Genomic DNA, 121,896 nt, shown 5'->3' with positions numbered 1-121,896 from the left:
AAGGATGCATGCAAAGAACAGGTTAAATAAGACAGGAGTGAGAACACATCCTTGTTTCACGCCGTTGGTGATGTTGAAGGGGGCAGATGTGGCTCCATCAGACAATACTTCGCCTGTCATGCTGTCATGAAAAAGGCGTATAATCTGGACAAATTTTCTTGGGCAACCAAGTTGTGTTAGAATAATCCAAAGGGCTTCCCTGTTGACGGTATCAAACGCCTTTGTCAGATCTATGAAGACAGCATACAGGTGCATGTTCTGTTCAATGCACTCCTCTTGTATTTGTCTGACAGCAAACACCATGTCGACTGTGCTCCGGCCAAGTCGAAAACCACATTGACTTTCAGGTAGATTTGCCTCAGAAATACTGGCTATTAGGCGGTTCAAGATGATGCGGGCGATTTTCCCTCCAACAGAGAGGAGGGATATGCCTCTAATTTCCACATTCTGCTTTGCTGCTTTTTGTTCTTGAAAAGAGAGACAATAGTAGCGTCGCGGAGGTCCTGTGGTATGTTTTCATCCTCCCAGATGCTGATGATCACGCTGTGGAACACTGCTAGTGCTGCTGGAACTGCTGCTTTATATATCTCTGCTGGTATCCCATCTTTTCCAGGAGCTTTTCCTGAACTCATCTGGCTAACAGCTTTCTTAATCTCTTCTATAGTGGGCGGAGAGTCAAGATCTGTCAGAGCATGTTGTTGTGGAATTTCATTGAGGACGTTGTTATTCACAGTTGATGGTCTTTTGAGAAGGTTGCTAAAGTGTTCTTGCCATCTTTCGTTGATGCCTTCATCTTTAATTAGCGTTGTGTTGTCTGATGAGAGCAGTGGGGGGTGGTCCTTAGTTTAGAAGGTCCATAGACAGTCTTAATAGCACTGAAGAACATCTTTGAGTTGTGGGTCTCAGCATAGTGCTCAGTTTCTTTGGCTTTGCTCTCCCACCAGTTGTCTTGTATCTGACGGAGGTCTTTCTGTGTTTTTGCTCTGAAGGTACTTGAAATGGTCCCGTTTGGAGACTGAGGAGGGATCATTCTGCCATTCGATAAAGGCTTTTCTCTTTACTTCCAGAGCTGAGCATATTTCTTCTTGGTTCTCATCAAACCAATCCTGATGTGTTCTTTTCTTTGGTCCAAGAGATGTTATTGCTGTGTCAGTCACCATCTGCTTGAACTGGTCCCACTTTTCGGTTGCTGTACCGATCAGTTGTCCGTGGGATGTCAGTTTGTCATCAAGACTTTTCTGGAAGTTGTTGAAACATTGAGCATCCTTCAGTTTGGCTATGTTGAAAGCAGGTCGCACATGTTTAGGGCGTTTGTGCCAAGAGGGAGCGATGTAAAGTTGGAGAGATGTCCTGACTAATCTGTGGTCTGTCCAGCACTCTGCGCCTCGCATTACTGTGGTGATCAGTTGGAACCGGCACCGGCCCCGCAACCACAGTAGCGTGTGCCGCAGGCCCCTGAAGGTGTGGATGGGCCGGAGGAGGGTCCGCTGCAAGTGATCTCCTCCTCTTCCTCCTCCCCAGACGAGGCAGTCTCGGGCACGGCTACGGCACCGGCCCTGGAGGACAATCGGATGCTCCAGCAGCTGCTCTGGCGGGCAGCTCAGAGCTTAGCGATCCAGGTGGAGGAAGTTGAGGTGGACGTGGATCCGGTAGTGGATATTCTGGCCCCCTTGGGCCTATCCAGGGTAACCCTGCCATTGATCAAGACAATAGCGGACACGTCCCGCACTTTATGGCAGATGCCAGCTTCATTGGCCCCCACCGCCAAAAAGACGGAGAGGCATTACTTTGTACCCTCCAAGGGCCATGAACACCTGTATGCCCATCCTCCCCCGGACTCCCTGGTGGTGGATGCGGCTAACCAGAGGGAGCGTCAAAGGTTTCAAGAGTCAATGCCAAAGAACAGGGAGGCCAAAAAGTTGGACCTGTTTGGCAGAAAAGTGTATTCCACAGGGGGTTGTGACGTTATTGATATAAATTGGGACCATATAGAACATGTGTTGCAACCAAGGTCCTGTAGTGGCACCAAATCTTAAGTAAAGGGGGTCATATAAGGTGTCTAAGACCAGGTTCTGGGTTGCTGGTTATGATTATGCTGTCTGTATGTCTGTGTATCATTTTGTAGTTGAAGTTATAAGTATTGGCTCTGTACTGTCTGTATTTTGTATTATGCTCTGCTTCTGGGAAATATCCCAGACAAGCTGGTGTTAGCCCTGCCTAGCTGGCTTGATGGCCCATTAAGGACCATCAGCTACACAATTGACCCATGGAGAGAAGGCAGACACGCCTTGTGACTCAGCAAAGTATGCAGAGACTTGTCCATGTGACTGCAGACTCCATTTTGCTGTAATTTTCCACAGTGAGGACAAAGAGATTCTTACACCTGGAAAAGTCTATATAAGGCTAATGCATCATCTCCATCTTGTCTTCAATCCTGCTTCTGACCTCTGGAGGGACTTTGCTACAAACTGAAGCTCTACACAAGGGACTGAATGACCCATCCCAGCGGGAGATGTATTCCAGAGAATACATTAATTTGAACCTGCAGTTTACTCCATCACTGCTGCAAGCCTGAACGAAGAACTTTGCCATTACTGTATGTAATTGATTCCATTTAACCAATTCTACCTCTCATCTCTACCTTTTTCCCTTTGTAAATAAACCTTTAGATTTTAGATTCTAAAGGATTGGCAACAGCGTGATTTGTGGGTAAGATCTGATGTGTATATTGACCTGGGTCTGGGGCTTGGTCCTTTGGGATCGAGGGAACCTTTTTCTTTTATTGGGGTGTTGGTTTTCATAACCATTCATCCCCAGGACGAGTGCACTGGTGGTGATGCTGGGAGACTGGAGTGTCTAAGGAAATTGCTTGTGTGACTTGTGGTTAGCCAGTGGGGTGAGACCAAAGTCCTTTTTGTCTGGCTGGTTTGGTTTGCCTTAGAGGTGGAAAAACCCCAGCCTAGGGCTGTGACTGCCCAGTTTAAGCAATTGGTCCTGATTTGGCACTCTCAGTTGGGTCCCGCCAGAATCGCTCTGTCACAGGGGTCTACAATTACATATAGCCAATCAACAGGCTATTGTAAGCCAGTACGGACATAATACATGCTCGGCCCTGTCTAAGTTCGCCGAGCTCCTTCCCCAGGATTTGCGGATGGAATTTTCGGCCCTGGTGGAAGAGGGAAAATTTTATATCCTGAGCTTCCCTCCAGGCAGCCCTGGACGCGGCAGACTCAGCCTTGTGACGCTGGCAACAGGCCTGGTCATGAGAAGGGGAGCCTGGCTTCCCCATGAGGTCCCACAGACCATCCAGGACCTCCCCTTTGAGGGGCCGATGTTGTTTTCGGACAAAACTGACAAGCGTTTGCATAGCCTAAAAGACTCGAGGGCTACTCTTCGCTCGCTGGGCCTGCATACTCCAGTAACCCAGCGCAGGCAGTTTAGGCCGCAGACGGCCCTGCGCCCCTACCAGCCTCAGAACCTCCCGGATGTCAGGTGCAGGCGCGGCAGGAACAGCAGGACGCGGCACCAACGTCAGCTGTCTGGCCAGGCGAGACTGCCATCGGGGCCCAGGCCTCCTATTTGATGGTACGGTCGAGGACGACCTACCAATCAGGACTCTGGATCCTTCTATCCCTATCTTTGGGTCACGTCTGTCCCCCTCTATCATGCCTGGTCCCAAATCACGTCGGACAGTTGGGTGCTTCACACGGTAGAGAGGGGATATGCTATCCAGTTCTCCTCCCTCCCGCCCCACCAGCCCCCCTCCCCGTCCCTCTTCAGGGACCCCTCTCACGAGCAACTTCTAATTCAGGAAGTGCAGTCCCTCCTCGCAGCAGGGGCAGTGGAGGAAGTTCCTCAGGAGCTCAGGGGCAGGGGCTTCTACTCCCAGTATTTCCTAATACTGAAAGCAAAAGAGGGCCTCAGACCCATCCTGGACTTGCGGCGTCTGAACAAGTTTGTAAAGAAGCTCAAGTTCCGCATGGTCTCCCTGTCCTCGATCATTCCCTCCTTGGTCCAGGAGATTGGTATGCCGCCTTTGACTTAAAGGACGCATATTGCCATAATCCCCTGGCACCGGTGTTACCTCAGGTTCATCGTGGCCAACGCCCATTTGCAGTCCACAGTGCTGCCGTTCGGCCTGTCAGCAGCCCCAAGGGTTTTCACGAAGTGCATGGCAGTTGTGGCAGCCTTCCTGCGCAAGCAAGGCGTTCAGGTATTCCCCTACCTGGACGATTGGCTCATAAAGGGCCGTACCAGGGCGCAGGTGGAGGCTCAGGTGCTATTCATCAGGTGGACCTTCCTCGAGCTCGGCCTCCTCTTGAACGAGGCCAAGTCCGCCCTGTCTCCCACTCAGAGGATAGAATTTATCGGGGCGGTCCTGGACTCGACCCACGCCAGAGTGTACCTTCTGGAGTCCAGGTTCCGGTCCATGTCGGAAATCATTCTCGGTCTTCAACGCGCCCTAACCACCACAGCAAGAAACTGTCTCAAGCTGTTGGGCCACGTGGCGGCGTGTACCTATGTGGTAAGCCATGCCAGGCTCAGGCTGTGTCCCCTCCAGTCTTGGTTGGCGACCGTATACCGCCCGACCAGGGACGCCCTGGATTCGGTGGTGACACTTCCCTGCTTGGTGCTGAGCTCCCTTCGGTGGTGGCTCGACCTGCAAGAAGTGTGCGTAGGGGGTTTCCCTTCGCCAGCCCTCAGCCCTCCCTCTCCCTGGTAACGGACGCTTTGGATCGGAGGTCGGGGGCACGCACCTGGGGGACGTCAGGACCCAAGGCTTGTGGTTGCCAGAAGACCTCGCGTTGCACATCGTCAGGGAGCTGAGAGCGGTACGCCTGGTTTGCCTCACCTTCCAACCCCACCTGGCAGGCAGATGTGTCTCAGTCCTCACGGACAACACATCAGCGATGTTCTATATCAACAAACGGGGGTGCACGCTCCTCTCCTCTGTGCAGGGAAGCCCTCGCGTTGTGGGACTTTTGCGTGCAGAACGCTATTCACCTGACAGCATCCTACCTCCCGGGGGAGCAAAATGGCCTGGCAGATGCCCTCAAGCCACTCATTCCGGGATCATGAGTGGTCCCTTCGCCGGGATGTAGTGCGCTCAATTTTCCACCTCCTGGGGTTATCCCCAGATAGATCTGTTTGCTTCAAGGGAGAACAGGAAGTGTCAACGTTTCTGCTCTCTCCTGGGCCACAGTCCGGGGTCTCTGTCAGACGCTTTCCTCCTATCCTGGAGGGATGGCCTGCTGTACGCCGTTCCCCTGATCCCCATGGTTCACAGAGTGATTCTCAAAATCCGCAGAGACCGTGCCCGCGTAATCCTGATAGCGCCGGCGTGGCTGTGCCAACACTGGTACACATCGCTCCTGCACATGTCCACTCGAGCGCCCCTCACGCTGCCCCTGCTCCCGGACCTGATCACGCAGGACCGGGGCCGCCTCCGTCACCCGAACCTGGAATCGCTCCACCTCACAGCCTGGATGCTCCATGGCTGAACCCGGTGGAGATGCAATGCTCCCAACAAACCGTTTAGGAAATCTACCCAGCTCTTCATTGCTGTGGCGGATAGGATGAAAGGGCTCCTGGTTTCATCTCAGTGCATCTCTTTGTGGGTCGTGGCCTGCATCCGGGAATGTTATTGTCGAGCTAAGGTCCCTACTCCTCCGATCACTGCCCACTCCACAATGACACAGGCCTCTTCCGCGGCATTCCTGGCCCAAATCCCGACTCAGGAAATTTGTAGAACCACTACATGGTCCTCCATCCACACGTTTATGTCACACTATGCCATCACGTATCAGGCTAGAGATGACGCAGCCTTCGGCCGTGCAATGCTTCAGTCAGCAGTGAACTCCGACCCCACTGCCTAGGTTCAGGCTTGTGAGTCACCTGCTTGGAATGGACATGAACAACCACTCGAAGAAGAAAAAAATGTTACCCACCTTTTAGATATGGTATCCCAGAGAGGGGGAAGGGGTGCTGTGTGGTAGCATGGAGGGAAGATACTGGGAGTACTGTGTGGTAGAATGGAAGGGTATCGGGGGGGGGGGGTATCCTGAAGGAGTGCTGTGGGGTGGGGGAATACAAGAGAGCAGGCACTATGTGGTGGTACAGAGGAATATCTGGGGGGAAAGGGCTCTGCAGTGATGTGGACAATAGCCAAGGAGGAGGGGTGCTGTGTAGTAGCACGGGGTGAAATGGGGGGTGCTGTGTGGTGGCACAGGAAGTATCCTGGAGGAGGAATGGGGTGCTGTGTGGTAGAGTGGCATGGGGAAGGGGTGGTGTGGAGAGGGTTACAGTACCGAGGGGGGTACTGCATGGTGGTGCAGAGTGGGGTATGGTACTGGAGACTCTGTGTAGTGGCACAGATGGGAAAGAGGGGTGCTCTGTGGTAGCGCAGAGGGGTGTACCAGGGGTGTGCTGCCTTGCGGCACAGTAAGGGAGGGTACTAGGGGAGTGCTGTGTGATGGCATGGAGCGGTAGTGTGGGGCGCTGTATGGTCACGCGGAGGGGTAGTGTGGTAGCATGGGGAGGGGGAGTACAGGGGCTGCTCTGTGATGACACAGAGGTATGGTACTGGAAGTACTGGGGGTGCACTGTGTAACGGCACAGAGGGGGGAGTATGGGGGTGTGCTGTGTGGCAGCATGGGGAGGGGATATCGCTGTGTGGCGGTGCATAGTGGAGTACCAGGGGTGCTGTATGGCAGTGTGTGGTGGGTACGTGGTACAGAGGAGTACTGGAGAGGGTGCTGTGTGGCAGTATTGAGGAGGGGTACAGGGGCTGCTGTGTGGTGGGGTGGAGGGGGAGTATGTGGTGTGGAAGGGTAGTGGAGGGCGCTGTGTGGCGGTGCAGAGGGAGGATACGGGGGTGCTGTGTAGCAGCTCGGAGGGGTACTGGGGAGGGTCGCTGTGTGGTGGCATGGAGGAGTAAGTGGGGTGTGTAGGGGGAGGAATGGGAGGGTGCTGGGGGGGTGCGGAGGAGGTTACGGGGGGCACTGTGTGGCGGGATACCGGGGGGTGGTTGTGTGGTGCCACAGAGGGGTACTGGGGGAGCGTTCTGGCGGTGCGGAGGGGGGTTACAGGGAGTGCTGTGTGGCGGTGTGGAGGGGGGGAATGCGAGGCAGAGGGATACTGGGGGATGCTATATGGCAGTGCGGAGGGGTACGGGGGGTCGGTGTGTGGTGACACGGCTGGTGTGGGGTACTGTGTGGTAACATGGGGAGGGGAAGTATGGGGGGCGCTCTGACAGGAAGCGGTACGGTACTGGAAGTACTGGGGGTGCACTGTGTGGCGGCGCGGAGGGTACGGTGGGGTGCACTGTGCGGCGGCGTGGAAGAGGGGAATGGGGGTGCGGAGGGGTACTGGGAGGTGCTGTATGGAGGCGCAGGGGGATATGGTGAGTGCTGTTTGGCGGCTCGGGGGGGGGTACGCGGGGCAGAGGGATGCTGTGTGGCAGCATGGAGGGGTACCGGGGGGCAGTCGCTCTGTGGTGGCGCGGAGGGTACGGTGGGGGGGGTTGCTGTGTGGCGGTACGGGGGATGCTGCGTGGCGGAGCGGAGGGTACCGGGGAGTAATAAAGGTAATAATTGGAGATATACCAATCTCCTAGAACTGGCAGGGACCTTGAAAGGTCATTGAGTCCAGTTCCCTGCCTTCACTAGCAGGACCAATTTTTTTGCTCCAGATCCCTAAGTGGCCTCCTCAAGGATTGAACTCACAACCCTGGGTTTAGCAGGCCAATGCTCAAACCACTGAGCTATCCCTCCCCCAGGAGGGGGGGTCGCTGTGTGGTGGCACCGGAGGGGCAGGGGGGGTCGCTGTGCGGCCATACAAGGGGGTATCAGGGGGGGAGTCGCTGTGTGGCAGCGCGGGAAGGTACGGGGAGGGGTCGCTGTTTGGCGGTGTGGAGGGTACGGTGTGGGGGGGGTTGCTGTGTGGTGGTATGGGGGAGTACCGCGAGGAGAGATGCTGTGTGGCGGTGCAGAGGGTACGGGGGAGTACTGGGGAGGTCACTGTGTGGTGGCACGGAGGGTCCGGTGAAGGGGGTCGCCGTGTGGTGGTACGGGGGAGTACCGGGGAGGGGGGGGTCGCCGTGTGGCGGAACGGGTGGTACCGGGAAGGGGTTGCTGAGTGGCGGCGTGGGGGAGTACCGGGGAGGGTTTGCTGTGTGGCGGCGCGGGAGGGGGATACCGGGGTCGCTGTGTGGCGGTGCGGGGATACCGGGGTCGCTGTGTGGCGGCGCGGAGGGTATCGGGAGGTCGCTGTGTGGCGGCGCGGGGGTACCGGGAGGGTCGCTGTGTGGTGGTGCGGGGAGGGGTTCCGGAGGGGTCGCTATGTAGCGGCGCGGGAGGAGGATACTGGGGGTCGCTGTGTAGCGGCGCGGAGGGTACGGTGGGGGATATCGGGAGGTCGCTGTATGGTGGCGCGGGGGTGCCGGGGTCGCTGTGTGGCGGCGCGGGGGTACCGGGAGGGGTCGCTGTGTGGTGGTGCGGGGTTCCGGAGGGTCGCTGTGTAGCGGCGCGGGAGGAGGATACTGGGGTCGCTGTGTGGCGGCGCGGAGGGTATCGGGGGTCGCTGTGTGGCGGCGCGGGAGGGGGTACCGGGAGGGGTCGCTGTGTGGTGGTGCGGGGGGAGGGGTTCCGGAGGGGTCGCTGTGTAGCGGCGCGGGAGGAGGGGATACTGAGGGGGGTCGCTGTGTGGCGGCGCGGAGCGGTACGGGGGGGGATGACGCTGCGTGGTGGGCGGGTAGGTGGGACATACTGCGCCGCGCAGGATTCGCACTGAGGAGACGTTGCTCTTGGGATGCTCTGGACCCATTTTCCCTCCGACGCGGGTGGCCTACCCTTTAAGAGCCTGGGGTGGGGCCATACTTGCTGCAGGAACCTGCCCTTTAAGGATCGTCCGAGGCTGCCCGAGCCGGCTGCCGCGGACCCGCTGCTCTCGGACCTCGAGCCGGCCCGGCTCCGCCATGGTTTCGTGGATCATCTCCCGGCTCGTGGTGTGAGTGCGGGGGTGGCTGTGCAGCATCCCGGCCCCCGAGTCTGCGGAGCCGCGGGTCGCACGCGGGGGCCGAGAGACCCGCTCGCGCTGCGGAGAATTGCAGAGCGAGCCGCAGCCTCAGGCGGCGGGCGTGTCGGGGCGCTGCGAGGCCGGGGTCGGTGGGGAGGGGAGGCTCCGTAGGCTTAGGGCTAGCGCCTCTTCCTCGGGAGCTCCAAGCCCTCGCCACACGCGCAGCGACACCGCCCCCCAGCCGTCTGCAGCCCGGAGCCCACCCACCTCGCTGGGCATCCGCCGGCATTAGCTGCATCTGGCAGGGGGCACTGGAGGCTATTCGGGAACAGCGGGGGTGTGAATTTGAGACGGGGTCCCTGTCAGCACCTGCTTCGCCTCGTAGGAACGAGACGCATAACTCAGCCCACCCGCGAGAGTCATCCTGAAAATGGATGAGCGCTGTGAGCTTTGTAGGTCAAAGCTCTAACCCATTAAACCTGGCTTCTTGGTTGTCAGCAGTGCTAGCTGGAGCACTTGGGCACTGTGTCCATTGCATGAAATGCAGCAAAATCATTTACTAATGTACATTTCTGAATAGTCTTGAGGTGAATCACCTTGTAATGTGCATTTCATAGTGCTGTAATCCCCACCATCCCCAGCTGCGAAAGGCATGGAGAGAGAGAGACAGTGGTAGGAAATTCAGGAAGCTGGAGCTTTTAGATATTTATAAAAGGAGGGTTTGGTGCCAGTGGAACTGCCCTTGGTAAAAGCCTGCGGTGGCTTCAGGCAGGCTGTGAGCGCGCCAATAACTGAATCTTATTCCTGAGATCAAAGGATGGGGGGGGGGACGGAAAGCAAAATTAAGATGAGGTATTGAGATCCAGGAGGAGAGGAACATCAAGTGGCTAAGAATGCTGAACAGTTCTCATGGGCTGTGTTTTATTCCAGGCTACTATTCGGCACTTTATACCCTGCATATTCCTCTTACAAGGCCGTGAAGACGAAAAATGTAAAAGAATATGTAAGTGTGAGTCACCGTGTTGTGTTCCCACTGGCAAACCTGACTCTCATCCTGTTTTCAACAATACCATACCACCCAAGATCCTCCCCCTCCTGAGATCAGCTTTTTGTCCTTCTCTGTATGGGACAAAGCACATCTCCTATCATGTGGGTGGGTGTGGTGAGCTAGAGGCCAGTCCCACAAGGCTAGGTGCGGTGTGTTCAGACTCACCCATGCTAAGTTCAGACACTGACTTCTTTTGACTTTGCTGCTCTGCATCTCCGTTTGCCCGTCTGTAAAATGAGAATACTAGCCCCTCACGACTGAAGGCTAGCTGATGCTGACCATAACGCTTTACCAGATATTTCCAACAGAATTCTGCTCACACAATTGGGGCCAGATTTTCAAAGGAGCTCAGCTTCCATTTAAGCACCAGAATAAAGGGACAGGTTTTCAGAAGAGCTCAGCATATTGGGTGCTGGGGAGCAGCTGGCTACTGAGCAAGCTTGAAAATCTGGTCTATGTTTAGGTACCCATAAGGAAGCAGAGCTCTCCTGAAAATCAGGCTGAAGTCAGACATGATACTGGGCTAGATGGACCTTTGGTCTGACCCAGTATGGCCGTTCTTGTGTTCTTATGCTCTGCAGGTGCTCATTATTGATAATATTAATGGATCCTTTAAGAAGGTATGGTGTTTCAGATTTGCTTGTTGAGAGGAAGGGATGGAGGGTATTAATCTATTCTAATGAGGTCAGACAGCAAAACCCTGGCAGAAGGAACCAGACTGAGATGGCAAGCAGTGCTTTATCAAAACAGTATTTCTCTGGTGGCACCATTTAAGTTTAAATTTAAAACTCCTTAAGTTTCTGGTCCTGAAGGAAAAGTATGCCCCCATACATGGATGTCACACTGATTCTCTGCAGACACAGACTTGTTGGAACAGTATCTTTTTAAGAAGGGTGAGCATCTCCAGAGTTGATCATTTAGTTGTCCAGATAATTTTTGTTAAAAATATCCAGGTACTCAAATTACGAGGGGCCCTTTTGTCCAAGTTGTAGGCTAATATGTTACCCCTGCCTATTGACAGTTTTGGAACAAAAGGAGATGTCATGGAAAGAGGCTGATTTGGCTGGAGGTTTCAAATCCTAAATCTAGTTTAGCAGGAGAGACAGTGAAAGTGTGAAAATATGGTATAATCTGAAAGTATTTCAAAGTCCAAACAGATGAGATGCTTTTCCCTCCCCTCTTCATTGGAATATGGTTCTCTAGCCCTTTTCTTCTGCCTCCTTTTGTTACTCTTCAGTCTTCTCAGTCTTCTTTAGTTTTCCTTTTATAGGTTGGATGATTTATTCTGCCCCGTTTCTTTTCTTGAATGATAAGAGACTTCTGTCAGGCTGGATTTTCTCCAGCTTCCTTTTAGGGCAGGGGTAGGCAACGGGTGCTGAAGTCAGCATGCAAGCTGATTTTCAGTGGCACTCACACTGCCTGGGTCCTGGCCACCTGTCCGGGGGGCTCTGCATTTTAATTTAATTTTAAATGAAGCTTCTTAAACATTTTAAAAGCCTTATTTACTTTACATGCAACAATAGTTTAGTTGTATATTATAGACTTATAGAAAGAGACCTTCTAAAAATGTTAAAATGTATCACTGGCACACAAAACCTTAAATTAGAGTGAATAAATGAAGACTTGGCACACACTTCTGAAAGGTTGCCGATCCCTGTTTTAGGGCTTATTTCTCTTTAGTCTCCCCACCCTTGTGGCTTCTGCCCATGGTGTCGCAGTGGTTTGGGATGTGGACTTTCCAGCAGCAAGCAATGAATCTCCTGATTGGAGGCATGGTGCTCCTCTGAGCATTTCAGAACAGCACCTCAGTGTGAGAGGTGATATCTGGCTGGTATTTGGGTGGAGTCTAGTCCCTCTTTACTCTTCTTTGCCTGCTTCACTGCTGCCTCTAAGAGGAGCAGCAACACTGATTAGTAGGACACTGGTGTGGTGGAGTTGATGTCTGTGGTATGACTTGTGGTTCTCCTATTTGCAGAACTGCAGAGCCAGGAATGGTATCAACAGTAAGGGCTACAGGTCCTAGTTCTGCAATGTTTCTTCAGCCTTCTAAAGTTATATGGAGCTTTGTCTATTGAATCCAGACCACATCAGTAGTGACTCAGTAGTGGTGTCAGTTTGAGGGAGAAATGGGTTGTGGTGGAACAATGCAGAATTAAATGGCACACATTAAATGAATTAAAAAACATTTTACATTTGTGCATTTGATTTTTTTTTCCTTCCTAATTATAGTACTTTGTACTTATGGTTAGATGTTTGGCTGCATGTGTGTGGGTTTTTTTTTTCCCCCCTGTGTGCTGACCCAGCTTTGCGCAGACAAGTGGCACAACAGACCTTGAGTGAACCCCCCAATGACCACAAGATGCGTTAAGGTGCGAAGGCACCAGGTCAGGTTTATTGTCAACAAAGCATGGTAATAGCACCTGGCAGACTTTACGAGGATACTAAGACATGTATGCCCATGACAATGGATGCAGTTTAGTGAATGACGGGACTTTTCATTCTCCCCTTGGCTGAACAAAGATACTTCCTTTGAGAAACATTATTATACCTTGATACAAACAAGTTATTACTGCCTCTGACATAGTTAGTTTCCCCGAAGTGGCTAGTTATTACCCATTACCTTGTACATGTTTGTTTGATTAAAACATTTTTATTATGTACTGTTATCCTGATCTCATTTTTTAGGAGAGGTCAGTGTGTTCCTGTTACTCTTGGGGAATGTTTTTGTACCATCCATGATATTGGGATGTTCTGGTATTACTTGATATCGGGATGTGTCTGCGTGAGTACTCTGTGCTTAGCACTTTTTAGGAATGTATATTTCTGCAATATCAGTCCTGTTCTTGCCAGATTTTGTGAGCAAATCCTCCCTTATACCAGGCCTCTGATACAAGGGCTTCTGTTTCAGGTTCTCTTCCTACTACATTTCCCTGCTTTTTTGTCTTTTTATGGGGAGGATGTTTACCCATCATCCCAGAAAAGCATAATGCATGGACTGAAGATGAACCAGTGGGCTAAACACTGTTATGTGGCAACCAACTGATTTGGTTCATAACTGTGTTCAGCTTTGTGAAACTGAGCCTTTTTACAGCATCAGGTATTACTGCTTTGGACTTTAGTCTGTTGGCACCTAACAAATGTGGTCATGTCATGAGCACTTGTACCTAAACTACCACTAATTTTTTGTTCTGTTATCAGTTCTTCTGTATATATCAAGATGTCTTATATAGAATTCCCTCATGTTGGATTCAACACTTCGAGTTAAGAAATTGTCATTTCTAATTAGAAATTCCAAGGATAATACTGCCAGCATGAGACCTATTATTCTATAAAAGTATGTTAAAAGAACGTGTTGTTGGAAGGTCAAGCATTTGAAAGTTAGGAAATATTATTGTTGCCCTATCAATCTGAATAACTGGCATTGTCTAACTTTTCAGTGTTTGATTATGCAACATTAATGTTTATAGTATAGGGTTTTGGCTTATAATTTTTACAGTACCTGAAAGAGTGGTGCTCTAAGGAACACAATTATATTTATTCTTTTCAATTAGCAGTCTGCCAATTATTTAAAACTGCAAAAACAAAATGCAAAACTAGTAGTCCTTGCCTTGAAAAGCTCAGTCTAAAAAATAGACAACACTGGCAAAGAAAAGAGAAGAATTTTTATCTATGCTCATTTGCCTTTTTTTTTTTTAATTCCTGCCTTACATAGCCAATTTACCTTACTTGTCCCACTGTCACCCACTTTACCAATGCTTTTTATTCTAGTTTGTAGCAAACTCAGCTTGTCCTTTTCCCCCTGTTTTTGCAGACCACGATCCCTAGCTTCCTGCCTGGCTTTTTCTCCCACCAACCAATTGCCTTCGGCCTCTGCTGCACTGAACAGTCCAAGCAGTTAACAGATGGTTGACTCTGTTAACATCAGTGCAGCCTCTAGTTGTGTGAAGTCATCTATTCTGGTGCGGCCCAACAATTTCTGTCTTTGGGGGAGTTAATGATCGGGATGAAGCAGCCCAGTTTCTTTAACGGAAAACCGTGTGTCTTTGATGTAGAATTTTGAGTCAACAGAATAATGAGTAAAGGAGAATCAGTCACTATAACTTAATTTGAGCTTTCAGAATGGCTTTTATAAAGCCTCTTGCAAGGGGCTATCAGAAAATAAGAGTAGGAATACATAAGAATGGCCATAGTGGGTCAGACCAAAGGTCCATCTAGCCCAGTATCCTATCTTCTAATGGTGGCCAATGCCTAGGGTTGCTAGATTTCTAATTGCAGAAAACTGAACACCCCTTTTCCGAGGTGCTGCCCACTCCCTTCCCCCCTCCCTCCGTTGCTCACTCTCCTCTATCCTTACTGACTTGCTCATTTTCACCAAGCTGGGGCAGGGGGTTGGGGTGCGGGAGGGGGTGAAGACTCTGGCTGGGGGTGTGGGCTCTGGGGCGGGGCTATGGATGAAGGGTTTGGGGTGCAGGAGGGGGCTCTGGTCTGAGGCAGAGGGGTTTGGAGTGCGGGAGGGGGTTGGGGCCAGAGGATTGGGGTGTGGGAGGAGGTGTGGTCTCTAGGCGGCGCTGACCTCAGGCAGCTCCCGGGAATCGGCAACATGTCACTCCGACTCCTAGGTGGGGGCACAGCCAGGGGGCTCCACATGCTGCCTCTGCCTGCAGGCGCTGCCCTCACAGCTCCCATTGGCTGCGGTTTTGGCCAATGAGAGCTGCGGAGCTGGTGCTCGGGGTGGCACCTGTGGGTGAGGGCAGCGCATGGAGCCTCCTTGGCTACCCCTCTGCCTAGGAGCCAGACATGCCGGCTGCTTCTTGGGAGCCACGTAGAGCCTGTGTGCACCACCAACTGGAGTTTTAACGGCCTGGTCAGTGGTGCTTACCGGAGCCGCTAGAGTCCTTTTTTGATCGGGTGCTCTGGTTAAAAAAAAAACAAAAAAACAAAAAACTGGACATCTGGCAACGCTACCAATGCCAAGTGCTTCAGAGGGAATGAACAGAAGAGGTAATCATCAAGTGATCCGTCCCCTGTCACTCATTCCCAACTTCTGGCAAATAGAGACTAGGGGCATCAAATAAATGGCCAATTTGCAATATGACAAAAAGTGAAGTGGGACACAACACCATAAAGTTCTATATTGAGACCAATAGTATTCAGTATATTGTAGATGTGTCTCTCAGCTGTGGCTCCATAGTTAAGGCTGAGTTGAGGTTTGCAGGAATTCACTCTCTTGTGTATAAGGATATGCTGTATTTTTCTCCAAAATTACAGCACTTACTTGTTGAGCATAGAATGAATTTTCTAAGACTTTACAAGTAAATCCATTAATTAGTTTGAAATAAAATTTAAATTAAGGTGGTTCTTTAAGAAATTTAGCATCCTATATCAGATCTTATTTTTTTTCCTCCCAAATTATCTTAATGACACTCTTCAAACTTCTTCATCAGGCAGGAAAATGTAAACTTCAGCGCATAACCTTCTTCTAGATAATTCCACACACAATTCCCCTATTTCACAATGGCTAACATCTGCCATTATTCTCAGTGGCTTTGAGACTACCTTTAGCCTCAGCAAAGGTACCTTTTTGCCTTTAGCAAAGATAGCCACTGCCTCCATTTATGTGCTGCTTGCAGTGCTTCTCCCTACCTTCTAACAATACAGGAGGGCTACCATCTTCCCCGAGGGCATCTTGACTTTTCTCCTATTGAAAACAAAGGGAGTTGGTGATAATTTTGAAAAAGGGCAACACTTCGTGCATTTCTCTGAAGGAGAAAACTTTATTCTTCAGTCTCTAATAGATATTCTTTCCGTTATGAATAATAGCAAAAAGTGATCATTAATGTCTTTAAATATGTCTTTTCAAAAATTACCCAGTTCACCAATTCAACAGGGAGGGGAAAATTTGTTGGCTCCAGAGCATCAAACAATCAGGACCCACAGGGAAATATGTCCCTAAAAGTTTAATAATTAAATAAATAAACTTCCCCAGAAATATCACATGGTAACAGTTTCTATGGGTTTCTTGTTCACTTATAAAACTTTTAATTAAAATGAAAATTCCCAAACAAACTACATCAAAGATGGAATTAAGGTTTAGAGTACATATCAGTAATTTAGAGTAAAAGCAGTACTATAGGCATGTCACTATATATATCTCCAAGCATGACAAATCCAGGAAATTCAGGGTCAAAGTTAAAATTAGAAGGAAATCCAGACGTGTTGTGATTTATGGCAAAAAGAAAAATCTAATGTTCAGTCAAAAAGTCTTGATCTAGTTTGGGACTATAAACGTTAAAATGCTGTAATCATTTGGTATTTTATGGTGTCACTACATAAGAGTTAAGGTTGTTTGGGCGTTCCTAGCTATGTATTTGCATATCTTAATTTGTTTGGATTTTTTTAAAGGTTAACCTTAGCTGATATTTTCCTGTGTTCATAATTTCATGTTTTATGGATTAATTATGACATCCATTTAATGTGTTCTGTCCTAAATTACTGATACGTACCCTCATCCTTAGGATAAAATTAACATCTTCAGGTGACAAGTCATTTTACAAGGAAAAAAATCCCAGTTTTTGGATTGTAACCTAGTGTTTGTGTTTTTTGGTTTCTAATGGAATAGCTGTCCTTTTACAGGTGAAGTGGATGATGTATTGGATTGTGTTTGCCTTCTTCACCACAGCAGAAACACTCACAGATATTGTTCTTTCCTGGTGAGTATCCAGGCTGTTCATTCCATGTGGGGAAGGGAGGGAAAGCTCTGACACTCTTCTAGGATCAGCTGCTGTGGGATACAGGAGGAAGGGTCCTCTCCACTCAAGGACTTTTTTTGTAGCCATTGTGGCTGGAAGCTGTGACTTAGCCTCTTTGCCTTATGTAGCCATACATGCCTGGTGGGCTTCAGAGCCTGAGCTCCAGCCTGAGCTGCGACTACAAACGCTGTCTATACAGCTACAAACCCAAGTCTATGGAGACATACCCAGAGAGGCCTTAAGGAAGTGTGTCCCAGAGGTTCAGGAAGGACTCTGTTACATTGCTGGCCTTGTCATGATGATTCTGTTCCATTTCTGAATCTTCTCTTTACTAATCCGATCTGTGCTCCACTTTGGACTATCTGCCTATCTGTCTCTGACCTGCTCTTGATTCCAGCTTCTCCATCTTGCTCAGGTTTCCGTTTTATTTCGAGTTGAAAATCGCATTTGTGATTTGGCTACTCTCTCCTTACACCAAGGGCTCCAGCGTCCTCTACAGGAAGTTTGTGCACCCAACACTCTCCAGTAAAGAGAAGGTACTTTTCTATTGCCATGGCTATTGATCTGCCCTGGAAGTTGGGTGACTTTTGACCCATTTAGACCATAATAAAGATCCTGATGCATCAAGTCATATTTGTGCTGCATAGAGATGTAGGATGCGTTACTTCTCTAAAGCAAGGTGGCCAAAGTGCACCCTATGGAGTATTGCAATATGACCTGTAGTAGCTGTAATTTTTAGTGTAGATGTGTGGCTTGCAGATGTGATGGGTTCCCGCATGGACTGCTCCAGCAGTTAGACTGTTTGAATCAAGATGGAAGCCATGCATTCTAGAACCTGTAGCCTCTGCAGGCTGCAACTTCATATTATGGTAGGCGCAGCTATCCTCTGCTCCATCTTCTGTAAATTAGATACAGTTCACTGCTTTTTGACAAGTTGCAAATGCAGCCCTCTACTGGGTGCAAGCCTGCTGTAAATGGCAGAGGGATGGTGGTGACGGAAGTAATGCCTAGTAGCTGGTGCCATTAGTCTTGGAGAAAAGTGCCTGATGTGAGCTTTTGGATTTTAATGGGGAGGATCTCTGACCATGCTTGTAACCAGGAATCTAAATGTTGGGTTTCCCCACTTCTTTCCTAGGAGATTGATGAGTATATTACCCAGGCTCGTGACAAGAGCTATGAAACCATGATGCGAGTTGGCAAGAAAGGTTTAAACTTGGCTGCCAATGCAGCAGTCACTGCAGCTGCAAAGGTAACAGAACTGTGTGCTGCATCCACTTCTTTAGCCTCTGAGACACCAGTCTGCCCCCAGCAGGATAACTTCCATAGGATTGGAAGGGACCTCCTTGGTCATCAAGTGCATTGCCCAGCTATCATAGGCAACTGTGTCATATAATCCCATTCATACATTTATCAAATTCTGTTTTAAAACTATTTCAGTTCCTGTTGCTGTGTCCCTCCAGCTGATTCCCTGTTGGCTTGGAGGGAAGCTGGTGGGTGCTGCTGACCTCACTCTCCTCCTGCCTTCCTCCAGTTTGCATTATTCTTCACACAGCACTTCAGCTTGGGGCAGGGCTGAGTGGGAGATTTCCCTGGGTCAATCTTCTTTCCTGTTGGCTTCTGGAGCATGCATGTCTCTTCCTCTTGAGTCTCTTTGTGGGGAATGGGACATTTTCCCTCTCCTTCCAATTTGTCTCTGTGAAAAATCCCAGATGACAGAAACCATGTATGAGATATCCATGTCACTAACTGTTATGTCCTATTAGGGTCAGGGAGTTTTGTCTGAGAAGCTGAGGAGTTTCAGCATGCAGGACTTGACTCTGATCCGGGATGAAGATACTGTGCATCTACGGAGCCCCAAGCCACAGCTGCACACCTCCACTAGTGGCCTTGATACCATTGAGGATTCAGGTATATAATACTCCTGGTAGGCCATTCAAGAGACCCTGAACAACAGGGGTAAGGGGAGGGTATCAAGGCTTCAAGATAGTGGTAAGTGCTGCCAAAGCTTTGGATTTTATGTTTTGAATGCTGCATGTAATACAGGAGTATGAGTTGCCTGTTACTTGGGGGAAAGAGATTTTTGGAGTGAGTTCCCTTCCAGATGAATCTGCTGTCATCCCTGGATTTTTTTTATTTTTAAAATCTATTTAAAATTAAATTTGAAAATATGATAGCCTACATTAATATAGTAAGTTTAGACATTAGTCATTTAAATTCATGAAAAAATGTTCATACAATACACGTCCACTACCATAATTTTTAAAGAATACCACATCACTGAACTGGTGGCAGTTGCTGGCTATGCACCTGGAACCTGATTTATGTATGTATGTATTTATTTATTTTAAGTGCTAAACTAGCTTTTTCAGTAGTAGCTTCTTCTGGAGGTACGAAGAGAATTCTCTTCATTTCGGTTTATTCAATGAGTGCAGTTAAATATCTAGTTCCTTAAAGGTTAAAAAAAAGGGAAAGTACAAAAGCAGGAAAGCTTGTTTTCCTTTTCCAATCTAAGAGTAAAAACTGTGTATTAGAGTATGACCTCTACTAATTCTAAAATCTTGAAGGACATGGTGAACAGAAACAATATATCAATTCACAAATTACAGATAATACATTCCTTCTTTGCTTAATCAGTTTCAAAAGCAAAACATTTGATAAACTTTTTTCTTGTGTATCCAGCACATTTAAGGTAACTTTCTTAAATGTGATTTGTGTCAAGTGCTATTGAAAAAGCACAAAAACAGCAAGTAAAAATCAATCCTCTAGTAAATAAGAATTGCATCATTCACTATTTTTTAACATAGAAGAATGTAAAAATGAAGAGTCTGAAAAACGTTTTAAACTTTAGCAGCTTAAAGTAAATGTGTATAGTTATAGAATATTCTCCTGTTAGCACAAGTACCAATTTTAGTGTACCGTTGTGTTTTAATGGTTACCAGTCAATGAGAATCAACCTCTCTTTAGGAAAATAACTAAAAGGTAAAAATGCAAAAGGAGTAAAATTGATTATTTAAATCAAGATTTCCTGCTTGCTCATTTAAATCATGATGAAAACCAGTGATTTAAATTGTTTGATGCCAATCAATCTACCCTGATTAGGGGGCATAAGTCTTCTACATTTTCCCTGTCCTTCCCAGATTATGGGCATGTTTGCACGCTCTTAGGTGTATCCCCCAGGCCCTGAGTAAGAGCTGTTGATACCTCTCTCCCCTCCTGACAGCCCTGATTGGGAGCCCCTTTTGGATGGACTTTGGACTGAAAAGTACAAAAGGTGTTTTTGTTTTCTTCTTATCCTTAGCTGCTTCCTGTTACTCCTCAGGAGAAGAGGCCAGTGTGTCTCAAAGGTCAAATGGGGCCCAGTCTGATTCTAGAACAGAACCTTCAGATGAGGATGCAGGAGACAAAACACCGAAACGCACCCAGAGCCTCAAAGCTCCTAAGAAAGTGACAAAAGCTGAGGTGAGCTGGTGTATGAATGACTTCTTGGGCTGGAGCTGGTTTGTATAGTTTAAATTGTAGTAAAGAACAGAATTATCAGATGCATAGATCACGATATGTTGAGGAAGAGTCAACTTGTCTTTTGTGAAGGGAAATCATGCCTCACCAGTCTATTAGAATTCTTTGAGGGAGTCAACAAGCATGTGTACAAGAGTGATACAGTAGTGTACTTGGACTTTCAGGAAGCCTTTAACAAGGTCCCACGCCAAAGGCTTTGAAGCAAAGTAAGTGATCATGAGGTAAGAGGGAAGGTCCTCTCATGGATCAGTAACTGGTTAAAAGATAGGAAACAAAGGGTAGAAATAAAAGGTCAGTTTTCACAGTGAAGAGAGGTAGATAGCAGGGTCCCCTAGGGATCTGTACAACACATTAATAAATGAAGGGGTAAACAGAGTGAGGTGGCAAAGTTTGCAGATGATACAAAATTACTCAAGATAACTAAATCCAAAGCTGACTGTGAAGAGTTACAAAGGGACCTCGCTAAACTGAGTGACTGAATTTCACCTGCGATTTTTTTTGCCCAGTGTTGGTAAGTGAAAAGTAATGCCTATTGCAAAACATAATCCCAGCTATACATAAAAAACAATGGAGTCTAAATTAGCTGTTGCCACTCAAGAAAGAGATCTTGGAGTCATCATAGATAGTTCTCTGCAAACATCTGCTGGTGCAGTGTGTAGCAGCAGTCAAAAAAAGCCAACATAGGGGGACAGAGAATAAAACAGAAAATATCATAAAGCCACTATATAAATTCATGGTATGCCCACACCTTGAATGCTGCGTGCAGCTGTTGTTGCCCCATCTCAAAAAAGTTATAGTAGAATTGGAAAAAAGTACAGAAGAGAAACAAAAATAATTAGGAGTATTGAACAGCTTCCATATGAGGGAGAGATTAAGAAGAATGGAACTGGTCAGCTTAGAAAAGAGACGACTAAGGGGGGGGTATATGATAGAAGTCTATAAAATTATGAATGGTGTGGAGAAAGTGAATAGAGAAGTGTTATTTATTCCTTCACATAATACAAGAACCAAGAGTCACCCAATTAAATTAATAGGCAGCAGGTTTAAAACAAACATAAGTACTACTTCACACAATGCACAGTCAACCTGTGGAACTTATTGTCAGGGGATGTTGTAAAGGCCAAAACTATAAATGGGTTCAAAAAAGTAGTAGATACATTCATGGAGGATAAGTCCATTAGAGGCTCTTAGCCTAGATGATGTTGGATGTGAAACAATGAGACTCCCAATTCCCTGGGACAGTTCCTGTCAGGAAACTTTTACTGATAGATCCAGCCTGTGTTTTGAGTCTTAGAAATGCCTTAGATATATAACTTGATCCTGTTACTCCCCTTTTGGCCTTTTTTCACATAGGAGTGGATGGTTATTATGCCTTCCATCCTTCAATCACATCTCTAAGCCTAGCCACACACTAGAATGGGTGCATTTATGCCCAGTATAGTTTCCATTTGAATCCCCTCTTTTTTCAGATGCTCATAACTCTGAAACTTTTTGTTTTTTGAGCTGAAACTTTCCAGGCTTGGGCTCTTGCTGAAGGTTTCCCCACCATCATAATTTGGTTTACAAATGATAAATACATTGTTTCTTATTATTAAGGTGGGGGGCATTTTTTGCTCAGCCTAACTCAAGCTGCTAAACTTTGAAACATTTAGTGATGGATTGATAGTTTGAATTGCACCACCTGTAGTAACATGGCATTAACATTTAAACGTTTAGACTGGGTATGCTGCACACTTGGGTGTCTAGTTACCTGCTGGGCAAAATGCCTGGTCTGATGAGATGCTTGATCCTAGAAGCTCCTCTGGCTTGATCCTCCTGCTCTCTTTCCTAAAAGGCCCTGTGGCCTAGAACAGTGAGCATAAACTGCTGCGAAGCAGGAGGGCCAGATTCTATTGCAATTCTCCTATTAATGGGTGTTAAAGGTGATCTATAAAGTGCAGGTCAGGGGCAGGAAATAGGGACTGTGTCCTTTTCTGCTGCTTCATGACAGATACAGAAGGCAAGGTGCTTTTCAGGAAGACTTGTTTCTTCTGCTTGGTCTTCCTTCAGAACTTTCAAGTCCAATTTCTGTTCTTTTGTTGTGGGAATTCTTAGACACTTTTTCAGAAACCTGCTTTGGGCAACTTCTCAGCTCTGTCAATGGTGTCAAGTCTTCACAACTCACTGAATCCACTCCCCTCCCTAAGGATCTGGATTAAGATAAGCAATTGAAGCAGAGTGTACAAACTAGTCCAAGACATTAATGGCTCTCTTTCTGGAAGAGCAGGATTGTGGGTACTATTTAGAACCAGAAAAGTTGGAATAGAGACTAATGATTGATTTGAAACCTAGTCTCTTCTTCCCACCCCACCCCCAAGACACTTCTTCTCTCAAGGCCCCTTGCTGATACTTGGTTTTTTTCCTATTAAATTTTCCTATGGTTTAAAATGTTTTTCATTCCCTGTTGCTGTGTGAAAGACCCACTGAAACAAAAGAAAACAATGACTATACAGTGACACCGACAAAAAAAAGTTTAAAAATATCAAGGAGAAGTCCAGATTTTTGATCAGATTGTGTCCCTTCAGCCGTGTTTAAGAGGTCAGCATATTGGATTAAATAGACTCCTTGTGTTCTGCCAACCCTCCTTGCTGTGTTGTGTTGATTTATGCTACCCCTCCTTTCTGCTCTGTACTTGTGCCCTACATGAACTGATAGTTTCTCTGTTTTCTTTTGCAGCCTCCACTAAAGAGTGTGAAAGCTCGCCCCAAGAAGAAAGCTGCAGGCTCCATTGCTGCTGGGGAGTCAGCCTAAGGACACCCCCACCCATCTGTCCCAGGATTTGCCTGTCACTTTGAAGGGACACTTTCCAGAGGAAGGGAGCTGATATACATGTACATAACAGCTACTTCTTTGTAGAGCTTATTCCAAGGCGAGGGCGTGGTAGGGATTCAGCATGTGGAGTGGAGGATGCACATCCTCAGAAACTATTTAGTCTTCATCTCTCTGTTGGAGGGAATGCTGATCTATCTGTACATAGCCTGTTGCTTTGGGATCCCCTCTCTGCATAACCCTAATAGGGAAACTCTGCTGGAAGAACTGATTATTATTATTCTTAACATATGCACAATGTGCCTCAGGTGGCACATGACCAGGATTCATCATCAAATTTGGTCCGCTGGTTAATTAGGGTTAGAGCCATCCCTTGCGCAGAGGCTGAATAATTATTCAGGATGGGGCCACTAAAGTTCCATTTGGGGTGGACAGCTCCCGAAAATGTCTTACATCAGCCTGGGCATCCTCCTGAAGCCACTGAGGGGGAATTATTGGTAGTAAGTGCCTGTAGCAAAGTGGCTGGTACCAGTTCCTTTGTAATTCAAGCCCATTCTTTTAGGGAAGGGGACTGAAGCAATATGTGGCTGATGCTTTCCAGTTTCATTCATGATTGACTTGTAGGAGGAGTGGAATTGTCAGGGTTCCAGCATATGCTGCAGATGGACTCTCAGGAAGTGAGGATGAATGGCTTTCTTTGCTTTTCAGGGAGAAGGAAGAGCAGGGAGGGAGCTGAGACTCCACAGTGGCTAGGAGGACATGAGTGGGTGTGTGAGTGTGTGCACATGCTGGAGTATATACAAGTGTGTCTGCTGGAGAACTGACTACTTGGCACTCCTGGAGTTTGTGGTCCGTCTCCAGAATTGCTTGAATTTTATTTTGGATTCCATAGTCCAATCCAATTCCTGTATGGATGATGTCAAAAAGGGTGGGTGTGTGAGGCAATGCGGGGGCCAATGAGCCTCTCCTGGGTGGACTTTGAGGATGTTACATTCACACCCAATGGCTGAACTCCACAGCACCCCGATGCTAGTCACCCTAGAACTAATCTGATAAATTCTTTCATTCTAACAGATGACACTGGAAAACCTGGCTCAATGCAGTCTGCAGACTTACTTGAGTAAGTGTGAGGTGGAACAAATCTAGAGGCCCTTCTGTCCCAACTCAGAAGGCTCCAGGAGAGCCAATCCACAGGGCGAGAGAGTTTACAAATAACTAAAGTATGAAAACTTCATTATCCTGATACCAGGAGTCCATTCTTCAGTTGGGGGGAAAATACAATATTGGGATTGATCAATCCTTCTGCTGCATCTCACTCCAGCCCTTGAACAACTCTTCATGTATTTAACAATGTGCCAAATCCATCAGTCTCCTGGAACCTGAGCAACATGTAAGATTCAAGCCAGAAATACTTTTGGATATGGGGTATGTAATGAGGGGGTTGGATGTCAGTAGCACTCACATTTTAAAAAAAACAAAACAAAAAAACACCTTTGAGGTGTGTCAGTGCAAGCTATGCTGGACACCAATATGTTGAGAATAGCTGAAGGGATCCCCCCTCCTCTGGGTGAGAACACATCCTAACCTGTACCTGTCAGTAGATCTTTCCCAATGTCTCTTGGTGGGGGGGATCCAGAAGATGAGTAGGGACCCTCATATCACTGTTACCACTTGACTAATGTCGTGGAGATGAATATTTGGTGGCCTTGATTTTTCACTGAGATTAGCTGCCAAAGGAGCTTTCCTGCCTATTAAAGACCATTCTCTCTGTATTTTAGGAGTATGGATTTCCCCCCATTTCTGTAGCCTATTTTCTCGCTTCTAAAACTATGGCAGAGCTCTTAGCCTAAACGCCTAGTTATGTTGTTGGCAGTGTATAGGAACACCTCCTGTAGCTTTCTTCAATTTCTTATAACTTTGTCAAGACTGCCACCTTTTGGGCTGAAATTTTGCATGTTTGTTCTTGGCCTGGGCATAAATTTTATGAAAAGCTCACATCTTTCAAATACAAAGAGAGAAGGGATAAAATTTTTGCCATTTAAAAAAAAAAAAATCAAGCATACCGACCAGTTCTAGTGTCTTGGTAGGCTGTGGAAGAATCTTGTAATTTGTCAGGGATGCTAGCCCTAAGTAATAGATAAGGTGGTCCGGTGAAAGTCCTTTTTGATTTGGCTGAGGCATTAAGATTTACAAGCTTTCTGTATGTGCATTGTATTTTTTTTTCTTAATTACTAATGATCTGCCAATGTTCCAGTGCTACTGCACTTGCATGTGTATCTATCTAAGTGGAAATTCTCATTCAGGGTACAATCTCTTACCATTTTGTGATCTGGAACAGCATAAGAAAGTGAAGAGGAACTTTTTATTCTATAGAATGACATGTGAAGGTGCATTTGGAAAGAGACTTGACTGTGAAGGAACCATGTCCAAGACTGTCCTATATTGGACAGGATAGGGCAATTATGCTGTATAGTAAGTAACTTTGCATGATCAGATTTCATCAGGTTTTTTTTTTTTTAACATAAAAATTTCCATATCAAATGCTCTCTTAAACTGTGAAGGACTCAAGTCTGGGAATACCAAGGGTAAGGCAGCCCATATTCTACTTCCAACCCCCCATTGCCCTCTTTATGCATATTAATTTCCATACAATCTCTAATTATATTATCCTCATACTGTCACTTTCCACAAGACCTCTGCCTTGCTCACTCCAGAAGCTGGACAGTGTGAACTGAGGGAGGTAAGTTTATCCAGTGAATAAGGCAGAGGCTCCTTCTTTGTGGAGGAGTTGGCTGGTGTGCAGTGTATGGAGACAGGAACCACACACTGAACAATTATAATAAAAAATAAGCATGAAAGAGCTGCTTCATTCACTGTGCACGATCCGTTCTGTATGTTGAAAGGGGCAGTGGTTCTCTGGGAAAATTGGTATGTAATCATGCAGTTAAATACTGCATTGTAATCTGTGCACACCCACATTAGGGGCAGAGTTGAATGCATAGCCTTAACTGTCATTTCCTGACCCATGAGTGCTTCACTTTTTATCCTTAAAATTCCTTTGATAGCCTTTTGAATATCAGTTGCATTAGTCTGTTGTCTATCAAATACTATCACTGTTCTGCAGCTGTCTTTATTTTATCCTTGAATATAAATACATGGCACGCCCATACCTTGAAAACTGCATGCAGATGTGGTCGCCCCATCTCAAAAAAGATACATTGGAGTTGGAAAAGGTTCAGAAAAGGGTAACAAAAATGATTGGAGGTATAGAATTGCTTCTGTATGCGGAGAGATTAATAAGACTGGGACTTTTCAGCTTGGAAAAGATAGAGGTCTATAAAATCATGAGTGGTATAGAGAAAGTAAATAAGGAAGTGTTATTTACTCCTTCTTATAATACACGAACAAGGGGCCACCAAATGAAATGAATAGGTTGCAGGTTTAAAACAAACACAATAAAGTATTTTTTCATACAACACACTGTCAACCTCTGGAACTCCTTGCCAGAGAGTGTTATGAAGACCAATACTATAACAGGGTTCAAAAGGGAGCTAAATAGATTCATGGAAGGTAGGTCTATCAATGGCTATTAGCCAGGATGGGCAGGAATGGTGTCCCTAGCCTCTGTTTGCCAGAAGCTGGGATTGGATGACAGGGCATGGATCACTTGATGATAACCTGTTCTGTTCATTCCTCCTGGGGCACCTGCCATTGGCCACTGTCAGGGGACGGGATACTGGGCTTGATGGATCTTTTGGTCTGACCCAGTATGGCCGTTCTTATGTTCTAAGGTCAGGCTAGCATAATTGTAATTATGTATTATAGAAAGTACAGAGTGGGATACTGTCACTGAGAGTAAAATTCACCCTCTTTCTGCTCTTGATCCAGCTTGGGAAGCCCAAGCTGGGGGTATCTAAAAATTGGTGTCCTGGCTGGGTAGTTGCAAACATGAGTTTGTAGACACAAGTGGGGCATGGAGGGCAACTTTACTACCAGTGCAGAGAGCAGATGAGCAGGGAGCAGGGGTGGTGCCAGCTCCATTGCCTGGAATAGCAGTAACACACTGTAGTGCTCAACTCCTTCCACCAATTGCCTCATGCACTCTCTAGTCTCTGAATGTGTCTGTGAGAGGTGGAATTAGGAATATTGTGTCGGAGAGGTACATGCAACCCACTGGACAATGAAGTAGTGAGGCTACATTGCCGTATCCCTGCTAGGCAAAGGATTTGGGACCTTTTGAGGATCAAAAGTTACCTTCCCTTGCTCACTGCCCCTCTGGTGAATTGGTCAGCAACTCATCCTCTGCCTCTTTCTTTGTTGAGCTCTTAGCACTGCTCAGCAATTAGTGCTGCTCCTGTTGTCTCTCACTTGTTGCCGCCAACCTCTGCCCTTCCAAAGCAGGGCTTTTGGTTGCTTTTAAAGGCTCCAGTCTCAGGGGCCTGGGCTCCTTCTGCCTTCCTGTGCTAGGTTAATAGAAAGCAAAGTTGATATTTAGCACTACATAATCACTAATCTCCAAGCTGTCAGCAAAGGTGGGTCAGTATCCCTGTCCCCACTTTACCTTGAGGTTTAATAACTCAGCTGAGGTCACAGTAGAACCAGGTCTCTTGAACTCCACATCTTGTTCCCTATCTCCTGGGCCAGGAGGCAGCAGAAAGTGACTCTTATTCTTACCAAGAATAAAACCTCAGCATGGCCTGTGTGCCCTGCTGTCAGCTTCCAAAGTGAGCACCAGAGGGAGGCTAGGCCTGATCCTCATATGGGATGTAAAGGCTTTGACCAGGTAGATCAAAATCTAATTAAACATCCATGTGACAGTTTATAGTCAGTTCTCAGCCCTGGTTTTAAGTATGGATGGGTGGTAGCGTGTATAACCTCTTTCACTTAATGAAACCTTTCCACTTGCTATTTCAGTAACATACTAGCTGCTGTGCCTACAACACCATTATGTGGCAGAAAATGCTGACACTGCCCCACATTCAGTGGTTTCCTCAGGGCTCAGAATGATGCAGGTGAATTGTTATATGTTAAATCTTTACTTTGCAGCAGAACCTATTGCACCCAATAACACCCCCACACCCAGTTGCTTACATGTCTAGATGCAGAGATGTAAGTGGGAAGATAGGAGAAGAAATGACTCTCAGGTGTTCCTTACTCATAGGATGAGTAAACTATAGCACACTAAGTACATGAAATCTGCACTGGAGGCAGCTTCACTTGTAGTTCCTACTCACATCAGTGGCATAGCCAGGTGGAGGGAAGAGGGGGAGTGGAAAAAAAAAAGGCACCACCCGTTCTGCAGGTCTTCGGTGGCATTTCAGTGATGAAGCTTCAGTGCTGTTGAAGACACCCGGAGCGAGTGAAGGTCCTGCCACCGAAGACCCGGAACGCCACTCCGTCAGTAAAAGCGCCGCAGTGGGTGGTGCCTTTTTTTTTTTTTTTTTCCTCCTGGGTGAGTAAAATTAAAAAGGTGCCACTTGTGCTCGGTGGGAGAGCAGCCGCTGCCCCGCTCCCCGCCTAGCTATGCTACCGACTCGCATAAAGGGGAAATGCCATACTTCCACCGTAAGAGCCTATGTCATGCTGCTGGAGAAGGAAACTTTGTGCCATGTTTTCCTTTCCTTATGAAATATGGTGATCTTGCATCCTGCTGCATAAGAAGGGAAAGTTGTACCATTCCAACTACCACGCTTCCTCCTCACTCCCTTACCATGTTCTGCTGCAGCCTGAGGAGGAGGAAATGCTATATCTGTCTGTCTGTCTTAGGGTTTTATATAGCTGCCCATCACTGTTGTATCTGAGCACCTTCCACATTAAATCATTGTTGATAGCAAAGGTCCTAGTGCACGTTATGGAATCTCTGGCATCTCTCCCCCACCCCTTTTTTTAAATTAAAAACTCTGATTGGAGGGTGAAGGATTTTGGTTTGTGGATGGGTTTTTTTAGATTTTCACTCTTTTTGGTGATAATGGTATCAATATAGTCATTCTGATGGTGTAAAGGGTTTTTCAAAGAGTGCTCCTCTTCCCCATCCTGATGCAATAAGATCCACCCATCTATTTATATGGCCCTTATCACCATAGTATCTGAATGCTTCTCTCCTTCCATGTTCCTGTTGGGAGTGTACTTCCTCCTCAAGGCCCCAACCCATGTTACCTCAGCTCCTTGAAGGGCTACTGTTCCTGATAACATTGAGTTCCCACCACTTGTGCTTTTGAGCTTTAATTCTTGTCTAAGCTTGTCATCTTAGATTACGAGAGGTCCTTGGTGTGATGTTCTGTACAGTATGGAGCACAATGCTGGCCCACAAAACATCCCATGAGCCTAACTAGGAAATGCCATACCACATGCGTGTGAGACTCTGAGAACCAATGTTCCATTGCCTAATGGGGAAAATCCAAGCCCTCATGCAGTGTAGGAAACATGGTCTGCTGCCTATAAGAAGGAAACTCCCTACCTCACTTGCCAAGGATATTCACATCCTATTCCCTAATGGAAATACTATATCATCATCCATCTGAGAGAGGAAATCTGCTGCTGCCTAATGGAGAAATGCTGTATCACACCTCCTGAGAAACCATCAGTCTTCCTGGCATGCACCCTAGCTTTCCTCACCACATCACCAAGCCACTGGAATGCCATATACCATGCCACTTCTTGATTTTGTGTGTAAAACAGGCTCCTGGAAGCCCAACAGCTGCAGGTGTTCGCATTCTGAAACTACGTATGAGTGTTTCTGGTGTAAGTGCTTAGAGCTGGTGGGTGGTGTGTGTGTGTGTGTGTGTGTGTACGCACGCACACACGCACGTGCACTCATTCTTAGTGTTCCAGAATGTGTACATGTACACTCATCAGTGTTACTTCTTGAGCCTCTGGTACTATCTCACCTGAAATGGGTTTATGCAAAGATTCAGGAAAGCTTGTGTTACAGTTTCCTGTAAGATTTCTATATTTATAAAAGTTAGTAATCCTAGGAGTCCCTAGAGACTTCTAAATTCAAGGCCAAGGCCAGAGAGGTCTTAAGAGGTGTCCAGAGCAATATGTATTTGGGAACAATTGGCTTGTATGGTGACTGAGCGATCCTTCCACTTTCTGTAGCAGCTGAGACCTTTCCACGTAGGGTGGGGCGGGGGGGAAATATGGGTCACAAAAATTGTAAAGGTATGTCCAAAGAATGTATTTGAATCAGTTTGAGCCTTAAGCACAGCTTCCACGCTGCAGCCCACAGATTAGATCCTGACTACCCACAACACCTCTGAGAATTTCAAGGAGAGCAGGATGGTGTTAGTCTCTTCTGTCACTCTATGTAGTAAATACACCATATGGGGCAAATACTGAAAGGAGTGAACGCCCAGTGACGAGCTTAGGCTGAGAAATGGATTTTTTCCTGGGAAACCCTCAACTGTATTTGGGGCCAAAATGATTAATTGTAATGCTTGAGCTTTAGGTTTCTGAGGATGACTCATGTTTGAACAACTGTAGCAAAGTCAAATAGCAAAACTGCCACTGTTCTGTTTGCAATGAAGAGTTGAAATCAGAAATAATATGGAATGTAGACAAAAATCCACATCTGCCTCTGTTTCTTTTTAATGTTGCAGGTAAATGTGAATCTGTGCTGTTATCACCAAAACCTTTTCATAAGCTTCCTGTGCACAAATGCTCTTCCTTCCATGGAATTGCTGTGCTGCTCACTTTGGATCCTCTCATGTCCTAGGTCCATTTCTCACATCCTTCCTTATATTAAACAAGGAAGCACGTCCAGTCTGCTGGATACCAGGACAAAATTCTACTTTTAATACAGTTTGTTTGGTATTGAGACATAGAGGCTAGTGCAAATTCTGCACATAGGCTTATCCTATTCCTCCTTGATTCACTGCCACCCACTGTCAGGCTCCCACGGATTACCATTTCACTATGAGAATCCAAGTTCAGTCTGCCGGAGGCTAACCTCAAGTCCTGATGTTCTGTCGTAATTGGATTCTCCATCATTTATTCTGCAAGACATGGTTTCAGGCTGGGCCAAGAGCTGAATTTAAGCAACTCTTGCACCAGCATATGTCCATGGCATCTCCCATAGTGACTTTTGGTTCTGGGGGAAATTTACTTGTTGCACGTACTTCCTTTGGAAGAGAAGACAGTTTTTCTGTTTACTTCTGTCCTTGTGTGGTTAATGCCCTTGCAGGGCTACCAACCATCTGCAAGGATGCGGAGGTGGGAGTTAGGTTGGACTTTCCCAAGTCTACTGTATGTGACAGCCTGAGCCTCCTCTAATGCTAAACGCCCCAAGCAACTCTTCTCAGAAAGAATGTCCCTAATAGGATTAATAGGAGCATTAGAAATACCTTTAGTTTGAATTGAATCCCATCAAAGATGTACAGAGATAGGGAATTCTTTCTCTGCGGCAAGCTCAAGTAGCAGTAGAGTCAAGATAAATGAGCAACTGTCTGGCCATAAGCAATAGTGTCACAGTTCAATTACAATGAATGATAGAAATTAACCCTTAAGCATCTACACCTCTACCCCGATATAACGCGACCCGATATAACACAAATTCTGATATAACGTGGTAAAGCAGCACTCCGGGGGGTGGAGCTGCGCACTCTGGTGGCTCAAAGCAAGTTCTATATAATGCGGTTTCACCTATAATGCGGTACGATTTTTTTTGGCTCCCGAGGACAGCGTTGTATCGAGGTAGAGGCGTATATACAATTACCTTTGTAATTATTGATTTGGCTGGCAGGCTGGAAAATGCCAGTCTTCTAAAGTTTAATGGTGCTTTAGTAACATTAATTCAATCTAAAATATTGTCTTCTATTGTTCAGGGCCAGGTCTTGGGCTAGACTGCTCTGTACTGCCATGCAGGAGACCAGAATAGAATTATTGTTCCTGAGGATGGAAGAGCTTTGCAATGCCATACCATACAGGTGCTATGGGTTCGAGTTTGTCTATTTCCTGGGGCAGGGAGTACCTGTTTTGCTATACATCAGAGAAACATTGGATGTATGCTCTCCAAGGCCAATTCCTGAGACCAAAAGTGAAGAGAACTGCAGGCAGCATTGTTTGCTAGTGTGTTTAATCCATTATTTTGCTCAATAGTAACTCCTACTAGGTGAGTAGAATTTTAATTCCCCTTGTGGAAGAACTGATATTTCTTAACTTATGTGTGCTGTCTAGATACCATGGTAGTGGGTGCATTTGAATTGCATCTGTAGGCATTGTTAGGGTGCTGTCTGGCCGTCAGACACCTGGATGGTGAATGGCAGTAATTCAGAGGGGAGAGATTAAAATTAAGAAAGGATAGATAAAACTCCAGTGAAGAAACCACTATTAGAAGTTTATAAGAAAATGAAATGCTCAAAACACAAACCCATGGTGAAAGAGGAAACGTGGGGATGAATGAGAGCCCCTATAATATATGGCAATGCTGAAATCTAACAATTGAAGGAGTTGGTTATACTGCTCATGTCTCATCCATATCAGGTTAGTGCTTTTACCAAATTTCTCCCTGCATGTACAGAACATGTATCTGTGTAGATACTCACATGATTCCCATCATAATTATGCTGCTGCCTAACTTGACCCTTTCATACAAACTTCCCAGCTTCTATTATGGGGTGCATACTAATCACTGGCTGTAGGTTCCTGGGGTTTCCCAATGGGAGGAACAAAAATTGCCTCTGTTAGTCAAGACTGGAACTTCCGAGGGACCTAACCAAATGAGATAAATGACCAACACAAGGGCAGATGAATTTGTCAGTTTTGAATTTCAAGGTAATGCACATTGGATGGAATAATTTAAACTATGCATACACCTTACCAGGTTCTAATGTAACTGAAATAACCTAGGGGAAGCAACACTGTGGATAGACTCACTGAAGACCTTTACTCAACATGCAGATTAAAAAAACCCAAAACACCAGCCCAGACAATGTTAGGATGAATAAGGAATGGTATGGAGAATAATACTGAAAGTATAGAGTCATAAAGTGTAGGACTGGAAAGGACCCCCATAGGTCATCTAGGCCAGTCCTCTGCACTCAAGGCAGGACTAAGTAATAACTAGACTATTCTTGACAGATGATGTTTGTTTAACCTCCTCTTAAAAACCTCCAATAACAGGGATTCCTCAAGCTCCTTAGGCATTTTGTTCCAGTGCTTAATTACCCTGACAGGAAGTTTTTCCTAATGTACAACCAAAACCTCCATTGCTGCAAGTTAAACCCATTGCTTCTTGTCCTATCCTCAGAGATTAACAATTTTCCACCCTCCTTGTAACAACCTTTTATGTACTTGAAAATTGTTCTATCGTTCCTCAGTCTCGACCTTTATTCATTTTTGTTGCTCTCCTCTGGACTTTCTTTAATTTATCTACATCTTTCCTGAAATGTGGTGCCCAGAACTGGACACAGTACTCCAGTTGGAGCCTTATCAGCATGGAGTTCAGAAGAAGAATTACTTCTTGTGTCTTGCTTACAACACTCCTGCTGATACATCCCAGAACGCTGTTCACTTTTTTTGCAACGGTGTTTTTTGTTAACACCCATGAAGGATCTGCACAAACTGTCTCTTGTTTTAATACCTTTTCACTTAGTGAGTAGGAGATGTCTAAAACTTTAGTAGATCACAATTTGTATGTTCTTGCTGCTGTTTTTTGATGACTTTGTAAGCTGACATACTCCACTATTTTAATTTTGTGATTATTATTTCCCCTTTAATATTTTTTGCCAACATTTTAAGTGGAGATAAATTATAATTTTGGTTTTGTGGAATGATCAAGATCATGTCTAAACTCCAGAGTGTTATTCTCAAGGAGGGGATGCCTTGAGTTGCAAAACCCAAGGGGAAGCACATGAGAACTGGGGAAATATGGAGAAATACTGCTTCTGTGATGGCTTTGACAATATGAGAGGTAACAGAAAAGACTTAACTGAGTCCCTGAATGAGACACAGCATACCAGTAAATGATTTGAATTCACCCTTTTGGTGATGCTGTCTTCTCACTCTGGTATGGAAAAACGTAACAGAGCTCTTGTTAGCCCTCCTGAGGAGCAGGAGCCTTGGGTTTGAGAAGTTATTCCCTGACTTAATAACTCAAGGATCAGGTATAAAAAGTTGGTGGAAGTGAAGTGAGCATTGGTTTTTGTCCACCAGATGGTGCAAATACAGCAACTGAATCAGTGGAGATGGGAGATATGTTAAAGTGACTGGCAGGGACAGGTTTGGAATTATATATTCAACACTGGTTAAAAGTCAGTCTTTTCATGTAAAGTCTGGACCTTTGAGGGTGAAATTGTTTCCTGTCTAGAAGTTGTGAAAAGCTGGGACTTTAATGGAGAAACATCAAGTGCAATTGCCATTAATCTCTTGCTTGGAAAATTGGCTCTGCTCCTGGAATGTGGGGTTGGAAGAATATCCATTCTCAGGTCCCTACACTGCCCAGTCAGACTGTGGCAGTGTGGCTGTCTTTTCAAGGAGCAGCTTTGTACATGGCTTTGTTTCCTGTTATTATATGCATTGTGAAGTGCTTTTTGGTATTTCAGCATCACTGCTCTCATTTGCACAATGTGGCATACTAACAAATATAGTCTAAAAATATAGATGTATCTAATAGTTTCCATGGCAATTGGTGACCATGGCAACTGAGAACTAGCTTTGCAATGAATTTGAAGGACAGATTTTTTTTTTTAAAAAAAAATCAACCAACTAATTACCTCTTTTCAAATGTTTCAGGGAAAATGCTGAATTTAACTCTGCAGGGTCTATAGGTCCAATGGGAATTTGTCTATGAACATTGCTTGAGCGCTAAAAGGAAATATTGCGCTACTGCAGATTTAAAACTGTGTCCCATGTGAGCCATCAGGCTGCTTGATGTGAGGTATTTACTGAAGAGAGATTTCTTCTCTTGGAATTTATGCTTTCTCTTCCTTTTCAGACCTTTACTAATACAAAAATATTTCCAAACTAATTCCAGATACCTGACCTCTCATTATAAGAGTTTGGAGGAATAGAGAAGAGAGATTGAGGATCAGGCCCATTAAATGTTCCCATCATGGTAGATTATTGCTGCTTCTCTGTTTGACCTAGATACTACTTTAGAACAAAACAGAAGAATAATCCAAACCATTGCTTGGAGATGCAGCTAGAAAGTGTTTCTAGTACTTCCTGTACCATGAAGGATGCACATTCACATGGGCTAACTCTCTCCACCACCTCTGAGTGTTCTCATGTGAATAATAAACAGTGGATTTAAGTAGTGTGCCCTCAGAAAATTTAACCTTTCCCATTTTAAACCATATATGCAGTTTAAGATACAATATCAGCTTGAGATTTAGGGCTCAGCAAGAAATTAATGTGTCACCTAGGGCTTTACTGTGCTGTTAATTCTTAGTACAGTTGTTTGTCAGGACTCCTAATAGCTAAGTTTTATTTAAAAGACTTTCAGCACTGTGCTGATTATTCTAGTGTAGCATGCAAATGTGTCATGTTACAAAGACAAGAAAATAAACCCAACCCCATCTGTTTCTTTGCATTTTTAATTATATTAGCTCTCTTTGGACTGATCTGCAGTGCAGGACCCTTCCCCTTCTGATCCTTTCATTCCACCAGAGGAATGTGGAAATCTTTGACTGCACAGCCAGACCAGAATGACCATCCTCAAGATGAGGGATGAGACTGAATCCCCAACAATAAAATGTTATGCTGAGAGCTCTGTGCTCTCTGGGAGGAGAAGGAAAAAAAAAACTAGTACTGTATTGAAAGGAGAGTTTATTTGACTTATGAGTATTGAAAAGAACCTTAGTGTTCAGGCTCGCCTGCACTGAATTATCATAAACCTTTCATTCTCTTTGGCTGAGATAGTCTGTATAAACCCAGGACCAAGAGATGTGATGTCCTGGGCCACCTGCATGGGAGAGATGGGGATACTTTTGGGAATGAAGAAAGAATTCTGTGACTGAGTGGGGTCCTGTAGGAGAGGATCAGAAGAGTAGCTCAGGGGATTGGGCTCTCCTGAGAGACCATCAGGAAATGTGGTTGCTGCTTGGAATTTTTGTCCTATAGCAGACCAGTTATTGCCATGAATGGTGAAGTTTTTAGGGGAGAAGGAATAGGAAAGGATTCTTCTTTGAGTGCTTGTTCTTCTGTGTATTCCACTTCTGATTCTGTATACACCCAAGACTGGAAGGTTTTTGCTAGCAGTGTCTTTTGGCCGCAAATGTGCCCCACCTACCCTAGTGCTCCCTACAGAGGCTATAAAGGATGGCGCTGGCCCAACTGCCTTTTCAGTTTCTTGTCACTGACCTTGGCCTGAGATGATAAGCTCATATTCATATCTAGCTGAACACTTGGCTCTTCTTCAAGGAGTGTTCTTGTGGGTGCTCCACTTTAAGTGTCTTGGCACCCTGCACTTGTAATCAGAGATTTGTAGTAGCAGTGCCTGGTTGGCTGCACACATGCGGCAGCCATCTCGTGACACTCCAAGCAGCTACCCAGCGTACACAGCCAACTGTCCCCCTGTTCCTTCTCTACTGACTTCACCTTGAGTTGGAGCGACAGCAGCGCTTCTCTTACCTTAGATCAATAGTTTTGTTTTCCCGGCCTTGTTAGCCCTTCATTTAATTCTGTATATTCTCTATTTTATATTAACTTTTTTCTAAAAATAAAAAAATCTTATTTTTCCCCCCCTTTCCTTTCACCCCAGCTGGTCTGTGGTTTTGAAAGATGACAAAACCGGGTTTATTCCTCTTCTTTCTTCAAAACAAGTATCCCTTCAGGCATGCCCAACTCTCCTGGCTTTAAAAGCTCCTGACTTGCAGACTTTGGATACCGGTTTCGGATGGCCACACAGTGTGTCTGCTGCCTCGGTGAGATACACATCACTCAATAGTATCCCCATTGCAAAAAATTGACTGCTAGCAAGGAAGGCTATAGATCTCCAGTTGAAACTCCTGCTGATGGAGAAATCCCTCAGACCAGCCTCCGACCCCAAGTCCAGGACTTCTTCTGGCCAACAGTCTCCAGTGACAGCATCTGACAGGGGCTCTGCTTCAAAAATGGCTGCTAAGGAGCCTGCTCCCAAATAGGCTACTAAAAAGTGGCCTCACTCATCCCCACAGCAAGCTTTGCCTAAAAGAAAGCGATCTTTGAGTGAAAAATCTGCCCTGGAACTGACGGTACTGAGAGCACCAGACTGTGAGGCACCGGGAACGTCCGGCACCGAGACTTCCCAAAGAGCTAAAAACCCTATATGGGCTAGCTCTCATGGAGGCATGCGCATTAAAGACAAGCCTCCCAGCTCAGCATGGAGGGAACTGAAGAAAACCCCAGCACCAAGCCATGCAATGGCATCATCTGCTGTACCTACACAACACAGCAAGTCATCAGCACCAGCAGCTCTGACCCTGATTCTGAGCCAGTGCATGCTGCAGTCCCTGGCACCGAGCCTCCTGGTTCCACAGCATTTTATGAGACAGGTGGACTTCATAGTTGCTTCAATGCCTGGGACTCCCTTATTCAGTACCAATGGTAGCCCAGCGAGACCAGGTCCAAGCCTGATGACCACTCCTGATGGATCAGCCCCTTCTCTCTCCAGCGAGGAGGAAGAAGAGGACGAGGCAGGGATATACACCCCTGGCCACTCCTCCCTTAAACCAGGACCTTTTCAGCACAACACATCTGCTGACAGGATCAACCATGGGTACCGCCTACTATGATCTTTCCAACCAGTTGGGCATACTGGGACCCGTGGACCTTATATAGGGCTCAGAACCTCAGGCCAAGGTCCAGAACAACATGGTCCACGTCATCAACTGCCCCAGCTCCCTCAGAGATGCAGGATGATGAGGTAGAGGAGCCTGAGAGTGGTACCCTGCAACCCACCCACATTTCGTCTTCATTGCCGGACGAAACAATAATGCCACCATCCCCCACTTTGGCAGATGATTTCAAATATTTCCAGGACCTATTCAAAAGAGTAGCAGAATCCCTGGACACTTCCTTACAGAGCTACCAGAGACCCAACACAAGCTCAGACATACTTCAGGCATCCCCAATAGCAAAGATTGTACTGCTGATTAATGATGCCATAATGGACCCTGCAAAAATAATCTGTCACCCTCTTGTAAGAGATCTGACAAGAAGTATTATGTGCCAGCAAAGGAGGCTGAGTTTCTATTCACCCACCCTGCACCAAACTTGCTGGTGGTAGAGGTGGTTAATCAAAGGGGAAAACAACACTAGTCTAGAACCACCCTTTATGAAAAGGACTGGAAAAGGCTAGACCTTTTTGGGTGGAAAGCCTGTTCCTCAGCTACACTCCATTCCGCAAAGCTAATTCTTCAGTCCTACTAGCCAAATACATGCATAATCTGTTCTCCAAAATGTCAACTTTTATTGAAAATCGATCAGAAGACAAAAAAGAACTGTACAAAGCAAACATCTCTGAAGGGTCTGTCATCGCCAGAATGGCCCTACAGGTCTCTCTCGACTCTGCAGATATGACACGGTCCATCACTACATCTGTGGTCATGCGTCGAGCATCTTGACTTCACCTCTCCAGGTTCCCAAGGGAGGTCCAAGCCACCGTTGAGGGCTTACCCTTTTGAGGGTCAAAAGTTGTTTGAGAAAACACTGACATGTCCTTACACTCCTTAAAAGACTCACAGGTGACCTTAAAAACACTGCGTATCTATGTACCTGCAAACAAAAAGAAACAAGGCAGGTTTTACAGCCAGAGATTCCAGACTGCCCCATACGCCCAGCCCAAAGACAGTATGACCAATGACGTAAACAAAGACAGACGAGACGCCTGCAGAACCAAGATCAGCCTTCCACGTCTCAATCATCTACCTCCAGACAATCATTTTGAAGATGGGGTTGAGGGCATTAGACCTCCACATTCTTTGATCTCGGTCTCCAGTCCATTTGGAGACAGTCTGTCACCATATTACCCAGTGTGGAACACCATCACTACAGACAAATGGGTTTTGGAAATTATCCAGAAGGGTTACCCCATCCTCTTTATTTCTATTCCACCTACCCACCCCCTTCCTCGTCCCTCTTCAGGGACCCCTCTCATGAGCACCTGTTACAACAGGAAATAAACCACCCCATACAATTAGATGCCGTGGAACTTCTGCCAGCTCAACACAGGGGGAGAGGTTTTATTCCCATTACTTTCTTACTCAGAAAAAGCCCAGCGGATGGAGATCCATCCTGGATTTATGAAAACTCAACAAATATTTGAGAACACATTTCAAAATGGTGACTTTATCCACAATAATTCTGGCATTAGAGAAAGGAGATTGACTCTTGGTCCTCGATCTCCAAGATGCTTATTTTCATGTTAACATTCACCTGGTGCACAGACAATTCCTGAGATTCAACCTAGGGAACCAATATTTCCAATACAAAGTGCTACCGTTCGGCCTGTCAACCAACCCAAGGGTTTTTTCCAGGGTTCTTACTGTCATTGCAGCTCACCTTTGCAGGCAGGGGTGATGATTTTTTTCATACCTAGATGACTTCCTAAGGGCACCAATGCAGCAGGCAGCAGTAAATGCCATGCAGACCATGATAACCCTGTTCACACATCTTGGGTTACAGATAAATGCACAGAAGTCCACTGTGGTTCCTGTCCAACAGCTGGAATTTATAGGCTCCTACCTCGATAGCCTCACAGCAACAGTGAGGTTACCTCAAGAGCGCTTCCTCACCTTAGCCAATTTGATTACAGTGGTGACAGACAGCCCACAATCATCCACCAGAAAGTGCTTACAACTTTTGGGGCACATGGCTGCAACAACGTTTGTTGTAAAATATGCCAGGCTCCACATGAGATGCTTACAGGCCTGGCTTTGAATCGTCTATATACCACACAAACATTCTCTTAACAGACATCTCACAATGCCCTGCAGGGTAAAGGACTCGCTCACATGGTGGGCACAACCACAGAACGTCTGCTTAGGTGTCCCCTTTCAGCAGAAAGCTCCTACAATAACAATCACGATAGACACCTCCCTCATGGGATGAGGGAGCATGTTTACGTGACAACACGATCCAGGGTCGCTGGTCTCCAGCAGAATCCAACCTGCAGATAAACATACTGGAGCTAAGGGAAGTCCGAAACGCATGCGAGCACTTCCTCCCTTTAATCCAGAACAAGACCATCAAGATCCTTAAGGACAATATAGCATGCATGTTCTATGTAAATCACCAAGGGGGGGGGCGCAATAATACCCCTGTGCACAGAGGCAATATGCCGTTGGAATTGGTGGATTGCCAATATAGACATTTCAGCATCCTATCTGCCAGGATGTCAGAACACGACAGCAGACCAACTGAGCAGGGACTTCCCACAAACCCAGATGTCAGGGACCATGGGTCTTGAATCCCGGTCCACAGGGCTCTGTAGAGCAAGCAGATTCAATCTGCCACCCAGGGACCTGCTAACTATTGTCAGAATAGGAGCTGAACTCAGATAGAAGACACCAGTCCTGGGAGTTGATTTGCAGAACATGAGGGGCCCTGATTGGTCCACAGCCCTTATTTAAACTCAGCACAGGAACAGGAAGTTGTTCATGGAACTGGGATCCACCTTGCCCTGGACTGTGTGCCTTGTGCTTCCTGCTCCCCTGGCTTGACTTACTGGTATCCTGACCTGTCTCAACTCTAGTTATAGATCTATGGTTCTGCTCTCACATTTGTGTCCTGCTTCTGATCTCTTGGTAACCTGACCCTGCCTGCCTCCTGACACCTGACTCTCAGTTTTGCCTTCTGGCCTGTCTCAGACTCTGACCTCCTGGGATCTGACCCAGCCTGACTTCCGACTCCTGCTCTGCCCACTAGATCAGACCACTCACATCCTGGTCATGACCGCAGCCTTTAACTTTTTTCAGAGTAGCAGCCATGTTAGTCTGTATCCGCAAAAAGAACAGGAGTACTTGTGGCACCTTAGAGACTAACAAATTTATTTCAGCATAAGCTTTCATGGGCTACAGCTCACTTCTTCTGATGCTGTAGCCCACGAAAGCTTATGCTGAAATAAATTTGTTAGTCTCTAAGGTGCCACAAGTACTCCTGTTCTTTTAACTTTTTTGTGATGCTCGCAGACCACTCCTCTAGGTTTCTTGCTTCAGTTGGCTCTGTGATTGTCAGGGTTCCCTCCCCACTCTGGGGTACAGATGTAGGGACCCGCGTGGAAAAAAACCCCTAAGCTTATTTCTACCAGCTTAGGTTTAAAACTTCCCCAAGGCACAAATTCCTTTCTTGCCCTTGGTATCGCTGCCACCACCAAGTGATTTAAACAAACCTTCAGGGATGGCCACTTGGAGCCCTACCTCCTCCAAAATTTCCCTCCAAGCCCCTATACCCCCTTTCCTTGGGAGGCTTGAGAATAATATCCTAACCAATTGGTTACAAAGTGAGCACAGATCAACCCCTCGGGTCTTTAGGACACTGAAAAACAATCAGGTTCTTAAAAGAATCTTGTTTTTTAAAAAAAAAGATAAAAGAATCACCTCTGTAAAATCATGATGGAAGATAACTTTACAGGGTAACAAAAAGATTCAAAACACAGAGGATTTCCCCTCTAGGCAAAACTTTAAAGTTACAAAAACAGGGATAAACCTCCCTCTTAGCACAGGGAAAATTCACAAGCTACAACAAAAGATAATCTAACGCATTTCCTTGCCATTACTTACTATTTCTGTAATATTAGATGCTTAGTGCAGATATGGCTTGGGGAGATGTATTTACCCTGCCCTGGTTCCTCGCTGACCTGGAGAGAACAAAGGAACACAAAACAAAAACACCTTCCCCCACAGATTTGAAAGTATCTTCTCCCCTTATTGGTCCTTTTGGTCAGGTGCCAACCAGGTTGTCTGAGCTTCTTAACCCTTCACAGGGTAAGGAGGGATTTTATGCTACCCTTAGCTATATGTTTGATAGTGATCTCTACCTGAAGATCCAGAGGTAAACGAGGATCTCTGCCAAACATTAAGTAAAAGGGTGAGAGTACCCTATGGAACTGTGTATATGCCCATTGTAGGCTGTTGCCAACTCACAAATATTGATTCCAATTTATCTTCCTCTCTGCTACTAGTGTCCTCAACATTTCATGCATAGTTCGGTTAAATCATTCACATTGTCCATTTCCCTGAGGATGATATGATGTTGTGACTTTTAGATATACCATATAGGTGACACAGTTGCTGGAGCTCTCCAGCTTCAAAGTTTCTCCCCTGATCTGAGTGTAGCCTGGTGGGACACCCATAATGATATCCAATTTTTGATGATTGCTTTAGCAGCTGTGTAGACAGTCTGACTTCTGGTAGGTGCTGCCACTGTATTGGGTTCCAACAGTGTATAGTCCATTGCTAACACTTCTAAAGGTGCTGATATGGTCACACAAATTATGGCCACACTCTCTTGAGGAAATGCATCCCTAGCAAGAGCATATCTCTTGCACTGTTGTATCCAGTTCTGTACATCTTGAGTCACACCAATCCTATAGTAACTCCTCCTCGTGATCTCTAAAGCACCCTATTCTCCAAAGTGTCCTCCATGATCGTGTTTAGCTTCATTTATCTCCCTTCACAGCTGTCAGTTGTAGCAAATTCTTGCCATCCCAAGGGCATGTAAGGTGGTGATATAGCAGACCTTGATGTAAAACCAATCTATTCTGCTGCCACCTCCATTTCTTTCTCTCAAGAGTGAGAGCATCACATTTATCTTGGTCTTTCTCTCTTCACCCTCAGTAAGAGTAACAGGACCAACATCCAGATCCTTCATCTACATTCTTTTCAATGCCTCAGGGGAATAATTGACATCCTGTAATAAACTCACTGGACAGGACAATCCCACCATTCTTGTTTCCTGAGAGTTCTCTTCACCCTTTTCCATCCATAAGCTAGGCCACACCTCTTCTGATTTAATGAGGATAAAATCATTCTGCTGATCTTTTCCTTCGGGTTCATTCCATACAGGCAAAGTGGATAGTTCATACACGTGTCCATTCACTTTTTCTGGTTTGTAACAGATTTCAAAATCTAATTTAGTGAGTTGTGCCAGCTATGGGTGTTCCATAACATGCAAATCTGCCGAGTCTAACTACTTGAGGGGATTGTGAGCTGTCTTCATATTAAACTTTGTATACATCAGATACTCTTTTTGAATTGCTCCATAGCAGCCCACTTTAAAGCCAGCAATTCCAACTTGAATGTGCTGTAATTATGGAGTCACCTACTAGTGTATGCTATCACTCGTTCCACTCCCTCCTGTACCTGCTCAGTATAGCTCCTAAGCCACAGAAACTAGCATCAGAAGTCAGTATAAATGGCAGCTTGAAATCTGGATATGCTAGAATTGGAGTAGTCATCAGTCTCCTTTTCAACTCTTCAAAAGCTCATTGGCATTCTGGTGTCCCCTCAAAAGGTACTACCCTAGCCCCTCATTTGAGCTTCCCCACTAGCTAATTCAAAGGACGGAGATCTTCACAAACCCAGGAACAAATCTTCGGTAATAGTTTATAAAACCAAGCATTCTCTTGACTTCAGTTGGACTTTTTGATCTGGGCCAGTTTTCCAGTGCCCTGGTCTTCTCTGGATTAACATGTGAGAACATGAGTATGTCATCTAAATGATTTAGGAGACTCTCAAATACCTAATCTCCTAATACTGTCTCCATCAATCTTGGGAAGGTGGCTGGAGCATTGCATAACCCATAGGGCATGCAAATACACTCAAACAGTTCAAATGGGGTAGTCATGGCTGTTTTCCCAATATCTTCAGGCCCCATTGCTACCTGGAAATATCCAGCCATTAGATCAAGAGAGGAGAACAGTGTCTCAACCCAGTGCATCTAGTGATTAGTCCATCCTTGTCAATGGATAGGCATCATTCTTTGTCCCCATGTTCAGTTTCCTGTAATCAGAGCAGAACCATATGGACTCATCCTGTTTTCTGATGGTCACCAGAGGAAAAGCCCAAGGACTGCTGTTTTCTCTGAGAATTCCTTGAGACACCAAATTTTGTATGTGGTTCTTGAATTCCTTGTACACATGGGGAGAAACTCTTCTATGTCTCAGCTTTATGGGTCCTTTATTTCCAGTGGGTATACAAAGCACCACTACTTCAGTATACCCCAGGTCACTATCGGATTTAGAAAACACATCTTTGTTTCTGTAGCTCTCTCAACTGCTGTTTCTGAACAGGACGCAACATTTCCCAGTCTACTTTCAGAGAAACAGTTTCTGGCTTCTGCTCTTGTGGTAGTGAGTCTTTCCCTCTTTCTTTTCCTGAGCCTCCTGAACCCTCACTACAGTGCCTTGGTCAATCTCCAAGATTTCTGGAGGCGCGATCCTGACTGGTCATACTATCCCAGCCACTCAGGTCCAGGGTGATAACTAGGCCACCTGGACACTGATATTCAACATTTGGACTGGCAACACTCCTTCCTAAGATTTGGCCATACATGAGCTATGACAACCGCTGCTGGTAAGCTTGTCATCATAGGTAGAGTGACTAAAACTTGGCATGAGGATATCCACTGTAGACAACAAAGACCTTGCACCTGACACTCATTCGTTGGTGGAATTGTGACACTTTTATTCCCAGCTACTTGTACATATCCAATCCTGCCTGGCTGTTGAATCTTCTGACACTGAGCATTTACTTTCGCCCAGATGCATGACACTCTCCTCATAGTACAGTCCTCCTGAAAGCTGCACTAGGGTCCAAAGAGTCTATATAAATCCTTAATGATGTTCATGTCCAGGATCATGGGAACTCCAGTCCTGCCATCTCAGGCTCAAATAAGCATCCCAGACAATAAAAATGCCCTTCTAAGGCAATATGTGTACTAAGCAGTGACTATCTGCCTCCAAATCTCCAATCACCAGAATATCTAATCCATTAGCTGTTGTCAACGTTACCCAGCTGGTATCTCCCATGGCATGAGGTCTTGCAAGGTTCTTATAAAAGTAACTTGCCATCACGGTGGTGACCTCAGACTCCATGTCAAGTAAACACCATGTCTTCAGCCTTCCAAACTCAACTTATACAGTGAGGTTGGCTCCAAAAGCTCTGATGCCTTCTTTTCCTCTGCGGACTGGCCATTGTTCTAACCATCTGTAAACCCACTCTAGGTGAGGTAGTGGGGGTCTTGTCCCCTTTTTGAGAGTCTCTTCTGCCCTCACTTGAGTTTTGACCTTCATCTCTCTCTCTCCCTCTCTCCTAAGAGAATAAATTCTTCCTTGATCCTTTCAGTTACATGGACATTCTCTCCAGATGTAATGAGACTCATGGCATCCATAGCAAACCAGTTTGCCCTGACTATCTCTTAATGGCGATCTCCTGCAGTTTTCTGCCTCTCAGAATGCATTGTTGTCTCAGTGAAAGATTTGATTGATACACTACTCTAAACAGTTCTTGTTGATCGCCAACTCTTTGTACTGCTTTGTTCAAACTCGCCAAGACAGTGGTGGTATTCTCCAGATCAGCCACGATGGTTCGGCTATCTCCTTCATTTTGTTTCCCTACAATTACCTTTATTTCAAACTCCTTCAAATAAAAAGTTCATCCTGTGACACTCTGTACCTCGAGGGAACACCCAGCATCCCCATGTTCATCCTTATAATTGATTGTGTGGTATCCAATGCGAAGTTTGTCATGTCGGATGTCTTCGGAAGGCTCATGATGCATTGAGCATTGTTATAGTAATGTTATAGGTTATAATTTCATGTATAAAGTTATGAGACTGAAAATGTGTCCTTGTGGCTTAAAACAAGCCCGGGGAAAACTCTCCAGGAGTAGAGGGGCAGTTCACCCCTCATCAGGGCATGGAATTTTTCCATAGCAGCCCACTTTAAAGCCAGCAATTCCAAACCCACCCCAGCCTCACAGGAACAAAGGACACTGGCCTAGGCAGCAACAAAGGATCTATTGGACAGTCGACTGAGTCACCCTCCCCCTGGTCAGTTTGGGACTACAATCAGGTAATGCTCACCTGACTCTGAAGTGGGGGGTGGGCAAAGCCAAGAGGGAAGAAAGAACATGATAAAAGGGACAGATGTTTGCTATGCTCTCTCTCTCCCACCTCCATCTACAGACACTACCACCAAGCAACTGAAGCACTGATCAAAGGGGAGAGCCTGGCTGAAGGGCAATCAGCCAGCCTATGGTGAGAAGCATCTAAGTTTGTAAGGGCATTGAAAGTGTTAAGATCAGCTTAGCATGCGTTTTTGCTTTTATTTCATTTGACCAAATCTGACTTGTTGTGCTTTGACTTATAATCACTTAAAATCTATCTTTTGTAGTTAATAAATTTGTTTGCATATTCTACCTAAAGCAGTGCATTTGATTTGAAGCATGTAAGAGACTCCCCTTGGAATAACAAGCCTGGTACATACCAATTTCTTTGTTAAATTGACAAACTCTCATAAGTTTGCAGTGTCCTGCGGGCAAAACTTGGCACTGCAAGATGGAGGTTCCTAGGGTTGTGTCTGGGACCAGAAATATTGGCTAGTGTCTTTTGGTTGCTCAGTTGAAGCAGTGTCTGGCCAAAAGTGCTCACTCGCATAACTGGGAGCAGCTTACATGCTAGAGGCTGTGCATGAACAGTCCAGGAGTGGGGGGTTCTCACAGCAGAGCAGGATAAGGCTGGTTCTCAGAGTTGAGGATTGGAGTGATCTAGTAGGTCACTGGTCCAGATAACACTAGGGAAACGTCACACATCTTCCTCAGACCACTCAGTGCCTGCCCTCAGGTCAGAAAAAGACAATGTAGGCTGCTCCTTGAATTTCTGCTTCATTTCATGTCTTAACCCATCATCCCTCATCCTATCACTAGCTGCTCCTTCAGGATGGAAACTGTCACTTGGCTCTCCTCTTGATTTTGCACTTTGGAGTGTCTCTCCTGTAGATAGGAATTTTGCTTACAAACTATTTCATCCTCTTCTTGCTTCTCTTATAAAATTCTCGCAAGCAAGTTTCAGAAGGGCCTTGTTGCCTTACACATTAATCAGCAACTTGAATGTTCTCTGCACTGCTAACCAGCTAGACCTGTTTGTCAGGAATCTTATTTGTCACCATGTCTACAATTCCATATTGCAAGTTATCAATCACTCATGGTAAAATATGGTTTTATTAATTATAACTGTTTATCCGAGTTCACAAACTGCCCCAGGACTGCAGATAGCAGTTTCAATCCATCATTGATGAAAGTCAGCTGCTGGCCAGAAAGTCCTTTTAAGCATCAGTGAATGCAGCACTGTATCTTGCGCCCTGGCAATAGCTATGCTCATGTGATGGGCAGCCTGGTTCCTTTTGTCCTGCATCCCAAGGGAAGTGCAGATAGCAATGGAAGATCCTCCCTTTAGAGGGTAATAATCTGTTCAGTGAGAGAACTGATGAGTTACTGTACACCCTCAAGGATTCTAGAGCCATGTTTAGATCCTTGAGGATTTACACTCCAGCACACACATGAAAGTACACTAGGTGACCAACATATCATAGAAAAGGGCCTACTACTCCACCCTCCTACCACCAGCAGCAATACAAACCATGCTGCAAGTGACAGAAGGTGCAAAGAAGGAGATCTAATGCACCATCTTCATTCTCCTCTAACATGGCTCCTCAGTCAAAACAGCCATTTTGATGGGACTCTCCGGAGCTGCAGACCAACTAACCTGACAGGGTAGGATCTGGTTCTCCTGCCTTCCCCACACACTCTCTTTGGAGGTGGACTAGCCCAATTTTCAACAAACTGGCAGTCAATTACATCAGACAGGTGCTGGTGAGTCTTAACAGGATATACTATCCAATTTTACTTCACTACTCCCTCCAAATCTACCCATCCCATCCCGCTTCAGGGACCCCATGCACAAGAGGATTTTCATTCAAGAGGTGTAATAGCTTCTACAGCTGGGATTCATAGAACCAGTATATCCTTGGCACATAGGGTGAGGCTTCTACTCAGGGTACTTCCTCCTCTCCAGGAAAAGAGGAGGATGAAGACCTATTATAGACTTCAGGCTACTGAGCGCCTACATTTGATGTCTGAGGTTCAGAATGGTCACCTGATCTACCATAATCCCATCACTGGATCAAGGTGGATCACTGTTAAGAGTTCTCATAAGGCCTTTGGGTTTTTGCATGCCTTTTCCCCTGCACAACCAAAGGCATGCCAGCAGGGAGGTTCCTTGTTTGCACCAGTCGAGTTTTTGCCTGCTGTCCCACTCTTGATCTTAAAAATTATTTTCATGTAGGCATTCACCCAGCATACAGGAGATCTGCCTCCTAAAGAATCTTCATTATGCCTGGATCAGACAGTGGCTTCAGCCCTGGTACCCCAGCACCAAATGACCTGGAGGCACTCCAGGAGCTACTGCCTAGATTCAGACCCTGGATATTGAGACTTCTGTAATATACAAAGTATCTCAAATTTTTTGACATTAAGTTCCTCAGCTCCCTATTAATGAGGGAATATTTAACCCTGCAAAGATGCCATCGCAAACACCTGACACCCTTTCTCCTACAGCCAGAAGAGTCAAGAGGAGGTATCAAGTGCCACACAGGACTTAAGCAATTCTTTGTTCACCCCAATCCACTGTACTGTTTGCAGTGCAAGAGAAGTTAAAATCTGCAAAGAGTATCCCCAAAAATTCAACCTCTTGATAGAAAAGGAATACTCTTCTTCCTCAATGCAGCTTCACATTGCAAGCTTCCAAGCCCTCTTTGTGAAGTATAATTTCCTTATGTGGGACAAGGTAACGGCAGGACTCTAGGCAGAAGCTCAAGCCCATAGTAAAAGAAGGCTAGTTCATGTCAAAAATATCCTTGCAGGCCGCTGTGAATGCCTCTGACATAGCTGCTAGGTCATGGACACAGCTGTTACAATGCAGAGATCCTTGTGGCTGCAAGATCTGCCATTTCAGGGAATGGGGCAGTTCAATAAGTAGATAGATGAGACTTTATTCCCTCGAGGATCCTAGGGCCACCTTGTGTGTACTTCAGCACCCTATCACAAGCCCTAGAGATATCAACCACAGCAGAGACAGAGGATGCCCACCTACTCTCAAGCAACCTGACTAACCTCTTAGGGAAAAGCATAGGTATGCCAAGAGGCACCTGCCATTCTCCTCATCTGCTTCAAGGTAGCAGGTCTGATGGGAGTGTGAAGAGCCACAGGAGCCTTTCCAGAGCTAAATGTCTTCTTCAGATGCCACCTTGTCCTTTTCCATCAGGCTTGTTCTGCCATTACATCTGACAAATGTGTGTGTTACATATAATCATCCATGACTACCCTATCCAGTTCTCTAATCTTTATTCCCCCTACACCCGCCCCTTTCTCCAGGCTTCAGGAGCCCTTCTCACAAGAGCCAATTGAAGTAAGTGGTCACTTTGCTTAGTCTAGGAGCCACAAAGGAGCACAAGGGAAGAGGCTCTATTCCTGGTATTTCCTTATCCTGAAGAAGAGAAGAAAGGTGGTCTCCATCCTATCCTAGACCCTAGAAGACTGAAGAAATACATACTCTGTCTCACATTCAGAATCATATTGCTTGCCTCCATCATTCAGTCCCTTCAGGTTCAAGATTGGTTCATGACTGTCAACTTACGAGACTTATACTTCCATATAGCCATCCTCCCTCACCTCCATACACAGGAACAGTGATCGTGATAAACATGCCCACTGTTTACCCCCTAGGATCATTACTTCATAGAAGGGATAGGTACATGGGAATTGCCAGCCCAACTCAGACATCAGATCAGCAAGCCACCTAGTCCAGTCTCCTCTCTCTGACACTGGCCAGTATGAAATGTTGAAATCCTCTACTGGATGATTATGAAATAACCTGCCTATAGGAGAAGCTTCTTTCATCAGTTAGTGGTTGGTTTGTGCACTGAAGAATGAGGGTTTGTATCCTTCTTTATCTAATCTCTTGTAACTCTGGATGTTCACATTAACCATATAAAATCTAATTTTTGTTTTAACCCTATAGATTTCTTGGCCCTTGATATCTGGTGGCAGTGAGATCCATAGATTGATTACGCATTGAGAATTTGGGAAAAAAACCCAAAAGCCTCAATTTAAAACTTGTTGCCTTTCAACTTAATTGAGTGTCCTCTTGTTCTTGTATTTTATGAGCAAGCAGCTAGGGGCACCTGATTTACCTTTTATCATTCCTTTTTATGTATACTACTATTATGTCCCTTGCTAGTCTATTTTCTAAACAGTCTTGATCTTTTCAGTCCCATTCATTATGCATCCTAACATTTTATACGTTCCCACCTGGAATACTGTGCTCAGTTCTGGTCACGCTGTCTTCAAAAAGATGTAATAGAAATAGAGCAGCTCAAAGATGGGTGATGAGGCCTGGAAAAACACATTATTCCAGGTGAGGCTATAATAGATAATGACACTGTAACGTTAAAAATATTACGCTTTGCCACATTCCTTATGCTTCCTAAAGCTGTGTTTGCTTTTCCGACCTGCACATTGATTAGAGGTTGTCATTGAGGCTCTCCAGTGTGGTCCATGTCTTCTGCCTTATTACAGTTACTTCAAAACGCCAAAAGGTGTATGAGCTGTTCAAATTATTCCTTCCAATATAATGATGCATTTGTCAGCTTTGAATTTCAGCTGCCCATCATATTGCTCATTCACTTAGTTTTGTTAGGCCCCTTTGAAGTGCCTCAGGTTTTCTGTTCTTTACTAACCTGAGTAATTTTTGTGTCAGATGCAAATACTTTCATTTCACTACTCACTCCATCTTCTAGATGAATTAATACATCACGTAACACCAGATCTAGCTGCACCCAAGCAGAATACTGTTCCTGCAATAGAGATTCCTTTTTTGAAGATCCAGTTGCAGGATAGGGGCCCAAGTATGGAACCTTGTAGCACACCATTGTGAATCTTCAGCGATCGTCAAAACTGACCATTTAGCCCAGAGGTCAGCAACCTTTCAGAAGTGGTGGGCCGAGTCTTCATTTATTCACTCTAATTTAAGGTTTTGCATGCCAGTAATACATTTTAAAGTTTTTAGAAGGTCTCTTTCTATAAGTCTATAATATATAACTAAACTATTGTTGTATATAAAGTAAATAAGGTTTTTAAAATGTTTAAGAAGCTTAATTTAAAATTAAATTAAAATGCAGAGCCCCCCAGACCTGTGGCCAGGACCTGGGCAGTGTGAGTGCCACTGAAAATCAGCTCACGTGCCGCCTTCGGCACCCGTGCCATAGGTTGCCTTGCCTACCCCTGATTTAGCCCTACAGGTTTTGTTTCTTTCCCAGTTCCCAGTCCCAAAACTTAGTTTTCTTTGACAAAGTACCTCTTAAAAGGATAAAGAGTTTTTCAAAGTCCAAATCAATTACACCAACCAGTTTTCTTGTGTCCACTATCTTGCTGACACAAACACAAAATTCTAATACTTTAGTGAGTCATGATTTTTCTTTTCAGAAGGCATTCTGGTTTGTCTCTATCATATCATATGTTCATATAGGTATTTTGTAATTCTGCTTTTAGTTGTTTGTTTAATCCAATTGGCTAGTGCTGAGGCGTAAGATTTATTTGGCTATAATGCTCAGGATTACTCCAACTGCCTTTTTTAAAAAATAGGCACAACACTTGGCTATCATGCAGTTCTGCATATTTTTGGTAACAACAGCAGCACTCAATTATTATGTTCCTTCATTACTTTTGGGTGTAAAAGTGCAAGAAAACCAAGAAAGAAGAAGTGGGACCGCTTAAAACTTTAAACGGAGTGGATATTAGGGATAATCTTGGAATGGCACAATATCTGAACGAATATTTTGCCTCGGTCTTTAATGAGGCTAATGAAGGGCTAAGGAATAGTGGTAGAGGGACTGATGGGAATGAAGATATGGAGGTAGACATTACGGTATCTGAGGTAGAAGCCAAACTTGAACAGCTAAACGGAAGTAAATCGGGGGGCCCGGATAATCTTCATCCTAGAATATTAAGGGAATTAGCGAGTGAAATTGCAAGCCCGTTAGCGATGATTTTTAATAAATCTCTAAACTCGGGGATTGTACCGTTTGACTGGAGATTAGCTAATGTAGTTCCTATATTCAAGAAGGGGAAAAAAAGTGACCCGGGTAACTACAGGCCTGTTAGTTTAACATCTGTAGTATGCAAAATCATGGAAAAAATTTCAAAGGAGAGAGTGGTTACGGAGCATGAGGCCGATGGCAACTGGGACAAATTACAGCATGGATTTACAAAAGGTAGATCGTGCCAAACCAACCTGATCTCCTTCTTTGAGAAAGTAACAGATTTTTTAGACAAGGGTTGGAGGGAGGTTACCAGTGGAGTTCCTCAAGGTTCGGTTTTGGGTCCGATTTTATTCAATCTATTTATCGCTGACCTGGGAACCAAGAGTAGGAGTGGACTGATAAAGTTTGCGGATGACACCAAGTTGGGAAGTATTGCAAATTCGGAAAAGGATAGGGATATCCTCCAGGGAGATTTGGATGACCTTGTAAACTGGAGTATTAGTAACAGGATGAAATTCAATAGTGAGAAGTGTAAGGTTATGCATTTAGGGATGATTAACAAGAACTTTAGTTATAAGCTGGGGACGCACCAGTTGGAAGTAACGGAGGAGGAGAAGGACCTAGGAGTCCTGGTTGATCATAGGATGACTGAGTAGGCAATGTGATGTGGCCGTTAAAAAAGCTAATGCGGTCTTGGGATGCATTAGGCGAGGTATTTCTAGTAGGGATAAGGAGGTGCTAGTCCCGTTATATAAGGCGTTGGTGAGACCTCATTTGGAGTATTGTGTGCAGTTTTGGTCTCCCATGTTTAAGAAGGATGAATTCAAACTGGAACGGGTACAAAGAAGGGCTACTAGAATGATCCGAGGAATGGAAAGCCTGTCGTATGAAAGGAGACTTGAGGAGCTCGGTTTGTTTTCCTTAACCAAAAGAAGGATAAGAGGAGATATGATTGCACTCTTTAAATATATCAGAGGGATAAACACCAGGGAAGGAGAGGAATTATTTCAGCTCAGTGCTAATGTGGACACGAGGACAAACGGATATAAATTGTCAGTCAGGAAATTTAGGCTTGAAATTAGACGAAGGTTTCTAACCATCAGAGGAGTGCAATTCTGGAACAGCCTACCGAAGGAAACAGTGGGGGCAAAGGACCTCCATGACTTTAAGATTAAGCTAGATAAGTTTATGGAGGAGATGGTATGATAGGATAATGGGCTTAGTCAATAGGTCAATTAAGTGCCACACTGGTAATTAGTACAATGGGTCAATGATAGGATATTGTTAGCCTTTTTCCAGAGGGTATGGCTGGAGAGTCTTGCCCGCATGCTCGGGGTTCAGCTGACCGCCATATTTGGGGTCAGGAAGGAATTTTCCTCCAGGGTAGATTGGCAGTGGCCCTGGAGGTTTTTCGCCTTCCTCCGAAGCATGGGGCAGGGGTCGCTTGCTTAAGGAGTGGGTGGATCGGCTTATGTGGCCTGCATCTTGCAGGAGGTCAAACTAGATGATCATAATGGTCCCTTCTGATCTCGAATTCTATGATTCTATATGGGCCTGGTGACTTGTTACTATTTAATTTGTCATTATAGTCCAGGACTACTTCTTTTGACACCTCAGTCTTGTACTGCACTCACTCTATTACCTGGAAATAGTTGGTTTCTCTCCCAACATCCTCTGTGGTGCAGAGTCATTAAAATAAAATGTTTACTATCTCTGCAATGTCCTGCTCCTCAGCTTTTCGCTTTAGCCCTGATATTCCAAAGGACCCATTGATTTTCTGGCGGCTGATGCTTTAAGAGAAAACAGGAAAGTGCTGCTGTGCTACACAGACTCCTCTATTCCACTGGGTGGCAGCAGAGCCTCTATTGTTAATTCTCAGTTATTGTGACTTTGTTTCTGCAAGAAGCAGCAGTCCCAGAGTCATACCCCTGCATGAGGAGTATGAATCTGAATCTGTAAATGCAATTTGTAATGTATTGAGAATTGTGTTGGAATTGCAAGCTATAACTTTAAAAAAAAATGTTTTTGGTGGTTCTGTTTTGGTGGGGGAAAGGGTGTTCCTGGTCATGTTTGCAAGCCAAGGGAGCTCTGAAGCAAAAAGTGCAACCAGAGTCAGTCTGAAAAGAGCCATCTTAAAGCAAAGTTGGATGAGTTGTGCCTTACTGCATTAGAGAGCTCCCAATTTTCTCTGTCTGTGGGTTCTTGTGTGGTGGTCGTGGTCTGAATTCTAAGAAATAGAAGTGTTACATCGCAACCTTCCAGCAAGAGTATTTGGGGTTTTTTAAATCTAATTTCTCTGTGTGTACTCTGGGAACATAACACAATCCATACAATGGGGGTTACAGACTATCTAAGATTGCGTCTTTGGTTATATTACATTTACTTAGGCTTTATCAACTTGCTGAACGGTATGTCTGTCCCTATAGGACAAGGAGATGAAACCCAAGGATTGTTTTAGTTGAAGCTTGTATTACTCCTGTGTTTGCAAATCAGTCCCTCCTGGATGTAGATTGTTCCAGCACATGACAGAGCAACTAGACATAGTGGGGCACCACTACACACACAATGTTGTCGTCATCATAACGGAGGTGTGCCTGCTGATGCCATTTTTGTAATATGCTGTTAAAAGCTATTACCTCTGTTTTCTGTTTCCTCTTCCCATTCACCTATCAAACAAATGTTTGCACTTAAATCTACATGTGGCATTAGAACTGGGTTATGGTTTGCAGGCAGAGCTATTCTTCACTGCTGAGTCTTGTATCAGAATATCTTGCTGATTTGTTCTCTCTGTTTTCTCTTGACAGTGCTTGCCTCTCATTTGCTGGCTAGGGTGCTAACTGTTCTTGCCTTCTTCTCAATCTGAGTCTACTCTAATTGGTGGTTTTCATGGGCAGCGGGTGGAGCTCCCCTTCGGGAAGGCTAGCCCCTTCCTCCCTCCCCCTCCTCCCCTGCGGCCAGAGCCCTGAGACCCCCTGCCCCCTCCGTGGCTGAAGACACGAGACACCCCCCCCCTTGGACAGAGGAGCCCTGGGCCAGGCAAAGCCCTGAGCCCCCCAACCCCCACCTGCCCGGAGGAACCCCAGTTCAGCGCGCCTCCCCTTCCCTCCCCAGACCCAAGCCGCCCCGGGGAAAAGCGTCTCTTCACAACGCTTTTGATATGTGTCATGCAGGTTTTGGGGTGGCTAAGGGGACAGTATTTGCTAATCAGCTTCCTGGGTTGATCATTAATCTCTCTGGAGTTGAGGGAGATTACTGATGAACCTGGGAAGGTGAATAGCACATACTACCTTCTCAGCTGCCCCAGAACCTGCATGGGCATAATAAATCAAAAACTCCCCCCCCAGCCAGGGGTCTGTTGGTCACAGCAGTGCTATTATACTCGCCACCCATATAAAGTACGTGTCTAGGCTGAATAGCTCCATATATAGATTTCCTTTGTTACTTTCCTTCTGTTCATATTCTTCTACCGTCCTTCATTTTCCTCCATTACAAAGATCTGGCAGCTTCAGATAAAAATCTGAAATATAAAAAGGAGCTACTTCCTGTAGTTTGAAAACTGAGGATTAGAGTTAAAAAAAAATCCCTAAAGTCTGCTCACTGGCATAGGCCTTGTTTCCTTAATAGATAGTTGTCTGTTTTCAGGCTGTTATTCAAGGGTTTAGATTCACAACACATGTCCAAACCATTGTAGAAGTTCTTCTTATAGGGTGGAATGGGCAGCGCTACCAATGAGACATGTAAACAAAAAAAAAACTTGGAGTGAGATTTTTAGCCTAGCCTTCCTTAAGTGGACCTCTGCTTGTAGGGCCAAGCAACATCACTTTTATACACGTAAGTGATCTAAATTGCACCTGCAAATAACTGAGTGTAAATTAAGTTTGTATTTATTTGTATGTGCAAATCATGGGTTTAAAACCAGAGATCAGTCTGAATACCTGGGTCTTTGTGAGTGCAAAAGCACTAGCTGATTAGCACACCTAACTATGAAATATTAAACTGGTCAGAAACTAACTGCAGTCCTGCAGAAAGGACTCCAATACCCAGCCAAATTGCTAAAATATCTGCTGTGTAGGGATGGCAGGGAGAAAGAGAGGATAGGGTGACTGGAGGGAACAGGGGCAGAAGGGAGAACTCTCCAACCGTTTCCCTCCATCACAGTGTGACTGGCCCCATTAAGATGGAGCAAGGTCCAGTGCACCTGCTGCCCCTGGGGAGTTTCTTGTGTAGGTGGAAACACATTCTCTTCTTCCCCCTTGCTGTCAGTGCTTTGTGCCAATGTTGTTATCAGATTTCCAGCCCTCTGCCTCCACAGGTATCCTCACTAAGGGGGCAGGTTTGCCACTGCAGTAACAGCCACCTCAAAGATGAGAAGTGAGAGGCTGAGGGGAAATGTCTGTGTGTTTTGAGTCTATGCGTCTGTGGGTGCATGGTATGGCACACAAACGTATGCCCAAATGCACATGGAAACAAGTATTTTTGTGTGTGTTTACGTGCCTCTGTAGATGTCTTTGGTGTTTCACTTTTTTCTATGTATATTAGGGGTGTCGATTAATTGCAGTTAACTCATGCGATTAACTAAAAAAAATTAATCATGATTACAAAATTTAATTGCAGTTTTAATTGCACTGTTAAACCATAGAATACCAATTGATATTTATTAAATATTTTGGATGTTTTTCTATATTTTCATATATGTTGTATTCTGTGTTGTAATTGAAATGAAAGTGTATTTTTTTGTTACAAATATTTGCAGTGTAAAAATGATAAACAAAAGAAATAGTATTTTTCAATTCACCTCATACAAGTATTGTAGTGCAATCTTTGTCCTGAAAGTGCAGTTTACAAATGTAGATTTTTCTTTTGTTACATAACTGCACTCAAAAACAAAACAATGTAAAACTTCAAAGCCTACAAGTCCACTCAGTTCTACTTCTTGTTCAGCCAGTCGCTAAGACAAAAAAGTTTGTTTACATTTACAGGAGATAATGCCGCCTTCTTATTGTTTACAATGTCACCAAAAACTGAGAACAGGCATTTGCATGGCACTTTTGTAGCCGGCATTGCAAGGTATTTACGTGCCAGATATGCTAAACATTCTTATGCCCCTTCATGCTTCAGCCACCATTCCAGAGAGCATGCTTCCATGCTGATGATGCTCATTTAAAAAAAAATGCATTAATTGCATTTGTGATTGAATTCCTTGGGGGAGAATTGTATGTTCCCTGCTCTGTTTTACCCACATTCTGCCATATATTTCATGTTATAGCAGTCTCGAATGATGACCCAGCACATGTTGTTCATTTTAAGAACAATTTCACAGCAGATTTGACAAAACGCAAAGAAGGTACCAATGTGTGATTTCTAAAGTCCTCAACCCAAGGTTTAAGAATCTGAAGTGCCTTCCAAAATCTGAGAGGGACGAGGTGTGGAGCATGCTTCCAGAAGTCTTAAAACAGCAACATTCCAATGCAGAGACTACAGAACCCAAGCCACCAAAAAAGAAAATCAACCTTCTGCTGGTGGCATCTGACTCAAATAATGAAAATTAACATGCATCGGTCCTCACTGCTTTGCATTGTTATTGAGCAGAACCTGTCATCAGCATGGATGCATATTTTCTGGAATGATGGTTGAAGTATGAAGGGACATATGAATCTTTAGCACACCTCACATAAATATCTTGCAATGCCATCTACAACAGTGTCATGAGCATGCCTGTTCTCACTTTCAGGTGACATTGTAAACAAGAAGCGGGCAGTATTATCTCCTGCAAACGTAAATAAACTTGCATCCAAAGAAGTGGGTATTCACCCACGAAAGCTCATGCTGCAAAACGTCTGTTAGTCTATAAGGTGCTACAGGATTTTACAGATCCAGACTAACACGGCTACCCCTCTGATAGTAAACAAACTTGTTCGTCTGAGCGATTGGCTGAACAAGAAATAGGACTGAGTGGACTTGCAGGCTCTAAAATTTTACATTGTTTTATTTTGAATGCAGGTTTTTTTGTACATAATTCTACATTTGTAAGTTCAACTTTCATGTTAAAGAGATTGCACTGCAGTACTTGTATTAGATTAACTGAAAAATATTACTTTTTTTACAGTGCAAATACTTGTAATCAAAAATAAATTTAAAGTGAGCACTGTACACTTTGTATTCTGTGTTGTAACTAAAATCAATATATTTTTGAAAATGTAGAAAACAATCCAAAATATTTAAATTTAAATAAATGGTATTCTATTGTTGTTTAACGATGTGATTAACAGCCCTAATGTGTATATCTCTCTGTGTGTGACTGATTTGTGTCACAGAACTGTGAGCATACAAGGTAAGATTAAATTAGCAAAAACGTATGAAAATTAAATAGATTGCTATCGAAATTGAACTCAAACCTACAGAATTTAAACAGCCCTGTAGAATTTAAGAAAGTTCTATATTCCTGCTATAGAATTCCATAGATTGGTTGAAAAATCTTATAGAAATTATATCCTTTGCTATTAATTTTTATAGAACTTTTCCATAAAGAGTGTGTCTGTGTAGCATATTGTAACATGGAGGTTGAGTTTGTGTGTAGGACATGCGCCATACTGTATGTCTGTGTTGCTTGTGTTCCTAGCATGCCTCTGTGTGTGCAGAGCAGATATGTTTGCCTGCGTCTGTTCTTCTGTGCACAGAGGGCAAGTTCATATGTCAGTGTGAGCATGTGGGTGGGAGAACACGTGTGTTAACTATGAGCCAAATCCTGAAGTCCTTACTTTTTCTCAGACTGTGCCCACCCTTATACAGGTTTGGGGACACAAGGAACCCTTCTTCTATTGTATGCCAGTGCCTCCTGTCACACACATGCAAGCATGCAACTTTGTCTTCATTTCAACTGCTAGCTCAAGTTACTAGCTAACTTAGCATGAGTGGGAGCAGCTGCAATGCGAAACTACACTCAAGGTTTGTCTACACTGCAATGTAAGTCCAGGGTTAGAGGGAGTCAAGTCTGTGGCCCTCAAGCCAAGGCTTGAGTGTCCACACTGCACAGTGACCCTAGGTTTAGAACTTCTGGACAGGGGCTTCAAACCTGGGGCCCCAGCATCCACATTGCATTACACAGACCTGAGCCAAACCGCCATATCCCAGGCTTCCTAGTGACCTCCCGAGCTCTGGCTGCTCTAGTCCCTGGTTCCTGGTACAGTGTGGGAAAACTTTGCTGTCCACATTGCGTGTTACAGGAAATTGTTGCAGCCCACCAAGTTCCTAACAGATCCAGCTGAGCTGTCTTTTGGGACTGCATGCTCCTGGCACCTGGAGCCAGCAACATGGAGGAGTCACCATTTGAAGAGCTTCTCTTGCTTGCACCTTCTCTCCTGTTTCAGCAAACAGGCAGAGTCTTCATGAGATGCTGGTGGAGATTCTGGTGACAGTTTCTGACCTACCATAGATACCTGATGAAGGAGGATGAGGATGATAGAGACATGGAAGAAACAAATTGGCTGATACTGTTCGTGACTCCGCATAGCTGCTGATGGCCCCTATGTAGACCAGCGCTTTTGGAACAGGGCCACAAGCACAGACTGGTGGGATTACATTATCATGCAGACCTGGTATGATCAGCAGTGAGTCCAGAACTTTTGCATGAAGAAAGCTACTTGTCTTGAGCTTTGTGAGCAGCTTGATCTGACCCTCTAGTGTCCTGACACACACATGAGGGTAGCCATACTGTTCCAGAAATGGGTTGCTATTACAGCCAGGAAACTGGTTACCACAGATTGTTAAATGTCCATTACTAACCAGGTAGGCAATGGAAAGTCAACCATGGGTAAAGTGATTGCAGAGGTTTTGGAATAACTTCTTGGTTTTGAAAGAATGGGGTTTCCAAATTGGGCTGGGGCCATTGGTGGGACTAATGTGCCCATAGTGTGCTCTCCTCAAGCAGCACATGAGTACATAAAACTCAGAGGGTACAACTCTATCATTGTGCAGGCCCTTGAGGCTGATGTATGTATGTCAAAGTGAGGTACACTAGAAAAGTTTATGATGCAAGGGTGTTCTATCAGGAGTCAACATTCATCAACAGTCTGGAACACTATTCCCACCAAATGATATTGTCATAAATGGAGTTAATGTGCTGCTATCCCTGCTGTTTTCCTGGAGGACCCCAGATGCCCCCTTTTGCCTTGGCTTATGAAACCATATCTTAATCTCAGAGGGCCTGGCAAAAGAAGGTTCAATTATACTCTCAGGAGGTGTAGAATGTGGTTGGATATGTATTTGGCAGCCTGAAATCCTACTAGCGCTGTTTGCAGACACGTTTGGATGCCTGTGTCATCAATGGTATCTGTATTATTGTGGCTTGCTGTCCTCTTCATAGTCTGTGAAGCTAAAGGTGAGCCATTTGCCCCTGAATGGACCTATGGCAGTAACAGATTCATGAACTGGTACACTTAACCGGAAAGTATTCTATGATTCTATGAAGTGCCCCCATCACAGCCAGGGAAGGATGGACCCAGGTATGATAAATCAGGGATGCTTCATGTTCCTACATTATGGTCTTGCATGAAACAATGAAAGATTGAGAATAGTAGGTTTATGAATGTGCTTGTACAAACTTTACAGTAAGAGGTACTGTCTGACATTCCAGGGTGCAACACAGGCCAGCGAGGAGCTGTCAGTCCTGCTCTGCAACCCGGGGTGCCTCACAATGCTTTGCTGCTGTAATTTCCAATCTGGGCTCCTCACAAACAGCAGGCAGGTCACCCCCTGAGTGCCTGTGTATGGTCACAGCCCTGGTTCAGCAGCTTTCACCCTAGCAACCTGTTAGCAAACACCAACCACACCGGCTTCCAGTTGCCTTTGTTACTACGTGCAGTGTGACCTCAACACACTCCCAATCCCAGATTTTCTTCCAAAAACCTGTGGTGTGCAATTCCTGGCCCTCTCCTGGACAGTCCAGATATATTAGGTCTATTGCCCCTCAAGTGGCTAACCCTACAACAGTCTGCTACCTTAAATGAAGTTATTCAAACAATTCACTACACTGGATTAGTTTTAATTAAATAATACAAATTTATATAATTAGAGATTTTAAGTGCCTGAGAGTATAAGGCATTTACATCAGAAATGGTTACAAGACAAATAGAGAGAAAATACTTTCTAAACTTAAACTAGACATGGTTCAAGGTGAAATTCTTATCACAGGTTTCCAGTAATATTGCTGACCAAATTCTCAGGCCAGAGTCTGCTCCCAAAGTCCAAATGTTGTTTCTTTTGTTGTCTTAGGTGACGGAGAGAGATGATAAGGAGAGAGAACTTGAGGTGTTTTTGCCCCTCACTTTTATAGTTCAGTTACCCTTGGAAATGCATTTTCCTGAGAGTTACTGTCTAGTTAAAGTTAATCCAAACAGTAAAGAAGCCAACAAGGTGTCTGGTGGTGGAAGGGGATGCACGCTTTTTTTTCTCACCTCTGTTTGCTGAAATGCAGATTTTTCCTTGTCTCCTGTCTTCCCTCTCTCGCTGTCTGAGGACCTTGTTTACAATGTATATGTAAATTGAGATAAACACTTATTCCTTTGTTTAGGACCTGCTTCAGCAGTCTTGCTTGAGTCTAATCGGGGCTCGGTGAGTTGGAACATGTGCCACCAAGCTCAGTCAGGGGGAATTTGTATATTTACATATAATGTTGCTATACAGATTTTGTCATGATATAATTGACCAGCAAGTTATTAATTTTCAAATGATACCTCACAAGGCATATTTTATACAGAGATTATTACAGTGGTGTATAGAGCCTGAATACAGGGATGCATCTGGTCACACTGTCACATCACGCAATGAAATGTGCAGGGGGGAGGGGTTGCTAAGCATTGTAGTTTTTAATGCCATGACTGCCATGAAATGGGGGGTGTCAGGAGTGGCAAGAGCTGTGGATTTGCAGTGGGGCTTGATGTAGATAAATGTATTGAGAAAATGTCTGCATGCCACTTCCTAGGTGTCCCTTATCATGCATTTACCTTTATTATTTGACATACACATTCTATGATATGATGCAGGGATAGCAATGAAATTTCTTAATAAAATAAAAACCTTTATTTTTGAATATTATATTGTAAAAGCACAATAATAAACCATTGACAGGCAGCCATCAGCACACCAAAACACTAGTAATAAACCAACACCAAAACCTTTTACTAAAAGTGCAAACAGTTAAACCAGTTCAAAACAATAAACCCCCTTCTGCTGCATGTCTCTTGCCCCCCTCCCTGTTTTCCTTTTCTCTTCCCTCCATGTTTAGCATGGATTTTGTGCTGCTGCAGAAGAGTAGAGCTCTTCATGGGGGCAGGAGTCTGCATGGGAGTGGAAGTATGCTGGTGCGGGGAGGGTGCCTGCAGGCAGGTGGAAGACTGCACTGGGTAGATTTGCTCTGTCCACCTGCTGTTAATTCGTGATTGCATTGGCCACCCAACTATGGAATTATCTAGTGTTCCTGGTCTGCAGAAGGTGGAATTGTGGAGGGGACTTAGGCCACTGTGTGGGTGCATCAGGAGTCTGTATGCTGGTGGCCATAAGTGTAAATAGAGCCCAGGAGAAAGACCTGTTTGAGAGGCTATCTTCTTCCCTCAGCTGATATTCTTACTCCAGAAATTGCGATGCAAGCCTCTCCTCAGGCACTGAAATGTCCTCTCACACTCCAACCTGTCTGCCTTTCCACTTGCCGTGATGCCTTCTCTCTCTGGTACTGTATCTGCTTGTTTGCCCTCTCCAGAGTGTCCATCATAAGTTCATTACAGAAATGCTTGCACTATCACAGTTCTGAATCCCAGGGACCTGCTGAAATATGCCCACGTTGCTGAGGTGGAAGGACCAGCAGAGCTTGAAGGGTCTAAAAGCAGACACCAAACAATGCATTATTGCTTTGGTTCTTTCACAAAAGGCTCAGTGCATCCCCAGGCAACTCTTGTGGGATTGCAATGCCAAAAAATTATACTTTGTAAAAGTGGGCTTCAGTGTATTCTGAGAGCAATGCCTCATCACCCAGAAACTCTATGGACAAAACCCAGTTAATCACAGTAAAAGGGTTGCACGAACAATGGTAAGTTAAAAATTTTTAAAACGAATTGCAGAGCTCCTTGGCCTTTTTGGGGGACTGTGGGGGAAAGGGGGTACAATGGTTTACTACATAAGCCTTCTCTATACCTTCAGGTTTTCCACATTTTTTTTTAGGACATTAAAATCTTAGAGGTTCCAGAATGGCAACGGGAGATTTTGTTCCAAACCCTGGGTGCCAAGCCAACTGTGTATGCCTCAGAGGTTTTCAAATATCTAATGAAAAAGCAGCACATCTACAAGTGGAGCAGGTTGGTGACCTACAGATAAGGGCCTGGGAAATATGCTGTTCCTCAAAATGTTACTATCTATCTGAAGTTCTAACTACCAACAGGTTTGCAGCTATCTGCACCTGGGATTGGGTCAGAATGGATCTTGATGAGTTATGGTAACTTGAGTTGTAGCTGCATCCTTAGTACATTACTAACTCAACCTTCATACCATACACCCTGATGTGCCAACTAGCTGAAGTTTTAAAGCACTGCTTGAGCTTGAGATTTTTGTATGTGGACAGGAAATAGGTTGGTGCAACACTCAAGTTATACCTTGTACTAATACTGCAATGAAGGGAAGCCCTGAAGATCAATAAAATGACTATTTTAGCTTGTGATGTAGCCTTAACAGAGTCTTCTGTTTGAATCACATGTCTAGTCATGTGGCTGTATAATCCTTTTGAGCAGTAGTTGGCAGTGGTGGGGAGGCATGTGTAATTCACTTGAGCCCAACTTTCCATTGACTGAGGGTATAAATACCTGCTTTCTCTAAGAGTCACTTGGTTCTTCTCTACTAGCTGGAGTGGGTGCAGAACCCAGTGCCAGTGCTAGGCATAAACACACTAAGTAATTGCTTAGGGCCCATAGCAGCTCAAGGGGGGGGGAGGGGGCTTGGTTTATTAGTATGTGTCGTGTGTGTGTTGGGGGAGGCCAAAAATATTCCTGCTTATGGTCACCAATGGGCTAACACTGCCTCTGGCAGAACCTGTCCATTCTCTTTCTAGCATCAAGAAGACCTTTAAAATAGCTTTTATGTAGCTAGGTAAAGTTGAAAGAGTTTACAAACTAAATAGACAAGACAAAATTTAGAGGGGAAAACAGACACAGGTAAAGTGACATGACTTGTCCAAAGTCACAAAGCAGATCAGTGGCAGACCTGGGAATAGAACTCAGGCTACTTAGGGCACTGGTCTGGGCCTTCTCTATAGGAGCATGCTGCTTCTCTGCAGCAGAGCTTTAATTAATCTCAAAGACCGCCTGTGTGGCTATAGATTAGAACTAATGAGCTAGGTGGCACTAATGTACCTGTCACAACAGGAGCCGGGGGCCAATTGCACACCAATGTCTAGTTAATAGTTCTAAAACTTCCATGAATCATGCCATTGCACATACCAGCCTCTGGCTGTAGGACCTGTATTATCCAGTCACTGCTGATTTGCTTGTGTTTACTCTTTTATATATACAGTGCAGCCTACTGCAAACTAATTTTGAAAAAAGCACTGTAGATGGTATGATGTAAGGAAGAACTGCTTGGAATGAGGGACTGGTCACTTTGGCAACACAGCTCTGTTTGCTGGATACCTAGGCAGAGTGGGTGTGTTTATGTAAATACTGTCTGGTGCTGAAACCTTTCCTCCTCCCCAACTCATCACTAGCTGGTAGGGGAGAGCACATTCAGTCCCTGGTTACATAATAATGAACGTGGATTCAGCAGAGGAAATGGAGTAACAGTTCAAGGAATGTCTGCTTACAATGTCCAATCAGCTCTTGTAGATGTTCACATATTGGACTGTAAATGAATGAGAGCAGCATCCCTATCTGCTTAAAACCAAAGAAATGCTGTCTCCACATCTCTTAACTGATAGCTGAGATATTAAAGCAGCAATGGTTATAGATAAACATGCAGCATTCTTTTTAATTAAAACTCCAGACAGTTAACTGAAGCAAGCTCTTTACAAAGCAAACTAAATACCTGTGATATTTATAGGTTCAATTTTGAATCCCTTTTCCTGATAGGCAGTGCAGAAGCAACGTAGTCCTTGAGGGAATGCAAGCAGCAAACCTGCTGTTGCTATGGAGCTTCTGTCATCACAGTGAAGAGACCCTGTGAGCTCTGCTCATACTCAGAGTTTTCAGGGAAGGCAGTTACAACCTTAATTCAGACAGAAAATATTTACCATAAAGTTGAGCAATGATGTAAGGAAAACAAATCTACCAACTCTATTCAGATTATTTTCAGAGGGTGAACTAGCTCCAGAGCCAGAACTTGTAGAGAATTTCTGGCTCTCAGCACAATAATGGGACAAGCTGAGAGTGGGTAGAAAATGTTATTCATAGATTCCAAGACCAGAAGGGACCATTGTGATCATCGAGTCTGACCTCCTGTATAGCACAGGCCAGAGAACTTTCCCAAATTTAATTCCTAGAGCAGATCTTTTAGCAAAATATCCAATCTTGATTTAAAAATGGTCAGTGATGGAGAATCCACCTCCACCACAACTCTTGGTAGATAGTTCCAGTGGTTAATTACTCTCACTATTAAAAAAGGTATCTCTTATTTCCAGTCTAATTCAAATTATAGCAGAGGTGAGAATATTAGGGTTGGAATAGACCTCCCAAGGTCATCTAGTCCAATCCCCTGCTCAAAGAAGGACCACCACCAACTAAATCATTCCATCAGGGCTTTGTCAAGGCAGGCCTTAAAAATCTCTAAGGATGGAGATTCCACCACCTCCCTAGGTAACACATTCCAGTGCGTCATCTAGTGAAATAGTGTTTCCTAATATCCAACCTAGACCTCCCCCACTACAACTTGAGACCATTGCTGCTTGTTCTGTCATCTGCCACCACTGAGAAAAAGTGCACACTCCTGTCTCATATCCAACTTCTCGTCTATGTTAATCCCTAGATCCTTTTCTGCAGAACTGCTGCTCAGCCAGTCAGTCCCTAGCCTGTAGCGGTGCATGGGATTCTTCCTTCCTAAGTGTAGGACTCTGCACTTGTCCTTGTTGAACCTCATCCGATTTCTTTTGGCCCAATCCCAGTCTAGGTCACACTGGACCCCATCTCTACCCTCCAGTGTATCTACCTCTCCCCCCAGTTTAGTGTCATCTGCAAACTTGCTGAGGGTGCAATTCATCCCATCATCCAGATCATTAATAAAGATGTTGAAAAAAACTGGCCCCAGGACCAATCCCTGGGGCACTCCGCTTGATACCGGGTGCCAACTAGACACCGAGCCGTTGATCACTACCCATAGAGCCCGACAATCTAGCCAGCTTTCTATCCACCTTATAGTCCATTCATCCAATCCATACTTTAAGTTGCTGGCAAGAATACTGTGGGAGACCGTATCAAAAGCTTTGCTAAAGTCAAGATGTATCACATCCACTGGTTTCCCCATATCGACAGAGCCAGTTATCTCATCATAGAAGGCAATCAGGTTGATCAGGCATGACTTGCCCTTGGTGAATCTATGTTGACTGTTCCTGATCACCTTCCTCTCCTCCAAGTGCTTCAACATGGATTCCTTGAGGACCTGCTCCATGATTTTGCTGGGGACTGAAGTGAGGCTGACTGGTCTGTAGGTCTCCTGGTTCTCTTTCTTCCCTTTTTAAAATAGGGGCATTATATTTACCTTTTTTCAATCATCTGGGACCTCCCCCGATCGCCACGAATTTTCAAAGATAATGGCCAGTGGCTCTGCAATCAAATCAGCCAACTCCCTCAGCAGCCTTGGATGCATTAGATCTGGACCCTTGGACTTGTGCATGTCCAGCTTTTCTAAATAGTCTTTAACCTGTTCTTTCACCACTGAGGCTACTCATCTCCTCCCCATACTGTGTTGCCCAGTGCAGCAGTCTGGGAGCTGACCTTGTCTGTGAAGACCAAGACGAAAAAAGCATCGAGTACTTCAGCTTTTTCCACATCATCTGTCACTAGGTTGCCTGCCCCTTTCAGTAAGGGTGCCACGCTTTCCCTGACCTTCTTGTTGTTAACATACCTGTTCTATTGAAGGGTTGTAAAATTTAGCAGGTGGAGTAGGCTACATGTGTGAGTGTAGGGGAGGTGTAGATCATGTGCTCTGTTCCCTGAGGGTTCTGCACTAACTGCAAAGGCAGAGTTTAAGTATGTTATGAGCATAGTGTGCATTGTTCAAGGAGGACTGAGTTAAGGTTGCATTGATGTGCACCTTAAACTTCTAAAGACCAGGAAATACAGAGTTAAATTTGAAATACCAAAACACGTGTGTCCTGGTTTTCAGAAGCTTGGGGTTTGCGCAACTCAACATTCTGGAAGGGCACAAGATACCACCAGTCAGCCTTAATTATGTGTTAAAGCTTTTTTGTCAGTGAATAATGAGTAAAGTCCTGATCTGTGCTGAGCAATTATGAACAGACATGGAGGCAAAAGTTGACTAAATTATTCAATATGAGCTATTCACTCAACTCCAATTTCAGACCCATCATTCGTTATTCCATCTAAACGAGTCTTCCTCCTTTGCGGTTCACATCCTTCAGATACTTGTAGACTGATAGGATGGTGCTTAGCTAAACTGTACATACTTAGCTCTCATCATCTCGCCTCATAAATCATTCTTTGTTCTTTGCAGTCTTTCTTCTACAGAGGCATCCACCAATGAATGCAGCATTGTAGGTGTGGTCTCACCTGAGATTTTTAAAGAGAGGGACTGTCCACTCACTGTTGCATGATGTGAAGGTCTGCATATGCAGCTCAGCTTTTTTCTGCCATATCACATTGTAAACTCAGATCTAATGGTTCTAATTGTTCACTGTTCCTAGCTGTGTTGCCATCACTGTCTTCTAGCATTGAATATCATGGTTAGATAATTTTGCCAAGAACTATTAATGTAAACTTTTCAAATTGTATCTTACTTTTCTATTACTTCCCCGTATCCCCCTAAGTTCCCTACTGCCCTGATTCTGTGTCCCTGAAGCCAACGGGAGTTTAGTCATTGAGTTCAATGGGAGTAGGATCTGTACCTAGATCCTTTTTGGTTTGTGCTTGCATGCAACAGCATATGCAACTCATCCCGTTTTAGTATCAGCTGTGAATTTAAATCACAGCTCACTAATGAATATATAAAGAAAATCTGGACCTATCTTTGATCCCAGTTGTGTCTCACTATATGAGTCCCTCCTTACAACACTTTACTGTGTTTAATCATCTGTCGTTTATGGGCCTTTTTCCACATGACAGTATCATATCCAAGCCATTTAATTAAAATCTTGCAAAATTAAAACACTGTATGAAAGGTTTTTCTAAAATGAAATAGTAAGTTACTGCATTCCCTTCATCCACAATTTTTAAATCTTTTAAATGGAGGGATCTTAAAATACATAGCTACATGTAACAAGAAGGAAACAGTAGAATGATTTTAGAGTTATAACATACAGTCAGCAAAATCCCATGGGGCATTTCTCATATCATCCAGTTTTTAGTTTTAGCTCTTCCAGGAATCATTCCATCTCATGCTGCAAGTTCAGCCTACATTGTGATTAAAATAAAATTAAAACACTAATTATAGCCAATGCCGTCTTTTATGAGACAGTATTGCTGGCCCTCTCTTCATGTTCTGATGTTTAACTTGTACTTCAGGGCAGCACCTCACTTCAAATGAAGGAGCCCCAGTGCTCTTTGAATTCCAGTTACCTTAATTCACACACCTTTTTTTGTTTTTGTTTGATATTTTTTTACAGAAATTTTAAAATTGTAGGACTTGTTTGGGAAAATGTATTCTAACGTCCTAGGACTGCTGCTGGAACATAAGAACTGCCATACAGGGTCAGACCAACGAACCATCTAGCCCAGTATCCTGTCTCTGACAGTGGCCCATACCAGAGCTTCAGAGGATGTGTACAGAACAAGCCAGCTAGAGTGATCCACCCTGTCTTCCTCTCCCAGTTGTTGGCATCAGAGGTTTAGGGTGACCGCAAGCATGAGATTGCATCCCTCACCATCTTGGCTAATAGTGATTGATGGACCTATCCTTCATGAACTTATCTAGTCCTTTTTTGAGCCCAGCTGTACTTTAGGCCATCACAACATCCCATAGCAATGAGTTCCACAGGTTAATTGTGCATTTTGTATAGAAAAGGTTCTTTATCTTGTTTGTATTAAACCAGCTACCTATTAAGTTCATTGGATGGCCCATGCTTTTTTTGCACTGCTGGAAAGGGTAAATAACACTTCTCCATTCACTTTTACCACAACATTCATGATTTTATAGACCTCTATCATATCCCACCATAGCTGTCTGTTTTCTCAGCTGAACAGCTCTAACCTGTTGTCTCTCTACTTGTATGGAAGCTGTTCCATACCTTTGATCATCTTTGTCGCCCTTCTCTGAACCTTTTCTGGTTCCATGAAATCATTTTTGAGAAGGGATGGCTAGAACTGGACAGAGTATTTAAGCTGGAGGCATATCATGGCTTTATATGGTGGCATTATCTTGTTTTCAGTCTGCTTTTCTATCCCTTTCCTAACATTGTTAGCGTTTTTTTGACTGCTGCTGCACATTAGCTTTGCTGGGGCATCCTGTAGTCTCGAGGCGCTTGATTTTTTGCTTCCTTATTACTATTTATTCCATTATTTTTGCTAGGGACTCTCAGATGGTGAGCACCAGGGTGACTTTATTTCAGTCCCACGGCACTGATGGGTCAGCACCTGTTTTCCTTTGGTATATGGAATTGAGGGGGCAGCATCCATTTCCCAGCAGATTTGAGGGGAAGATATTCAAGGAAATCTAGTATGTCCTAATGTTTAAATAGTACTGATTTTGTCTGTTGTGCTGATTGGCTGACTCTGGTTCTCTAGACCCTGCCATGAGGTGGACTATTCTATGTGTTATTACTATTGTAATGTAACTTCCAATCCTCTCAGCTCTCTGTGTTGCCAATTACACAGCTCCTGCAACCAGTTCCAAGTACAGCATTTTCATATTGGGCTTTACTGGTTCATGGCCCTTTAGCAATCTAGCAGCAAGGTTGAAATAACCAGGCTAATAAAAGCTCACTCTTTGCACTTGGTAATTACTCTCTCTAACAAATAGAGCATACAGCCTAAAATAAGTCTATAGATTAATTTTTCAGATCACAGAAAAGGAAATAATGAAATTTGGGTGTTATAGTTAACACCAGTTTTAAAATGCAGTATTTCCTCTTTCTAGGGAGCTGCTTTACATGTTGAGCTGTGAAAGTTCCATTCTTTCCCTTGTTATTGTACTCAAAGTAATTATTTTTAGTTTAGTTTGAGAGGTTGGTTAAAGGAAGCTATTTGAGACAGGGAGGAGGACTGAGGTTCTATAGAAATTTCAAGCAGCTCTGCACTGAATCATCAAATCCCAAGAGCACAGAGGCATTCCATAAAAATGTCACACAGACCTTCTGGCATATTAATCAGGAAGCAGCAGCAAGCTCTCACTTTCAGTTAGGTTTCTTTAAAGTTTCTACCCTGCTGAGTAAGTAAAATCCTATACAGTGTTGTTGTAGCACTGTCTGTCCCAGCATATTAGAGAGACAAGGTGAGTGAGGTAATCTCTGTTATTGGACCAACTTCTGTTGGTGAGAGAAAGACAGGCTTTTGAACCATACAGAGCTTTTCTTCAGGTCTGGGAAATGAACACAGAGCTGTGTGTAAGCTCTAAAGCCTGCCTGCCTGTCTGTCTGTCTCTTTTTCTCTCTTCCACCAACAGAAGTTGGTCCAATAAAAAAGAAATTACCTCACCCACCTTATCTGAGTAAAGTCTTATCATTCAGTAGTGGAAGAGGGTTTTTGTTTTTTTGTTTTTAATCAGATTAAAATGAGAATCTAATCAAGATTTGGTCTGTTTCAACCCTGGACACACTTGTACTAATTAGATGAAGTGTGTGGACTAGGGTTGCCAGGCATCTGTTTTTTGACTAGAATGCCTAGTTAGAAAGAGACCCTGGTGGCTCTGGTCAGCACCACCGCTGCTAAAAGTCCGGTTGGCCACAGAGGCCGGCATGTCCCTCTGGCTCCTAGGCGCAGGGGCGGCTAGGGTGGGCTCTGAGCATTGCTCCCATCACGAGCATTGGTTCTGCAGCTCCCATTGGCTGCTCCTGTGCCTAGGAGCCAGAGGGACATGCCGCCCACTTCTGGGAGCTGCCTGAGTTAAGTGCTGCTTGGACCCTGCACCCCCTCCCGCACCCCAATCTCCTGCTCCAGCCTTGAGCCCCCTCCCGCACTCTGAACTCCTCGTCCACAGCCTAGAGCCCCCTCCTGCACTCCAAACCTCTCATCCCCGGTCCCACCACAGAGGTCACACCCCCAGCCAGGGCCCTAATCCCCCTCCTACACCCCAATCCCCTGCCTCAGCCTGGACCCTCCTCCCGAAACCTGAACCCCTAATTTCTGGCCCCACCCTAGAGCCTGCACCCCAACCCCCTTCCCCAGCCCAGTGAAAATTAGTGAGTGAGGGTGCAGGAGAGGGGGGGGATAGAGTGATCAGGGGGCGGGGCCTCGGGGAAGGGGTGGGGCAAGTGTATTGGTTTTCTGCAGTCAGAAAGTTGGCAGTCCTATGTGGATCCAAAGCACTAATAGTGTTAACCCAGTCACTGTTAAACAAGGTTTGGGGTTGGTATATGGAGACCGTACCTTGCTTTGTACTATGGTAAACACACCATTTAAAATTAATTTTAACTTTTTATTAAAGAAACAGAAAAAGAAGAAAATATAATTAAAGCATTTAAGATGTGAAGTATTAATTAAGGTTTTCATTTTAACAACATCTCTTGTTTCCTTTCCCTTTAGTTGGTGAGAATTTTTAGAAGGAGAAAAAAAATCCTTGCTTGACAGTCTGGTAATAACTGTCCTTTTTGGGGGAAAGAGTAGTTAGTTGGGATGGGCTGCAGCTGTTGTTGTTAAAGTCTGATTCCATTTCCTAAGAAGACAAAACAAGACAAACATATATAAAAGGGGAGAGAAAAGAATAGCAAAGAGAGAAGATGCAGCTTCTATCTCTGGTGTTGATTTTTCACTTGCAGCCTCACTGCTAGAAAAACACAATCACAACACATGGTCTTATTATCCACTCTGAGACCTGGCAAACTTGTACTGGCCTTGGGCTGTTTAGGCCCTTACTTTTAGTTGCCTTTTTCTAGTCACAGGCTTACAGCAGTGTGGCAATATATACAGTGTTGGCTGGCTAAGTCTTGCATCCTAACTGGTATTCAGGATTGTGGAAGTAGAGAAATAACTGACAGGGATTTGTAGGGGATCTTAATGCATGACAGTCTCTGTTAGCCAGAGTTAGGCTAGCTGTAACCCTAATAACGCGAGATTTGTAGAAGCAAGGATTGTGTGAGGCGAGTGGAAAAGAACTGTGTGAGAAGTTGTTTTTCGACCTTGTGTAGATAATACAATATGTAGACTGGTGTCTCTTAAGTGAGAAAAACAAGATATCAGGATGACCTATGTATAAACAAAATGCAGCTGTTGCTTATTATTGTCTGTAACAAAAGTATAAATGCTGGCTGTAATTGTTTACCTATTGAGAGATCTGTCTAGGAAGGGGAGACCCTATGTCCTAGTGCACTCTCTCCCTGTTGTAGCTGCTAAACAGAATAAAGTATCTGACTCTGCTGCACCCAAACAAAAAGCGAGAACTGAGTTTTTCTCCAACAGGATTTAGCTGGAGTTGATGGAGGTGGCAGTGTCATCTGGGTCCCTCTCTCTGGCCTGGTCTGGTCAGGACATCTCTCAAGTTTAGGATGAAGGAGGTCTGGGGTTCCAGAATATAGTGGGGGTAGCAGTCATGATGGTGATGCAGTTTTTTCCCCCAAGTAGTCCTAGTAGTCATCTTTTTCCCCAAATCTCATTCTTTAAGGACCCTAAAAGGGAGTAATGGGTGTGTAGACACTAGGGTGACCAGATTTCCCGATTTTATAGGGACAGTCCCGATTTTTCGGTCTTTTTCTTATATAGGCTCCTATTACCCCCCACCCCCATCCTGATTTTTCACACTTGCCGTCTGGTCACCCTACTAGGCACCCTTTACTAGAGGGGCCTCTGAACTTTTCTCTGAGTGTTCCAGGGAAAAGCCTGTGTGCAGCAATCTAGCCTTAGTGACTACAACTCCCATGATGCCTTGGGGAAAGGGGGAGAGACTTCCTCGTGCAAGGAAAGAAGGCAGTGTATGCCATTTTGGAGAAAGGAGTGAGATTGCTGCTGTGGAGCTCTGTCCATACCAGGATCTGCTGCTAGGAAGCCAGAAGCTGTTGCTGGGAGCCTGCCGGGGCTTTGATCAAGCAGGGAGCTGCAGAGGCTGTTGGTGGCTTCACTGGAGTCAGAGCAGAGACTGTTGCTGTGCCTAGAGCTGACTGAGGTTGGCCTGCAGTGAAGGACTGTGAATAACCCCTGCTCTGGTTTGGGAAAGTACTTGCAAGGGGGCACAGCAGAGAGACTGAGTCTGAGGAGAGGCAGAGTGATCTTCCCATTGAACCAGGACCCTGAGCTGGTGACATTTGGTGGATCCAGCTCCAGTTTCAGAGGGGGTGTGCAGCTTTGTGGCTTGGCTGGACTGATACACAGAGCCTGTAACAGAGTGCTGTCTCCAACTGCAGATCTTCCAGCGCACCCACGCATGCAATAGTCTAGGACTCTGAAATCCAGAGGAGTGTATGCTGCGGGGTGGGGTGAATGGTGCCAGTGTAAATGCCAGTTACATACGTTTAATTTATTACTGTATATTATATTTGTTAATTGATTTTATTAAACTACCCCTGTGGATTTAAATTAGTAGTGACATTTAATCTTCGTCTGTTATACCTTGTTTCTTAAGTTGTTAAGTAAAGGAGTGTTAGCTCTAATTTAAGTATATTAGATGTATATTATTTATAATTGGTATTTGAGTTAGACCCATGCCACAGGTGGTGGTGGTTAATATTGTTGTTATTTATTATTATTACTATCTGAAGGGGTTTATTCCTGGAGGTTCCCAGGACACACCATTGAGTGTTTACAGGGGCCAGCCAGGTGGAGGCACCACCAATTTTAACTTCCTTTAGGAGTAAAGGGACTGCAGCAGTGGGGTGGATAGAGGATTCCCACTTATCCAATATCACCACTGGGATACTCAGGATCTCCTTTAATGTCAACACATCAGGCGCCTAGGTGAGTGTTGCCTGTTCCTGAGTAACCCAGGGAAGAAAGGGGTGTTACATGTGGAATAGCCTGTCCTCTCATTATTTTGTCCACTGGTTAGGCCTAGTTTCTGACACACCAATTTTGGTGAGAGTGGTTTCCCTAGATGCCAACTTCTGGAGGTGCCAGTCAGCCTTCTGGGGGCACTACATCTCTCAGCTGCTTGGCCAGTTTTGCTTGGCTTGGAGGGCAGAGCGCCAAAGAACATTTTCTCCCTGGAGCAGCAAAACACCTCAGGTTATCCTGGCGTCTGTGCCTGTGGAGAAGTGGGTGAAATTTGCCCCACATTATCATATTAATGTTACTGTAAGATATGTAACTTTTGGCTTTCCTGCTTTGTTTTTAATTTGAACTGTGCACAAATTGTGCTCACAAAAAGAAGGGGCAGGTCTCAACTGATGAGGCTAGAGTACAGTTTTTTAAAACAGTAGCAGGGAGCCGGGCAGGAGAAGGCCAGGGAAAGGTTTCAGGCAGAAGCTCTACAGTGAAGCAGGGAAACAGCTGAAGCAGGTTTAAGGGATAACATTGTTTCCTCATTCTTATGAATCCCTTGTTCAGTGTTGAAGTAAAGCATCTGATCCTTCATCATCGTCTAATGATATAGCCCTTTTAAGTCTTATAAGGAAAGGGAAAAAATTGCTGAGTTCCTTGGATTTACTCATGGAATTTAGCTCCTCTTATTTAGCCTAATAAAATTCAGAGAGTCTCAGAAATGAATATAAAACCCCAAAGATGCAGTCATAGGGACTGTATGATAGAGCACAAATGTCTGTGGAAACAAAACTTAGGAGCCACTCACTAACTGGTAGAGGTGAGGAGGAAACCTTTGCTATTTATTATTTTTTATTTATTTTGATTATATTATTTGTATTACCATCGCACTTAGGAGCCCTCTAAGGTGCCTGGTTTAAACATATTAGTCATAATTACAGCACATTTGCATAATCCTTTTTTAGTTGACCATACATACATTATGCAAGAATATTAATGATCAGTGAGGTATTAGTTTTCTTTTAACATGACTAGGGTTGTCAACTTTCTAATCGCACAAAACCGAACATCCTTGCCCTGCTCCCTGCCCCCCCCTTTCCCCGAGGCCCCCCCCTCACTCCATCCCCCCTCCCTCTGTCACACAGTTTCCCTCACCCTCATTCACTTGCTCATTTTCAGGGGTGTGGGAGGAGATATCAGCTCTGGGCTAGGGGTGCAGGCTCTGGGATGGGGTCAGAAATGAGGGGTTCAGGGTGCAGAAGGGGGCTCTGGGCTGGGGCAGAGGGTTGGTGTATGGGGGGGTGAAGGCTCTGGCTGGGGTTGCGGGCTTGGGGGAGGCCAGAAATGAGGGGTTTGGGGTGCAGGAAGGGGCTCCGGGCTGGGGCCGAGGGGTTTGCAGTGCGGGAAGGGGCTCTGAGCTGGAGCAGGGGCTGGGGCATGAGGTGTGGGCTCGGGGAGGGAGTTTGGGTGCAAGAAGGGGCTCAGGGCAGGGGCAAGGTGTTAGGGCACGGGAGATGAGGGGGGTGGGTTCTGGGCGGCGCTTACCTCGGGCAGCTCCCCGGAAGTGGCGACATGTCCCCTTGCTCCTAGGTACATGAGTGTCCAGGTGGCTCTGCACACTGCCCCCGTCCACAGGCACTGCCCCCAGAGCTCCCATTGGCCATGGATTATGGCCAATGGAAGCTGCAGAGCCAATACTCAGGGCGGGGGCAGCGTGTGGAGCCTCCCTAGCCGCTCCTCCACCTAGAAGCTGAGGGACATGATGCTGCTTCTGGGGAGCCATGCAGAGCCAGGTAGGGAGCCTGCCTTAGCCCCACTGTGCCGCCAACCAGACTTTTAACGTCCTGGTCAGCAGTGCTAACCGGAGCTGCCAGAGTCCCTTTTGGGGTATTCTGGTCAAAAACCGGATGCCTGGCAACCCTATATATGACACCTTTTGGGTATATATCATGACAACAATCATAGAATCATAGAATATCAGTGTTGGAAGGGATCTCAGGAGGTCATCTAGTCCAACCCCCTGCTCAAAGCAGGACCAATCCCCAACTAAATCATCCCAGCCAGGGCTTTGTCAAGCCTGACCTTAAAAACCAATAAGAAAGGAGATTCCACCACTTCCCTAGGTAACCCATTCCAGTGCTTCATCGCCCTCCTAGTGAAATAGTGTCTCCTAATATCCAATCTAAACCTCCCCCACTGCAACTTGAGACCATTACTCCTTGTTCTGTCATCTGCTACTACTGAGAACAGTCTAGATCCATCCTCTTTGGAGCCCCCTTTCAGGTAGTTGAAAGCAGCTATCAAATCCCCCCTCATTCTTCTCTTCTGCAGACTAAACAATCCCAGTTCCCTCAGCCTCTCCTCATAAGTCATGTGCTTCAGCCCCCTAATCATTTTGACAACAATGGGTTAGTTGTAGTGAGTATGTCAGGTCTGACAAGAGTTGCTGACACAGAGTAGTGAACTATGTCTGTGTACAGGGCCGGCTCTGGCTTTTTTGCCGCCCCAAGCAAAAAAAAAAAGGGCGGGGGGGGGGCAGCGGCGCGGCAAAGCAGGAGGGGAACAAAACAAAACAAAAAAAACCTGTGGCACGGCCGGAGCAGCAAAGTCGGGGGGGACACCTGCAGCGCGGCCGGAGCGGCAAAGAAAACAAAACTTGTGGTGCGGCCGGAGCGGCAAAGCAGGGAAAGAAAACAAAACAAAAAAAACCTGGGGCATGGCCGGAACGGCAAAGCAGGAGTGGGGAAAAAACAAAACAAAAGAAAAACCTGTGGCGCGGCCGGAGCAGCAAAGCGGGGGTAGGGGGGAACCTGCAGCACAGCTGGAATGGCAAAGCAGGGAAAGAAAACAAAACAAAACAAAAAACCTGGGGCATGCCCGGAGTGGCAAATCAGGGGAAAATAAAACAAAACGGCGTGGCCAGAGCGGCAAAGCAGGGGAAAAACCCCCCTGCTGGGCAGCCGGAGCCAGGGTGCAGGGGGACTCCCTGTGCTGCAGACATGCAGCGGAGTGCGCACCCAGTCTAGCGGGGAGGGAGCGGGGGAGAGAGAGAGCAGGGGGTGGCCAGGGCTTCAGTGGGGCGCTTGTCCTGCGGTCCCGACCACTGTGCCGCCTGCCGGGCGGGCTCCGCACCGCTCCAGTCGGCGGAGAGGGAAGAACAGGGGTTGCCCTGCCCAGTTTGCTGCAGGGCACGCCCCTCCTCTGCACTGCCATCCCCTATAGGGCGGCTGGAGAGGCAAACCAAAAAAAACCCAAAAACTGGCCGTGCTGCCCTGGGTTTGGGCAGAATGCCGCCCCATAGAATATGCCGCCCCAAGCACCAGCTTGCTCAGCTGGTGCCCTGTCTGTGTATCACAGTGGCTTTCAGTAGAACTTATGGTAGAGACACCAAGAGGATGAAGGGTTAGGAGAAGGAGGAACAGATTTGAAATAGGAAAAAAGAAAGAAAAAACTCCAAGCATCCATCACCCCCCTCAATCTTTGTCTGCCTTGCATCCAGGGAGAGGAGCTGGTTACTTATTGCGTTCCTTAATACTGATGCATTTAAACAATTGTAAATGTAAATTCTCTTTTCTTGGCATCTCCAGTCCAATATTTCAGACAACTGATGAATGGAAGCTCCTTCAAGGGCTTCCTCCTGCCTTGTGGACTGAATTACCAATAATGGGACTGTGGTATGCAAGACTTGCCCTTACTCACATGTTAAAGGGACTTGGAGTCATACTGCTATGGTGAGCATGGTATAAAACCATGAATGTATTAGGTCAGATAGAATCACTGCAGGAGGGGCTGGCCCATGATGCACAGGTGTCCCTAGCTCAGAAGTCTGTAAATGAGGGATTTAATCAATTCTTTGAGATTCTCAGGTCTGGAACTTTTAGTTCTAGGGCCAAAATCAGATATTGTTTAAGTAGGTGCCACTTTATTGGCTTCAGGTGAATAAAGTAGCACCCATTTACACCAGTTCTGAATATTACACATCATGAATGATGAAGAGCTTCCTAATATTCAGGAAGATGTGGCTGTGACTCAGCAGAAATTATTTAGCATTTAGTGATGTTGGAAAGGGACCTTTGAATATTCTAATTGTTGAATAACAATGTACCGGTAGTAGTTATTCACTTTCCCTTTTAACTGAGGGTAAAAATTATTTCCCATTCATCCAGCGTACTGCCTAAATGCACAATAAGCCATTAATGATTGCTGTAAGTCAACCTTTTACTTGTGCTTGCAAAATGAAGCTACTAGCCCAAAGCAATTAAACAAAGCTGTGTCTCTCTCTTTCACTCTTCTGAAGCAACACAAAAATCAACAACCCTGATTACAATGGGATTTCCAGTCTTTGACGTCAGAGGGAATCTGACAACATCCATCATTTCAGAGACCCTGCTGCTCTGTCTGCTTTTAATGTCATCTGCATTTTTTCTTGAACCTGGGAGTAGGTATGTTTGGAGGAATAAATTGCCTCTGTGTTTGCATTTGAGCCTGCATAGGATATATGTGGGGTTGTGTGTGCTGAAGCTGTGCCTGGGTGTGTCTGCAGCTGCAAGAGATGCATGTATATTTTTAGGTGGAAGCTGCAAGTGTGAGCATCATACCAGGCAAATCAGAGAAGTACTGTAGCAGCAAAAGAGGCCCTACAAGGGGAAGAGGGAGATGGTTCCAGAGCCCCCAAGGAACCACAGTAGTAATAGCAGCTGCAACCGATTCTCACAGGGGAACAGGGGTGAAAATAATATTAAACACTTACCCATATATATTAAACATATATTAAACTTACCCATACCAGCTGCTGCTACCTGGATCATAAATCATATGGAGCCCTTTTAAATTTATGATCCAGGTGTGCCAATAAAAAATATTGTATCCAATCTAAGGACACTGAATTTTTATTTTCCCAGCCTGCACCTGTCTCCTTGGTTGTGGAAGCAGTGAATAAACATGGTAGACAGCACCTTACAAAATCCACATCTTATGATAAAGACCAAAAATATCTTCCTGTTTGTCCATAAGACCTATTCATCTCCAACACTTCAGTTTCGAATCACAAATTACTAGGCTCTTATGGCAGAATATAACCACACTAATTGTTCTAAGTTTACCATCTTTATTGAGCACCTTCCTGAAGAACAACGCAAGCAATTCCGGTCCGTTATTAATAAGGGTCAGCTACCAGGTAGGTCCTTGTTGGAGGCCTCTTTGGACACAACTGACACTGCAGCTTGTTCTATTGCCACAGCACTGGTGTTGTGTCAGGCATGCTGGCTCTAGCTTTCTGGGAGCCCAAGAGAGATCCAAAATGCAGTCAAGGACCTCCCCTTTGATAGATTAAAACTTTTTGCTGAATCCACTGGTGAATCCTTGCACACCCTGAAAGATTCAAGGGACACCTTGAGATCCCTTGGGATTTATACACTTGCAAGCCTGTGAATGTTTAGCAGATCTCAAATGGTACAGCGAGCCCATCCTTTTCAATTTTCAGGACTGCAAAGACCGACTGAGCTGCCTGGAAAATAGCCAGGATTTCAGCAAAAGAGACAACCTATTTCATCTACCTCCACTCAGCCATCTTTATCATCAAAACAACAATTTTGACAGATTGATTGAGGATCTGGAACAAGTCACATCACCAAGCTGAAACTACACCATTCTACTCTCCTACCCCTTTGGAGACCGTCTCTTCCATTTTCAATCTGCGTGGGAGCAGATTAATTCCAAAAAATGGGTGTTGGAGGCTATAAAATCAGGTTACTCCATCCGTTTCACCTCCCTCCCACAACCCACCCCTCTCCCCTGTCCCTTTGCAGGGACCCCTCTCACGAGCACTTGCTGAGACAGGCAATTAACTCCCTTTGAAGAAGCATAGGAGCTATAAAACCAGTTCCAGCTTAGCACAGGGGGGAGGGATTTTGCTCTTTGTGAAAACACAAATTCAGTCTTGTGAGTCCTGCAGCTATAATTTCATTGTTGGAATTGGGGGATTGGTTTTGGTCCTTGACCTTCAGGAGATTTTTTTCACATTGTGATTCATCCTTCTCACAAGAGAGTCCTTCAGTTTCTGGTTGGTCAAGATCATTTCCAGTATCAAATGCTTCCTTTTGGCCTTTCATTTTCCCTGAGGGTATTCTCAAAAGTTGTGGCAATGTTCCCGCCTATCATCAACAACTAGAAATCATCATTTTTCCATACATAGATAATTGGCCTCTCAAGGGCCATACTTATGAGCTTCTCTCCCACCATAAAGTCAACAATGTCCCTGTTCTGCATGCTAAGTCTTCAGCTCAACATCAAAAAGTCCATTTTGACTCCAGCGCAAAGGGTAGAATTTTTAGGGGCTTCCTTAGATGCACTAACAGCCAGAGCTTACCATCCCACAGATAGTTCACAACACCAACAAACTTCATTGGAACAATTAAAGTCAGCCCACAGACAGCAACAAGAAATTGTCTTCAACTACTGGGGCCCATAGCAGCTTGTACCTTTTGTGACACAACGTGCCTTGTTACCCCTTTGCTGTTTCCATGGGTAGCTCAGAACAGTTTAGACATGAACAAACACAGCCTGAACAGGCTTGTGTCAGTCTCTCATCAAATATAAAACTCACACAGTTGATGGAAGGACCCTCACAATGTCTGTGCAGATGGTCTATTCATCCAATTTTCCGCACCTAGCATCAGAATGATGGATGCCTCTCCGGTGGGTTGGGGAGCACATTTAGTGCAAATCCAAGTCCAAGAAGCATCTTCACATCACCCTCCTGGAGCTGAGGGCAGTCAGAAATGCCGGTGGTCACGTTTTTCCATTAATCAGGCACAACTCCATCCACATTCTGACCGATAGCCTATGTGTTCTACATCAGCCAACTTTTGGGGGCAAGATCGCCTTCTCTTTGTGCCAAAGCAATAAAGCTGTGGAAGTGGTGTATAGCCAATCGCATCCTCAATGTAGCCGCTTGCTTTCCAGGCCTACAAAACGCCATGACCGACAATCTCAGCAGGCATTTCTCCTAGGATTACAAATGAGAGTTGGACTCAGACTCTCAATCTCATTTTTCTGACCTGGGGATTTCCAGCAGTGGATCTCTTTGCCACTATCCCCATCAGGAAGTGCAAACAGTTTTGCTCATGACAGGAGTTAGGTCCTCACTCTCTGGCGATGCTCTCCTCGTTCTGTGGACGAGGGCCCTTCTTTATGCATTTCCTCCAATGCCTTTGATATTGAAAGTGATAAACAAGATCAAGCAAGGCAAAGCCAAGATCATATTGCTCCAGCATGGCCCAGACAAGCTGCTTATGTGATTCGCCTTCCCCTTATATCTGGTGACGAGTCTTCTGTCCATTCCCCATTTTCTATCTCCAGATGCAGGTCAGACTCTCCATCCCAACGTGAGAATTCTTTGTCTCAAGGCTTGGTTATTCAAAGATTCGCGGAGCTAGACTTCCTTCTGCAGATGTACAACAGGCATAGAAATGTAAGGCTGGAAGAAACCTTGGGAAATCATCAAGTCCAGCCCTGTAGTTTGAGGTAGGACCAAGTAAACCTAGACCATCCCTGACAGGTGTATGTCTTACCTGTTCTTAAAAAACCTCTAATGATGATAGGGACCCACAACCTCCATTGGATGTCTATTCCAGAGTTAGAATTTCTTGGCTAATATCTAGCCTAAATTTCCCTTGCTGCAGATTAAACCTGTTACTTCTTGTTCTACCTTCAGTGAACGTGGAGAATAATTGATCATCCTGTTTATAACAGCCCTTAAAATATTAGATGAATGTTATCAGGTTCCCTCTCAGTCTTCTTTTTTTCAAGACTAAAGATGCCCAGTTTTTTTAACCTTTCCTCATAGGTCAGGTTTTCTAAACCTTTTATCATTTTTGTTGCTCTCTTTTGGCCTCTTCACAGTTTTTCCACATCTTTATCTCCAGAAATGGAAGCGATTCTATCATTAGTGTGACCAATGGCATCTTTTGTCCATTTATTCGTTCCTGTCTCCTGTTCTGGCCTGTTAGAATTTAAAAACATCACAATTATCTATAAATTCTATCATAGTTCATTTAGTAGCTGTAATGGCCTTTCATTCCTTAGTTGTGGATTTTCAGTGTTTTCTTATCCCCTGACAGTGAAATATCTTAAGGGTTTGGGAAATCTTTTTCCTCGGATTTGACAACCCATCCCAGTATGTCATTTACACTTAGAGCTTACGCAAAGCCCCCATTCAAACCAATGACTACCAGTTCCCTTCTTAACCTACCTATAGAAACAGCTTTTCTGGTGGTTATAACCTCTGCCTGAAGATTCAGGGAAGCGGGGCTTTAATGGCAGATCCTCCTTTCATAGTGTTCTTCAAGGACAACATTTTGTTACACCCACTTCGTAAGTTTCTGCCTAAGGTGTTGTCTGAATTACATCTCAACTGGGTCATCCATCTTCCATTTTTTTCCACAAAATGACATAAGATCAGTGATTCTTCTGTTTTCTATAGCTTAGATGTCAGGAGCATGTTAGCCTTCTATCTAGACAGACCAAGTCATTCTGAAGGTCTGCCAGACTGTCTCAGTTGCTGACAGGTCCAAGGGATCTGAAGTCTTCACCCAGAGATTTCCAGATGGATTTCTGGCTATATTATTTCTTTTTAGGAATCTGACGATTATATAACCTCTTCTTCTAGAGTTAGCCCACTCCACAAGCTCTGCCTCTATCTCTGTAGCATTACTTAAACATGTTCCCTTTGCTAAAACCTACAAGGCTGCTACTTGTACCTTAATACATACCATTTTCAAACATGCTTATGGTCCATTCTTCTAGAACAATTTCACCCAGAATAATCTGGACACTTAATTTTCTCCATGTTTCACTTGGTCCAGAAATAACAAGAGTGGCTAAATTTTTCAAGGAGCCAGTGATCAATGTCAGCTGATTGAACCACTAGCACTGCTGTGAAAAAGCATAGTACCAAAAATCTGTAAATTTCCAGGCCCCTCACTCACTCCTGTCCATTCCTCCATATGTACTGCTTCCCCTTATAATCAATTCACCTGTAATCCTCACGCCTCTAAACATGCATGTAGATTCTTCCATATACTTACACAGCTGCAACATTCCCCCACACTTGCATCCCCACAGCACACACACACCTGTAGCTTTCTATCCATGCACGTACCTTCAGGTTCTCCCTATGCTGCACACCTTTAGCATCTCTCACTTTCATGCACATGTGTATGTATGCACCTGTAGCTTCTCCCTTTAGACGTACTGATTGCCCTGTACACACTCATACACACCTGCAGTTTCATCCCTCACCTTCCCCACCCTGATGAATCTGTAGCTATCTGTTTCTGATTTGGTCTTACCAGTTGTGAATATATGTGTGTATGTGTGTGTGTATTTTATATATAAATAGATATAGACAGTTGGTTAGGTGCTGGTCTAGCATTATAAGCACTCTTGAGTTCTGGGCAGGGTTGTTTGATCTCCTGGTTGTTAGGTTAGTATTTTTGAACCTGGGAAGTGAAGATTGTGACATTACGCCCCATATTCTTCATAGAGATATGCTTATGATATGATCATGGCAAACTAAGATGTATTTTATGCAAGATGGGTCTTGTGAGATATCATTGGAAAGGTGATGATTTGCTGAATATGATTATCCTATCTGTATGCGTGTATCATTTCTGTATCTGAAGTTAGGAATATTAACTATGTGTCAATTACAGAAGTGTTTGCACCTGGGGAATGCCCACTAGATAGAATGCAATCAGTCTGGCTGGGCCATTAGGGAGAACAATAGGACTTTGAAGATGCTAATATCCCACCTTCCTGAGAAGTTTCCTGGGATGCTACAAACAACCTTTGACTCATGGATGCTTTGTCATTGCTGGATCATGTGATTATATCACCTGGTACTGGATTCCATGATAGAATACCAGTACTTTTCCACTGGGAGAACCACACTAGCAAACAAAGAGTTCCAGCCATATGTAAAACCTATTTAAGGCAGGAGAGTGACTTAATCTGGGTTAATTCTTCACTGAATCCCTGCCCAGGATGACTGCTGGAAACATCTAAGAAACAAAGACAAAGGGGATGGGGGAAGAGCTGAGCCCAGGCTGGAAAAGATGTCTGGCCTGTGAAAGAAATGCCTAAAACAACATTTAGGGTGAGAAATTACTACTTGTAACCAGTTTCTTTAGTGTATTGAGCTTAGTTTGCATGTTTGTTTTATTTATTTAGTAATCTGCTTTGATCTGTTGCTATCCCTTAAAATCTATCTTGTGTAGTTAATAAACTTGTTTTTGTTTTCTCTAAAACCAGTTTGTAGAATTCAGAGCTGGGGGGCAAAAAGCTGTGCATATCTTCCGCCACATTGAGGGAGGGGGCAAATTTCATGAGCTTGCACTATACAGTTCTCTGTGCAGCACAAGACAATACAGTTTTGGGTTTGCATCCCAGAGGGGGTGTGTGCTTGAGTGCTGGGCAATTTCCTAGCTGAGTCTTCCCACGCAGAGCTGATTTCAGTGTCTGTGTCTTTCTGCAGCTGGGCATGTCACTGCCTGTGTGTGTGCTGGAGGAGGCTTGAGTGCCTGGCTCAGCAGGACAGGGTGAGGGCGCCCAGGCTAGTGGAACAGGTAGGTTCAGTGGTACCCCAGTACATCAGGTGGCACCCTGGAAGGGGGGGACGGGACCCATCACAATGATACATTGGAATGGATTGTGCCATCATTTGGATGTAGTTTTTGAACATTTAGCACTCTGTAGTACTGAGTAGTGTTTGCTGCTGTGGTTGAGGTGGCACAAGAAACTGAGTGCTCTCTTCTGTTTATTGATTAGCTGGGGTAATTGCCCCAATTCTTCTCAGCTGCTGCTATTATTGGGCTCTTGGGCATATCAAGCATTTGTCCACAGTATTGCAGACACAGGGTTTTCAGTGGGTTTCTTTTCTCCTTCTGGGCAAGACAGAAGGGACCTGATCCCCACCATGCTTTCACCTCAAGCAATCCAGTCCCCCTCTCAGCTGTGTAATGGTTCATCTGGTTGGTTGCAATGTTGTCCTTTTACCATTCACTTCAGGACTCCAAGAATCTTGTCATCATAGGGTGACAAAATTTAGCAAGAGTCACTCTCATCTTTCCTCTGAGCTGGGAGCTACCCCTGTTCTGGATTTAAATATGGTGTTCATCAAACTAAAGGAACACTATTTGAGTCATTCTCTGTTTGTTCTCTGCACAGTAACAACTGTGTTCTTTATGGTTATCTCATCAGTTATCTATGAGATACAGAGACTTACAGTGAACCTACCCTGTATAGTTTTCCATTGGGACTAAGGTGAACCTTCATCTTCAGCTGAAGTATTTTGCTAATAGGGTTTCTGACTTTCAAAATTAAACTTTTAACTTATCTGTATTTTCCCTAAACCTCATTTGCTGCCTGAGAAGATTGCATTGCTTAGCTCTCAAGAGTTATTATCAGAACAGGACAAAGCTATTCTTCTTTGAGTGATTGCTCATGTGTATTCCACAATAAGTGTGCGTGCTTGCCATGTACACCGGTGCTGGAAGTTTTTCCCCTAGCAGTACCCATGGGGGGAGAGCAGCCCCTGCCGACTCCTGGAGTGACGCCTGCCTGGCGCGGTATAAGGGGAGCTGCGCGCTTCCCCCACCCCTCAGTTCCTTTTTGCCGCCAGTGAAGGTGCGTCGGAACTGCTCAGCTCCAGCTTTGCTGCAGCTTGTCCCCAGAACTGTTTGTTTGTTCATTAGTACCTGTAGTCAGTTAGCAATTTCAATTAGTTTAGTTAGTCAGTGAGCCTGGGCTGGGGCATGCCCCGTGCCCCGGGATTAAGGCGTGCGGCTCTTGTAGGCATTCTGTGCCAAGGAGTGACTTGCATGCGGACTGTCTGCGCTGCTTGGGAGAAACCCATAGCAGTGAAAGGTTCAAGATCTGCAAGTCGTTCAAGCCACGGACCAAAAAAGAAAAGGACATTTAGGCTCCAGGCCATCCTGATGGAGTCAGCACTGGCCCCGACCCCAGCATGCCGCTCCAAACTGGTACCCGGCACCGCAGCGTCGGTACGCGGAGACCCTCTGGTATCATTGACCAGTCGGCACTGCTCCCCTTCCGCGGGGCACGCCAAGAGGACCGGAAAGACTCCCTCTTCGCAATGGCACCGAAGGAAGTCTGGGACAGAGGCTAGGCCCATGTTGGGTAGCCCTTGATCCCCACTGGGCCCTAGGCCTCCGACTCATGTTGAGCGGAGTAGCCCGGCCCCTTTGGAGCAGGCCTCTCCAGATGTCCGGATGCCATCTATGCCTGAAGCCCTCCAGGCGGCCAGGAACATCATGTCCATGCTGGTGCCCGGAGCTCTGCCAATGTCAGCCCCACGCTCCAGGGGCAAGCCGCCGCTGGGATCGCTGCAGTCGCTGCCGGCCTGGTACCGGTCTCAGTCGAGGGAACGTTCCCAACACCTCTCACCACCCAGCGACTGTTCAGGGCTCAGTCCATGTGGATTGCCCTCGATGCCGGCCAGCATCTGGATGGGTGCCGTCCGACCGGGACTCCTGGCTCCGCTCGTCTTCGCAGAGCGAATATTGACGGGACCGTGGCAGACGTCGCCAATAGTCCTTGTCTCGAAGGAGGTACCGCAGTCACTCGTGGCACGGCTGTCAACGCCGTTCCCGCTCAGACACCCACTCCAAGTCTCTGCCAAGGCACCATTGCTCCGGGCGTTGATCGCTGGCATCTCGCCATCGCAGGTCCGCCCGTCTAGGCTGTTCGCGGAGCAGCTACTGCTGTCAGTGCCGTTCCTCCACCTCGAGATCATGGTCCCGTGGCCGACATAGATCCCAGCACTGCTGCTACTCCCGGTCCAGAGGCAGCAGCGGGTCGTATGCCAGCCCGGCCTCCACTCACAGCCGCCCATCTATAGGCCAGGCTAGCCAGCCCGAACAGCTGGCTACACCGGTGCCTCAGCCAGTGCAGTGGCACTGAGCGTCGTGGCTGGCCCAGTGGTACCAGTAGGCACTGTGGCCTCCAGCACAGCCCCCAGGGGGACCCGCTCGGTGGCCGGGGCATTGGAAACACCATTGGCCTCCATCCCTAGACTGCCAAGAAAGGAGTTGGTGGGACCCATGTCCTCAGCATCATGCTTGGAGTCCAACCAGGTGGTGGATTCTCTGGTGCCGGCTGACATCCAAAGGAGCACCGCACTGGCCTCCTCGCCCCGTCCAGAGGACCTGATTGTGACCCGTCCCCCCTCCATCCCACAGGAGGACTACTGGGCCCACCAATACCTCTTTAAAAGAGTGGCAGCGAGCCTCCACCTCCAGGCTGAGGAGATAGAGGAGCCCTCAGACACCCTGTTCAATGTGCTGTCCCCCTCGACACCGGGCAGGGTGGCCTTGCCGCTCCATGAAGGGGTGGCAAGAATTTCAAATGCCCTGTGGCAAACACCAGCCTCGTTGGCTCCCATGTCTAAGAAGGCGGAACGCAAGTACTTTGTACCCACTAAGGGGCACAAGTATCTGTATACCCACCCGGCACCCAACTCCTTGGTGGTTGAGTCGGTCAACCACAGGGAACGGCAGGGGCAGCCAGCCCCGACCCCTAAGAACAAAGACTCTCGGAGGCTGGACACTTTCAGGAGAAAAATTTATTCGTAGTCAAGCTTCCAGCTAAGAGTAGCAAACCATCAGGCTCTCTTGGGTCGCTACGAGTTTAATCTCTGGGAATCCCTCCTCAAGTTCGAGGATTCCCTCCGGGAGCATGATAAAAAGGAGTTTAAGGTGCTCGTGGAGGAAGGGGCAGCAGCCGCAAGGGTATCTCTACAGGACGCTTCAGATGCAGCGGACTCGGCCGCATGGTCCATGGCCTCGGCAGTGTCCATGAGATGGGCATCATGGCTCCTGCTCTCTGGGCTATCCAGCAAAGTCCAGTCATCAATGCAGGATCTCCCTTTCAATAGGAAGGCTCTGTTTGCTGATGAAACAGACACAAGGCTGCACAGCATGAAAGACTCCCACATGACCCTCCAGACCTCGGGCCTCTATGTCCCTGCTCCGGCAAAACCCAAGTTCAAGCCGCAGCAGGCTCCTGCCCAGGCCGCCCTCCTGAAGCATGAGGCCACCATAAGAAGCAGTGGGACTATAGAAAACACCCACAAAGGCAGTCTCGGCCTGCCCCACAGCCTGGGTCCTCTAAGGGCAAGCAGGCGGGTAAAAGGTGGTTTTGACGGGACGCTCGGTGGTATCTCGCTAGGTCTCAGCAGGGATCCACCCCCAATAAAGCTCCCTTTTTTCAATCAGTTGTGTGCTTTCGTCCCAGAATGGTCGTGGCTCACCTTGGACTGATGAGTCCTCAACACCATCTCCTGAGGTTACACCCTTCAGTTTACCTCCTCCCCACCCAACCACCTCCCGTCCCCGTCCCTCTTGGGGGACCCATCGCATGAGGCTCTTCTTAAGCACGAGGTCGGGTGGCTTCTGGAACTAGGAGCAATAGAGGCGGTGCCAAAGGAGTTCCTGGGTAAGGGGTATTACTCCTGGTATTTCCTTATCCCGAAGGCCAAAGTAGGGCTCAGGATCATCATGGACCTGCGAGGCCTGAACCAGTACATGGTGAAACTCAGGTTCTGAATGGTTTCCCTGGCTTCCATCATCCCCTCCCTGGATCCCTGGGAATGGTACGCTGCCTTCGAGCTACAGGACATGTACTTCCACATCCACATATTCGAAGGGCACAGGCGCTTCTTCCGTTTTGTGGTGGGACAGAATCACTACCAATTCATGGTCCTCCCGTTTGGTCTGTCCACTGCCCCCAGGGTCTTTACAAAGTGCATGTTGGTAGTAGCGGCCTACCTCAGGCACTGGTGGGGGGGTCCAGATATTCCTCTATCCTCTGCCCTCTGCCATGAAGCCCTCAGTCTGTGGGACTTCTGTATATCCCACGACATCCACCTAAAAGCCTTTCACCTGCCGAGTGCCCAGAACTTGAGGGCGGATTGCTTGAGCAGAGACTTTTCCTCTCAGCACAAGTGGTCTCTACACCCGGAAGTGGCCAACTAGCTCTTCCAAAGGTGGGGAACTCCCCAGGTGGACCTGTTTGCAACCCGGAAGAACCAATGATGCCCCTGGTTCTGCTCCGGGGGCCTAAGGAAGGGCGCTATCTCGGATGCCTTTATGCTATCCAGGTCAGGCCAGCTTCTCTACGCTTTTCCCCTGTTCCCTTTAATCAGCAGGGTCCTGGAGAAAATAAAGATGGACGAAGCCAGGGTCCTCCTTATTGCCCCGGCTTGGCCCAGGCAGCACTGGTACGGGACCCTCTCGGGCCTGGTGATGGCTCCGCTGTGGCCATTGCCACTCCGCCCGGACCTGCTGTCTCAGGACCAGGGCCGCCACCTCCATCCCAATCTGACAGCTCTTCACCTCACGGCGTGGCTGCTCAGTGGCTAGGTGGCAAGGAAAGGACATGCTCAGAACAGGTTCAGTGAGTCGTCCTCGAAAGTAGTCAGCTCTCCACTCGCTGTTCCTACATGGCAAAGTGGTCTCGGTTTTCTAGGTGGGTGGCAGACCAAGGTGTGTCCCCAACAGCTGCCCCAATCTAGCTTACCCTTGATTACCTCCTCCACCTGATGGCCCAGGGCCTGGCGCCCTCATCAGTCAGGGTGCACCTGGCGGCCATATCGGCCTTCCATCCCCCGGTGCAAGGATACACTGTTTTCTCCCATGCTATGACCGGCCAGCTCCTTAAGGGTTTGGACTGTCTTTACCCATATTCTAAGCCCCTGGTCCCACAATGGGACCTGAATCTGGTGCTGGCTTGTCCTACAGGGCCCCTGTTTGAACTGTTAGCCACGTGTTCCTGGTCTCACCTCTCGTGGAAGGTGGCCTTCCTGGTTGCTATCACGTCAGCCAGGTGGGTCTCGGAGCTCAGGGCCCTGACCTCCGAGCCACCATATATGGTCTTTCATAAGGACAAGGTCCAGCTCCGTCCACACCCCATGTTCCTCCCGAAGGTGGTCTCCACCTACTACATGGGTCAGGACATTTTTCTATCAGTCCTCTGCCCCAAGCCTCACATGACTAGTGAAGAGCGCCGTCTCCACACGCTCAATGTGAGGCGGGCTTTGGCTTTCTAACTCAAGCAGACCAAGCCATTCAGAAAGTCCTCGCAACTGTTCATCACCTTGGCTGAGCGCGCGAGACGCCAGCCAAGTTCCACTCATCAGCTTTCCAACTGGATCACTTTGTGCATCCGCTCCTGTTATGAGCTGGCGGGTGTCCCCCTGTTGCCCATTCTGAGGACGCACTCGACTTAGGCATAGGCCTCATTGGCTGCCTTCATGGCCCACATCCCTATACAGGACATTTGTAGGACCGCCATGTGGTCTTCGGTTCACACGTTCACCTCACACTATGCGATAGTCTCCCAAACCAGGAATAATGCCAGGTTCGGCAGGGTGATACTTTATCCCGAGAACTTGTGAACTCCTACCCACCTCCAGAAGGTATAGCTTGGAATCACCTATTGTGGAATATACATGAGCAACACATCTCGAAGAACACCAGTTACGAAAAGGTAACTGTCTTTTCTGAAAATTGCCTGCACTATCTGTAATATTACTGGTCAGTCAGTCTCCTCTCATAGACGGTCCAAGAAGGTCACATGCTGCATGCATGCGTGCTATGAGTTAGCAGGGATCCCAGAACCATGTGGTATAAGGCATTGTTCCACCAGAGGTAAGGTTACCTCTGTTGCATCTCTCAGAATTGTTCCCATCATAGTGATATGCAAGCCTGCTACCTGAATTTCTGTCTAGACCTTCACACAGCATCATGACCTGGGTTTAATCTCTGGATTTTGTGATTAGTTTGTGACAGCACTCCTGCCATCTTTGTTGAAGTAAGACTCCTTCAACCCTTCTCCTCTGAGTGTGGGTACCGCCTGTCAATCATATGCAGTAAGGATGAACACAGGCAATTGCCTAAAAGAACCCAGTACTGTGAAAAGTAACTTTCTTTCACAAACCCCAGTTATTCTGCCCATATGTACAGACCACCAATGTGAACTGTTGACACTACCTGAGCCAAGGGAAGTCACACATTCAAGAGAAAACCCCACTCTTGGTTTTATATAGGAAACATTAAATTTCACTTCAAAAGCTTCATTGGCATTTCATGAAATCTAGTTCCTCATGGTAATGGTGAGATCTTTTGAAGATGTCATCATGGTGTTGTCATGGTTACAAAAGAACCAGTTGCTCAGTATGAAGTATCAGATGGTGAGGAAAATAAAGACAGAGAAATTGGTAGCCAAGCAAAGGGGAGAGAGAGAGAGAGAGAGAGTGGAAAAGGGGTAAATTGGAGGATAAGAAGGAAATAAAGAGATGGAGAAATTTAAAAAGAAGGGAGCAGTGAGATGGAGGTGAAAGGAGGAATGAGGAGACAGAAAGAAGTGGAAAGGTGACTGAAGTCATTGTAGAGAGGAGGGAAGGGCCCCCAGCAGCAGAGCCAGTGAGAATACATAGTGTTTTTTAATTAGTGACAATCCTTCCAAAGAAAAGTCTGGAAACAAGCTAGGGAATGAATTGTCCTTTCTGCCTCCCCTCTCTCTGAAGATTTGAAGATCGTTTCCTGGGGTAGGAATTGATTGCATGGAAGGAATTAGGCCTCCATATCATTTGTTTGCTTTTTAATATGTATAGAACTCTTCCCTCTCTTCCAATGCAATAGTTTCAGTTCCTGATGTGGGTAGTTGCATTAATAGCAGAGCTCTATGTGAAAAAAGAGGGAGAGAGAAAAAGAGATGCACAACGCACAGCTATATGTGGGCCAACTCCTGCCGGCCAAACTCAGGCAAAATTCCTGTTGAAGTCAGTGGGTCTCGTGCCAAGATTGGGCCTCTGTTGTTTTTTTTTGGAGGGAATGAGCTAGATTTCCATTTTCTTCTGTTTAACTCTGTGAAAATAAATTAAACCTTTAGTTCTGTAGCAATTGTTCTTAAATTGCTATATAAAAGAGAGTGAAGTTGAGATCACATCAGGCTGACTTTATTATATCATAGTGATTCTCTGATCAAGGATGGGGTGGGTGGGAGGACTCCAATTAATTCCTGCATTGGGATAGGAGAATGGGTTTCCATGGATACCAAGCCAGAAGCAGCATTGACCTCTGAAATCTAAGCTTAGGCTGCTATAGCTATGTTTCCTAAGATCTTTTTGAATACATAAGGCTCTCCCTTTTCTATATCTTCAAAAAGGATGGTATAGGAGGACATTTGAGAAACTAGGAAGGGAATAGGGAAACTTTGGACCCTTTTCCTGGAAAGTATTGCACGGGAACTGTGAGAGACAGAAGCAATTGACACAGTCAGGGACAGAACTATATTAAAGTTACTCAGAAGTTACTGAGAAGAGATTTAAAGGTGATTCTTCCCCTTCACTTCTTTTCCATATTTCCCATTGCCTTTTGAATGAGAAGAGAGACACCATGAAAAATGAAGAGGCGAGAAATAGAAGGAGATGATCCATCTTGTCATAACTTGTGCCTCCTTCTAGTCACTGGCAGGAGAGAGATGATGCTGCCAGAACGGCAGATCCATGCATTGGACATTGACAAGAGAAGTAGCATAGGCTGAGTCACCTAAACTATGTTAAGTCAGTGGGTGGTATGCCATTCATCAGCTGAGTTGTTATCAACCCAGATGTAGACAGAGATGTATATATTAGCAGCAAATCAGCAAAGTCACTGAAAAGATAATATACCTGCCTGTTAACAACATAGTACAGAAAAATCAAATTAGATTCCTCCCTGAGAAATGAATCACCAACCACATATACAGCTCTCAGACTTTCATTAAAAACATGTAAGATAACTAAAAAATGGAAGGTATTTGGCTGCTTAATAGATTTTAAAAAGCTTTTGACTCAGACTGGCACCCAGAACTGAATCTTAAATTGCTACAGACTGGAAATATGGAAAACCCCATGCCATCATTAAATCCATGCACCAGTCTATTAAAGAGAAAACATTCCAGAAAGAAAGGGAATAGAACAGAGATGTAATATCAACCTGACCCTCTTCAACATTTACATAATAGACCTGTTTGCTGTAACAATCTCCAAACTCTGGGCTCTCACTAAATAATTCAGCAATAATGTCTTGCTGTAGGCTAATGCCTTAATCATGTTATATAATCTATGCAATAAGACCCATATACCTGCTAGGAATCTTCTGCAACACATGAGCCCTACAGATCAACCTAGAGAGAAATGAAAATCATTATATTTTTAGAAAAAAATTCAGCACAGAGTAAAATGGTATAGACACACAGAAACTGAGCATTTGGTAAATTATAAAGACTTCAGACCCCTAGGAAATGCATCAAGGAGCTTCAGAATGGCTGAAAAAGCTCTGTGCTCCTTTTATGCCAGAAAGAAATAATTAAATAGAAATAACTGTTTAATAAAATTACTACTTAAAAGTATTTGCAAGCATAACCCAAGCCATTCTGCTATATGGAAATGAAGTCTGGGGCTTAACTTTAATAGCTGATTACAGCCTGGACTGAAAACCCAGTAGAATCCCAACATCTGGAGTTTCACAAACATATCCTCCAGGCACAGAACTTTAGCACCAACAGAAATAGGCCAGTTCCCATGCTAATCAGCAGCCAGAAAACAGCATTCAATTTCTTGTGCCTCCTCAACCAAAACAGGAGATGTCCCCATTCCCCATATCTACACACTCACCCAAAAAGAAAGCAAAGAAGCACTAGGTATCAAAAGCTAAATCCAGAGTAAAGCATTATCCATTATCATATATCATCACTTCCTGGACTTAAAAACTGTAGTCTTCCTCACCAGTGATGCAAATAACCCCACTCAGAACCAAAAGGTGCCCCAGATGACATTAGGCCAGCACCTAAAACCTAAAAAGTCAATGAAAAGAACAAATCAAAATCAGCAACAACTACTACAAGTTCGCTTCCCAGAACAATCATACTAGCTGATATCTTACCACAGTAAAATGCTCAAAACTTAGGCAGATGCTTTTCAAATGCAGAATCAGTGCTACAAACTGGAGGTGGAAATGGATAGTTACAGAACCGTCTATACCTAGGGAGGAGCAACTGTGCTGCCATGGGGTAGACTGGGCTGGGGGCGGGGCACTCAGGCAGCATTGGCACCTGTGTTTCTCTTACTCTTTTTGGCAATATTTGTATAGCTTGTCATGGCAACAACATCTTATTGAATGGAACCATATTCACTTATGTGTGGACATGCATATGTATACATTAGGGCCAAGGTGTATGTGTGTATGTGTATGTGTGGGGAGAGTGGGTGTACATAAAAGTGGGGGGTAGGAGGGTGAGAGGGAGAGTGGGGTGGGCCTGAGGGTATATTGTCTTCAAACATGAAGGTGATGGGCATGTGTATAGAGGTGGATGTAAGTGGTTGTATCTGCATGAAGGTGGGGGTGAGTTTACACAAGAGGGCAGTGTGCATATGCATTTGGATGGGAGTGTGCACAAGAGATGAGCACGTTTCTAGGGTTGAGCAATAGGATCATCCTTTTTATACAAGGAGTATTCAAAGACCAAGACCCATAAGTTAAAGGGACTCTATAAAGTCATAATGATGCAATAAAGGCAGCGCTCTGACTATTAGCCAATTAGTGTCCAAAGGCTACTGTGTATAGACTGAATCTGTGAGCACCGGGCAACACCAATTAAATTCCTCTGTAGAAGGGGAGAGAATTTTTCTTTAGTACTGTGAGTTGATTAGCAGCCAATACCCTGGGCCGAAACCGGACCTCCTGAATTTCTATTAGAGTTTGGAGAATGTTTGAGACTGATTACTATAATGGTGCCATTTTCTGGAGGGAGAACATGATACTTAAACCCTTTAGTATGAGATGGATAAGATCCGGGTTCAAACTTTGAGACAAAGCATTGGAAAAATTATAGCTCTCATCCATGTTGTAAACATCCTGGGCAGATACCAGTGGTTTGGGTTTATTCTGCTGGTGAACCATCTTGACAGAAAGAAGGTTAGCCTGAATAACATCCCATAGATTAATGGAAGAAGCATTATAGTTTCCATGATTAACTTCCTGTTTTAGTTGCCTATAACTTTCTGAAACCTTCCTTTATCAGGCTGGTTTGCCTCAATGAGTGCACATCCTATGTATGAGAGAGCATTCTAGTGTTCCCTAGTAAACAGAACCACAATTATGGAATTTCTTTATCTATTGTTCTTTAAAGTAAAATAGGAAATGTAATTTAAAATACTGCTTTGTGAGAACATTGTTTGCAAAGTGAAGTACTCAAAACTCACAAAATGACAAAATTAAGTCTGCCCAATGTGGCCTCAGTTCTGTCCCTTGAGCATTAAGATCCAACTTTTGATTGATCATGTCCTATTATTTCCAGAAGGCACCTGACTTACTTAATGTACAGATGAAAAGGTGCACAGTGAAAGAGGAAAGGTCCCCTCATGGCAGTAAGGGTAAAATAATTTAATAAAAACTAATATTGTAAAAATAAGTATTTAGTTTCATAAAAATAAATCACATTTTATTTTTGGGTAACAGGTAGCAATTCTTGTCACTGGAGCTTCCATCTTTTTGATCTAATCCACTACTTAAAGATAAATGTTGCATGCATGCCTCATGCAGGCTGTGATTCAGCAAAGCATTTAAGTATGTATTTAACTTTAAGCACATGAATCGACATACTGATCTCCCTTGCCTAGAGAATGACAAAACTGTACTGTAGAATTACTCACATGCGTAAAATTAAGCATGTGCCTTGCTGCTTTGCAGCTCCTGCCTTGATCCAGCAGAAATAATAGTTTGTGATAATATAATTAGATTGGATCATAACAATGCATGCACACGTAATAATGCATACATATAAAATATCAGCGTTAAGGTTGCACTTCCTGACACGTGATCATGCAAACTTAATGTTCTTGTAATTCTTTTAAAAAAAAAACTAAATAGGGCATGTGATAGCAATGATTGTGGACATAGAATATTTTCCCATTCTCTAATCAAGTGTTTAGCCAATTTGAAATGTGGGGGAAAGGCTTATTTAAACAAGGGAAATTATTTATTCTTGTGTTCTGTTACATGGAACAAAACATCACAGAGTCTGGGGGTATGTCTACACTACAAGAGTAGTTTGATTCAACTTAAGTCGAATTTGTGGAATTGACCTTACGAAGTCGAATTTGTGTATCCACACTAAGGACACTAATTCGACTTTGTGAGTCCACACTAACGGGGCAAGCGTTGACTTTGGAAGCAGTGCACTGTGGGCAGCTATCCCACAGTTCCCGCAGTCCCCGCTGCCCATTGGAATGCTGGGTAGAGCCCCCAATGCCTGCTGGGGGAAAAAATGTGTCGAGAGTGGTTTTGGGTAACTGTCATCATTGACAGGTTTCAGAGTAGCAGCCGTGTTAGTCTGTATCTGCAAAAAGAACAGGAGTACTTGTGGCACCTTAAAGACTAACAAATTTATTTTAGCATGAGCTTTCGTGAGCTGCAGCTCACTTCTTCGGATGCATAGAATGGAACACACAGACAGGAGATATTTATACATACAGAGAACATGAAAAGGTGGAAGTATGCATACCAACAGGAAGAGTCTAATCAATTGAGATGAGCTATCATCAGCAGGAGGAAAAAAAAACTTTTTGAAGTGATAATTAAGATGGCCCATAGAAGGTGTGAGGAGAACTTAACATAGGGAAATAGATTCAATTAGTGTAATGACCCAACCATTCCCAGTCTCTGTTTAGGCCACAGTTAATTGTATCTAGTTTGCATATTAATTCGAGTTCAGCAGTTTCTTTTTGGAGTCTGTTTTTGAAGTTTTTTTGTTGCAAAATTGCCACTTTTGCAACAAAAAAGTCTGTCACTGAGTGGTTAGAGAGGTTGAAGTGTTGTCCCACTGGTTTTTGAATGTTATGATTCCTGATGTCAGATTTGTGTCCATTTATTCTTTTGCATAGAGACTGTCCGGTTTGGCCAATGTATATGGCAGAGGGGCATTGCTGGCACATGATGGCATATATCACGTTGGTAGATGCGGTCCTGCAGAACATCCACAAGGCGCTGGAGCGTGTCCGTTTGCTCCCTCATTAGTCCAAGCAGGGTTTGAGTCGCCTGCTTGTCTTCCTCATGCCACCTCTCCTCCCGTTCGCTGTGTGAGTGCTGGTACAGAGAGAGGGTCTCCCTCCACTGGCTCTGGTGGTCCGCCTCAGCTCAGGAGCAGCCCATAAGTTCAGCGAACATCTCATCCCGTGTCTTTTTCTTTCGCCGCCTAATCTTTGCCAGCCTCTGTGAGGGGGATGCTGTGGCAGGTCTGGAGACAGTCAAAGCTCTGTGATGGGAAAAAGGGAGTGAATTCCTTGCAAAGGTACATTTCTACAAACAATGAACACAGTCTAGTCTGTCTCTGTGAACAAGACCATGCACAGCACCTGTCTCGTGCGCACTCCTGCTCCAGGCAATCCGGAAAGCATAAACTCTGCCCCTGTTCCACCCCATCACAGTCTCCCCTGACCCTTGGAATTCTGGGTTGAGATCCCAGTGCCCGATGGGTCAAAAATCATTGTCGCGGGTGGTTCTGGATAAATGTCGTCAGTCATTCCTTCCTCCGGGAAAGCAACGGCAGACAATCATTTCGAGCCCGTTTTCCCTGGATTACCCTGGCAGACGCCATAGCGTGGCAACCATGGAGCCTGTTTTGCCTTTTGTCACTGTCACCGTATGTGTACTAGATGCCGCAGACAGAGGCGATTCAGCAGCGCTACACAGCAGCATTCATTTGCTTTTGCATGACAGCAGAGATGGTTATCAGCCATATTGTACCATCTACCATGCCATTGTAAATTAGCAATGTGATGACGGTTACCAGTCCTACTGCACTATACCTTCTGCTGCTGTCATAGGTGCCCCTGGCCAAGATCAGCTGGGGGCGCAAAAGACAAAACTGGGAATGACTCCCCAAGTCAATCCCTCCTTTATGGTATCTAAAAATAGAATCAGTCCTGCCTAGAATATGGGGCAAGTGTACTAGGGTTGCAGTGTATCAGAGAACTAGAGAGCACAGCCGCTCAGTGTCAGATTATGCAGGAATGATGAGCCGCATGCCATTCACAGGGGGTGCCCCTGCAACAACCCCACCTGTTGCTTCCCTCCTCCCCCAGCCTTCCTGGGCTACCGTTGTAGTGTCCCCCCATTTGTGTGCTGAAGTAATAAAGAATGCAGGAATAAGAAACAGTGACTTGTTAGTGAAATGAAATGAGGGGAAGGCAGCCTCCAGCTGCTATGATAGTCCAGACAGGACATTAAGCAGTGTGGGGGAGAGGAGAACAGCATCCTGCTGCTATGACAGTCCAGGCAGTACAGAATCTTTTCTTTACACATGAAGGGCGGTGGCTGATGGAGCTCAGCCCCCTGTTGCTATGATGAAGACAGTCAGCAGGCCGTCTACTTATGGGCTGATGACGAGGATGGATAGCAGTCCTACTGCACTACACCATCTGCCACAAGGCTGACGATGAGGACAGGTACCAGTTGTATTGCACCATCAGCCACCCATGAGGCGGGAGGGGAGGGAAGAGGATGCTACAGTAGAGTGCTGCAGCATCGCGTCTACCAGCAGCATTCAGTACACATAGGGTGACATTTAAAAGACGATTTTTTTTCCTTTTCCTTCTGGGGGTGGGGGGGTGGGGGTACATTGACGAGCTATGCCCTGAACCACCGCGGACAATGTGTTTGACTGTACAGGTATTGGGAGCTCAGCCAAGAATGCAAATGCTTTTCGGAGACTGCAGGAACTGTGGGATAGCTTGCGTCCTCAGTCCCCCCCTCCCTCCCTCCCTCCATGAGCGTCCATTTGATTCTTTGGCTTTCCGTTACGCTTGTCATGCAGCAGTGTGCTGAGTCTCTGCTACGCTGTCTGTCTGGAGATTTTTTAAAAATACTTTGGACCAGGCGTAACATTACAGTAATTCCCCTAATTAGATGCAGGAGTCGCCAAGCGAGATCACCCTGAGGAGGGTCACTGAAGGAGATAGAGAGCGCATGCTGCGTGAAAGCCAGCACAAACCAGGGGCCTATGCTGCCATGCTCGTGGAGGCAATGCTCCCAGAATACCTCATGAAAGCCTGGTGCGGAAAAGTGTGCTACCCAATAAGGCAGCTCTCCCCAGGAACCTCCTGCAGAGGCTTTTCGATTACCTCCAGAAGAGCTTCATGGAGATCTCCCAGGAGGATTTCTGTTCTATTCCCATAGATATATAGACCTCCTTTTCACATAGTTCAGATTCCTGTTACATTAATAATAAAAGTTTACATGTTTAAAGCACTTACTGACTGATCCTTCCCCTGATTCAGGGTCCGGGGTAACTGCTGGGGAGGGTTGGTAGGGGATCTCCGTGAGGGTGATGAAGAGATCCTGGCTGTCGGGGAAACCAGCGTTGTAAGCGCTGTCGCCTGCCTCGTCCTCCACAAACCCTTCCTCATCTTCCCCGTTCGCGAACATCGCCGAGGAACTGGCCATCGACACTATCCTATCGTTGGAGTCCACGATCACTGGTGGGGCAGTTGTGGCAGACCCACCGAGAATGGCATGCAGTGCCTCGTAGAAGCGGCATGTCTGGGGCTGGGCTCCGGAGCGTCCGTTTGCCGCTTTGGTCTTCTGGTAGCCTTGTCTCAGGTCCTTGATTTTCACGCGGCACTGCGTTGCATCCCGGCTGTATCCTCTGTCTCTCATGGCTTTGGAGACCTTCTCGTAGGTCTTTGCATTCCGTTTTTTGGAGCGCAGCTCCGAAAGCACAGACTCCTCGCCCCACACACCGATCAGATCCAAGACTTCCCGGTCAGTCCATGCTGGGGCCCTCTTTCTATTCAGAGGTTGCATGGACTCCTCTGTTGGAGAGCTCTGCATCGTTGCCGGTGCTGCTGAGCTTGCCCCGATGTCCAACCAGGAAATGAGATTCAAACTGGCCAGACAGGAAAAGGAATTCAAATTTTCCCGGGGCTTTTCCTGTGTGGCTGGTCAGAACATCCAAGCTCGGACTGCTGTCCAGAGCATCAACAGAGTGGTGCACTGTGGGATAGCTCCCGGAGCTACTAAGGTCGATTTCCGTCCACACCTAGCCTAATTCGACATAGCCATGTCGAATTTGGCGCTACTCCCCTCGTCGGGGAGGAGTACAGAATTCAAACTAAAGAGCCCTCTAGGTCGAACTAATTAGCTTCCTGGTGTGGACGGGTGCACGGTTAAGTCGAATTAACGCTGCTAAATTCGACATAAACTCCTAGTGTAGACCAGGCCTGGGAAAGGAAAGAAACACTGCAATATAGAACATAACTGCTGAATATTGCCACATAGCTGAAATGGGATATAGGGACCAAGAAAAGAGAACTAAAAATTTGAGGCCAGTTTAATGCCATCCCTAAGAGTACATCCAGCCACTCCTTGTTCCAGCCCTTTTCAAAGTTGCTAATGCTCAGATAGAGACATAACCAGTTGGCAAAATAATTACATCTTCACTTTTGCTGATACCAGCTGAATTTATGCATAAGTAATGCCATGTTTTCTTGTTTGTCTAATCCCTTTGTGAAATATTCATGCCTATGTTTTCACACCAACCCTCTTTAAACACTTGATCATAATATATTTATGTTTTGATTACAGGCTTAACATCAGAGGCCACCAATTTTTCTGGTTCAAATTGCAAGCCTTAGCAAAAAGACTTGCTCTTTGCTGACACAAGATTGTCTGTTGGCCACTCTTTTCAGACGATACACTTATATGCTACTTGCTTTTGGTCATTCCAGGTTTTTGTAGCACATGGAGTCTCCATAACTATTGTGTGAAAGAAATTCATTTCCAAAAAGTAACTCCTGCAATATGCCTTGAAGTTTCATTGCCCAAATATCACAGAGAGGCAGCGATGGGAGCATTCAGAGCAAGACGGAGTCCACCTCCAGGAGGGATAATTTGGAGTCCAAGTAAACTCTCATTTAATTGGTTTAAGTGGACCTTTTACATTCCTAGTCCAGTGTTGTTAACACCATCATCCTTCTGTCTAACTAAAAAGAAGTATTGCAATCATGAGTACAAATTTTGCCCCAGCAGCTCTCATTTGTGCTTTTGGGGTCTCACAGGATCTCCAAGGTAGGATTGACCTGCATGGGGCAGATTGAACAAGGCTCTAGAAGGGAGCACATAGGAATAGCAATAAGTAGAGGGAATTGCAAGAGCACCACAGGAAGCTCCTGCTCTCTTGAGGTGGATGGAAGATGGCTAGCAGCTCTTTTGAAGCCTCTTATCCATCTGTCTATCTGTATTTGTTTCTAGAAATAAGATGTTCCCATTTCCAATGGGAGCAGTATGCAATGTTTAGAAGGGACTTTCTGGGTAGGTGGCAAAAGAAATATGGTATTGTCAGAGGGACTTCATTGTTACATGATGGGGAGGAGCGCACTTGAAAATGTACTTAGTAGTGTTATACCCTGACCACAATGCCAATAACGAGGAGGGGTGGGACAGGATCCCTGGGATGCAACCTGGGACCATGGAACCTTTGTGCCCCCTTAACTCTCCAGCTTGGGCTGTCTCTCACAATGCTTTGCTAGTGACAAGCAGCAAACCCCTCCAGGTGCTGTTATCACTCAGCATAACCGCATGTGGAGCCCCACACCCAGCTAGATTGCATTTATGCTCCCAGAGCCTCTCATGAATCACATAGAGTAAGGCACCAGCCAAATTCCCCCAGCTCCCAGCCGTATACCTCAGGAATATACCATCTTGCACTGCTCAAGACTAGCCTTGCAAATTTATTAATTGGTTCACCACTTCATCAATGGAAAGTGCATATTTGCATCCTTTGCAAACCTGAGCAGATTCACCAGACACTTCAGGCAAACTCACTGGTAAAGATAAACAGTTTAACACATTTATTGACTACAAAAGTTAGATTTTAAGTGACTGTAAGTGATAGGCAAAAAGTCAGAGTTAGTTACCAAAAAAAAAAAAAGAAAATGTAAGGATGCAGTCTAAACTCTCAACCCTATTAGACTGGGCAACATCTAGATTAAGCAGTTTTTCTCACCCCACTGGATATTGCAGTCCTCAGTATACAGGCTTGTCCCTTAAACCTGGGCCAGTCTCCTCTGTTGGAGTCTTTAGACTTCTGAGTGTCCTTGTTGCTTGCAGCATAGGTGTGGGGAGGAGAAAAGGTGAAGCATCTGGCCCCTGTGTTCTGTTTTATACCCTTAGCCCATGTGCTTGGAGAACATAAATCCAGGCATGTCTGGTGGGCATTGCTGAGTCAGCAGACAAGGTTGAGCAAGTCCCCTGGTGTGGCCTTATGCTGGTGAGTCATTGAATTGTAGCTCCCTTGTTGGACAATGGCTGTTGATGGTGGTTTGACACCCGCCCCGGTGTTGGTTACTTTCATTGCTGTTGTCTCTGTGGAGCTAATATCTGGCGGATTCCCCAGTTTACAGCATGTTTTACTGACAACTATACAACACAATCTCATAACTTCATATGCACTAATGATACACACATTTAGATATAACAGTGCCTTTCATCAGATCATAACCTTTCCCCTGATACCTTACAGGGCATGCTTTACTGTATATGCAAGATCACAATTATATATAAATGAGGAATATCGGGGTTACAGGGCACGCTCCCAAGGTATAGAATGTCACAAGGGGCTAACTAACCCTTCCCTTTGTTATAAGCATAGCTTGTTATGGGACACTCCAAGCACATGACATTGCTATGTAGTCTCCAAATTAATTCCTCTTGATAGTTCTAATGGTACCTCTCACAGCAGCTGGGAGGTGGAATTCCCAGCTCAGGTAGATTTGCACATGCTAGCTCTGCTGGAGTTAGCACGCTAAAAATAGTAGTGTGCCTGAGGCAGCACAGGCAGCAGCTCGGGCTAGCTGCCTGACTATGCATCCCATGGTACAATGGGATTATACATGGGTGGCTAGCCCGAGCAGCTGCCTGTGCCACAGCAGCCATGCTGCTATTTTTGGTGCACTAGGTCAAGCAGAGCTAGTGTGTGTATGTGCACTAGAGCTGGGAATTATGTCTCCCAGCTGCTGTGTAGACATACCCTAAGAACAGACAGAAAACAATCCTACTGAATTCCAGCAGTTTAGACAATAGGCTTCATAAGGATATTAAAACAATTTAAATGAAAGCTACACCCATCTGTTTTGCAAATTCACTGGTCAGGAGCAATTCTAAGAGTCTGTCATTATTATGAAAGCACCCAGAAGTCCCTTGCAGATCAGAGCCCCATTATGCAGGGCACTGCACAAGAGTCTGTTTCAATTCAGTTAAGACAGTACCAAACAGTAACAATTAGTAAGAAGGAATGGGAGAGAGAGAATGTGGATAACAGTGATGTAGGTAATTCATAGGGAAGCCATGTTCATAAGTACATGGGTTGGAGTCAATTACTATTTATTATTATTAGTTTATTATTGTTTAGTTATTTGCAGAAGCACCCATTATGTCCTAGATGTTTTCCAATCACTGAAGAAGGGTGATCACCCCTGCAAGAAGCAAACAATCTAAGGAATTCTAAATTATAAATACATAAAAATAGATATCAGTAGTCTCTGGTGGCCATTATGGTGTTACATTAGTGATTCTATAGTCATGTCTGCATCAGAGGGGTAGCCGTGTTAGTCTGGTTCTGTAGAAGCAGCAAAGAATCCTGTGGCACCTTATAGACTGACAGATGTTTTGCAGCATGAGCTTTCGTGGGTAAATACCCACTTCTTCGGTGCTTGCATCCGAAGAAGTGGGTATTTACCCACGAAAGCTCATGCTGCAAAACATCTGTCAGTCTATAAGGTGCCACAGGATTCTTTGCTGCTTCATGTCTGCATGTGATAATTCCCCTCTATTAAGCACTGGTGAGGCCACATCTGGAGTATTGCGTCCAGTTTTGGATCCCCCCCTACAGAAAGGATGTGGACAAATTGGAGAGAGTCCAGCGGAGGTCAATGGAAATGATTAGGGGGCTGGGGCACATGACTTATGAGGAGAGGCTGAGGGAACTGGGCTTATTTAGTCTGCAGAAGAGAAGAGTGAGCGGGGGATTTGATAGCAGCCTTAAGCTACCTGAAGGGGGGGTCCAAAAGAGGATGGAGTTTGGCTGTTCTCAGTGGTGGCAGATGACAGAACAAGGAGCAATGGTCTCAAGATGCAGTGGGGGAGGTCTAGGCTGGATATTGAGAAAAATTATTTCACCAGGAGGGTGGTGAAGCACTGGAATGGGTTACCTAGGGAGGTGGTGGAATCTCCATCCTTAGAGGTTTTTAAGGCCTGGCTTGACAAAGCCCTGGCTGGGATGATATAGTTGGGGTTGGTCCTACTTTGAGTAGGGGGTTGAACTAGATGACCTCCTGAGGTCTCTTCCAACCCTAATCTTCTATGCTTCTATGAAAGGCGCTCTCTTTTAAGCCTCCCTTCTTTGAGATGTGTTGCTCATGTGCATTCCATTCTAGGTGTGTGTGTGCCCACGTGCACTGTTGTCAGAGATTTTTGCCTTAACAGTATCCGTAGGGTTGGCTGTGGCACCTCCTTGAGTTTGGCACTCATCCGTTGGTATATTAGGCACCGCCAGCCCTACACCTTCTTACCTCTGGTGACGGTTGGTCAGAGCACCTTGTCTTCTTTGTTGTTAGTTGTTAGGTACTTAGTTAGACCGTTAAGTTAAGTGTTAGAGTAGTAGTTTAGGAGTTAGAGTCCTGTCTGGGACTTTGCCTTGGAGTGGAGCATGGCCTGTTCCCCAGGTTTTAAGCCATGTTCATTGTGCAGCCGGCCAATGCCAATTAGCGACCCTCACGAGAGCTGTTTAAAATGTTTGTGGGAGTCCTGCAGAAAGGATAAGTGCAGGATCTGCAAAAACTTTTGCCCTCAAACTCAGAAGGAGCGGGATATCTTCTTGAGGGCCCTCCATATGGAGGCTGTGCTTCATCCTACCTCAGAGTCCTCTCGATCAGACTCCACGCCTGGCACCTCAGCATCGGCGTGCAGTGCACCACCAGCACTGGAATCCACCTGGCACTGTTTCTCCTTCCCAGTGCCTAAGAAGCGGTCAAAGTCGACGGCCTGCCAGCATTGCAGAAGAAGGGAGCTTTGGACAAAGGACCTGTGTCAGGCCATATGCCCATGCCGGAGGTACTTGGGGGTACCACTGTGGTTGGACCCCTTATCCCAGCCAGGAAACCACCTCCGACTCCTGGGAGCAGTAGGGGGTCCCAGCCCCTAGTAAGGTCATCTGTGCCTGAAGCAGGCCTGGTGGCCAAAGAGCAAATAGGCCAACTGGCACCACAGATGCCAAGCCAAACAATGGACATGGCCAAGGCTTTGGCATCTATGGGAAAGTCAGTTATGGGACCGCCCCCTAAAACGGCAGACCATCCCCAGACCACAGGTGTTGGTCCCCATCACCGTGGCCTCGGACCCCAGCACCACAGCTTCAATCCCCAGTTTGAAGATACAAGTCCCTGACACCAAGGTCTCTGCCTGCAAGGCACAGGACACCTGAGTCATGACGCCGATCCCTGTACCCATGGTACCGTCAGGCCTCCCGCCAGAGTTGGCTACGGCGCAGATCACCATCACCTAGGTGGTCTTGCAGGCAATGATTTCCCCTCCCCCCTGGGGGTGGGATCGTTCCCAGTCACGGCACCAGTCTCTAGCTCCCTGTACCGCTCTTCGGGCAGGCATTGGTCCTTACCCTCTCCTTACCGGTCGCTGACGAGGATCAGTCAGGAGACTGAGGCATCTACGTCTCTGCCCTGCTCACTGGAAAGGCAGTGGTTTGAGCCTAAAGGGGAGTTCAGCCCCTCGCCTATAAAAGGCGAATCACCACTGGCCCGTAAGACCGGTGTGGCTCCTGCGGCAGCAGCATGGAGGCAGGGGCAATTGCCCGCTCAGTGGCAGTACTGGAACCTGTGGGAATGTACCTGTTATGCAGGTCCCGTACTCCCACCGTTCCTCCCAGGCTGCATCGGACAAGCTGCCCCCAGCACAGCCAGCGCACAAGTTGGAGCACGGTGCCCAATCCGAGGTGGAGGCGACACAGCGGGTCCTGACGCCCAAGGAGTTGTCCTCGCATGAGCAAGAGGAAGCCGCTCCCTCCCCCTGCTGTGCAGTCATCTTTGTTGTCTCCAGACGAAGCACTAGTGGGCCCCTCGCAAATGAGCCGCCCCCCTGACAACTTCAAGGAGCACCAGGCCATGCTCAAGAGGGTGGCTGCCAACCTGAACTTGTAGGTGGAGGAGCCAGCAGAGGAGTCCAACAACTTCTTTAATGTCATACCCTCCTCCACCCCCAGCTGGGGTCAGTGTTGCCCTTCCATCCAGTGGTCCTCAAAATTGCCAAGTCTGTGTGGCAGACCCCCTCTTCCCTTCTGCCTACCTCCAAGAAGGCGGAAAAGAAGTACTATGTCCCTGCAAAGGGATTTGAGTACCTGTACACCCACCTTCCAGTGGGGTCCCTGGTCGTGTCCGCCATCAACAAAAAGGACAGTTAGGGCCAGGTTAGCAGCACACCGAAAAATAAAGATGCCAAGTGACTGGACATATTTGGCAGAAAAATTTATTCGACAGCCAGCGTGCAAATTCGGGTGTCTAACCTTCAGGCCCTTCTAGGCAGGTACAACTTCAACTTGTGGGACTCCATCAGCAAGCTCAAGGAGGGCCTGCCACAAGACCAAGCCCAGGAGTTTGCCACCTTGGTGGAAGAGGGCAAAGTGTGGGTGAGAGGTGCCCTCCAGATGGCCTGGGACACAACGGACTCAATGGTCAGGGTAGTCACCTCCATGGTGGTCATGAGGTGCAGCTCCTATTTACAGTCCTCTGGGCTGTCCCAGGAGATGCAGACTACCCTTCAGAACCTCCCATTTGAGGCAGCAGGGCTCTTTTTGGACCTGACCAATGCACAGCTCCACGGCCTTAAAGGCTCCTGTGCCACTCTCCATTCCTTGGGCCTACTCACCCCTCAGCAGGTTAGAAAGCCGTTTCATCCCCCTCTGCCTCCATCGAGGTCCTGGGGTGTCCCCCAGTCCAACTCTTACAGGAAGAAGGACAGAGACAAAGAATGTAAATGGTATCACCCTTCATCTTCTCATTCCTCTGCCCACCCTGGTTCTTCCAGAGGCCAAGAAAGCCAGAAGAAGGCATTTTGAGGATGCACACAAGGACGGCAATACAGTCACTTCCCAGGAGCCACCCCCTTGCTCTGTCCTCAACCGCCTGCGCCCCTTCCGGTTGGCCTAGTCTCTGCTGACCTTGGACCATTGGGTGCTTGTCATAATTTCTTCAGCCTACACCCTGCAGTTCGTGGCTGACGCTCCCTCCCACCTCCCTTCCCCCTTCGGGGACCTTTTGCATGAGCAAGTCCTCATTCAAGAGGTCGAGACCCGCCTACTCCTGGAGACAGTAGAGGTCTCTCCACACTTGAAGGGGACAGGTTTCTACTCCCGCAATTTCCTAATCCCAAAAGCAAAAGCAGGCCTCAGACCCATTCTGGACCTGAGCCCCTCAAGAAGTTTAAAGTTTTGCGTGGTCTCTCTGGTCTCCATTATTCCCTCCCTGGATCTGGGAGACTGGTACACCACTCTTGACTTGAATGATGCATATTTCCATATTTCCATTTTCCCAGGGCACAGGTGTTTCCTCCGTTTTGTCTTGAGCCACCGCCATTTTCAATTCACAGCGCTGCCCTTCGGTTTCTCATCAGCCCCAAGAGCATTCATAAACTTCAGTGTGCCAGTGGCCGCTTACCAGAGGCATCGAGGGGTGCAAATTTATCCATACCTTGACGACTGGCTGATAAAGGGCAGCAGCATCTCGATCTGGTTTGCTCTACCTGTCGCAACGTGGGGCTGTTAATAAACGAGAAAAAATCAACCTTAATTCCAGTATAATGCAGAGAGTTCACTGGAGCTGTCCTTGACTCTACTCAGGCCAGAGCCTTCCTCCCCATGGCTCAGTTCTAAGCCATGAAAGATCTGATCTCGTCCATGCAAGCCCACTCTCTCACCGCCGCTCACATGTGCCTGCAGTTGTTGGGCCACATGGCAGCCTGCACTTACGTGGTCTAGCATACATGGCTCCACCCCAGGCCTCTGCAGGTGTGGCGGCGTTGGTCTACATCCCCAACAGACACAGCGTGGACCGTGTGGTCAGAGGCCCGGACCACATACTGTCGTCACTCACATGGTGGCGGAATCTTGCATTGGTGTTGAAGGGGGTTCCCTTCACAGCTCCATCCCCGTAGGTGACCCTCGTCTCTGATGCCTCGGATCTCGGGTGGGGAGCCGACCTGGGCGATCTCAGCATGCAGATTCATTGATTGAGACAAGATCATTCCCTACACATCAACATCAGGGAGCTCAGAGTGATTCGCCTGGCCTGCCAAGCCTTCCTACCTCACATAGAAAGCAAGGTGGTCCAGGTCCTGACAGACAATACTGCAGCTATGTTCTATATCAACAAGCAAGATAGAGCCAGGTCGCCTGCTCTTTGCCAAGAAACCCCCAGGCTCTGAAACTTCTGTGTATAACATGGCATCCATCTCATAGCTGCACACCTCCCTGAGGCCCGGAACACTTTGGCAGATCACCTCAGCAGGACCTTCTCATCTCGCCACAAGTGGTCCCTCCATTCAGAAGTGGTCAGCTTCATCTTCCAGAGGTGGGGAACTCTCTGGGTGGAGTTGTTCACGTCAAGGCACAACAGGAAATGCCACGTTTTCTGCTCGATTCGGGGGATCGACAAAGGCTCCCTGTTGGACGTTTTTCTGCTCCCATGGTTGGGGTCTCTGTTGTACGCCTTCCCTCCAGTGCGCTAATTCACAGAGTCCTCATGAAAATCAAGCAGGACAGGGTGAAGGTGATCCTCATAGCACTGGCTTGGCCATGCCAGCACTGGTTCAGCACATTGCTGGACCTCTCAGTGGTTGCTCTGTTACTGCTGCCACTCAGGCTGGACCTACTGTACCAAAACCCCAGGAGTTTTCTGCATCCAAACCTGGCAGCACTGCACCTGACGGCTTGGCTGCTGCATGGTTAAATGCAGAGGAGCAGGAGTGCTTGTCCACTGTCCGGCAAGTCTTGTAGGGCAGCAGAAAGCCCTCCACCAGAGTGACTTACTGGCCAAATGTAAGCAGTTCACTTTTTGGACCTTGGATAAAGGTATTCAGCCCAAGTGGGCCTCACTGCAGTTGATCCTGGACTACCTTCTGCATCTCAAGCTCCAAGGCTTGTTCTTTTCATCTATCAAGGTCCACTTGGCAGCTATTTCGGCCTTTGATCTGCCGCTCGAGGGTAGGTCGGTTTTTCACCCAAGATATAACTTGCCAGCTTCCTCAAGGGCCTTGAGCACCCCCAGCCGCATGATAGGGACCTTGTTCCGCCATGGGACTTGAATCTTGTGCTGTCACGACTCACTGGACCCACCTTCGAGCCTCTGGCTTCCTGCTCTCTCCTTCTCCTGTCCTAGAAGGTCGCAGTCCTAGTTTCAATAACATCTGCCCACAGGGTCTCTGAGATTAGGGCGCTCACCTCAGCCCTATACAGCTGTGGCTCCAGCTGCAGCCACACCCAGCTTTCCTGCCTAAGGTGCTCTCGCACTTTCATACGGGCCAGGACATTTTTTCCAAAGCCGCATAAGTCAGAGGAGGAGCATAGGCTGCATTCCCTAGATGTCAGAAGGACACTAGCCTTTTACATTGAAAGGACCAAGCCATTCTGCAAATCTACACAGCCATTGGTCATGGTGGCTGACAGGATGAAAGGTCCCCCAGTGTCCGCTCAAAGAATTTCTTCTTGGATCACTGTCTGAATTCGTTGCTGCTATGATCAGGCAAAGGTGCCACCTCTGGCAGCTTTTCTGGCCCAAGTGCCTATCCAGGACATTTGTAGGGCAGTCACCTGGCTGTCCATCCACACGTTCATGTCCCACTGTGCAGTTACCCAGCAGGCCTGGGACGATGTTGGCTTCAGTATACTACAAGCCACTAAACTGTGAACTCCAAGCCCACCTCCGAGGATTCTGCTTCTGAGTCACCTAGAATGGAATCAACATGAGCAAGCACTCAAAGAAGAAAAAAACGGTTACCTACCTTTTCATAACTGTTTTTCGGGATGTGTTGCTCATGTCCATTCCATTACTCGCCTTCCTACCCCTCTGCCAGAGTTGCTGGCAAGAAGGAACTGTGGGCTGGTCTACACTAAAAAAAAATATATAAGATACAACAACAGCCACGCGAATAAACGTAGCTGAGCGTCGTATCTTATATATCGATAACCTTACCCACTCACTCACGATCGGATCGATGTCCTCTCATCTCCATGCCCGCACCGCCGCCGCCGTGGCGGTGGAGAATCGGAAGAAGCGAGATTGCGGATCGTATCGGATATCGATGAGATGATCGATCGATCGATGAATCGATCCAAAAAATGAAAAATACGCACGACACCGCGGGTAGTGGCCAGAGGGCATAGGGCTGGCAGTGTCTAATATACCAACACATGAATGCAGCACTCAAGGGGGCGCCACAGCTGACCGTACGGATACTGCTAAGGCAAAAATCTCCAATGACTCTGCATGTGGGCACCACACACCTGGAATGAAATCAAGATGACCAACACATTTCAAAGAACAACAGTTACAAAAAAGTAGGTAACCTTTTCCCCCCAGACATTTATAATTTGAAAAAAATGAATTCCTTGTGCTTGAAGTGTGAGGTATTGCCAATTCGAAGAAGGACCGGGATATCCTCCAGGGAGATTTGGATGACCTTATAAACTGGAGTATTAGTAACAGGATGAAATTCAATAGTGAGAAGTGTAAGGTTATGCATTTAGGGATGACTAACAGGAATTTTAGTTATAAGCTGGGGACGCACCAGTTGGAAGTAACGGATGAGGAGAAGGACCTCGGAGTCCTGGTTGATCGCAGGATGACTATGAGTCGGCAATGTGATGTGGCCGTTAAAAAAGCTGTCAGAGGCCTGTATCCCGAGAAAGGGAAAACGGTCCTTAGGTAGGTACTGCTCGCTTGCTCATCCAGCTCGGTCTAAAACTGCTACCCGTTAAAAAAGCTAATGCGGTCTTGGGATGCATTAGGCGAGGTATTTCTAGTAGAGATAAGGAGGTGCTAGTCCCGTTATACAAGGCATTGGTGAGACCTCATTTGGAGTACTGTGTGCAGTTTTGGTCTCCCATGTTTAAAAAGGATGAATTCAAACTGGAACGGGTACAAAGAAGGGCCACTAGAATGATCCGAGGAATGGAAAGCCTGTCGTATGAAAGGAGACTTGAGGAGCTCGGGTTGTTTTCCTTAACCAAAAGAAGGTTGAGAGGAGATATGATTGCTCTCTTTAAATATATCAGAGGGATAAATACCAGGGAGGGAGAGGAATTATTTCAGCTCAGTACTAATGTGGACACGAGAACAAATGGATATAAATTGGCAGTCGGGAAGTTTAGGCTTGAAATTAGACGAAGGTTTCTAACCATCAGGGGAGTAAAATTCTGGAACAGCCTACCGAGGGAAACAGTGGGGGCGAAGGACCTCTCTGGCTTTAAGATTAAGCTTGATAAGTTTATGGAGGGAATGGTTTGATAGGATAACGTGATTTAGTGAATAGGTCAATAACGTGCCGCCACTGGTAATTAGTACCGAGGGTCAATGTTGGGATATTGAAAGTCTTTTTCCTGAGTGTCTGGCTCGAGAGTCTTGCCCACATGCTCGGGGTTCAGCTGATCGCCATATTTGGGGTCGGGAAGGAATTTTCCTCCAGGGTAGATTGGCAGTGGCCCTGGAGGTTTTTCGCCTTCCTCCGCAGCATGGGGCAGGGGTCGCTTGCTGGAGGATTATCTGCTACTTGAAGTCTTTAAATCAGGATTTGGGGACTTCAACATCTGAGTCAAGGGAGAGAATTATTTCAGGAGTGGGTGGGTCAGCTTTTGTGGCCTGCATCTTGCGGGAGGTCAGACTAGATGATCATAATGGTCCCTTCTGATCTTAAGTTCTATGATTCTATGATTAAAGAGAAAAATGCCATTGAGTTAAGTGTTAGTCCTCACTTTGCTCAGACAGTCTTGCCAATTATTACATTTTATTATTATCCTCCTCTAACAAGATAAAGGAGGAGATGCTGGAAATTAAAGGTTTCTTGGTGGGTGGGGTGGGCTGAAGTCAGCAAAAACATTAGTAGGGAAGTAGAGAAAGTAAAGTATATTAAAGATTAGTCTATTATACAGACTAATCTGGGTCATATGATAAAATGTGCTCATTTGAACAACATGCATTTTAATACAGCCAAATGCAAGGTCATACAGCTAGGAACAAAGATGTGAGGCCTGTATCCTAGAATGCAGACACACTGAAAAGGACTTGGGGATAATGGTACATACTGAGCTCTCAGTACGATTGCAAGGGGACTGTTGGAGAATATCAGGTAGGACTAGGGAGGTGATATTATTTTTGTACACAGCAGTAGTGAGACCATTACTGGAAAAGTGTGTCCAGTTCTGGTGTCCACACTCAGAAAAGGATGTTGAAAAATTAGAAAGGGTTCAGAAATGAGCTACAAGGATGATTTGAGATCTGGAAAATATGCCTCAGTCTGTTTAGTATATCCTAAAAATGATTACTTGCTGATTTCATCATGGTCTACAGGTACCTCCATGGGGAAGAGATTTCTGAGAGTAAATGGCTCTTTAACAAAAAAACGAGATCCAATTATTGGAAACTGAAGCTAGACAACATCATACTAGACATAAGGTGCAAATTTTCAAAAGTGAATTATTAACCAGTGGAACAACTTACCTAATGGTGGAGTTATAGAATCATAGCTTCATAGAATATTAGGGTTGGAAGAGGCTTCAGGAGGTCATCTAGTCAGGGCCGGTGCAAGGATATTTTGCACCCTAGGTGAAACTTCCACCTTGCCCCCCCCCCAGCCTGGAGCATCGCTTATTATAAACTTTCAAAAATTAATACTGCATAATGTGGCATTGTTAATTAGAATTAATACATGTTTGGCTTGAAAATTTATTAATTTCATTATTTAGTCTACATATTTAATGAAAATAAATGGCCTTGGGTCTCCTGAACATGGCTAGAGTCCCTCCTGCCTCTGCCCTCCCCCGCCCCCCATGGATCTGGAAAGGGCTGTTTTGGGGATCAGAGCACAGAGCTAGGAGTCAGGATCTGGCTTCTATTCTCCACCCTGGCACCAACTCACTGGATGACTTCAGGCAAGTTACTTCCCCATTCTGGGCTTCAGCTCCCCCCAGTGCTAAGGTGTGAAATGGTTCCTTGCTCCTGGGCTGGAAAGTGCAATGCAGGTGGGAGGGGGTGTCTGAAGGCCTGGCTTCCCCACAGATGGGAGGCGAGGACAGAGTTCCAGCCTCCATCATGACAGTCCTGGTTGTTTTACTCTGCCCCATGCCAATTGCTGCTGAAGCCCCTTACTCAGAGAGCTCTGGCCCAGGGCAGAGGCATCAGTGTCATTCTGGGCCTGATTTTCAGAGATGCTGAGCATCTGCGGTTCCCCTGATGTCTGTGGGAACTCCAAGGTTCTCAGTACTTCTGAAACTCAGGGCAATTTATTTCAAATGCTTGGCCAGGACTGAGCCTGCAAAGGCAGGTCTATATACACCCCTCAATCCATATCAGATCTGCCATCAATAACAATACAAGCAAACAGGAGAATGATGAGGGCAGTTGGCCCAATGCTGAGGGTGGGGAGGCTATGGGCTTAATGTGGTCACTAAACTTCTACCTAGTAAAGTTACTGGTGTATCTGCTGTCATTCAGTGGGAGAACAAAAATCTCTTGGGTGCTGCAGCCTGCCCAGGGTTCAGCTGCACTTAACCTGAGTTGCTCGCACACTTGCAGTGGTTGTGCACCACGCAACTGGTCACCATGTTCCATGAAAATCTGGCTCTGACCGTGTCGTAATTAGACATAACAGTTACTGCCGCATTTCCTAGAGCTGTTGTCCCAGGCTGGCTGCAGACTCAGGCAGACAGAACTGTGTCGGCCAGACGCCCATCACCTTTGGAAGATTTTCTTTGTAGCCATAAAGGCTCGAGACAGCTGTGTTTCTTCACTGAAAACTTGCAGTGTGCTGCCCCCGAATCCCAGATTAACACCTTGTGTGGGTAGGTGCAGAGCTCAGGGCTTGAAGGCCTCTGGTCTAATGGTCTTAGTCAGTGCAGAACTAGGAGCCTTGATCACCTGTGTTCAGAGCAGGACTCTGACAATGACTCCCCGGGTGACCTTGGGCAAGTCACATCCCTGTTCTCTGCCTCAGTTTCCCCCCAAAATGGGGCTCTATTTACCTGTTCCACAGGGCTGCAGGGATGGATGGGGATGAGACTTGGAAGATGGCACGTGCTGAGGACGGTTACACTTTTGCAGCTCTTTAACCCTGTATCCTCTGGCAGGGCCATGATCCACCCCCGCAGGTGGACCGGTGGCCACAGTCTCCTCTTCCTTTCCTCCACCCCCTCCCTCCCTCCCACCACTGCATTGCTGTCAGTAGGGCCAGCTGCAGGCGGGCTGATGTCACCTGCTCCAATCTGCAGCTGGCAGCCCTTGGGCAGCAGCTGCTGCTGTGGCAGGGGGTCCGGGACAGCCAGAGCTGGAGGGAGTGGGCTAGGGAGTGATGTGATAGCCCGGGTGCTCAGGGAGGAGGCGGCTCTGGGCTGGCAGGGAGGGCATGGGAAGGCAGTGATGTGGGGTGTGGTGGAGGGAGGTGACGGGGTCTGCGGTTGCAGAGGACACCTGCAGCAGTAGGTGCAAACATGGCTGAGAGTGGCCCATCCCCCTGCCGGGAGCAATAGTGTAAAAAAAAATTGGGGGGGCACCGCTTTTTGACACCCCCAAATCATGCCACCCTAGGCCGCCCCCTAGTTAGCCTAGTGGTTACACAGCCCTGCATCTAGTCCAATCCCCTGCTCAAAGCAGGACCAACACCAACTAAATCATCCCAGCCAGGGCTTTGTCAAACCAGGCCTTAAAAACCTCTAAGGAAGGAGATTCCACCACCTCCCTAGGTAACCCATTCCAGTGCTTCACCACCCTCCTAGTGAAATAGTGTTTCCTAATATCCAACCTAGACCTCCCCCACTGCAACTTGAGACCATTGATCATTGATGGTGGCAGATGACAGAACAGCTCTATCCTCTTTGGAACCCCCCTTCAGGTAGTTGAAGGCTGCTATCAAATCCCCCCTCACTCTTCTCTTCTGCAGACTAAATAATCCTAGTTCCCTCAGCCTCTCCTTGTAAATCATGTGCCCCAGCCCACTAATCATTTTCGTTGCCCTCTGCGGGACTCTCTCCAATTTGTCCACATGCCTTCTGTAGTGGGGGGATCAAAACTTGGCACAATACTGCAGGTGTGTCTTCACCAGTATCGAATAGAGGGGAATAATCACTTCCCTGGTTCTGCTGGCAATGCTCCTGCTAACACAGCGCAATATGTGGGTGGCCTTCTGGGCAACAAGGGCACACTGCTGACTCGTATCCAGCTTCTCATCCACTGTAATCCCCAGGTCCTTTTCTGCAGAACTGCTGCTTAGCCAGTCAGTCCCCAGCCTGTAGCTGTGCATGGGATTCTTCCTTCCTAAGTGCAGGACTATGCACTTGTCCTTGTTGAACCTCATCCAATTTCTTTTGGCCCAATCCTCCAATTTGTCTAGGTCACACTGGACCCTATCCCTACCCTCCAATGTATCTACCTCTCCCCCCAGCTTAGTGTCATCTGCGACTCCATCACTTGAAGTCTTTAAATCAAGACTGGATATCACTCTAACAGATATGCTGTTGCTCAAATAGAAGTTAAGGGCTTGATGCAGAAATTACTGAGCTAGGTTCTCTGCCTCATGTTATGTAAGAAGTGAGACTAGATGCTGATAATGGTCTTGTGATAGAGTGTCAATCCTGTCCTAACACCAAAAAGGTTAAAAGGGCCTGAGAATTCAGATACCTCACTGATTGCAGCTCGGGAGTGAATGGCCAGGTGAAAGGGCTGGACTTAGAAGAGGAGAAAAATGGCTAATGTAGAAGAGGAGACTCGGGGAAGAGGATGTAGTGAGCGCCCTCTCTCTGGGAAGGGGCTTAATGAAAGACTAAAAAAGCTGGAAGAACTCAGAAACACAGTCTGCTCCTGAGGCAAGCCTTTAGTAAGGCTTTTGATACTGTCTCACATGACCTTCTCATAAGCAAACTAGGAAAATATAGTCTAGATCAGGGGTCTCAAACTCAAGTTACCTTAGGCCCACTGCCAGTTCTCAAATCCTCCCAGTGGGCCAATAATGTCACTGAAGATGGTGTTCAGAAAATAAAACATTTATATTGTATTTTTTATTTCAAATTTCTTAGAAATAATAAAACTGTCATATAACTTCATAAAATTCTTCACCTGCCAGAGAGTTTTTAGTGTTTGCCAGACGCCTGGCAATGCTTCAGTTCTGTCAGTTTGTTGATGTTTGGCCTCAGTGACTGAGCAGTTGAAACCTTAAGCATTGTAGCAAGGCGTGCATTAGTGGGGAGGTTCTCGGGCCGCAGATGGCCCACACTCCGGGACTTTGGGACCCCTGGCCTAGATGAGCCTACTGTGGGTGCACAACTGGCTGGTAAACCATACTCAGAGAGTAGTTATCAATGGTTCACAATCAAGCTGGAAAGATATAATGAGTGGGGTCCCACTGGGATCTGTTATGGGTCCAGTATCTTCATAAATGATGTGGATAATGGCATAGAGAGTACACTTTGCAGACAACACCTAGCTGGGAGAGATTGCAAGCGCTTTGGAGGACAGGATTAAAAGTCAAATGATCTGGACAAACTAGAGAAATGGTCTGAAATAGAAAGGATGAAATTCAAGGATGATTCAAAATTCCACAGGCTCATTAACCTGGAGACACCACCCAGCTTGCTGGTGATCACCAGCCATTCAGTGTTAGAAATGAGACCGGATGATGATCCTGAGGGCTGCCTGGTCACCCTTGAGTGGCCACTGTTGCTCTGTCAGAGAAGAAGTTCCCGGGCCATCTGCTTAGTTTAGATGGCATCTTGTTGTCTGTCTGTATCATGATAATTTTTGTAAACTGCATCCAGTTCATTCCAGTATTTCAGAGAATGTTCTAGTTATCAGTGGGCAGAACCCTGTTGATTTTGGTGAAATTTGGAAAACCAGAAAAGCCTGATTTCCACTAAAAATGGTCCCACAAAGCACCATCTGATGCTGGAGGCACAGGGAGCTCTCTGATGCAATCTGATGCTGCCTATATAGATCACAGAGAGGCTGCTAGAGTATTGCACACTTCCTTGTATTATATAGGCCAAACTGTGAACCCAGACAGGCCACTTACCCTACTTAGACTGGCCCCTCAAACTGGTCCTTCCCAGCCCTGTTTGGGCCTCTGTTTGCAAATGGAGGCTTGGTCAACTCCCTCTCCCAGATGGATCTCTCACCCACACTCTGGCCAGTTCCCCCTCCCCTCCCGCCGCCATGCCTTTGCTCCCACTGTAGCCACTCTGCTCAGCTGGACCTCTTATCCCCTAATCGGCCTCCATTTGCACCTAAAATGTGGGATAATGCACAGAGGTTGGCCTACATGAGCAACAAAGTGTGTGACCTGTTGTTTTAACACCAACTTCAAGGCTTCCACAGCTGCCATCCTAAACTGTTTGGAGTCCTCAGGGAAACAGTTTCAGGGAAAGCCCTTTGATTAGGGCTGCAGTCACGTATCTTAATTCAGCAAGTGACTGACTGGCCAACTCTTTTGAGAACTGATAGACTTAATTTTTCTCCTCACTATGGGTGCAGCCAGATAGGAGGATATCTCCTTAGATAGGAGGCACAAAGAGGAATGCTCCTGCACAGGGCCATGCACAAACTAGCCCTAAGTCACTTAGTTAAACCTTTATTAGAAAATGTTGATGCCATTATATCCTGATCAGGCCATTGGGCTGAACAATTAATCTGATCATATTTTCTGCAGTTATTTCTGTTGTCTATCTTCTCTTCCAACTTGAGTTTTTGAATTTAAATAGGAAGCCTATGCCTGGGGTTCCTTGAATGAAAGCCCAGGGATAACCCTGGCAGCACATCCCTTTATCTAGGTGGCAAGCCCAGTATGGTATTTTTTTATTTGCAGACCCCTAAACCATTTCAAATGGAAATGCAGAGGCCTTTGGAAATCTTAGACATAGTCTACAGACCCCCAGACGTCTGCGGACCACAGGTTGAAAACCATTGGTCTATGGTGTTTCACACCATCTTCTCCCTGGTGTATTTATATGATTGACATCTACTGAAATCTCTGGAAGGAAACAGCTATGGTAACAGGGTTTGTAATAACATGTGAGGGGAAAGAATCTGAAAAGGCAAATAAAAAAATTGAGTCTGGATGAATAATCAAGACACAGGATGAAAATATTTTTGGCCAAGTAACTTAGAAGACTAACAGCAAAGCCTCTTTTTATGGTGATAAGTTCTGATGCTTTCATTTTGTTTTCTGTCTCTTGATGACATGTTGAACCTTTAGTCTCTCTGACTTACGGAAAGTGTGACAGAAACATTTCCTGTGTCACACTGACTGAGATGCATTGAGAAACCACAGTGCTTATTTCTGGTAGTGACGCAGCAATATGGAAACAAATTTGTTGTGGAAGGTTTTTTTGTTTTTTTGGTTTTTTTTTTAGTACAAACTATTTATATAATTCTTAATGCAAAGATTTACAGACACATCTAGAAAGTTTTGTCCTTTGTATGGGCATTCAGTTTTATTCTCCATTTTTTTTTATCATATAAAGATTTTTAGTGTCAGTGCTGCATGGGGGCAGGAGAGGGTGAAAAGCATGGATGCTTGTAACTGTCATTTCAGATGTAATTCAGGGAAAGTATAAAATCGTTTAGGGCTCTTAGGAGAATAGAAAGGCTTTGAATTTGTTCTCAGATGCACCAGCACAGCCTCAGACAAGTAATGACTCAGGACCAAAGTCAGCACTGGTGTCAGTGGGTGCAGCTTCCCTGTAAGTCAAATGCAAGTGTGAGCAACAAGGGTGATGTCGTGGTGGGAGTCTGCTATAGACCACCAGACCAGGGGGATGAGGTGGACGAGGCTTTCTTCTGGCAACTAGCAGAAGTTACTAGATTGCAGGCCCTGGTTCTCATGGGAGACTTTAATCACCCTGATATCTGCTGGGAGAGCAATACAGTGGTGCACAGACAATCCAGGAAGTTTTTGGAAAGTGTAGGGGACAATTTCCTGGTGCAAGTGCTGGAGGAACCAACTAGGGGCAGAGCTCTTCTAGACCTGCTGCTCACAAACCAGGAAGAATTAGTAGGGGGAGCAAAAGTGGATGGGAAACTGGGAGGCAGTGACCATGAGATGGTCGAGTTCAGGATCCTGACACAAGGAAGAAAGGAGAGCAGCAGAATACGGACCCTGGACTTCAGAAAAGCAGACTTTGACTCCCTCAGGAAACTGATGGACAGGATCCCCTGGGAAAATAACATGAGGGGGAAAGAAGTCCAGGAGAGCTGGCTGTATTTTAAAGAATCCTTATTGAGGTTGCAGGAAAAAAACATCCGGATGTGTAGAAAGAATAGTAAATATGGCAGGCGACCAGCTTGGCTTAACAGTGAAATCCTTGCTGATCTTAAATGCAAAAAAGAAGCTTACAAGAAGTGGAAGATTGGACAAATGATCAGGGAGGAGTATAAAAATATTGCTCAGGCATGCAGGAGTGAAATCAGGAAGGCCAAATCAGACTTGGAGTTGCAGCTAGAAAGAGATGTTAAGAGAAATAAAAAGGGTTTCTTCAGGTATGTTAGCAACAAGAAGAAAGTCAAGGAAAATGTGGGCCCCTTACTGAATGAGGGAGGCAACCTAGTGATAGAGGATGTGGAAAAAGCTAATGTACTCAATGATTTTTTTGCCTCTGTCTTCACAAACAAGGTCAGCTCCCAGACTGCTGCACTGGCAGCGCAGTATGGGGAGAAGGTGACCAGCCCTCTGTGGAGAAAAAGTGGTGCGGGACTATTTAGAAAAACTGGATGAGCACAAGTCCATGGGGCCGGATGCGCTGCATCCGAGGGTGCTAAAGGAGTTGGCGGATGTGATTGCAGAGCCATTGGCCATTATCTTTGAAAACTCATGGTGATTGGGAGAGGTCCTGGATGACTGGAAAAAGGCTAATGTAGTGCCCATCTTTAAAAAAGGGAAGGAGGAGGATCCGGGGAACTACAGGCCGGTCAACCTCACCTCAGTCCCTGGAAAAATCATGGAGCAGGGCCTCAAGGAATCAATTCTGAAGCACTTAGAGGAGAGGAAAGTGATCAGGAACAGTCAGCATGGATTTACCAAGGGCAAGTCATGCCTGACTAAGCTAATTGCCTTCTATGATGAGATCACTGGGTCTGTGGATGAGGGGAAAGCAGTGGAGGTGTTATTCCTTGACTTTAGCAAAGCTTTTGATATGGTCTCCCACAGTATTCTTGCCAGCAAGTTAAAGAAGTATGGGCTGGATGAATGGACTATAAGGTGGATAGAAAGCTGGCTAGATCGTTGGGTTCAACGGGTAGTGATCAACGGCTCCATGTCTAGTTGGCAGCCGGTTTCAAGCGGAGTGCCCCAAGGGTTGGTCCTGGGGCTGGTTTTGTTCAATATCTTCATTAATGATCTGGAGGATGGTGTGGACTGCACCCTCAGCAAGTTTGCAGATGACACTAAACTGGGAGGAGTGGTAGATATGTTGGAGGATAGGGATAGCATACAGAGGGACCTAGACAAATTAGAGGATTGGGCCAAAAGAAACCTGATGAGGTTCAACAAGGACAAGTGCAGAGTCCTACACTTAGGACGGAAGATCCCATTCACTGTTACAGACTAGGGACCGAATGGCTAGGAAGCAGTTCCAGAGAAAAGGACCTAGGGGTTACAGTGGACGAGAAGCTGGATATGAGTCAACAGTGTGCCCTTGTTGCCAAGAAGGCTAATGGCATTTTGGGCTGTATAAGTAGAGGCATTGCCAGCAGATCGAGGGACATGATCATTCCCCTCTATTTGACACTAGTAAGGCCTCATCTGGAGTACTGTGTCCAGTTTTGGGGCCCACACTACAAGAAGGATGTGGAAAAATTGGAAAGAGTCCAGCGGAGGTCAACAAAAATGATTAGGGGGCTGGAGCACATGATTTATGAGGAGAAGCTGAGTAAACTGGGATTGTTTAGTCTGCAGAAGAGAACAATGAGGGGGGATTTGATAGCTGCTTTCAACTACCTGAAAGGGGGTTCCAAAGAGGATGGATCTAGACTGTTCTCAGTGGTACCTGATGACAAGACAAGGAATAATGGTCTCAAGTTGCAGTGGGGGAGGTTTAGATTGGATATTA

General features: G+C 45.9%; 1 protein-coding gene and 1 long non-coding RNA gene across 8 annotated transcripts; one reads left to right on the top strand and one right to left on the bottom strand.

Annotated features, from left to right (window-relative positions):
* Nucleotides 1-8,779: 8,779 nt before the first annotated feature.
* Nucleotides 8,780-78,728, top strand: REEP2 (receptor accessory protein 2). Of its 7 annotated transcripts, XR_005583697.1 has the most exons (11): nt 8,780-9,006; nt 9,946-10,018; nt 16,697-16,773; nt 17,228-17,348; nt 17,948-18,061; nt 18,576-18,720; nt 20,111-20,271; nt 23,044-23,198; nt 24,211-24,256; nt 78,000-78,143; nt 78,710-78,728. XR_005583697.1 is itself a non-coding variant. In XM_039484783.1 (8 exons), the coding sequence occupies exons 1-8, from the start codon at nt 8,975-8,977 to the stop codon at nt 23,116-23,118; spliced, it is 798 nt and encodes a 265-aa protein (XP_039340717.1). In that variant the 5' UTR covers nt 8,780-8,974; the 3' UTR covers nt 23,119-26,486. The 7 variants fall into 7 exon arrangements, 1 of the variants encoding a protein (XP_039340717.1); XR_005583698.1 differs by lacking the exons at nt 78,000-78,143; nt 78,710-78,728 and adding an exon at nt 36,836-38,633; XR_005583699.1 differs by lacking the exons at nt 78,000-78,143; nt 78,710-78,728 and adding an exon at nt 35,682-35,882.
* LOC120370314 lies at nt 62,253-65,273 on the bottom strand. Its single transcript, XR_005583701.1, has 3 exons — nt 65,210-65,273; nt 64,989-65,026; nt 62,253-63,020 (listed from the first exon to the last, which is right to left on the bottom strand). It is a non-coding gene; the product is annotated as an uncharacterized LOC120370314 (long non-coding RNA).
* Nucleotides 78,729-121,896: the final 43,168 nt, after the last annotated feature.

Source organism: Mauremys reevesii, linkage group 8 (genome assembly GCF_016161935.1).
Source record: "Mauremys reevesii isolate NIE-2019 linkage group 8, ASM1616193v1, whole genome shotgun sequence".
Classification (NCBI taxonomy): Eukaryota; Metazoa; Chordata; order Testudines; family Geoemydidae; genus Mauremys; species Mauremys reevesii.
Note: the sequence above shows the minus strand (reverse complement) of the source record. Positions and strands in the feature narration are given on the sequence as shown.

Excerpts from the sequence above, each read along its gene's own strand:
- REEP2 (XM_039484783.1), top strand. The coding sequence starts at position 8,975 with ATGGTTTCGTGGATCATCTCCCGGCTCGTGGT. Across the intron at positions 17,349-17,947 it reads CACTCTCCAGTAAAGAGAAG|GAGATTGATGAGTATATTAC; the intron begins GTACTTTTCTAT and ends CTTCTTTCCTAG. Across the intron at positions 20,272-23,043 it reads AGAAAGTGACAAAAGCTGAG|CCTCCACTAAAGAGTGTGAA; the intron begins GTGAGCTGGTGT and ends TTTCTTTTGCAG.